Below are 144,179 nucleotides of genomic sequence, written 5' to 3'. Positions count from 1 at the left end.
TCTTCTCTACTCTGTCAAAAATAACCAAAGTCTATCCAATCTCTCCTCATAATTTAAATGTTCCATCCCAGGCAGCATCCTGGTGAATTGCCTCAGCACCCCTTCCAGTACAGTCACATCCTTCTTATAATGTGGTGACCAGAATTGCACACAGTTTTCTAGCTGTGGCTTCACCAAAATACTTTACAACTCCAATGTGGCTTCCTGCTTTTGTGATCTATGCTTCGATTAATAAAGGCAAGTGTCCCTTTGTCACCACCCTAATAACATGACTTCCATCGTCACGGATCTATGGACAAACACACCAAGGTCTCTTTGTTCCACAGAACTTCCTAGTGTCATGCAATTCATTGAATACACCCTTGTCAAATTGCTCCTTCCAAAGTATATCACTTTTCAGGGTTAAATTCCATCTGCAACTTATCTGCCCATTTGATCATCCCGTCTATATATTCCTAAAGCCCAAGATATTCAACCAAACCACTCAGCCAATCTGTGTATCATCCTCAAGTTTACTAATCCTAGCCCCTACTTAGTCGTCTCTGTCATTTATATAAATGAGGAATAATAGGGGAACGCAACACAGATTTCTGTGGCACGCCACTGGAAATTGACTTCCAGTCACAAAAGCAGCCTTTTGCCATCACTCTCTGTCTTCTATAACTGAGTCATTTTGAATCCACTTCATCAAATTACTCTGTATTTATGCACATTTACCTTCTTTATAAATCTTCTATGTGGAACCTTGTTTTGATGAAATTCAGATAAACTACATCAACTGCACTACTTTTGCCCACACACCTGGTCACCTCCTCAAAAAATTCAAGAAAATTTTGTCTCCATCTGATGAAGCTATGCTGACTATCCCTGATCAAACTTTGCCTCTCTACATGGAGATAGATACTCTCCTTCTGAAGTCTATCTAATAGTTTCCCTACCACTGACGTGAGACTCAGTGGTCTGTAGTTCTTTGGTTTATCTCTAAAACCCTTCTTGAATATTGGAGCCACATGAGCTGTTCTCCAGTCATCTGGCACCTCCCCCGTGGCCAGAGAGGAGTTGAAATTTGGGTCAAAGCCCCAGCAATCTCCTCTCTTACTTCGCACAGCAGCCTAGACCACAATTCATCTGGACCTGGAGATTTATCCACTTCTAAGGCTGCCAACACCTCCAATGCTTTGTTCTTCCCTATGTTAATTTGCTCAGGAACCTCACAGTCTCCCTCCCTCAGTTTCAAACCTTCATCCTCATTCTCTTGGGTGAAGACAGATGTGAAGTATTCATTCAACACTCTACCAATGTTTTCTGGCTCCACACATAGATTGGCCCCTTGCTCCCTAATGAGCCCTAATCTTTCCTGGTTATCTTTTTCCCGTTGATATACTTAGAGAATATCTTGGGATTGTCCCTACTTTTACCAGCAGCAATATCCTCTCCTTGCTTTCCTAATTGCTTTCTTAAGCTGCACCCTGCACTTGCTATGCTTCACTAATGTCTCTGATTTGCTCCCCTTGTATCTGCTAAAAGCCTTTCTTGTCCTTCTCATTGTATCCTTAATATCTCTAGTCATCCATGGTTCCCTAAGCTTGTTACTCCTTCCTATTACCCTAGAGGGAACATGATGGGTTTATACCCTCCCTATTTCCTTTTTGAATGCTGCCCCACTGCTCTTTTGTAGATTTCCCTGCTTGTAGCTGTTCCCAGTCTTCCTTGGCCAGATCCTGCTTTATTTTGCTAAACACTGCTGTCTCTAATCCAAAATGTTTTTTGCAACTTGTCTGTTTGTTTGTCCATGAGAAATTTAAATTGAAATGCTGTGATTGCTATCACTAAAATGTTCACCCCACCACTGCCTCAACCAACTGTCCAGGTTCATTGCCTAGAATTATTTCCACCATGGCTCCTTCTCTTGTTGGACCCTCTACGCATTGACCTGAAACATTCTCCTGTACATATTTCAAGAAATCCACTCTATCCAAACCCTTAACACTTTGTCTATTCCAGTTAATGCTGGGAAAGTTGAAATCACCTACTATAATTATCCTATTGTTATTATTTTGACACACCTCTGTGAATTGTGCACATATTTGCTCCTCAAATTCCCGTTGATGATCTAGGAATCTATAATAAACACCTAGCAATATGGCTGCCCCTTTTATTCCTAACCTCGACCCACAAAGCTTAATTTGATGTCTGCTCCAAGATATCATCTCTCCTTACTGCAGTAACTGACTCCTTAACTAATAATGCAATGTCTCTCCTCTTTTACCCCCATCTCTGTCTTGCCTGGAGATTCCATATCCTGGAATGTTGAGTTGCCAATCCTGCCCCTCCCTCAACCATGTCTCTGTAATGGTCACTATATCACAATCCCACGTATCAATCATCACCCTAAATTCACCCTGCAACACTCCTGGCATTAAGGTAGGAAAATTCAACATTTCATGAGTTATGGTAAGTTTCATATTCTGGTGATATTGAATGCCTCCTGGTTATAAGAACTTAAAAGTTAGCAACAAGAGTAGGCCATTTGGCTCCTCGAGCCTGCCCCGCCAATCACTAAGATCATGGATGATGTTTCTGTAAGCTCCACTTACCCACCTGCTCACCGTAACCCTTAATTCCTTTGCTGTTCAAAAATTTATCTATCTTTTCCGTAAAAACATTCAATGAGGTAGCCTCAACTGCTTCACTGCCATGGCCGTGAGCCTCATATCCCTGCCTGTGATTGTCTGTTCTCCTGAGCCTTGATTAGGTTTAGCACTTGGGGGGGGTAGCAGATATAGCGATGATGAGGGACAGTTGATCGGTGGCTAAGGGCCAGCATGAATGTCATGGGGCATTGGTAATCTCACAAGTGAGGATAGGTGCCTGGTGGAACTTTCAGATTTAACATCATGCCACTTTCTTCCAGGCAAGTAGCCAGACTTCAAAGAGCTGGGCTTCCATGGGATAACCTGGCACATAATGTTTCATTGGTACTGTACTATGCCCCCCAAACCCACCCTCCCCAACACACGCCCCCTTCTAGGACATTGCATTGACACTACAGCCCAGCACACTCCAGGGAGTTGCTGGCTGCCCGTTGGTGTGAAAATCTTCAGTCCTCACAATCCCTCCCGCAAACGTAAGGAGACTGTGGTTGTTATATTGGGTGTTTGCAATCGAGCCTGTGGCCCTTCTGGCTTTCCCTGGGAGTCCAAGGAGGGGTTCCTCAATGAGGGTCCCTTGTGTCTTCATGTTTGTGCTGTGACAGCTGGTTGTGCGTTCCAGATATTAATCCTGTGCAGGCAAACATCTCCTTCTGAAGAAGCTGAGATGGTGCCACAGACTAAGGATTTTGGTCAGAGCGAGATGTGTGCCTTTATTGGAGCCTCGGCTTCACTGAGTGATCTTGCTACTGGCTAAAGTGAGAGTCTGCTCATAAAAGCACCTGTGATTTCCAGGAGAGCTCTGAGATTATAAATATTATACGGTGGGATAAGGATGAGCCCAGAGGGAGCTTGTGTGGGGCAAGGGCAGAGAGCATAAGCTTCAATGTAGCGTTTATTGAATGTCTCGGCAATGACATTCTTGATGTGACATGGCCTGCCTGCCGATATATCCTTTACCTACAACAAGGGCATCAGCTCATTGTGTGCACTAACCACGGGGATTCCCCTCCCTCGCCTGCTGAGGGACTGCCAATGGAAGCAATTCCATGCGGTATGCCAACAGCTTGAACTTATCCAGGCTTACAAGGGGGAAAGCCCTTGCTGCACTAAAATATCCTGGGAGTGACTGGAGTTCAGATAGGGCTGCCAACAGCTGGGGGGTCATTCAATGACCCCAGGGCTAGGACAGATGTGAGTGGATTGTTGATTCAAGTATGCAGAGGGCTGGCTGTTGTATGAAGTTGGCATTGAACATGAAACCTCACAGATGTTACTGCACACAAAGAAAATTGAGAGTGATCTTATAGAAAGATATAAGATCCTGAGAGTACTTGGCAAGGTGAGTGCTGAAAGGATGCTTCCCCTTTTGGGACAGATTATAACTAGGGGACACAGTTTAATGGTGGATCAGGCTCAAGGGGCCTAATACCTGACTATTTATATTTTTGTATATTCGTAACTGCAGATACTTGCTCATCAAAGTAAGACTGAAACTTTGCAGGCCCTAAATTTTTGTGGGCGGGGGGTGGAATTCACACCCAGCCAAACCAAAAAAGACCCATTTATCTTTAATCTCTGCCTCCTGTTAGCTGACGAACTCTCTATGCCAATATATTATCCCTTACACGATGAACACTCTTAATGATGATTGTATGGACTTTTACGATCAACTTATATGGATTTCTCATCCTTTACATTCCTTTATAAAATTATTACTCATCACAAACATCTGCTAGATTCCAATAACAGCAAAAATAGACTTAAAATTAAATAAAATAACCCTGTGAAGTTCACAAACCCATATTGTAAAGAATTGTTAATACCCTGACGGGAAATCAAGATAATAACCTATACACAAGTTTCAGATAACAGGTTATGACCTTCATGAGCTCCACTGCCTATATGACAGCTTAGACGACTTGATGAGATTTTTCCTTTGTACTCTCTCCCCAGGCTATGGGTCCATTCGTCATTCTTTGTCATCACTTGCTAGGAACTCTTATGTTCCTTCCAATTATTCCCACAGCAGGTGAATCAGCCGGCGGTTGTACATCAGAACATTCAGTAGGAAAAGCAGGATGAGAACAAGATCACATGTGAACAGTTACTGTGATATCACAAATACTTCAACTTGTGAAATGTTCATGACACCATCCTGTCATTTATAATCAGGGTTGCTAAAGCACAAATTAGCTTGCACAAAATCTAATTGCAGTATCGTTTTTCTAGGTTTTCACTGCCGCTAGCACTCACCAGAATCAAATTTATGAGCACTTTGTCCATGTTACAGTTATCTCACATTAAGCCCTTGCACTGCTGGTATAAAAACATTAGCCTGATACATAGCATTGAATGAAGAGTCAATCATAGAACCTCTACAGTACAGTAGAGGCCATTTGGCCCATTGAGTCTGCATTGATTCCGACAGAACATCCCACCCAGGCCCTCTCTCCTACCCTATCCCTCTAACCCCACACTTTACCATGGCTAATCCAACTAACCTACAGATCTTGGGACATCAAGGGGCAATTTAGCATGGCCAATCCACCTAGCCTGCATATCTATGGCCTTGGGAGGACACGGGAGCATTAAGAGGAAACCCACACGGACACTGGAAGAACATGCAAACTCCACACAGTCACTCACGGTCGGAAGTGAACCCGGGCCCCTGGCGCTGTGAAGCAGCAGTGCTAACTACTGTGTCACCATGCTGCCTTGGCTGAGTACAATACCATCTGCCATTGTAAGTTTTTGAAGCCAGATCCCCAGAGTATTACCCTGGGTTTCTGGATTACAATCCAATGATAATACCTCAATGCCACTGCCTCCTCATTATATCTCATGAAGGGAATGCACATGGGTGTTTTTTGATATTTGTTAACACTGTTAATGTGTTTGATCACAGATTTATTACTTTACCCCAATTTTCCATGTTTCCTATTTTTGAATGATGAGTGCCAATTCTATTTTTGTTGCTAAATTTGGAACATGACAGACACCAATTGCTAAATATAGACTCAATGATCGCTTGGATGACCTAGGGAAGGGATGTGAGATGCTGGACACTTTGGTCCAAGATAAGGTGCCAACTGAACCTTTGAGTTATCTGGGCATCATTAACATCTTGAGCAGCAATGTGATCGATGAGTCTTGCTTTGGGTTCTCCATCTTCCCTCTCACAATTGGAACGCATGACAAATGAACACTATTTCCTAGAAATCTGAGTAACTAAGTGTGCATCTGAAGCATACTTTGAGCGTGCTGCTTGATGACACACTTGCTTGTCATACGACTCATGTTGCAATGTACTTAATTTTCATACATTGGGTTTCTCGCAAGTGTTCTCAGCCAGGTTTGAATGGTTATCTAATGTGGCCTTTAAGGCTGGCTCCAGATCTGAACATATTGGGGATGTTAGGCTGCTGCAGTATGGCATCTTCCAGGGAACTTGGTAAAATCTGTACAAATTTATTTTTGTAGTTGCTCTCTGGTTGTGAATTGATTGTTTGAAATTTCTTACATTTGATAAAAGTTTATGGCTGACCTGGGACACTAGGATTGCTATGAGTGCAGTATTAACATACTGTATTTGTGAACATCCAGCCAGAGATGTGAATCCAGTTCTCATAATTGTTTCTCTTCCCAGAGATGTTGGCTGACTATTTCCAGCACTGTTTATTATATGACTCCTAGTGCTACTCATTCTGGCTTTTGTCATAGGGGAAGTGACTACGTACCTCACAGTCCTAACAAGCAATCCACGTTATGCATTTCTGCACAACCTAATGTGCTGAAGTATTAGCATAGAGTAAATGCCCAGGGTTATGAAGAGCAATCCATCCTTTCTGTTCTTCATTGGGGATAAAAACGTGAAGATGGAATGGGCTTTAAACGTGGCCTGATTGAATGGGGAACTACCTTCTGCATTGATGCCATGTGGAAGCCATGTTGTATCAACACAGAAACAATGGTTTAATGGATGTGTTTTATCTTAGTATTTGAGATAGTTTTGGTGCTCAAAGTAACTGTTGCTGAATGTAAAATATAGTAGAATCATCCAAATCAGAAGGACCTCAGTTCAATTGCATGACTTTATTGAGTTAATCTTGTCCCAGAGTAGCAGTGGAGAGCTATAATTGATCTAGCACTTCTGGATTAGGGAGTCCAACACCAGTGTATTGTGATTCAATGATGGAGACGACAATGGGATGAGGGAGGAAATGGCTAAGATCGACTGGCAGCATACAAAGTGGCAAAGATTAGTGGAAAACTAGAGGATTGGGAAATCGCTAAAGGTCAACAGAAAGCCATGACAAAAGCTATAAAGTAAGATGGATTATGAGAGTAATCTAGCTCAGAATATAAAAATAGATAGCAAACATTTCTACAAATATATAAAATGAAAAAGTCTGGCTAAGGTAAACATCGGTTCTTTAGAGGATGAGAAGGTGGATTTAATCATGAGAAATGAGAAAATGGCTGAGGCATTGAGTGGATATTTTGTGTCTGCCTTCACAGTGGAAGACACAAATAAGATGCCAAAAATTGATGACATAAAGGCTGTGGCAAGTGAAGACCTAGAAACAATCATTATCATGAAAGAAGTGGGTGGCACAGTGGCAAACTGTTAACACTGCTGCCTCATAGTGCCAGGGATCCGGGTTTAATTCTGGCCTTGGGTGACTGTCTGTTTAGAGTTTGCATGTTCTCCCTGTGTCTGTGTGGGTTTCCTCCAGGTGTTCCAGTTTCCTTCCACCCTCCAAAGACGTGAGGGTTAGGTATGATAATTTGCCCCTTAGTCTCAGGGGAACTAACAGGGTAAATATGTGGTGTTACAGGGATAGGGTCCGGGTGGGATTGTTGTTGTGCAGGCTCAATGGGTCAAATAGCCTCCTTCTGCACTGTTGATTCTATGATTCTAAGTAGTGTTGGGCAAGCTAATGAGGCTAAAGATAGACAAATCTCCTGAACCTGATGAAATGCATACTAGGGTACTAAAAAAGATGGCGGGGGAAATAGCAAATGCACTCGTGGTAATTTATCAAAATTCACTGGACTCTGGGCCAGTTCCTACAGATTGGAAAACAGCAAATGTGACACTACTTTTTGAAAAAGGTGATAGACAAAAGGCAGGTAACTATCTATAGGCTGGTTAGCTTAACTTCTGTAGTGAGGAAAATGCTTGAATGTATCATCAAGGAAGAAACAGAGAGACAACTGGATAGAAATTGCGTCATGAGATGCAGCATGAATTCATGAAAGGCAGGTAACGTTTAATTAATTTACTGGAATTCTTTGATGATATTATAAGCACGGTGGACAGTGATGGATGTGGTGTAGCTGGATTTTCAGAAGGCATTCGACAAGATGCTTCAAAAAAGGCTTCTGTATAAGGTAAAAATGCATGGCGTTACACGTAATGTATTAGCAGGGATAGAGGATTGGTTAACAGGAGGCAAAGAGTTGGGGTAAATGGGTGTTTTTCTGGTTGCCAATCAGTGACTAGTGATGTGCTCAGGGATCAGTGTTGGGACCACAGTTGTTTACAATTTACATAGATGATTTAGAGTTAGGAACCAAGTATAGTCTGTCAAAGTTTACAGATGACACTAAAATGAGTGGTACAGCAAAGTGTGCAGAGGATACTGAAAGTCTGCAATGGAATATCAATAGTCTAAGTGAGTGGGCAAGAGTCTAACAGATGGAGTACAATGTTGATAAATGTGAGGTCATCCATTTTGGTAGGAATAACAGCAAAATGGGCTATTATTTAAATGGTAAAAAATGCAGCATGTTGCTGGTGGGTGAAACTAGAACTAAGGGGTATGGCCTCAGAATAAGGGAGAGCAGATTTGTGACTGAGTTCAGGAGGAACTTCTTCACCCAAAGAGTTGCGAATCTGTGGAATTCCCTGCCCAGTGAAGCAACTGAGGATAATGGTTGAATGTTTTAAAGGCAAAGATAGTTAGATTTTTGAGTGGTAAGGGAATTAAGGGTTACGGTGAGTGGGTGAATAAGTGGAGTTGAGTCCACGAAAAGATCAGCCATGATCTTATTGAATAGCGGAGCAGGCTCGAGGGACCAGATGGCCTACTCCTGCTCCTAGTTCTTAAGTTCTTATGAAAGGAAAATTCGTTGGATTTTCAGTTGTGTCACAAGGCCTGCAGGAAGTACTTCTGTGTCGGCAAGATATTAGGCTGATTATTTTGACAAAGCTGTGATACCCCCATAGGGAACAATGAACACTTGTTGTTAGCTTCACGTATGAAGAATGGTGACCAGGAAGAGCTTCTCACTGATTGATTAAAAGGAGAGTTGCTGTTCAACGTGTAACTGTTTTTAACTGATTTTAAGTAAGCACTTCAAGCTTCAGGGAGGCTGTTTCCCACTGCTTGAATTTCACAATGACCCCATTATAACAGCAGCCGTGCCATGTCTTCAAGGAAGGAGGTGAGCAGAAAAGTGGAAACTTTGCAAATGAGAAAAAGTTCATTGGGAACCATCACGCTACAGAAGACCGATCCATTTCTTCAGTAGCTGAGAGAATAGCGCACTGCAGGATCTTTAATTTAGCGAGGTCAGCCAAGGAGCTGTGTGGAAACACTGACCGAGATGACAATGGTTCTCCAGTAAAATATTTACACTGGTTTGGGAAAGAGATAATGAATCCACTTCTTAACTCTCTCTCTCTCTCCCTCTCTTGGATGCTCAATACAGAATATAAGTATGCATTTAGATTTTAAAACTACAAAACAGATTAAATAGGTAGTATATGTTTTACATTTAGTCATTATCATGCAGTGCTCCTTACCCAGTCCAACATAACTGATTTGCAGGGTGCTATTGAAATTGTAATACAGTGTCCTAGGTTATTGACAATATTTTCAGCATTCTCACGCACTGTCACTCCTCCAGTCAATTAAGTCATCAACATTCTCTATTTAGATATAAATAACGGAATAATATCAGGAGTCACTTTTTCTCCACCTTCTGAATCCCATGAGTCCCGCTGGAGCACAGCTCCACAGATTCCAGCCCTCCTCAAATATCTTGTCCAAGTGAGCACATTTCTTGTGTTAGTTTAGGCATTAAATATGGGCGGTGCAGTAAATTGTGAGGGGACAGCAGAAATTAGAAGCGGAATCATGGCTGTGTTTTTAATCTTCCTGAACTCTGGGACTGTGAGGCTTTTTGTACCTTTTTTCCTACTGCCTTCCTGGCTGAGATCAGCTCATTAAGGCTTGGCACTCATTTACGTGTGGCAATAGGTTTTGACAGATGCACATTTGAGTTATTTTTCAGCTGACAGTAAAATGTTACTGCAGACTGTTATGATGAAATTTCAGCTTTGCTAAACTGTAGGCAGCCAGTATTGCCAGAAGGAATGATTTATTATTTCCTGTGAAATATCTTGGAGAACACCTTATTAATGATTCTTGGCTCCTACGGAAGAAGTAGTGACACTTCTCAAAATCCCACAGAAATCTGGGCTAAAGTGGGCAAGAGAACTGCATATCGAGTGTCCTAAGTTTTAATTTACTTTTGTTTTGTTTTCCTATAGTCATAAGGATACAATGCGCCATTAACTTTTACACAAGGAACAGGAGCAGAAGTAGACCACACAGAACATAGAGCCATTCAGTATGATCATGGCTGATCTTGGGCTTCAATTCCATTTTCCCACTTGTTACCCATATTATTCATCCCCCGAGACACCATAAATCTGTCTATCCCGGTCTTAAATGTATTCAACAATGGAGAATTCACAACCATTTATGGCAGTTAAGTCCCCAGAGCTTTGCAACTCTTTCTCCTCACCTCAGTCCTAATGTCCTAAAAACCCCTTTATCCTGAGCTTGTGCTCCTGTGTTTTAGATTCCATGAGCAATGGAACCAATTTCTCAGCATCTAACTTATCCCTTTCAAAATTGCATAGGTTTCAATGATATTGTCTATCATTCTCTTAACTACAAAGAATATAAGCTCAATTTACTCAGCTTCTCATCATTGGACAACCCTCTGACCCAGGGAGCAATTTAGTGAACATTTGCTGTGCCACCTCAGTTGTGTTGTGCCTTGAAGGGATATCAGCAAGTAGCACGAGAAGGGAATTGTGACATGTAAACCAGTTTTACTCTTGCTTTTGAGCAGAGCACAGACACGCAGCTCTGCTACTGACATCTTCAAGTTTTCTACCTTTTGTATTAATGTTTTCATGTGCCTATTGTTAGGGTCCAGGCTTGAAACTCCAAAGTGTTTTATGAAGCCTGCCTGAATTATAAGTTTTGCATTTTTGAATTTGGCTAGGAGAAGCATGGTATGTTCCACTTCAGGTATGATTCAAAAGACTCACTAGGGAGCTTTTATCAAACAAAGTTTATTTAAGAGTACAGTTAACATATACAGAACAAAAATTAGCAGTAACTTTTATCAATTACAAGTGAAAACAAAACAATCACAATACTGTATAACTCTTAACCAATATATATCAGATGTTCCAATCAAAACTAATATCCAATAAACAAAACCCTTTGAACAAATTTATCACTGTATAGGCTAAAACTCATATGATACTGGAATCCAGTTCCCTGGGTTGAATGCTGGTTTCAAATGATCTTAAAAACTCAGAGTAGTTTGTAGTCGGATCAGCTTCCCAAAACAACAAAGCACAGATTCTTTACTGCAGAATGCCATATGCCCTTCTTTCAGCTAACTGATAACATTCTCAAAGCAAAACAGCGAGGGAAGAGACTTCTTTTCCAACTTGCTTCTAAGACTGCCTCTAACACTGCTACCTAAAATGCAGCTGAAAGCTGAAAAACTTCAGTCCTGATCTGCCCACAGTTTTTTTCCCCTCTCCTTTTAGCAATGGCATCACCCAAGGCTGTGACCATGATTTAAAAAAAACTATTAAAGGTACACCAATATCATACTATTCTAAATAAATAAACCCACAATGAACTCAATTCTTTTTGAGCAATTTCTGTTGTTATTTCTATATAACATCAAAACAGCCTCAAAGGCAAATATATCCATTCTTAAATGTGAAACACTAAACTGCACACAGCACTTCAGATGCGGTCTTACTAAAACCCTGACAACTTCTGTATTCTTGGCCTCCTGCTCATTAGGCATTTTACTGACTTCTCTTAGATTGTGGGGGGCCCCGTCAGGCCCCAGTGCAAATCCCTCTGGGCCAGTGAATTCGGCAAGAGGCTGAAACAGGTTTTGTGCCAGGCGGTAACCAGTTGCAATATTCCTGGCCAACAACAATTGGCATGATTGGGATCGCACCCAGAAAGGGCAAAAACCTGATCAGAACTCACTTGCATTCATTTAAACCTCAGTGAGATTAAAGTCGAATACAGTGGTCTCCCAGAATGGTACCCCCAATTCTGCCCCCCCACCCCCAACCCAGACACAAATCAGTATAGTGGGAAACGAGTGCCATGGACTCCAAGGGTAGAAAGGAGGTGAGTACCACCTGCACACTTACCTCCAGGTGCACACGGGCCAAATAGCCACGGCCAGGTTGCACATGAGGGTCTTTCAAGAGAGGTGGAATTTGGTGGGAGCTCTCTGATTGGGTTAGTGGGCTCAGGAAAAGCTTTGAACTTTCTCCCAGCATATCTATCTCAAACAGCTGTCAGGTTGAATTTGAAAGTCTTCTCTCTGTTGCCTTGAAAAGTTTTGAAGTGCTTTGTTTACATTCCATTTCATGCTCCGTTAACGCTAACATGCCTCTTGATTGACAGTTGTAGGCTCTTTCAAAGGATGGATTAGCTTTTTTTTATATAGCACTCCACAAACTCCAAATTGGTTCCTCTTTTGAGCAGATGTCCTCTCCAACTGCATTCTGTCATATTTTTTCTCCCCCAAGTCTGAAGTGCTTCCTAGAAAAGGCAGGTACTCTGCATTTTTTTCAGAGGGGTATTTTTCAACCTCTTATGACTGAACAGCGTGCCTGTACTGGAGGTAGTTTCCCACTATAGAAGCAACTGGCATAATTTGGTCATTAAAGTCCAAGGGTCCCACAATGAGGAGCTTCTCACAGCCACTGTGACGACCACACCTAGGGGTCAGAGGCCATTGTAGCCCCAGGTGGAAAGGACATGGCTGGAACCTGCTCTGGCACTGCTCTCTGGGCACAATGGCAATGCCAATCTGGCAGTGCCAAGTAGGAACTACCAATTGGAATTGTCAGGGTGCCTGGGGGAAATGCCAGATTGGCACTGCCAAGTGTTAGGGATAGGTGCTTCTATAGGAAAACTATCTCCAGCACAAGGACCTGATGAGGGGCCTTGAAAGGGTTGGAGACTTTGCTAGAAACTGATAACTTTTCAAAAAGCAATGTATTTCTCAGTGACCAACAGAAATTACCCAAGGATTGGATTTCACTTTTTAAGACTTTTACTGTAACTAACAAATAAAATCAACACACATCAAACAATGCTTAACAAGAATAAGTCCAAAGTTACTCCCTGGATTTCAACAGCTCACTGCTCCCTGATACACCAGGTTGAAATTTCCAGCATCCTTGATCATTCCACTCAGCATGAATCTTCATGATTTAACTTCCAATACCATGGCCCATCTTGGCAATTACTTGTTAAATCTCTAAAAGTCCAATCTGTTCAGTCCGCTTCTCTTTTGAACAGAATGCCAACTCTTGCACAGTTCTGACGAAGGTTCATCCAAACTCAAAACGTTGGTTCTATTCTTTCTCCACAGATTCTGTCAGACCTGCTGAGATTTTCCAGCATTTTCTATTTGTTTTAGATTCCAGCATTTGCATTATTTTGCCTTTATCTTATACAAACATCCTGTTTCCACAGGATGTTTTTAATCTCACGTGGCCTCTGTATTTTAACATTCTTCCGTATTGCTTCCAGGTCAACAGTCACCAGGTCACGTGAACCAGTATTTCTATTCTCCCAAAATTATCTATCCCTTAACCAGTGATACAAAGTCTTAGACCATTTCAAAAACAAGTACTGGTTCCCGAAACATGTTAAAGCAATGACAAATTTTCCTCGCCGTTATTGCTTCCAAGTCAATGGTCATCACTGTAACATCTGCTAATCAGCAGGATGTACGTTGGAAGCGTACGCCCATTGCACTTAGCCTGAACTGCAGCCACTGCTGGATGTGCCGTTTCAGGTTGGTGATAACAAGGGCACAGTAAGAGATCTCACAACACCAGGTTAAAGTCCAACAGGTTTATTTGGTAGCACAAGCCACAAGCTTTCGGAGCACTGTCCCTTCATCACCTGCTTCCCCCCCCCCCCCCAACCCCCTCCATGGCCCAATTGTGGCCCCTGACCATTTCTACTCCCTCCCACAGTGCAAATCCCCCCTACCACCTTGGCAAACCCCTCCACACCTCCCAGCTGGCCCTGATCTCTCCTACCCCCAAGGGTCCCAATCCAGAGTGGTAGTGAGACCCCCCAACCCCCTGATTGCCTCCTAGGATCTGCCTCCCCATATGCCTTGCCCCCTTGACACTGTCCCATGCCCAATGGGTGGTGCCAAATTGTCCCCTGGGCATGGGCACTTTGCCCCTTGGGCAGTGCTGGGGGCACAGGCTGGTACTGCCAGGGTGCACATGCCCAGGGGGCACCAACCCTGCAGCCTGATCCACTGAGAGGCACTATTTGCCCCCCTTAACTCTGGCATGGTCAAGCCGCCAGCTCCCAGAAAGCTAGAGTGAAACACTCTGGCAGGGTGGGAAAGCCTAATGGCCTGGAGAATTAATTTAAATGCTAGCCCCATCTCCCCACCAAATCCAGGGCTGGGAAATGCCAGCAGGGCGTGAATGCCCATGGGAACTCCGCAAGTAGTCCCCTGCACAATTTTCCTGGACTGCTCCCCAAAAATGCAGCACAGCGGGGTGGGAGAATCGCCCACCGTTATGGTGTGATCAGCCATCAGCAACTGCACGCTAAACGAACATGTCTGAAAAAAGCAGCAAGGAGTTTTAGTGGAAAACAAGCCCTGCTCCAACTGTGGTGACCATCACCTTCAGAACAGTACAGCATGTTTGCTGTTTTGTAAACACCGCAATGATTTCATGGCTATTTAAGCGGTCACATGTCAGGAGCTTGCAAGTTCTCTCCTGAATGCAGGCAGAGTTATGGTGTGTAAAAGCTGCTCAGAATAATTCTTGAGGTGTTGTTGTAAGTCCTTGGTCGCCAGTCGTTGAAACCCAACACTTCTACACGGGCAAAGTTCCTGCACAATCTGATTAGCTCTGTTAATGGGAGTCTTTCTCCAGCATCATGCTCCACATTAAGTCATCATTTCTTAATTTAGGCAGTAATGCAGATAATTTAACGGTTAGACAGGACATAAATAAAGTCATAGGAATGTATAAAATTATCAAAGCCTTTGATACTCATTTTCATTTTAGAGTGAAGTTCCATAGGCGCATTCAGAAAGCAAAAGAGATTAATCAGCTGAGAATTGCATGGGTGGCACCTCAAAAGATGAATGAATTCAGGATTGTATTGTTGTAGGAGTCTTAGAAGAACCTTGCCTCCAGCAATATCTGTCAAACCAGATCATGAACAGCCCCCTCTAAGACCCATAATGATGATAACAGAGTCAGGAGAGACAAAGGGGAAGATTTTGCAAAGGCATTAGATGTCTCATTTCCAGAGCCGAACTACAGTGTGGGGTAGGGAGTGAGGAGAAATGGCCTTGTCTCAATTGGTGGCCAAAAGTGGAGCTGAATTTTGTTGGTGATAGTCATTCAATTGGAAGGACAGTAGACTAGCCCCAAGAGTCGCTGACTCAATCAGAGGACAAATAGCTCAGCAGCGCTGCTACTAGTCATGGCCATTGCTGGGATTGCACCTGCTGAGTGTGGACACAAGATTCAGTCAGTGAGATCTGCAGGCATTGACAAGAGGAAATGCAGGTCGCTAAAGGCAAGTGGTGCCACTGTCATAGGGGTGGTGGTTACTGCGTGGGAGTTTCTCAGTGGACCATGGAGTGCACAAAAAGGAGGCTCTGGTTGTTGCTGGGCCTTCAGTCACTGTAAAGCCAGTGATGGCAGAAAGAATGGTTCAATAGGCTTCAAGCAAACAGGCCACCTGCCTCCCCTGTTAACAAAATGGCATTGTGGTAGCTAAATGTCAGGAATCCTCCTCAAAGCCCTCTTTGGACCATTTTGCTCGCATTCTGACTTCCCCAGACTGTTCCCAAAGGTCCCATGAAATTCAAAGTCACTGAACGAAGAAAGCGAGGCTGTCACAGAACAGCAGACAACTGCTGTGCATTTTCCTTTTAAAACTAAACTTCTAAAAACACAGACTATTAAATACATGGGGGAAACCTGTGCACAAAGTCTACCGTTGTACACCAGATTTAGCTGAAAATAACTGCTGAGACAAAATATATCACTCATATTTGTAGAATCGTGTGTAAAGTAGTGATTTACTTCTCTCAGCTTCTATCAACATGAAGTCAGAGGCTATTTCTGAACCAAAGCACTTCATTTGAGGGAATTTACAATGGCTTAGAAACTGCAACAACTCTCAGGTCAATAATTATATGACCAGTGAGGAAGAATTCCTCCTCTTTTTCCAACTCCTTGGTTAATCATAACAGGTTCTTTCAAATTTTAAAAGGATGAGTGTGCCAATTCAAAATGTAAGTTTGTAAAAAATAAGCCATACAGATACTCTTGAGTAAAACGTCGAAGGGTTGTTTTTTTTTGCTAAAGCCCACCCAGGAAAATGTATTAAAAAATGCTAAAAATGTACAAGTATGTTCTATTTCTGATTAATTCCTCTTTACACCAATCTGAGGTCCCTATATAGTTCCAGAAGATGACCATCACCTCTGAACCAAAGAAAAGCCAGACATTGTGCCTTAATGACTAGCACTCGGTGGCTTCAACAGCCATCATTATGAAGTGCTTTGAAAGGTTAGTCATGGCACAAATCAATACCGGCCTCCCAGATTGCCTGGATCTACTACAGTTCGTCTGTCACTGCAACAGGTCCACAGCAGATGTCACCACCCTGGCTCTACACTCAAACATAGAACACCTGGATAACAAAGACACCAATGTCAGACTCTTATTTATTGACTACAGCTCAGCCTTCAACACCATTATTCCTACAAAACTCATCTCCAAACAATGTGGCTGCTCCCACTGTGTCTGGATCCTGCACTTCCTAACCCACAGACCGGACTCAGTAAGGATAGGCAACAACACCTCCTCCACAATCAGCCTCAACATGGGTGCCCCACAAGGCTGTGTCCTTAGCCTCTTACATTAGTCCTTATAAACCTATGACCGTGTGGCCAAATTCCCCTACAACTCCATTTTCAGGCTTGCTGCTGACACCACCATAGTGGGTCGGATCTCAAACAATGATGAATCCAAATACAGGAAAGAGATAAAGGATTTGTTGAACTGGTACAATGACAATAATCTCTCTTTCAATGTGAACAAAATGAAAGGGATAGTCATCAACTTCAGGAAGCATAGAGGAGGATATGCCCCATCTATATCAATGGGGATGAAGTAGAAATGGGGATCAGGGGTTATGGGGAAAAGGCAGGAAAGTGGGGATGAGAAGAAAAATAGCCATGATTGAATAGCAGAGCGGACTTGATGGGCTCAGTGGCCTAATTCTGCTCCTATGTCTTATGGTCTAAGGTGGAAGTGGGCAAGTATTGGGTAGACATCCCAAAGCTGGAGGATGTCAGCCTTGAGCATCTAAGTCGTTCGAGCAAGGATGGGTGCAGCCTGAAGCCACAGCAGGAGTACCACATGGAAGCAATACACAAAAGAAAATAAATAATTTGTTTAACATTACAGTGTTTTCCAGTTACATTGTCATTTTCTGATTCATGTTCATGCACCACTAAATTTACTTTAGCACTTCATAGCCCATAACCTTATCCTGCTGCCTGCCAAGTAGATTTCTCAACGACTTACTTTCAGTTTTAGTTTCAAAGTGGGTGGACATCAGGTTAAAAAAAAGTGTTTTTTTTCTCTCCCTCAGGTTAGGAATTCTGCTGGCTAGCTGGAAGCAAGACTGCCTGGTCTTCCTGGAGTGAGAATTCTGCTGTTGGTGGGTTGCTAGTTAGTAATGAGAGCCTTCCTCTCTCTCTCTTTCTCTGATGTTTGTAACCTCACAACACCAAGTTAAAGCCCAACAGGTTTATTTGGTAGCATGAGTTTTCGGAGCGTTGCCCCTTCATCAGGGCAACACTCCAAAAACTCGTGCTGCCAAATAAACCAGTTGGACTTTAAACTGGTGTTGTGAGACTACTTACTGTGCCTACCCCAGTCCAACACTGGTATCTCCACACCTGACGTCTGTGAAGCTGTTCTGACTCCAAGCTTGTCTGTGTGTGCATCAAGAGAGCTGCAGCATTCAACCAAGGGACAAAGTTCCAGCATCACATGAGCTTTTGTAGTTTCTGTGCTAAACCTGTGGCAAGGGTTTTGTTTTTGGGATTTGTTTGGTTAGAACCGTGTTTAGTTTTAAGGATTATACAATATCATGGGTTTTGTTTTGTAAATTTGCAAAAGTTATTGCTAATTTTCTTTAACTGTATACTTAACTAAACTTTGTTTGATAAAAGCTCCTTAGTGGGTCAGTTGAATTATACCTGAAGTAAAACATCTCATTCTCACCCTGGCCAAATTCAAAGTGCAAAACTTATGTCCAGGTGGACTTCATAAAACACTTTTAAGTTTTGGACCTGAATTATAACAAATGGTAGGACAGTAGTTAAAGATGAGCACTGAGTATCTGGGAGAGGGCTGAATTATTGGACTGCATCACATTGGAAATGGCTGGGTGGCACAGTGGGTTTGGATTTTGCCAGATGGCTACACTGCCTCCAGTTTAACAAGGATACCTGAATCAAGCTGTCTCAGTATCACAGACAGCTATGGTGGCTGCTAATGCCCTGGTCACATCCTGTTGTACCTCCTCGGTCTTCTTCCTCCTGGAGTCAATGCAAGCATAAGGAATAGCACCTCATCTTTTGACTCAGCACCTGATAGCTTTCTGGACTCAATAGTGAATTCAGCAATTTTAGATCATAACTTACACCTCCATCTCCATTTCTATCCATATTTTCTATATGTTTTTTTTCTGCTTCAGCCATCTCACTTTTATCTTTATCAGGTCTCATTCTGATGGCTGCTATGTAACTATGAATGACTCATCTGGATACATTTTTAATTTCTTTATTAAATCCATTACCACATTCTCTGACCTTTGTATCATGAAACCTTTAGTCATTTACGCTATTCTGTCTCCACCATATCACAGACCTTGCCTTTTGTTCTTTTTGCCTCATCTCCTATCCAGTGACTTAAAATCTGTTATACTTCTATCTTTTTTTCAATTCTGATGAAAGAACACTGATTGACCTGCAGCATTAACTCCATTTCTCCACATAGACTTGGAAGTATCTCCAGCATTTTATGTTTCTATTTCCAGCAGCTTCAGTACTTTGCTTTAGTAATGGGCAGTTCAGTCGGCCAGTGAGTTGCAATGAGTGAATGGGACTCAGTGTAAGTTAGGGAACTTCCAGATAGCAGAAACTTAGACGAAGCCAAGTTCATGGAGGGTGGAAAATGGGAGGCTGGCCACCAGATTACTCGAATAGTCTTTCAGTAACAAAGACAGGGAAGAGATGTCAATAACAGATGAGCTGAGGCTGCGGTAGAGATGACTAATATTATGGAGGCTGAAGAAGACAATTTTGGTGATGGAGCAGATAACAAAATGAGTATGCAATGTTTACTGATTCTGTGTCTGATAACATATTGTTAGCTTGAATTTTAATCACCTAATAAATTGGCCAAACATCAATCCCCACCTAAAAAAAAGTGCATGTGGGGAATCATTGGGCCCCAATGATTCTCTGTATTGCAGGTTAAATTGGAGTTGCCTGCTGTTTTTAATGATTTCTGACTACAGCTCGAAGCAGCTGTTGACTGGCTGCAACAAGTAGTGAGAGGTGTTTGAAAAGTGAAGCTGGGCTGTGAGACTTTGAGGAATGGCTGAACAGCAAGCACAAAGGATTTCTGACAATGCACTCAAGTTCTTAGTGCAAGATGTGGAGAGAAGGAGCAATATCCTTGTACTTAATATGCAGGGGAGCGGGCACTCCAGTAATATGTACTCAGAAAATAGTGGGAAGAAGTCAGAGCAGAGGGCACTGCTCGGAATGATGCTAAGGTACTTGGGTGTCGTGCAGGAAGAGGTTTAATGATCTAAAGTGAGCTTCCACCTTCAGTTTCCAAATGCCATTTACTACTCACTGAACCACTTGCTCAATTCATTACATACCCATTAGCAAATTAACAATCTCTGTCAATCTGCACTCAACTCAACTGAATTCATATGCTCTACTTCACTCTCAGACATTCAGCAAGCCTCACACTCACAATTCACAGCTTGAACACACTAGCAGTTATTTAACCCATGACATATCACATCACTGAAATGTATGGAAGCACTCTCACTGACACAATTTCCTCTTTCTTGCAGGATTTCCTCTTCTTTGTGGTAGTCATCAGGAAAAGGACTGGAGGAAGACATGCAAACTGAATGCTTCAAACTCCAGGCTGGAGACAGTTCGAGCCATCATGGGAAGGGGCATTGTTCAGGATGTGGCCATTAGTGGGGCTGGAGGGATTACTCCTGAGGATATTTACACAATCCTCTTCCTCGCATTCCATTTCTCCATCCCCTCCAACCTCTTTCTAGCAACATTTAAAAAGCATTTGGATACGTATATGGATGGGAAAGGATTAGAGCGATATGGGTCAAACATGGGCAATTGGAATGAACTGGGAAGGCACCATGATTGACATGGACTGGTTGGGCTGAAGGGACTGTTTCTCTGCTGTGTTGCTCTATGATTCTACGACTCTTCTGACTGATAAGTTTCTGATGCTTTGTTTTCTGCTATCCCCTTACCACCCATTTAAAATTTTCAAATACCCAAGAAGTGGAATCTTCCAAGTCAGAAGGAGACAGTGAAGACGGAGAGTCACATTCGCTCATGGCCAACAGCTCAGACTCTGATGTTGCACATATTTCATACTGGACACAAGCATGGGTGGAGTAAGGAAGAGGGTGGAATAGAGGGCACAGGTGACAGAAGGCAAACCCACACATAAATTCAGCAGCAAAGAAATCAGATAAACATTTTGGCCAGGCTACAGAAGAAAGCTGATGGGTGTTCATAACCAAATAGTTGGTTCACTGGAAAGGATGTCTGAAGTGTCAAGGAGCATGGATCTCTTCAGCAACAATTTGGTGCAGAGCTCAGTACAAAGTTTGGAGTCCACCCTCACACAAGCTCTTGGTGCCCATCTGTCTCTGTGGGTGCAAGGTTTCCATACTGGAAGGACCCTGGGCTCCCATTGAGGACATTTCAGCAAGCTGTGGGCAGGGTGAGCTGGCTGTATGGAACTAAGGAGGGCAATGGCGAAATGGGTGGTCATCGTGCAGCACACTGTCATCACAGAATCATAGAACAATCCCTACTGTGCAGAAGGAGGCCATTCGACCCATCGAGCCTCCACCAACAACAATCCCACCCAGACACTACTCCTGTAACCCCACATATTGACCCTGCGACACTAAGGGTCAATTTAGCATGGCCAATCAATCTAACCCGTACATCTTTAGAGTGTGGGAGTAAACCGGAGCACGTGGAGTAAACCCAAGCAGATGGTGGGGGGAAGGGGGAAGGAGGAGGAGGAGAATGTGCAAACTCCTCCACACAGACACCTGAGGTTGGAATCAAACCTGACTCTTTGGTGCTGTGAGGCAGCAGTGCTAACCACAGTGCCACCATGCCGGCCATCCTGGGAGAAACAGTGGGTGCCTTTCTCGTGAAGCCATGGCCAATCTTTTGTTTCATCTGGATGAAAATGTCCTCCAGATTTTTCACAGCAGTCGGTTTTATATTCAATTGGGGTCCATTTTGATCCAAAGCAAGAAAACATGATTAAAGCTCTGATTATTAATCACCTATTAATATGGAATTCATTATACTTACTTATTTTACTTCGCTTTGTTGGTATCACTGAAGAATAGTTTGTAGCTGTATGTAAACTCTTCCCAGCCTTTTGTCTGAAGTGTTGCATATTTCAGACACATTCACCCGGATATTCTTCAGAGGTGAGTCTGCTCCTCTATTCAAGTGGTGTCCTATTCTTCCTATTCCCAATTATCCCAATGTCTTGGTTACTTTAATTGAGCTCCAACTCATTTACCCTGTTGTGTTCTGAACCCTGGAGGAGTGACTCTCTGTGACATGGTTGGTGTTGGAGGCAGACTGCTGTGATTTGAATTGGATCATTTTGAAAATGTTTCCAATTGCTACAAGTTTTATAGTATTTACTAAGTGCAAAGCGAGCAATTCTATTCTGTGAGTAATGGCCATTTCAATTAAGACACAGTGTGCTTCCTACAATGAAAACCTCTGTTTTTCCACCTGATCTATTTGCTGCTCCTTTCTGACTGCTCATTCAGCATACAGGAAATGAGGGCAGATTCCAATGTTAGAGTTTTCTCATGAAGAAGCTGCTTGTGGAGAGCATCATTGTGAAGCCCGTTTTTCTTCTCAAGTATTTAAAGTGTGTGCAACCCTAGTATTTGAGCTGACTGCAAGGATGAGATTACGTAAAACTGCATCTTTAGGAAGATTGGCTTCCTCTTGCAAAAGTGACAGAGAAGTGTCCATATCTTTAGCATGAACTGAAAGAGCACAGAACAAGGAACATTTAGTGTGAAAGTAGAACAAGGAAGTGGTTGTTAGAGCTATCTCTTGTTTGTCATACAGAATCTGTAGGGTGAGATAGAATTAAGGGAAGATAAGCTGAAAAACTGGTAGGATGAGCCATGGGGTGAAACAGAAAGTGGGCATGTGGGAGTGATGCTCCCTCTCCATTGTGAGTAACCTCATGATCCAGTGCGAAGTGATCTCAGTGCTGTTGAATGTGGCACAGGGCTAGCCAATTTCCCACTCCTGCATCATGCCGATTACTTGAGCCATTTTCTACTATGTCCGGAGATTGAAAATGGACTGACTCTGCAGTGACATGATGTAAAAGTCTCCAAAGGTGGGGGAGAAATGTACCCAGCGTTGCCCTCATTCTGATGGCCACCATTGTGTGCAGATGCATCACGTCGTGTATTGAGCCTCAGTGCACCAATACCTAGTATCTCTACGTGCTGACATTCCATCTGTCCCCGGTGTTGAGAAGGATGCCTCTGGTCACATTGCCACGGAACCCTCCAAGCAGTTAGACTTGCTGGACCACCTGTCTTTTCAGAGGAGTTTGCGCAACAAAACACCTTTGACCACAAGTCTATCAGGAAAGCTCTGCATGAAATATCCTCAAGGCCCTGCAGGAAAAGAAGATAGTGGATCCTGTTGGATGGTTCCTTGAGCAAACCGTTGAAGCCATTTGGCAGCATGTCTCATCACCAGAGCTTTCAAGCAAGCACCAAGACATAGCTTGGCTGGTGGTGAGAAGGGCCCTCCCTGTCAGATCCTTCCTACATGCTCAGTGTTTCATTTGGAAGGAGTATTTGAGACCTAGGGCAGTGAGAAGGGAGAGGCCTTGCCTCTCCTACAGTTACACAGAAAGGTGCCAAAGGGAAGGCTGACTCCCCTATTTATGGAACACCTCCATTGAGTTCATAAGCATGATCCTGAGCTTCTGGTTCCTTTAGACTTTAGGTCATAAGCTCTGTAAACTGGGTGATCACAGTGACATAGGGAGACGTGGGTACAAAAGGGGTCACGTGTATGTAGTGCAAGAGTTCTCGCCTAGGCAGGAACAGAAACAAGCAGATAAGAACTGTTCAGTACTGCTAATAAACCTTCACAGTTGTTAGTCCCTGGTCGCCAGTTATTGCAACGCAGTAGATTTTAAATGCTATGTGGAGTTAGCAGAGATGGTGTAGAGACTCGCCGCATCAACCACTCATGTTTGATGAAAACGTCATAGACAACTGGGCAAAAAGGAATGGCACATCTACTGTGATGCCAGCCTATCAGGTAAATCAAAGGAAGTAAGGCATAAACTCTCTTCAATTAAGCAGACCTTGAGGTGGTCAAGAAATTTGAGTCTTTTGTTTTTCAAATGTAGGACGAATAGGAGGACTCTGAGATCATCATGGAATCCCTACAGTGCAGAAGGAGGCCATTTGGCCCATCGAGTCTGCACCAACAACAATCCCACCCAGGCCCAATCCTCGTAATCCCACATATTCAGCCTGCTAATCCCTCAAACCTATGCATTCCGGGACACTAAGAGGCAATTTAGCACGGCCAATGCACCTAACCCACACATCTTTGGACTGTGGGAGGAAACCTGAGCACCCGGGGGGAAGCCAAACATAGACACAGGGAGAATGTGCAAACTTCACACAGACAATTGGAGATATTGCTTAAAAAAGAAGTTTGAGCATATATGCATGTCAGTCAAGAATGCTACATTGGATAGATACACATTCAATATTACCAACCATAAACCTGATGAATCTGTTCAATCATACACTATGACTCTAAAAATCCTGGCAAACAAGTGGGTGTTCGGCACTCTCACATATGAATCTGTGAGAGATTGCATCGTGTGTGGGATCCACAATGATGCTCTCCACAAGCAGCTTCTTCATGAGAAAACTCTAACATTGGAATCTGCCCTCATCTCCTGTATGCTGAATGAGCAGTCAGAAAGGAGCAGCAAATAGATCGGGTGGAAAAACAGAGGTTTTCATTGTAGGAAGCACACTGTGTCTTAATTGAAATGGCCATTACTCACAGAATAGAATTGCTCGCTTTGCACTTAGTAAATACTATAAAACTTGTAGCAATCGGAAACATTTTCAAAATGATCCAATTCAAATCACAGCAGTCTGCCTCCAACACCAACCACGTCACAGAGAGTCACTCCTCCAGGGTTCAGAACACAACAGGGTAAATGAGTTGGAGCTCAATTAAAGTAACCAAGACATTGGGCAAATTTTCCCATTCTGCCCGCCATGGGAATTGTAGTGGGCAAGGATCAGACCATGGAAAGGTCCATTGACGTTGGGCAGGATGTTCCGGTTTTGGGGTGAGCTCGACGGAAAATGTTGCCCATTGAGTCTCCAAAAACATTCTGCTGCGAGAGTGACAACTCCATTATGGAGAAGGGTGAGATTTTTGACCATATTGCCTGAGGCAATGCAAATCTAAAAGTAAAGATTGACACTGGAGCAAAGTGCAATGTTCTGCCCAGTTGCTGCAGAAAATTGATCCATATGCTACAACGGATCCCGACACTGAGATGGACTTCATGGCCTATGACAGACAAACTATCTGCACGGAAAATGTGGCCACTCTCCATTGCACACAGGGCAGCTTCCAGTTTCACGTTGCTGACCAGAATCTGAAGCTGCTGTTGGGTCTTCAGGACAGCATCACACTGGGGCTCAGCCATCTTGGTTCAGATGTACACACACACTCTGCAGCATCATGGGGAATGATAGACTGTAAAGAGCTATTCAACTGTGATGTCATTGGTAAGCTACCTATCATATATTATATGAGGCTAGATGACTGGCAGTGAGGTCTTCCAATGATGCATGGAACAACTCATTGCAGGACAACCCAGCAAAATCATGGTCAATGACATCCTGGTCTGTGATTGTACAATATAAGAACATGATGCACATTTTAGTTTAGTCTTTGACAGACTCAGAATTATATACTTAAAGCTCTATCTTGCTAAATGCTAGCTTCATGGTCAACCAGGTTCCTTATGTGAGTAACTTGCTCACAGCAGATGATGTGAAGCCAGATTCAGACAAGAGTTATAGGACAGATGGTCGTTCCTGAGGACAAGCAGTTTTCCTCAAGTTACTTTCCAAGTTCATTCCTTCTTATAGTGTGGTCACTGGATCTCTTCGTCAGCTTCTCCACAAGAAGTTGAATGGTGTTGGCACGAGAACCATACTGTTGTGTTCAACAAGCTCAAGGAGGCACTCTCAGTCCCCTGAGTGTCACAATACTTTTCTTGAACGTCAGTATTCCGATCAGCAGATGCCTCCCAGAGCAGACTTGATGCAGTCTGCATCCAGAATGCCAGACCAGTAGCCTTTGCATCAAGGGCTCGCACTTGCATTAAGACATGTTTTGGCCAAATCAAGAAGGAACTTCTTGCCCTAGTCTTCACATGTTAGAAATTTCATGACTTCATCTACGGTGGTGTAATGTCCAAACTGTGTTAGGGATTCTGGGTTTTAACAGAAAATTATGTAGTTTTCTTATGTAAATTCAACTAATACGCAACAGGTTTTATTGAAGAGCTGCTCTCTCTGGACTGCAGAACACAAAACTGAAAGTAAAACAGAAGCCTAAGCACATCATCATCAGATCATGTGATCAGCTCTTAAAGTAAGCTGCACCCTTTTTTAAATCTAACAGGTAGTCCTGTAAGTGTTGAAACTGATCATCACCTACTCATCACTATTCTTAAAGAACCTCTTCAAACAACATCTGCGTGACTTCAGCACATGATGTTCAAGCTGCAACACTGTAGCCTCAGTGTCATCTACAAACAAGGTAAGGAGCTGTAGCTTGCTTCCCAGAGTCTTCCTACCCAGCACTAACCACACAGATGGTGAGGAGGACATTGACATCATGATCAGTCAGATATTTCTGTCTCATTGAAGTAAGGAACTGAAGGACGCCCTGCAGGCAGATCTCACACGCAGGCAGCTCCACAATGTCATTATGAAAGGCAAGCCCAACTCTGCTAAGGATCTTCACCATGAACTCTGCATATACTTCTCTATGAGAGCGGAGCTAACTGCACGAGACAGAGAGATACTGCATGGTCAGTGATGTGTCATCCATTTGCAAAGGTACTGCGCCCAGCAATTCCACCACAGGCACCCAGGGTTGGAGGTACAGGACAAAGGAATCCCCTATACAGGCCCTCGATGTATGCAGTCATGGAGAAGGAGGAATCCAGATGTGTGCCATACTAAAGTTTATTTATTAGTCTCACACGAAGACTTATACTAACACTGCAATGAAGTTAGTGTGAAAATCCCCTAGTCGCCACACTCAGGCGCTTGTTCAGGTACTAAGGGAAAATTTAGCATGGCCAATGCACCTAACCAGCACATCTTTTGGACTGTGGGCAGAAACTGGAGCACCTGGAGGAAACCCACACAGTCAAGGGGAGAACATGCCGACTCCACGCAGACAATGACCCAAGCCAGGAATCAAACCTGCATTCCTGGTGCTGTAAGGCAGCAGTGCTAAGCACTGTGCCACTATGTTCCATCAAGCCAATGAACCACTGCACCCACATGAGATCCCAGACCTTCCATTGTCACTCATGGTGGCTGATATCTTTAAATGGAACAGTAAACAGCACTTAGTCCTAGTCGATTCATACTCTAGTTGGTTTGAAATTTACCACCTCCTCAACATGAAGAATAACACTGTCATAGGCAACATACATGGCACCCCTCAAAGGATAATGAGGGACAACGCTCACCAATTTATCTCCAGGGTGTGCAAGGGCTTTGCACACACATAGGATTTTACACATCACAAGTAGTCCCCTGTACCCCACTGTCTAATATCCTGGCAGAATAAGCGGTGCCTTTAACCAAGCAACTACTAGAGAAGTGTGCCTGAGGCAACACAGATTTCTACTCACCAGCCTGTGAAGTGTGCTGAGACAGGGCTTGCTCTTGTTATTATAGTGAATGATCTCTGGGTACAACAGGACCATGACCCTGCTGCCAAAGCCATTTTGCAAACAAAAGTTGAAACCATTATTAAACAGCAACATAGGTGAAAAAGGTATTACAATTGCAATGCCCTCAGACTCTGTCCTTTAGAACCTGCTCAAGCGGTCAGGATCCGGACTGCTTAAAGCCATGACAAACTGCTGCTGGTACACGGTCAGGCCCCACAACCAAACAGATATGTGATTGTCTTGGATGGTTCTCATTATGTAAGAACTCAATGATACCTACCTGCAGGTACCTGAACCAGCACCCTCAACCACCACAGAATCCAATGCATCCAGCTCGCCATCTAGTTCCCCTACACCAATGGAAATGGAGGCTCCTCCAGAGGCCAATGCAGCAAACTCTGCAGCCTCAGGGTATGGAACACCTGATGCCACTCACAATGAGGATACCAACCCAAGGACATCTCAAGCACAGCCAACTGGCACACTCACACACTCAGGGCACCTGAGTAAAGTAAATACAAGATTCAAGGACTATGTCATGAACATATCTGCCAATTGACATTTTTTAAAAGGGGGGAGGGAGGAGAGACACAATATATGTGCCATCTGCAGCAGCCCAATCAGTATTTTTCACAATGTAAATAGCTATGCTTTGTTGCCCTGTTTAATTGTGTATGTTGTAAATAGTTTACCCCCTGTAACTGTTCCCATACCATAAGACCATAAGATATAGGAAGAGAATTAGGCCAGTGGGGCCACCAAGTCTGCTCCACCATTCGATCATAGCTGATATTTTTCTCATCCCCATTCTCCTGCCATTTCCCCATAACCCCTGATCCTTTATTAATCAAGAACCTACCTATCTCTATCTTAAAGACATTCAAAGTACACTGTTACACGTCTGTTTGGTTGTCCCAACTTAAGCGGGGAAGAGCGGGTGGTTGCGTAGACACTGGAATATAAGAACATAAGAAATAGGAGCAGGAGTAGGCCACCTAGCCCCTCGAGCCTGCTCCGCCATTCAATAAGATCCTGGCTGATCTGAAGTGGATCAGTTCCACTTACTCGCCTGCTCCCCATAACCCTTAATTCCCTTATCGATCAGAAATCTATCTACCTGTGACTTAAACATATTCAATGAGGTAGCCTCCACCACTTCAACGGGCAGAGAATGCCAGAGATTCACCACTCTTTGAGAGAAGAAGTTCCTCCTCAACTCTGTTCTAAACTGCCCCCCCCGCCTTATTTTGAGGCTGTGCCCCCTAGTTTTGGTTAATGATGTGGGTACAAAGAGGGTCATGTGTCTGTAGTGCAGGAATTCTCCCATGGGTTTGGGCAGACACACAGCTTGTGAGAGCTGCTCAGTACTGTTAATAAATCTTTGTAGTTGTTAATCCCTTGTAGCCAGTTATTGCAACGTAGTATATTCTACAACCTCTGCCTCCATCTTAAATCCAGATGCATTTTTTGCTTTTTGTTTTGCTGTTTCGTTTTGCCTGGTTTTTTTTAACCCCTTTATGTTGTATTCAGTTTTTTATGTAGCCATTCATGCCTCATTTGTTTCTGTACTGTATCCATTGCCACTATCTTTGATTGTTGCGATGTAAACAATAATCTTACTAATTTATTTCCCTGGCCTCCACCCTATCCCAGACCTTCTCCTTTGTTCTTCCACCCCTCCGCAATTTTCAAAACTTTTGGATTTGTCTTTTTTTTCAGCTTGGTTGAAAGATCATCAAGCAGAAACGTTACCCCTGATGTTCTACACATATGTGAACTGACCTGAATTTTCTCAGCATTTTTTGTTCTCAGTATAAACCTTCTATCTAGGAGTGGCAGCCCAACTCCTGGCATTGTTTCCTCCATAATGTCTTCCCGCTTAGGTGATAGTAATTGCTGAGAGGGTTTTCTGTTGCAGAGTGAGAATATTGGTGAGGTCGGAGGGAAGGGCGGGGGGATCTCCTTTCTTCTCTTCTCCAGTTCCTGGGTCTAAGCTTGTCGAAGAGTCATCCATACCGGAATTTTACTGCCCCACCAGCCACAGGAATCAGAGCGGACAACGTGTGGACAATGGGAAGGTCTGTTGACCTCGGGCAGGATCTTATGGTTTTGGGATGAACGAGGCCGTAAAATCCCACCCCCGATTAGGATTCACTGGCCACACGTGCCATAAGTCCGCAAATTCCCACCTGGGCTCAATGGACTTTTACATGACCCGCTGGATTTTCTGTCTCGCCTGCTACAATTCCCATGGCAAGGTGGGAGAATTTTGGCCATTGGCTCCGTCCTCCCTCCACAGATGATGTCAGACCTGCTGAGATTTTCCAGCATTTCCTGCGCAGATGCCAAACCTCCAAAATAGTTTTTGCACCACATGGAATTCTGGCAGCCATTTCTCTCCTGAATACCTTTTGTCCCATGATGGGAATTCACCTCCTTAAGAGGTGCATGATTTCCAGCTGCCCAAACAGGCAGGCATGTTCCTGCAGCGAATAACCTGAATCAGGATAATGTGCACACTACACCAGTATCATACCCTGCTTCGGGAAACAGACGGGCGCAGAGCGTAGACACGAGTACATTTCTAGCCTAAATCCTTTGTGTTGATCAGTTTCAATCAGTGTTTGAACGTCAGAATGTTAATAACATAAAAATCCTTTAATATTTCTTTCAGCTACAGTAAACCGCCCAGAAGCAGTGGAAGGGACAGAATTCAAATGTCGCAAATGTTGTGTTGTAAGGCACAATTGTTGATGCCCTCTCTGAAGGCTGCCTTTCCAAAGAGGTAAATATTCACTTTGTGCAAAATTCTGCAAGAACTGAATTGATTTTGTGATGGGAGATGCGAAATGTAGCCTATTTCTAACCACAAGAGTCGAGATCTTCCCCCCTTCCTGTGTGTGCATGTATAAGGGGATGTCAATTTAATTTTGATTGAGAATTAATCCTTGTCAAAGAATTGTAGCGGTTTAACAATGTTGGGTAGGTGGCATTTGTCCCACCGCGGCTCCGCCCTGTCCATATTTATTTGTGTGTGTAAAGCAGCCCCAGTTGTAGTGAGAGAAACAATAGTCTCCACAGTCACGCCATATCGCCAGCCTCCAAATGCTCCTTCTCTCGGAAGGGATTCACAAACCCTGCTGGATTTGAGCTGTTAGTCTCTGCCCTGCGCCTCCTGCCGGTCTTTGTCTCTCTGGGTGACAAGACAGTTGGGTCAGGGCAGTTTTCTTGTGATCCCGGAAGTGGTGTTGAGCTGCTTATCTCAGTGATGTGCTGATGCCGGAGCCGCTGAGGACAGGGACCAAGGTAAGCAAGGGGGAATGGGGAGGGAGGGGGACTGGGAGGTGGAGGAGGAGGGTGAGTGGCAGGAGGTGGAGGAGGAGGGTGAGTGGCAGGAGGAGGAAGGTGAGTGGCAGGAGGTGACTGGAAGGAGGTGGAGGAGGGTGAGTGGCAGGTGGAGGAGGGTGAGTGGCAGGTGGAGGAGGGTGAATGGCAGGAGGTGACTGGGAGGAGGTGGAGGAGAGTGAGTGGCAGGAGGAGGAGGTGGAGGAGAGTGAGTGGCAGGAGGAGGAGAGTGAGTGGCAGGAGGTGACTGGGAGGAGGTGGAGGAGGGTGAGTGGCAGGTGGAAGAGGGTGAGTGGCAGGAGGTGACTGGGAGGAGGTGGAGGGGGTGAGTGGCAGGAGGTGACTGGGAGGAGGTGGAGGGGGTGAGTGGCAGGTGGAGGAGGGTGAGTGGCAGGAGGTGACTGGGAGGAGGTGGAGGGGGTGAGTGGCAGGAGGTGACTGGGAGGAGGTGGAGGGGGTGAGTGGCAGGTGGAGGAGGGTGAGTGGCAGGAGGTGACTGGGAGGAGGTGGAGGAGGGTGAATGGCAGGTGGAAGAGGGTGAGTGACAGGAGGTGGAGGAGGGTGAGTGTCAGGAGGTGACTGGGAGGAGGTGGAGGGGGTGAGTGGAGATAGAGGGAGGATGAGGTGCTGGAGGGTGAGTGAGTGGCAGTAGGTGGAGGGAGGTTGACTGGGAAGTAGTGAAGGGGTGTTTAAGGTGAGGGTGTTTGGGAGTGAGTGAGTGCTACATGGGGCGGTCAGGCAGAGGACGGCGCTCACAGGCTGGGAAGCGGTGAGTGTCACAGGGGGAAGCGGCGACAGAGCGGGGAGCCGGGGCGAGTTGTCACTGGGTATTGGGATCAGGGCCGCCCAGCAGCAGCGATCCCTGTCCCTGTCAGTGAGCAGGAAGCCCAGAGCAGACAGAAGCAGCAGTTTATTAACCACTGAGCTGGAGCGGCTGTGAGAACCACTCCGTGTATTTGCCAAGTGGGTTCAGTGAAGTTGAGTCAGTGTCTGTGTGAAACCTTCCACTCTGCAATCTGCTGGGTGGAACACTGGCCACTGTTCCCCCAGCGTTGTTTCATTCTTCAGGCGGTTTTTTCTACAGCGAATCTGTCTGTAAATGACATGTTGATATCTGGTGATTGGGGAAATCGGATGGGTCGGATTTTAATGGGTTAAAATCGGGCCGTAACTCGTTTCTACGTGTTTTATGTTCTGTGCATTTTCTGTGAAATGTTTCTATAAATGTTTAACGAAGCCTACTTGTGAATGACTCAAAATCAGTACCGGAATAGGTTGTAATAATTAATGCAGAATGTGCTTCCGGCTGTCTTGGGGGCCGAGAGTTCCCCCAGTTGTGGTTCTGAGTGATGGTGACTGTGATACAATGTGCCGGGTTGGGGGAGAATTTTACTCAGGATGAGTTATGGTGATTGGGTATGATTGGAGTTAGGGTAAATGGGTAATAATTCCGAGTGTAATAGTAACTGAGTCCCACCCCAACCCTCTGGGTTTTCTAAGGGATAAGGGGACAGCCCAGGACATGGGTTTCAACCTGTCTTCATGTTAATCCAGTCTGGTATAGAACCCGCTTTGCAGGTTTAACTGGCTTTCTCAAGCCTACCGGTTGCAGTGGCATGTTCTGGGGGAAGGCAAGTGCTTTCACAGTACTTCTAAAGGGCCCAGGGGAGCAGTATTAGAGTAGGATGGATTAGAACCCCTACAGTGCAGAAGGAGGCCATTTGGCCTGCGCCAACAACAATCCCACCCAGGCCCTGTTTCGATAACCCCACGTATTCCCCCTACTAATCTCCCTGACGCTAAGGGGCAATTTTACTATGGCCAATCAACCTACCCTGCACATCTTTGGACTGTGGGAGGAAACCGGAGCATCCAGAGGAAACACAGACAGACACGGGGAGAATGTGCAGACTCCACACAGAACGTCATCCAAGGCTAGAATTGAGCCCAGGTCCCTCGTGCTTAAGGCAACAGTGCTAATCCACTGTGCCACGGTGCTGCTTCCTCCCAGTCTCCTCCATTCACTCCCTCCGCTTGGGACCTAACATCTGGGTGAGAGAGTACAGTGCTCCCCAAGGTGGAGGTTAGGCCTCCTGCAGGGCTGGGGACTGAACAGTCTTCATTCTGGATTAGACAATTTCTCCCAGTGCTGTGATGGAGATCTGACCTAGTTGGCTCGGTAGCCTCTTCTGGCATTCTATACACCTTCCATGTATCTGGCACTATGAATGGCCAATACTTATTAAAGTGTGGGTGGGCATTGTTCTGAATAATTTTTTAACAATTCAAGCTATTGCTGCAAGCATACTTTTTTATTGGCACCAAGGGATCATTCATCTTTCCATTTCAATCTGTAACAGTTTAGGAGATTTGGAAGTCTTGTACTTGTCCATCACAGGCCTGCAATTCAGGAAGCCAATACTTCTCATTCCACACCGCATATCCCCCTTCCAACATTCAAGACTTGAGGCAAAGGACACATTTCTCTTTTGATTTTATTATTGTCACATGTATTGAGATACAGTGAAAAGTATTGTTTCTTGCGTGCTTTACAGACAAAACATACCATTCATAGAGTACATAGAGGAGAAGGAAACAATAGGGTGCAGAATATAGTATTGCAGTTACCAATAGAATGATGAGAAAGATCAGCTTGAGAGGACTGTTCAAAAGACTGATGGCAGTAGGGAAAAAGCAGTCCTTGAATTGGTTGGTGCATGTTCTCAGACGTTTGTACCTTTTGCCCGACGGAAAAAAGGTGGAAGAAAGTATGTCTGAGATGTGTGCGGTCCTTGATTATGCTGGCTACTGTCCTGAGGCAGTGGAAAGTGTAGATAGAATCATTGGATGGGAGCTGGTTAGCATGATGGACTGGGCTACATTCACAATCCTTTGTTGTTTCTTGCGGTCTTGCTCAGAGCAGGATCCATACCAGGCTCTTTTATACAGACACCTACTGCTTGCACTGCTTGGGGGCAGCATCAGGGAGTTGCTTGCATTTTTTAAAAAATAAGTTTCAATTAGCACACTTTCAGTAGGTTATTTGTGGAATTATTTTAGTTTATGATACTTTATAATAATTATTCAGAGCTGAGAGTGCAGCAATTTAATTGTTTATTATTAAAGCAGATTACTGCGGATGCTGAAATCTGAAACCAGAAGAGAAAATGCTGGAAAATCTCAGTAGGTCTGGCAGCATCTGTAAGGAGAGAAAAGAGTTGACATTTTGAGTCTAGATGACTCTTTATCAAAGCAGAAAATTGTTAGTTGGTTTAATTTTATGCAAACAAAGCTAGTTGTTAGTTTAAAGCTGTGACTTTTTTCAATGTCATCCTTTTTAGTTTACCTTCAGTGATGCAAACATACACAGTTGACATAATTTATCAATACTGATATATGCAGCAAATATTTTCTGTTAGGCTCTGGCCTGTGATACTTTTAGCAATTGGATATTGGTCAGTAACAGGTTTAATATTGACGCAACGGATGTGAAGTCCAATTATAGTGAACTAAAGAGAGAATGTGAAGTTGAAATTCCTAAAACTCTGGAGTTGTTATTTAAGTCCCATCAACCCCCCCATTGTGTCACACACATGGACAGTCACACCGACGCACACACATGTGGAATTCAATACTTTTGAAGAGGATGACCATCAGACTCTCGCATCGTAATTGGGACTGGTATGCATTTGAGGATGTGTGCTCAGAATCAGAGAAAGCATTTTGAGAAAGCACCATAGAAAGCATTCTTTCTGCTTGTATCACAGCTTGGTATGACTCCTGCTGTGCCCAAGACTGCAAGAGACTGCAACATTTCGTGAATGTAGCCCAATCCATCATGATCTGGAGGAGGGAACCGAGTGTAGGGTGTTGAAATTTGCAGATGACGCCAAGATTGGGGGAACGGCAAATTGTGCGGAGGGTGTGGAGAGTCTGCAGAAGGATCTAGATAGGCTGGGCGAATGGGCCAGGAAATGGCAAATGGAATTTAATGTTGGCAAGTGTGAGGTGGTCCACTTTGGTAGGAATAATGGTAGGAAGGACTATTACTTACGTGGCGAAAAACTGCAGCAGGCGACGGTGCAGAGGGACCTCGGGGTCCTTGTGCATGAGTCGCAACAACCCAGCTTGCAGGTGCAGCATGTGGTCAGGAAGGCGAATGGGATGCTGGCCTTCATAGCGAGGGGGATTGAATATAAAAGTAGGGAGGTCTTGCTGCAGCTGTATAGGGCATTGGTGAGGCCGCAGCTGGAGTACTGTGTGCAGTTTTGGGCGCCGCACCTGCGCAAAGATATTTTGGCCTTGGAGGGGGTGCAGAGGAGGTTTACTAGGCTGATACCGGAGTTGAGGGGGTTGAGCTATGAGGAGAGGCTGAATAAACTAGGCTTGTACTCGTTAGAGTTTAGAAGAATGAGGGGAGATCTCATTGAGACGTATAAGATGATGAATGGGATGGATAGGATAGAGGTGGAGAGACTCTTCCCGCTCAAAAAAGACAGTAGGACTAGGGGGCACAGCCTCAAGATAAAGGGGGGGCAGTTTAGAACGGAGTTGAGGAGGAACTTCTTCACTCAAAGGGTGGTGAATCTCTGGAATTCTCTGCCCGTTGAAGTGGTGGAGGCTGCCTCGCTAAATATTTTTAAGACGCGGGTTGATGGGTTTTTGATAAGAGAGGGGATTAAGGGTTATGGGGAGAGGGCGGGAAAGTGGAACTGAGCCACGACAGATCAGCCATGATCTTATTGAATGGCGGGGCAGGCTCGAAGGGCTAGATGGCCTACTCCTGCTCCTATTTCTTATGTTCTTATGTTCTCCTATCCATTGGCTCTGTCTACACTTCCTGCTGCCTCAGCAAAGCACTAGCCTTATTAAAGACCCCATGCACCCTGGACATTCCCCCTTCCACCTTTTTTTCCGTCGGGAAAAAGATACAAAAGTCTGAGGTCACTTAGCAACCGACTCAAGAACAGCTTCTTCCCTGCTGCCATCAGACTTTTGAATGGACTTACCTTGTAGTAAATTGATCTTTGTCTACACCCTAACAATGACTGTAATATTACATTCTGCACACTTTCCTTCTCTATGAATGGTATGTTTTGCCTGTATAGCACGCAAGAAACAATACTTTTCACTGTATGCTACTACATGTGACAATAATAAATCAAATCAGGATTTGAACATGCTGGTATCTGATTAGGTGAGGATTGTGAGATATAAGGGTATTTGGCATAGCAAGGGTTAAAGTAGGACTGCAGAATAGTACCACCCACAGTCTGATGTAAAGGTCACTTGACAAGGGACTTGGGACAGTCAAGCAGTATGTATTGACCTGTGTAAAAGTCAGCGTAGTGTTAGCCCAGAGCTGGCGCACATGTAAATAGCCATGTTTTATCAGTAGATACTATTGTGCAACTGTAAAAGGGTTTGAAACACTTAGTGAGACCTACAGAACAAGCTTTTACATCACATTAACAGCTCATGAACGCATTCAAACTGAAGAAGTTAGTGAACGATCTGGAATTGGAAAAACTAAACGAGCAGCCTTTACCTGACTGAAGTGCAACTGAACTGAAATTGCCTGAAAAAAATAGCTCCATTGCTGACTTGAAAGGTTGAGGAAAGTTCCCCCGTGCAGCTAAAGGACTCCTCCTGAGCAAGGTCCATTGTGAATCCAAGCAAGGCCGAGCAAAAATTGAATTCTAAAGCTGAACCACCCTTTAACAGCCTGAAGATATTTAATCACTCAAAGCAGTCCATTTCTTTAATCACCACAGATTCAGAAGTCACTCATGCAGATAGCTCCAAGAAAAATAGAGTGATAATAGCAAGGGATTTTAACTTTCCCAACATTGACTGGGACAGCCATAGTATTAGAGGTTTGGATGGAGAGAAATTTGTTGAATGTATTCAGGAGGAATTTCTCATTCAGTATGTGGATGACCTGACTAAAGAGGGGGCAAAACCTGACCTCCCCTTGGAAATAAGGAAGGGCAGGTGACGGAAGTGATTGTGAGGGATCATTTTGCGACCAGTGACCACAATTCCGTTATTTTTAAGATAGCTATGGAGAATGATAGGCCTGGCCCAAAAGTTAAAATTCTAAATTGGGGCAAGGCCAATTTTGATGGTATCAGACAAGAACTTTCAAAAGTTAATTGGAGGAGTCTGTTGGCAGGCAAAGGGACACCTAGTAAGTGGGAGACTTTCAAAAGTGTGTTAACCAGGATTCAGGGTAAGCACTTTCGTTTTATAGTGAAGGGCAAGGCTGGTAATAAAGAGATCTAGGGGTACATGTTCATAGCTCATTGAAAGTGGGGTCACAGGTGGATAGAGTGGTGAAGGAGGCATTTGATATACTTGGTTTCATTGATCGAAACATTTAATACAGGAGTTGGAATGTCTTGTTTGAAGTGGCACAAGGCATTGGTAAGACTTGGTGCAGTTCTGGTCACACTATTATAGAAAGGATATTATTAAACTAGAAAGAGTGCAGAGAAGATTTACTAGGATTCCTCTGGGACTTGATGGATTGAGTTATAAGGAGAGGCTGGATAGGCTGGGACTTTTTTTTCTGGAGCATAGGAGGCTGAGGGGTGATCTTGTAGAGGACTATAAAATAATGGGGGGCATAGATCAGCTAGCTAGTCAATATCATTTCCCAAAGGTAGAGGAGTCTAAAACGAGAGGGCATCGGTTTAAGGTGAGAGGGATGAGATACAAAAGGGTCTAGAGGGACAAAATCTTTTTCACATAGAGGGTGGTGAGTGTCTGGAACAAGTTGCCAGAAGTTGCAGTAGAGGTGGATACAATTTTGTCTTTTAAAAAGTGCTTGAACGGTTACATGGGTAAGATGGGTATAGAGGGATATGGGACAAGCGCGGACAATTGGGACTAGCTTAGTTGTTTTTTGAAAAAAAAGGCCTGTTTCCATGCTGTAAACCTATATGACATGACAGGTGTACTCCATTTTGAAAAAAATGGAAGTTTTAAAAATTCATCCAAAGTTGGGATCATCTTTTAATCACCCTAACATACTCCAAAGATGTACTAAAGAGCCTAAACCATTAAAGTTAAAGGCTTAGAATCCCTACAGTGAAGGAGGTCATTCAGTCCATCATGTCTGCACTGACATTTAGCATGTCCAATCCACCTAACCCATACATTTTTGGACAGTGGGAGCAAACCAAAGCACTTGGAGGAAACCAACGCAGACATGGGGAGAATATGCAAATTCCACATAGACAGTCATCCAAGGCCAGAATCAAACCTGGGCCCCTGGCACTGTGAGGCAGCATACTGCAACCATGCTGCAAAAAAAATCAATCCCTTTGAAATTGTGTCTGTTATTGTGGCTGGAGACCAGGTGTCGATTGGGTGCCATTAGAGAAAAATATTTTAATGCAAGCTATTGATGAATTCTCAGCCAGCTTTGATGAGATGTTAGAAGTCATTAACAAGTTTTTTAATCGTCAAATGGCGGAACAACCAGGGCATAAAAAGTGAGATTGAATGCTCCCAATAAGGCAAAAAAGGGCAAAAGACAATACCCAAGCAAACTACACGATGTTGGCAAACAACATCAAAGCAATGAGATGCACGAGCCAGAATTTAGTGCAGAGAAAAGAAGAGGCAGAGGAACATAGCCTTAGGGTTCAGGTTTGGCGATTTAAGACTGAGATGGGGAGTAAATTTTTCATTGGAGGTTTATGGATCTTTGGAATTCTCTACCTCGGAGGACTGCGGATGCTTAATTGGTAAGTATGTTCAAAGCTGAGTTTGATATATTTTTGGACTCTAAGAGAAATGAGGATTAAGCAGAAAAGTGGTGTTGAGGTCAAAGATCGCAGCTTCACAGGGATGTATAGTTTAATTCTGCTCCTATTTCTTTTATGTTGTTTTCTGATAAAAAGAGTAAATCAATTTTATAAGATTGCCATATGACAACAGCTGCATTTATATAGTGCTTTTTACACTTCCCATGGCATATCATAGGAGTGTTTTCTGACAGATTTAGACACGTGCACATAGGGAGATGTTCGGATGGACAATTAAAAGCCTTATCATGAAGGTCAGCTACAGGACTATCTTAAAAAGCGGAAAGTGATAGAGGGGTGAGAAATTTAGGGAGCGAATTCCAGAACTTAGACACCTGAAAGCTTGGCCACAAATGATGAGATGTTAAAAATTGAGACAATACCAAGAATGTTAGAATGCAGAGTTCTCAAGATGCAAGGTGAGGGAGTTTAAATAAATGTGAGGTGCATGCATGTATCCTACAGGAAGATTTGGTTGTTTATGACGTATTTGCTCCCTGCATGGGTAATTCTAGTTTGTATAACCACATACCTTTGTAGCTGAAAGAGTACACTGGTCCAGAAATCCTAACAGCATAGATACTGGATTCAGACTTACCCCTAGACCTGAGAGAGTGACATTCATGAGGTGGAAGTAGATGATCTTGGTGATATAGAAGGAATGGGGTCAGAAGCTTAGCTGAGAATCATTGGGCAAAGAGATTGCGCTCAACCTGATTTAGCTTTGAATGGTGGCCATGCGGGTTATGGAGGTGAATGGGGTTCATGGTGGTGAATGAAGGCAATTATCTCAATTTTCTATCATGTAACTGGATAAAATTTCTGCGCATCCAATACTGGATGTCAAACAAGCAGCTTAACAAATCAAAAGCAATGGATGGGTGGGGAAATGTGCTAGTAATGTAGAGGTAGGTGCCATCCACAGGCTTGCTTATCCCAAAACCATAAAATCCCACCCACGTTCAATGGACCTTCCCATGCGTCGCCTCTCGCCTGCTCCGATCCCCGTGGCGAGCGTGGCAGTAAAATTCCGGCCTTGGAGTCTGACACTTGAAATTGCTGAGGGACAGCATGAGGTTCTGAATACATTCTTGGGGACTGCGAAAGTAAGAGAGCTGGAAGAGGGGCCACTGTCAAATTCTCTGGCTGCAACCCGCTGGATCAAAATGGATAAAAGCAGAAAATACTGGAAACACCCAGCTTGTCAAGCTGCATCCGCTAAAGAGAAAAATATAGTTAATGTTCCAGATCTGGGCAATTTTGTTTGTTATTGGGCAAGAATGAAACATGGTGACAGCAGGCCCACTTTGCTTGATCGTAGAATCATAGCATCCCTCCAGTGCAGAATGAGGCCATTCAGGTCATTAAGTCTGCACCGACCACGATCCCCTAACCCCACATATTTACCCTGCTAATCCCATGACACTAGGATCAATTTAACATGGCCAATCAACCCAACCCACACATCTTTGGAGTGTGAGAGGAAACCGAAACACCTGGAGGAAACCTACACAGACAGATGGAGAATGTGCAGACTCCACACAGTGACCCGAGGCCAGAACTGAACCCGAGTCCCTGACGCGGTGAGGCAGCAGTGTTAACCACTGTGCCACCACGCCATCCAGTGATGGTGGTGGAGAGATTTTGGAGGATGATAGCATGGCCAAATATGTTAAAGTGAGCAGACAGATTGCAAGAATGAGGAGGGCTAGAGTAACACGGTCGGTGTTATATAGGATGTCATTTGAGATTTTGATTAGGGTGGATTTGGCGGCAGTGCTGTGACTGAAACCTTGTGGAGAGCTTCAAACATGGAAAAAAATTGACACGTATTTGGGAGGTGATCAGATGTTTGAGAAAAGTGGTTTTGAGTAGGGTTGAAGGGAACGCAAGTGAAGCAGTTCCTGAACGTTGAATAAACAATGTGGACAGGCTTTATACGATTAAAAGCAAAATACTGCGGATGCTGGAATCTGAAACAAAAGCAGAAAATGCTGGAAAATCTCAGCAGGTTTGACAGTATCTGTGGAGAGAGAATAGAGCCAACGTTTCGAGTCTGGATGACCCTTCTTTATATTCTTTCTTGGTACTTGAAAAATCGCAATGCCCCATGAGCTCTGGAAGAAACCAATGGACAAGATTTCACTTCTTAAAACCTTTACTGCAACAATGAAATTAAAACCAATATGAATTAATTATGATTTAGCAGACAAATTATATTTGGTAGAAAGTGTAAATTATTAAATTGCTGATAGCACAAAGACAAAGGCTCTGATTTTACCGGCACACCCACCCTGAAATCGTGGTGGGTGAGGCTTGCAGAACAGCATTCTCTGTTGGCCTCGGGCACAATCTTACAAGCCTCGGGCGGGCATGCCAGTAAAATTCCTGTAAAAGTGTCTCAGATTTCTCAGCTAACGCTCTTAGCACGTAAGTGGCACCACATGAAGTCCTGAAGTATTTCACAACTTGAACTCCTGTGGTAGGGTTCATCTACTCTTCATCAGCAAGTAGCCCCCAACAACTGCTTTATTCTATTCAGGGTTGATGGATATGATTATCAGCACATGGCGCACTTCTGTAAAGCCTTCTTCATTTGGTTCCCCACAGCCGTGATGGTGCAGCTTTCCCAGAACAACTGTCATTTTGACTACTCAATAACATCCTGGTGTATGGTATGATTGGCTCAGGGAAAAACCACCCAACTCTAGTCTGGAATGTTCACAGTGCTTTTCAGAGCCTCAGTCCTATTCTGACCATTGGCAGAAACATAGTGACTATTAAGAGCCTTGTGTCTGTTTTGAGCACAGGCTGAAACCCTGACTCTCAACACAGTTCTTTCTTCCCAATTTCCTTAACAAAAGGCATGGACTCATTTCTCAGAAGTCCAATTTCATAACGAGGTAACCAAATTAATCAAATCCTCCTGACAAACATGAACAAGTTTTCTGTTTCAGTTAGAGACAGTATAACACACTATATCATAGCTTCCACATTTACACCGTTAATAGTTTTGTCACTACCATCTGTCTGGATCCTTCCACTGGTTCTGTGTTGCTGGACCACTTGTTTGATATCCGGACTAGAATAAGCCAGACTCCCCAACTACCATCTCAAACACAATTCCTTCACCTTTGATTCCCACACTCACCCTGGTTACTGTTCATATTGGAGCTTCTAATACCATGCTGTCTCCTTCAGAAAGACTGTTTATTTCCATCTTCATAACACTGAAGTGCCCTCAGCCCATTTGACACTGAAGCCCTCATCACTTTCTTATGTAAGCATTCCATTGCTCTTCTGACTCATCTCCCAGTTGGCAAACATCTACAAATTTCCATTTAACTAAAACTCTGTTGCCCCATCTTACCCTCAAGAAATCTATCTCACCTGTTAGTCCTATATTTACTCACCTACATTGTTTTCCAGCTTCTCCAAAGCTTCATGGTTAAGGACGTTGTATTCTAGAATTTGTATTTATATAACGCTTCTCATTAACTTGTGTTGCCCCAAGCACTTTGTAGTCACTGTTATTTTGTCTCTTTCTTGTCCTTTGACGTGCAGGTGCCCAAGCTTATTATTTGAGGTGTTTAGCAGGGTTCCCATAGGTATGTCAATGATTGCTGAAATGAGTTTTTGATAGCACAATTTTGCTGCAAATAGAACAGGATATCACAGATGACTGAGTTTTGGACAAATTGCTGACTTGGGATTTCCCCTTCTTGCATCTTCACTCTGCCTCTATTATGGGCTTGCTTTTGAAGGAGATTGCACTGCTGTTTTGGTACAGCGAACCTGGGCATGCTTCTCCCTGAACTTGAAGTCAAATTCAAAAATCTTCAGAGTGTACTTGTAGCACTTCTTTCAGCCAAGTGACCTATCTGCTCTTAAGTATTGTGAACCATTCCAGTATATCTGTTATCAACTTTAGCTCCATCCATTCTCTACACTTCTGCTGATATTCTGTTAGCGTCCTCTTAGTAAACGCTGACTTAAAAAGAACCTGTACGTGTTTTAGCCTTGGTTGGCACTTCTAAGCATATATTCCTTCTATCGCTGTTTGTACATGTGATAAAAGGACCGGGTATGGGAGAGATTTAATGTTGAATGCTAACACAAACAAAATAGGGTTTTTGTGTGCAGTTAGCAAACGTTTTGATTTAATTTTACATTATTTTTCTAGGAGCAGGATACAGAATTCATGAAATTCAAGCTGGCAGCCACCGAGGCAACCTTTCTGTGATGGGGCTTCAAATTCACTTAGTCTATGACCCACAGGGCTGGTGTTGTGTCAGCATCATCACTTTTGTTTGGCTTTATAATACTCTCTTCGTTCCCAAACTTATACTGTACCCTCACTATGAAGAGGAACATATTCCAGCTGCTCTGATAGTGCGTAAGTAGCGTTGGTTTCTTTTGCCCTTGTTCAACTGGACATCATAGTTATTGCAGTTTAATTGCTAACTCACAGGGTAACAGTAAATTATAAAACTTCCTTTTAAAAAGTACCTGGATGAGCACTTGGCACACCATAACATTCAAGACTGTGGGCCAACTGCTGGTAAATGGCATTAGATAGGAGGATGGTGTTTCACATGTGCAGATTCAATGGGCTGAAGAGCCTCTCCTGCACTGTGTGATTCTAGAAGAATGTTACAATGTGATGTTCTGCCACTTAGGCCATTCGTTCCCAAGCGTCTTTACTGGAAGGGAGAGGTAGTAAACAGGTTGGATGGGAGACAGTAGCACAATGGCAATGTTACTGAAATAGTAATCTAGACACCCGGAGTAATACTCCAGAGATACGAGTTCAAGTCCCACCCTGGCAGCTGGCAGGATCTAATAAGTAGAATCTGAAATTGAAAGCTGTCTTGGTAAGAGTCATAACAATTTACCTGCTTCACTCACATCCTTTACGGTAATCTTTGCTGGTTATACTCATGTAATGATGTTACTCTAGACCTTCAAGCATGTGGTTGACTCCTAATTGCCTTATAAGTGGTTTCACAAACCACTCAGTTGTATCTACCTGCTAAAGCAAAGTCAAAAATAAATAAAATCAGATGGATGCCCTGGCATGAACCTAGACAGCCAAGGCACACTCTGAGCAGTCAACCCTTTGAAGTTATCCTCACCAACATCAAGGGGATTATGCCAAATTATTTTTTTCTTCAGTCTTTCATGGGATGTTGGCATCACTGGCAAGGCCAGCATTTGTTGCCTATCCCTAATTGCCCTTGAGTTAAGTGGGTTGCTCGGCTGTTTTGGAGGGTATTTCGCAGTCAGCTACATGGCCGTGGGTCTGGAGTCATGTTTAGATCAAACCAGATTTACTTCCCTGAAGGACATTAGTGAACCAGATGGGCTTTTACAACAATTGATGATAGTTGTCACGGCCACCATTACTGTGTTAGGGAGAGTTGTCCCACAGACTTGTCAAGCAACAGCCTAACATAGCCACACTCAGAGTTATAGAATCATAGAACCCTACAGTGCAGAAAGAGGCCCTTTGGCCCATCGAGTCTGCACCGAACACAATCCCACCCAGGCCCTACACCCATATCCCTACGTACTATACCCAATAATCCCTCTAACCTACGCATTCCTGGACAGTAAGGGGCAATTTTTTAGCTTGGCCAATCAACCTAACCCGCACATCTTTGGACTGTGGGAGGAAACCAGAGTACCCGGAGGAAACCCACGCAGACTCGAGGAGAATGTGCAAACTCCACACAGACAGTGACGCGAGCCGGGAATCGAACCCAGGACCTCAGAGTTGTGAAGCAGCAGTGCTAACCACTGTGTTACCGTGCCGCACGACACAGTAGCACAATGCCTGACAGCACAATGTCTCATATCTTTCATCCACAATCCTTGGGTATGTCATGTCCCACCAGTGATCGCAGCACAGTGGTGTGCAGTCAGCAAGGAGTTGCCTGGGAGTTAAGAACATTGACTTAAAAACCATGAAGTGTGATATTGACAAGGAAACCACCTCCTGATTACCACCTACCACCCTCCCTCAGCTGATGAATCGGTACTCCTCCCTGTCGAATACCATTTGGAAGAAATATTGAGGGTCACAAGGGCGCAAGATGCTCTTGGTGGACTTCAATGTCCATTACTGAATATCGACCACTAGGCTGAACTGGCTATGGACTACATGGCTGAATAGCACCACTAATATGGACCTAGCTGAATAGCGCCACTAGTCACTGTACTGACTCAGTCCCTGAGGCTGCCAGGCTGGGCCTGCGGCAGGTGGTACGAGGACCAACAAGAAGGAAAAAACTACTTCACCACTTCCTCACCAGTCTACACATCACAGATCACCACACAGTCCTTGTGGGCACAAAATATTCATTGTGAGAATGTTCTTCATTGTGTTGTGTGACATTACCACCGTGTCACCAATATAGTGGTTGCAAGAGCAGTCTAAAGCTGGGATTGAATTCTCAGAGCCTGTCCACAATCTTTCGAGCACAAGTCAGGAGTCTGATGGAATATCCTCCACTTGTCCGATTGGGAACAGCTCCAACAACTCTCAAGAAGCTCGACGCAATCCAGGATGAAGCAACTCACTTGATTGGCAGCCCAACCACAAACATTCACTCCCTCCACCACTGATGCACAGTGGCAGCAGTGTGTACCATCTACCAGATGCATTGCAGTAACTTGCTAATCCTCCTTCGACAGTACCTTCCAACTCATGACCTCTACCTCTGAGAAGGACAGCTTCAACAAACACATTGCTCATCACCACCTGCAAGTTTCCCTGCAAGTTACATCTCATCCTGACTTAGAACTACGTCTCCGCCAGTCACAGTCCTGGAACTCCCTTCCTAACAGCACTATGGGTATACCTACACCACATGGATTGCAGCAGTTCAAGAATGCAGGTTCTTAGTTGGCTTGGAAGAATGCTGGCCTTGTCACTGATGCTCACATCTCATATATTAAATATTTAAGAAAAAGTGATCATAGCCAGTGTCTGGGGGAATTGATTTGGATTATTTATTGAATTGCTGATTTTCCAGCATGATTGACCTCCAGGGGGAAGTCTCTATCTGCTTGGTAGTGCACCAGGTTTCTGAACATCTCATATGCAGGTAAAATAAGTTACCTAGAAAATTCATAGACTCCGATAGTGCATTCGGCCCATCACGTCTGCACCAACCACAATTCCACCCAGGCCCTACTCCCATAACCCCTGCCTTTACCCTAGCTAGTCCCCCTGAACTGAGAGTCAATTTAGCAAGGATAATCCACCTAACCTGCACATCTTTGGACTGTGGAAGGAAAGTGGAGGAGCCCTGAGGAAATCCTCTGATCTGATTTTTGCGAGCTTCAGTTCTCTTGTCCTTGCTAATTATTTTACAAAAGGCTATACTACACAAACTGAATTAAAATGAATATTTTAAAAGAGCAACCTTTTACTTAGCTTTAATTGCTTGGTTTTGGGTCTTTGCCAACTCATTCCATCTGCACAATTCTGTTCCTCTGCACTGTCTTATTAAAGATGTGGGACAGAATTGATAGCCTCAGTTGTATCTGTGTGAACCCAGGGCTACATAGATGCCAAAGTAAATTGTCAAACGTCGGTACACTTTAAGAAAGACATGTTAGAGAGCAGTAGCAATATATAATCTAAATCTCATAACTTTGATAGCCCTGTTTTTGCATCATACTTTTACAAATAGCCCTGATTATCAGAGATGACCTATAGGTGTAATAAGGGGTGTAACCAGCAGAAAATGCAATTATCTTCAAAAAAATAAAACGAATATCTTCTTTTTTAGTTTATTACTTGGTGTCGTTGTGCTGTGTAACATCTCTGGTGAGAGCTTCCATCGCTGACCCAGGGCAGCTACCACAGAACCCAGAACTATCGTTTTCAGGTATGGCGTGTAATGCAGTTTCCTATCTGTTGAGTGATATACATTCTGGACAATGTACTGTGATCTTTTTGCGAATGTTGGTTTGAATGTACTGTGTGCTTCTCATGTATAACTCACAATACTTCCATGACATTGCTTTCATCTTTTCTCATCACTATCCCCTTACTCCATAGTTTTATTCTTTCTCTCATCATTTGACATGGGGTGAAGCACAGCAAAAATGCTTTGCTTCATTTCCTGACTTCTGATACATGTGCGTTGTGAAGACTATGTTGTATGACGTGCTTGTGCTGGAAACGGTGCAAGTACCCTGCAACAGAGTTTAAAGTATGCTTATTTTAATTTATGCCAGTTTAGCTGTTTTACGGGAACCTGGATTTATGAAAACACAATTGTTAATATTTATTTAAATTGAGTAAAAATTGTGAATATGATTTTGTATATACTATTGCAAAATGAGTGATGCAACATTAGGAAGGATTGGAGCAAAAAGTGTTGGGTCATCTTAGTCTAATCCCCCTCTTTACTAATCTCTAACCTTGTTCCCATTTAAACAATTATCCAGCTTCTCTTTGAAGAAATAAGTTAATTACATCCAACTGGAAATTTTTTTGGATTAATTAGAGAATGAAAAAAAAGTATTTTTATGAATTTGAACTCTATCCTCTGTAGCTTTTTTGTCTCAGTCCAAGTCTAAGAGCTTGCTTTAATTGACATCATTAATATTTCTTATCGTTAATTCACTTGAATCTTTCACTTTTTCCAACTGGATCTTTTTAATGTGGGCTGCCGCATGTGTACAATTTCCCCGTAGCTAAATCGTAGAATTGTCCCAGACCCACTCTGAACCCTTACTAATAAAGGAAGGTAGTAGTAATTACACATATCTTATTCTGCATGTGATCTCAGACTGTTATTTTGTGCAAGGTTAAAGCAATTGGTTTTGGCTTTAGAAGAACCCTAGTATTTGATTAGCTTTGAGAATAACCACACGTTGACTTAAAGTGTAGATAAAAATTATTTTGAATATAATGGTTTCTGTGCTGAAGTAACATTTTGGAGTCCACATGTGACAAATGCAGAACTTCATCTCAGCTATAATGAGAAAGTATCCAATGTACCCATGCACCACGCTGATATGGCATTAGTCGGAACAATGTGAATTTAAATTTGACTTCAGTGAATTGAGACCCAGGCATGGGGCTGATTACTTGGCTCCCAATGCACTGTTGACGGTGTCCACATTTTTCTAGCCTTTCACATTCCTCGGCAGGAACAAGCTGATCTTACCCCAGTAGGAACTAGTGCTGTCAATTTGTCTTCTGAGGAAAGAAGATGTGGAGGGGATGGTGAAAAGCAATGGAATAAAAAATAGTCACTTTACTTGTTGGTCCCTCAATGCCCATGTCACAGTGACAATTGGCAGATGGACCACTGGTCAGGTAGGTGCTCCTTTTAAATTTTGGGGGACTTTTCCCAGTCTAAATATTTTTGATGCCCGAATGAATTGGACACAAGGTTGTAGCAGAGGTTCCAAGCATCCTCATGGCACTGGCACTTGTTGAGCCCCTGGTATTACAGGTTTTGGACAGTCATTATTTGTGGTGCCCATGTTTTGAATCCATGGTCGTGCTGAAAGCTCCATCCAGAGATATCACATTTCCCTTTTAGTAACCAAAATTCAACTATGCATAGTTTTCAGGTCCTGGAAATGTGTATCAATGGTATGCTGTGCTTGTTGTTTTATATAATATTTTGCTGTTGAAACCTTTATTTAGAATCTGAAAGCTGTGTGATTTTCCCCAAGGACTTGCCTCTCCTGTTTTTTGGCTAGATGGTTTCTGCATTGGCACGTGTAGAACGGTTATGGAAATTGCTACTCACATTGGGGATAATTTTAACTCCCCAAATTTGGTGGATTTACCCCAACACACCTTGAATCCTTCTCTCTAGTTTTAATGTAGGTGAAATGGGAGAGGAGGAATGTGCAATAAGGATGACCAATTTGCTCTCAGGAGGCTGTATGGCCTTTTTAGGGCGGCTGTCTTCATTTTAAAATGTTTCTATTTTTAGCTTAACTTAGCTGGGCTTCCCGAGCTTCAGGAAGCCCAGCAGGTCCAGTAAAAGGAAGGGGAAAGAGCTTGCTACATTAAGGAAGTACATTGTCAGCACTGTTTATGGGCCTGGGACAGCAGAAGTCAGGGAAAGTAACATAGATATAATATTACTGGATTAGTAATCCTGAGGCCTCAGTTAATGCTCTCGATACATGAGTTCAAATCCCACCATAGTAACTGGAGGAATTTGAAGTTAATTAATAAATCTGAGACAAAATGCTTGTGTTGTTAATAATAATGATGAAACTACCAGATTATTGTGGAAAAAAACAATTCGCTTCACTCATCGGTTCACAGTAAGAAATCTGCAATCTTTACGAAGTATAGCCAGTGCATGACTCCAACTATTAACCACCCTCTGCAATGGTGTCACAGTTACATTGCTGTATTATTTGTAAAGACTTAGTGACTAATTGTTACGCACAAGTACGCCCAGGGTGCCACATTTCCTGCTGTACTGCAGTCATATTCCAAGCAACAATGTATGGGCCCAGCAGCCTCCGAATGAGCTGCAAGAAATATACTCAATGAAGCTTGAGTATTTTGAGTCTAATAGCGTGATTATTTTGTAGCTGTGGGAACCAGCCGACATAACAATATCAAACCGCTCAAGCTGTATCAAACCCCTTCTTTAAAAAAAAAAGCACTGTGGGTATACCTACATCACGTGGACTGCAGTAGTTCAAGAATCTGGCTCACCAGCACCTTGAGAAATTGTGGATAGGCAATCAATTCTTGCCTTGCCAAAGATGTTCGCCTCCCAAGGTGAATAAAAGTAAATCTCTGTTATGAATTTTTCCACCACCGCTAAGCAATCCTGATCCTGGGTTTCGACAATGTGTGTGTCATTGGGAACACCTGTATTTCCAGCTTCTTTTGCAGAAACATCGCCATCCCATGGAGTGACCCAGGGGCCCACAGGGACCCCAAGGGAGGAGGAAGGGCTCGAGCCCGTGCCAGGGCCTTCCCACCCAGGAGATTGCAGCTCTGGTTATACCTTCCTGACACCAGGGCATCTCTTTGGAGAAAGAAATGTTACAGCTCGTTAAACTTTTTGAGATTAATGTTTCATCAAATACTCTTGTCAAAACAGCACGGTGGCACAGTGGTTAGCATTACTGCACCCTTGCCCCTTCTGTCTTGGAGTCCTACATTCTCCTGCAACATTGTAGCATCAGAACGGTGGGGCTGGGTACGCTGTGTTAGCGAGTTTCTGTGGTGAGCTGGAGGGTGATGACGACTTGCTATGTGCTATTGCGATTATGCACTGGTGCAAACTAGCCTGAGTCCTACCAGAGCTCCACATCCACGCTGGCACCTGGGCCTACTTCTAGGTGGTGGGTAAGGGAAGCACTAAACCCCAATACAGGGCTCTGGGGTGGGGTGGGGAGGTGGAGGGTTGGTGGGGTGCGTTGTTGGTGAGGGGGAAGGGAAGCTCTCATAGGTTCTGGAGATGCCAGGGCAGATGTAGTAAGTCACTGCCAATGCATGCCACCCGCTGTAGCCAGTGAATTATTTGAACGCCTTGATTTCCTCAGTAGCAGTGCATTGAGGCCTCCCCAACTGATATCAACATGTAGGGTCTCTCAGGCAACCGTTGGGGTAACTACATCAACTGTGAGAGACAAATTGGAGACAAGTTAGTCAGAGGGGTGGGGTGAAATGACATTTACTGTTGTCAATAACAGTGTCTTCAAAATAAGTGAGAATATCAAAATATTTTGGGCTTTAAAATGCCCAAGTCTACCAAGTGTTACCCTTCACCCATGCCATCTTAGTGCCACTACAACTTCTTAACCTCATGTTGCCTACCACCATGTCTTGGTGCCTCCCCAGGATGTATATCAGAGGCAGAATTGCCCAGCTATCTACCACACTCCATGGCCTGCGATGCCTTTGGCGAGCATCCTTTGAAGGGCCTGGACCTTGAGGGTCCCGGCCGGCTTTCAGGTGTCAGGGACATATTCATGACGCTTTACTCATCCCGCTGCCCCTGACATACCCTGGTGTCAAGAAGGTGTGGGCACAGCTGCAGTCTCCTGGGTGAAGGCCCCAACACCAGCTTTGAGCCTTTCCTCCTCCCTTGGAGTCCCTGTGGGCCCCTGAGTAACTCCATGGGGTGACGGTGTTTTTGCAGTGAGCTCCAAAAGCTCCAGCATCACCTGGCCCTGTCGGTTCTGCAGGACAACCTGCATTCTTGCCATGGTGGTCGAGCCCTCTGCGATGGCCCTCTGAGTCGGGCACTGCCTGTCAATTAAAGCAGGAAGTGCCTTCTGAGACTGGGCCATGCTCTGCAGCCCCTCAGACGTGGCCCTCTGTGGGTTCATTCTGAAGGGCTGTTGCTGTAGCCTGCTGTGTCTCAGTGCTGGATCTCCTGCAAGCTCTGCAGCCTTTCACCCATGACAGTCTGTGAGTGGGCCACATTCTCAGAGCCCGCAGTGTTACAGCACTCTCCTGCTGGGTCTCCCGTAAGCTCTCAAGCCTTCCAGCCATGGAATGCAGAATTTCAAGAAGCCTGCTGAGGCCCTCAGCTGTGGTCTATGGTGACTCAGCCGTGCCCCCCGGGACTCCACTGACGCCTGCTGTGACTTGGCCGTTGCTTGGAACCTGCCACCCATGGTGAGGATCTGGTAACCACAGTTATATAAATACTGTGGTTACCAGAGCAGATCAGAGGCTAGGAATACTGCAAGCAACTCACCTCCTGACACCCAAAGCCTGTCCACTACCTACAAGGCACAAATAAGGAGTGTGGTGGCATACCCTCCACTCGCCTGGATGGGTGGGGCTCCAACAACACTCAAGAATTTTGACACCATCCAGAACAAAGCAGCCTACTTGCTCTTCCACAAACATTCGTTCACTCCACCCCCGATGAGTGGTAGTAGCTGTGTGTATCATCTACAAGACACATCTAGAAGGACAAGGGTAGCAGACACCTGGGAACATCACTATCAACAACACCCTCCAAACCACTAATTATCATGACTTAAAATATATCCCCATTCCTTCACTTGCTGGGTCAAAATCTTGGAGCCCTGTTTTTGGTATCACTGTGGGTGGACCTACACCACATAGACTGCAGTGGTTCAAAAAAGCAGCTTCCCATCACTTTCTCAAGCAATTAGGGATGGGCAATAAATGCTGGCCTTGTCAGCGATACCCATATCCCACAAATGAATAAATTAAAATTTGTGAAAAGATAATGGAAAGAGGAGTTTGCTCTCTTTTCTGATTATGAGTCTCACCACAAATGAATATTTGGCCTCTTATTCATAGGCACAATAAGTGTCATTGAATTAGACAGAACAATTGTACCAATGAAATCTAACTTGCTTAGCGTGTGAGTGGATATGTTTCAATTGCAGCTTTTGAAGTAAGTTGCCATGACAATGAAATAGCTAATTTCCCAGTCAACTTCCTCCTCTCTGAATCCTCCTGAAAGGAGATCGGATTCCACAGGTATTGCATATTCAGATGGTCATGATTGCTGTGGTTGGGGATGGGCTGCTGTCGGCTGTCATTTGAATCCTATACAGTTGATTTTTACATTCCAGGTAGAAGGAATTCTTGGCTGGAGAGTAAAATTCATGGTTGATCCAATCTTGTCAGTGTCTGACAAGGTAATTGGGCTAAAATTACTCTGGAGTCTTGTCAGGTCACTTGGCTGTGGGATATTGCAGCAATCACTTGGTTCCCAGCAGGGAGAGGCCAACGAGAGTAGGCCTTCCATCCCGGAAGTCTCAGCCGAACCCGTATCCAAGGTCACCATTGCAAATGTCAAAGCAGCCTTTTGAAAGTCAATCCGTGGAAAATGACTGGCTCAGATTGGATATGTGGACGAGCTTTCAGATCCTACACAGGCGTTTTTCCTGACATCTTTAACCTCTCTTAACACCAGTCTGAGGTTTTTGATCTTTTTCAAGAAGATGACTATCATCCTGGTAATATAAGCCAGGTGGTATGCCTTAGTGACTATTGATCAATGGCTCCGAAATCCATTGTCATGAAATGCTTTGAAAGGTTACTCATTGCACAAATCAGTTCCAGCCTCCAAGATTGCCTGGATTCACTTCAGTTTGCCTATCTCTGCAACAGGTCCACAGCAGAGGCCATCTCCCTGGCTCTATACTCAATCCTAGAACACCTAGATTACAAAGACACCTATGTCACCTATAACTCAACTGGACTCAGAAACTCAACTGAACTCACCATATAAACTCAGTGGCTGCAAGAGTAGGTCAGAGGCTAGGAATACTGCAGCAGGTAACTTCCCCAAAGCCTACCCACCATCTACAAGGGACAAGACAGTAGTGTGATGGAATACTCCCTGCTTGCCTGGATGAGTCCACTTGATTGGCACCACATCTACAAACAAGCAATCCCTCCACCACTGACACTCAGTAGCAGCAATGTGTACTATCTACAAGATGCACTACAGCAATTCACCAAAGATCCTTAGACAGCATCTTCCAACCCACAAACACTTCCATCTAGAAGAACAAGGGTAACAGGTAAATGGGAACACCACCACCTGCAAGTTCCCCTCCAAGTCACTAATCACCCTGGCTTGGAAATATATCGCCGTTCCTTCGCAGTCGCTGGGTTAAAATCCTGGAATTCCCTCCCTAATGGTATTGTGGGTCAACCCACAGAACATGAACTGCAGCGATTCAAGAAGATAGCACCACCTTCTCAAGGGCAACTAGGTGTGATCGCAGCCAGCGATGCCCATGTCCCACGAATGAATAAAAAAAAGACTCCTATTTATTGACTACAGTTCAGCCTTATTCATTAAACTAATCTCCAAACCCAATTGCCTGAGGCTCGGCTCCTACCTCTGTGACTGGATTCTAGACTTCCTAACCCACAGACTGCAGTCAGTAAGGATAGGCAACAACATCTTCTCCAGGATCATCCTCAACAGTGGTGCCTCACAAGGCTGTGTCCTCAGCCACTTGCTGTACTCCTTATAAACCAATGACTGTGTGGCCCAATTCCCCTCCAACCTGATTTTCAAGTTTATTGATGACACCTCAATAGTGGCTCAGGTCTCAAAAAATGATGAGATGGAGAACAGGAAAGAGATAGAGAATCTGGTGAACTGCTGCAATGACAATAATCTCTCCCTCGACAGCAACAAAATAAAAGAGTGAGTCATTGACTTCAGGAAGCATAGTGGAGGACATGTCCCTGTCTACATCAATGGGCTCCATTTAGCCCACTAACCCCCCTAACTGAAGACACTAAGAGACAATTTAGCATGGCCAATGCACCTAACCAGTACGTCTTTGAAGGAAACCAGAGCACCCAGAGGAATCCCACGCAGATACGGGGAGAACGAATAGACTCCACACAGACAGAGATCCAGGCTGGGAATTGAAGCCAGGTCCCTGGCGTTGTGAGGCAGCAATGCTAACCACTGTGCCGTACTAAATTAATAACCAGTTACCAACTTACAAAATAAGCAAATCCAAATTGTGCAATCATAGAGTATTAATGTTGCACTTGCACTGACACGTCCTACATTGGAATATATCTGTTTCAGGCAATCAGTGGAGATGCGAAGTCAGTTTGGTGATATAACTCCCAAGCACACAGAATCAATCAATCATCAATTAACAATATCATTGCGTGTGGTTGTGCAAAGTCGAGTCTAACTTAGAGAAGCAACATTTAACCAAAGACCCGCTAGACCACTGGGCCTACATCAAATTAATTTTTAACAATAAAATAAATTAAATGCACTTCCAGCATGAAAAAATTAGCTGCAGAAGAAACATTCTTCCTTTGTCACTAAGCTGAATTCAAGGTGGCAGTTTAACCAGGATTCTGTTGGCCTTTCTGCTGTTACTAATATGGAGACCGGACACTTGGGTCTCCTCCAAAGTTGCTGTAACATCCTCAACCAATGGCTGATACTTTTGGTTATGTGAAGGACTTTCTAGACAGACTTCAACTTGTTCCTGACACAGAGAACCATTTACCTTCTGCTAGCTTGTAATCTTTTGCAATAGTTCCTTAGTGTTATAGGTTTAGGTCCAAGAATAATTTTATAACTTTGTGCTCTGACAGGGGGCTTTGTTCATCAGCAATACGTATCAGAAATTTGGGTGAATTCAATGCCTGATATCCTGACCATTTGCAACCAAGGCTCTTGGCCAGAACTGCAGAATCAGTCTTCTGGTATCACCAGCCCAAATCCAAGAGCAGGAAACTCTAATCATAAATCAACTATAGAGTAAGAATATCACAAAGCCACTTTAGGTGGCTGTTTCAATGAATTATCATTGTGGTTTTACAGGTTTTATTTCAACAACTGTACATCATAATTCTCCTGAAGTTTTCAAACATCTATAGTATCAGAGTTCACTGATGGCAGCAGCTGAGATCTGCACTGAATGTTGCATGAGTGGTAAACAGAAGGCGGGGAGTCCTTAAAGTGCAGCCTGCCCTACTATAGGTTCAAGGATGCGTTGAGTGAAGGTTCCCACATTCGGAATCCTTACCACTGGTATGTTTCTTCAGGCTGGCATCGTGGTTGGGCATCCTCTATTTCAATTGTGAACATAAACCACACTGAGGTTCTGCTGAAGATTGCTATATTGGCTCTTTCTCTCATTAGTTTCAGACATCTGGAAATCTTTCAGTGCATTGAAACCGAAAGCATGTGTATGATAAATAAAACTAACTCAAGAATACTATGTCAGGTTTACTCATATTGGTCAAATGTGGACTTTAGGAATTTTCTTCCAGCAATGGAGTGGTCATCATGGCACTCATCATGAAAACAAGATTATATATATAAGGAACGTTACAGTGAATACTTTTTTTTTAAATCATCCACAGAATGATATCGACTCCCGTTACAATGAATATATTTATTGGCTCAGATTTTGCATTTTATGCATACAAACAAAGCATGCAACAAAATCATTTCTGACAGTGTCACTTAAAACTTTCCATCTAACAAATCTTTACACTTAACCAAAGCATGTGTGTCCTTCATGGTTCAGCCAGTGACAAGAGCTGGAATGCGGCAGGGGCAATTCTCCCTCGGTGTACGTGAACAGGCGGTGGTATGTGGTGACTAGAGGATTTTCACAGTAGCTTCATTGCAGTGTTGATGTAAACCTACTTGTGACACTAATAAATAACCTGAGCTAAAAAAGATATTAATTTCCCAGCCAGTCACACTGGCAGAATCTTCCAGTCCTGCTGACAATGCACTTCTGCCACGGCTTTTGCTGCAGTGGAGGGTTGGGGGGCGGCGGGGCGGGGGGGTGGTGTTCATTTAATGGAAAACCCAGTTGACAACAGCGGCACCATAAAATCTGGCCAATGGCAGGCCATCTCTGCCGCCACAGATCAGACGGGAAAATCTGTCCCATTGTATATCATTCTAATGTAAAAGTTTAATTCACATAGAGACACATGTCACAAATTGACCAGAGCAAGTATCTTTCAATATGAACTGATGCAAGATACTGCATATTGAACAATATTAATATTCAGAATTGACGTTGTCATCTGAACCCATATTGTAAACTATTTCTGAAATGGCATTTTTCATATATGATATATCTGAGATGTGTAGGTACTCGATACCCGATTGCGACTTTTAAATTTTCATGTTAGTATGGTTTTGAAAGCTTTTGAAAATGGCTGGTTTGGAATTATACTTTTCTGTAAATTGGCAATTCTGTGGTAATATTACCAGATCCATGCTGTCCTAGCAAAAAAGATGTGACAGCAAAGCTAGCAATCTAAATGAGAATGGAGTACTGTACTCTGAAGTGAAAAGGAGCAGTTGGTGAGAAGGTAATGGCAATGACACAATGATTTGATTTGCTATAATGGGAGCAAGATTAGCTCAGATGGTAATGGATATTTTTCTGGATGATTTTTTTCCTGGATACCAGCCAGGAAAGTGGCTAAAAGAAGCATATGGGATCCTGCGTTTTATAAACAAAGGCACAGAGAACAAAAGCAAGGAGCTTATGATGAACCTTTATAAAACATGGGTTCTACCTTAAAAGCTGTGTATTTTTTTCTGGGTACCACACCTTAGGAAGAATGTGAAGGCTTTACAGAACACGTAGAATCGATTCATGAAGCAGATTCAAGGATGAAATAATTCAGTTAGGTGGGTTTTTCTTAGAGATGAGACGTTTGAACTGAGATTTGATTGTGGTAGATTACTCCTTGTTCAAGTATGCCCAAGCTGTACGTGATTTCATTGTCATATTCCTCCTAATATGTCAGATGTTGTGAGTGTGACGTTAATTATCCTCAAAATATGTTGCACCAATTTCAGTCCTTGCCTCTACATGGCTTTTCAGCTGCAAAAATTCCTCAGAAAGGTAATCTGCATTACAGAAATTTGTAAGGCTCTTTTTAGGATGTTCTTTTGTTGTTTGTACTTAGCACCTTGATGTCATTTTCCCTGAATCAGTTCCTCATAGAACGTAGAAACATAGAAAAACTACAGCACAATACAAGCCCTTCGGCCCACAAAGTTGTGCCGAACGTGTCCATACCGAACATGCTCATGAAAGATCTATTTTGGTGATTCTGTAGTCATCTATGTAGGAGACATGGCCTGCCCGTCCAAGTTGAATTTTCTGGGTGCTGATCTCCATGCTGTTGAGCTCGATGGGGTACCTATTTGTGTTTTTTTTCCGACTATCAGATTTTTATGATGGGTCTTATGTGTCATTTGTGGAAGTGTTCTGGAGTTTTGATGTGGTACCGATAACAAAGGCAGGATCCAGTGCCATACAGCAAGGTAGTCAGGACTTTGGCCTGGTAGAGTTTAATTTAAGTCTTCACCTTAATGCCATGCTGTTTCCAGACTCAATCATGAAGCCAGCCATAGGCAGAACTTGCTTCCTGAATATATACATGAATATCTTCATCAGTAGTGGCATCCCAAGAGAGCAAACTATGAGAATTTTTCTACCTGTTAAAGTTCTTCCTGTTGGCAATATTTGTGCTAATGACTTGTGACAGCAATGCTCCAGAAAGATATAAATATTTTCATCATCTTCAAAGTTACGATAGAATTTCACTATCTGTTTATTAGACAGGGATTTGTGGAGTTCAATTTCTTTTTCAATCTTTAATCAACTCTTCAAGTATTCCATTACTGCCATGCTATGGAAGCCACCAGAGATATGCCTGCTGGCATCAATGTTCTGTTCAATTCAGCGGCGCTTTTTCATTTGCCAGTGTCACCGAGGCAGCAAAAGGAGATTAGCTGAAGGTGTTCAAAATCATGAAGGTTCTACAGAGTAGAAAGAGAGAAACTGTTCCCATTGGCGGAAGGGTCAAGAACCAGAGGGCGCGATTTAAGGTGATTTGTAGAAGAACCAAGAGTGATATGTGCAAACTCCACACTGTCTGTGTGGAGGTCGCACATTCTCCCCATGTCTGTGTGAGTTTCCTCCAGGTGCTCTGGTTTCTGCCCATAGTCCAAAAGAAATGCTGGTTAGATGCATTGGCCATGCTAAATTTACACCAGCGTCTTGAGGGACTACATGATTAGGAAGTGTGCCCAGCTACTTGAGCTGGAACTCCAGGCTGTCGAGCTTGGAAGTGAAAGAAGTAGCTACGAAGTCTAAGGCTGAGTGTTTCCTGGATTGTACATTGCAGGAGGTGGCCATTCTACAGGTCAGGATAGTAACTGCAGTAAATAGTCTCACAACAGCAGGTTAAAGTCCAACAGATTTATTTGGTAGCATGAGCTTTCAGAGCGCTGCTCCTTCATTAGGTGAGTGCAGGTTTTGTTTCACCAACAGGGCATATGTAGACACAAACTCAATTACAAGATAATGGTTAGAATGCAAGTCTAAACAGGTAATCAAGTCTTTACAGGTACAGACGATGCAAGTGGAGAGAAGGTTAAGCGCAGGTTAAAGAGGTGTGAATTGTCTCAAGCCAGGACAATTAGTGAGATTTTGCAAACCCAGGCAAGTCGTAGGGATTACAGATAGTGTGATGAACCTGTGTGCAGAACTTGGATATCAGTTTCTGCTTGGCGATTCTGCATTGTGTGTCTTGAAGGTACCTTTGGAGAACGCTTACCCGAAGATCAGAGGCTAAATGCCCTTGACTGCTGAAGCGTTCCCTGACAGGAAGGGAACACTCCTGCCTGGTGATTGTCAAGTGGTGCACATTCATCCGTTGTTGTAGCGTCTGCATGGTCGCACCAATGTACCATACCTCGGGACATCCTTTCCTGCAGCATATCAGGTAGCCAAGTTGCAAGAGTATGTACCGTGTACCTGGTGCATGGTGTTCTCACATGAGATGATGGCATTTGTGTTTGATGATCTGGCACGTCTTGCAGAGGTTGCTGTGGCAGGGTTGTGTGGTGTTGTGGTCACTGTTCTCCTGAAGGCTGGGTAGTTTGCTGCGTACAGTGGTCTGTTTGAGATTGTGTGGTTGTTTGAAAACAAGTAGTGAGGGTGTGGGGATGGCTTTGGCGAGATGGTTGTCTTTATCGATGACGTGTTAAAGATTCCAGAGAAGATATTATTGCACGAATACTCATTAACATGAATACTTATTAACATGAATACTCATTAACATGAATACTCATGAGTGTAAGATTATTTAAAATTGCACTTTACCTTCATTGTAAAGTCAAAGGTGCATGGGGATCCCATCATGGTACCCAGTTCATCATTGTTTAAATGGTGTACCTTTTGCAGTTGTCTGTAAGGGCAGCATTTATTCTTCTTTAGTTCTACAGTAAAAGGGAGGGGTGCAGGAGAATGGCAGCTTGCATGGAGGCTCAGGAACAGCAAGAGTGAGTCCGTTGTGCTGAGGGTTGGGGGTTGGTGTGGGGTGAGGGACATGGAGGAGTAGAAGAGGGATTTAGGTAGGACAAAGCATGGACTTGGGAGTTTGAAGGTGCAAAATTGAAATGGCCAGGCCTAGTGTTTATTTATTAGTGTTACAAGTAGGTTTACTTTAACACTGCAATGAAGTTACTGTGAAATCCTCTAGTTGCCACACTCTGGCACCTGTTCGGGTACACTGAGGTAGAATTTAGCATGGCCAATGCACCTAACCAGCATGTCTTTTGGACTATGAGAGGAAACCAGAGAACACAGAGAAAACCAATGCAGGCATGGGAAGACTGTGCAAACTCTACACAGAGAGTGATCGAAGCCGGAATCAAACCCGGGTTCCCGGCGCTGTGAGGCACCTGTGTTAACCACTGTGCCAACGTGCCACCCCATGGTGGGTTCAGTCAGTCAAGATATAAAATGAATTGGCACAGGGCAATTTCAACACTATCCAAATGTGGGTCTAACTCAGAAGAGCTTTGAGTCCAACTATAACATATCATTCATTGCTGAAGTATGCTGCCAAACCTTTTCATCTTGCACTCATCAGAAGAGATTTGCAAGAATATCAAATCTAAAGGAAAAAACAACAAATTATACTGTACGAGGAGAGTGCTGGTTGATTGGCAGGAGGACTCTGCATTAGCTATCAGTTATCCCTCTTGAGAATGACCTTGAACAATGTTGTTTACAATTCATCAAAGGGAGAGTGAACAGAGCCTGCCAGTTCACCAAGGTGATGGTACAACACTGGACATTAAGAATGAATAAAAAAAACACCACATTGGGCACTGAGCCATGAGTGACATGAAAGAGAAAGGAATTGAGGGGTGTGCTGATGAATTAAGGTGCAAGCAAGCTCATGTGACAGTGTACATTTGTTGGACTGGCTGTAACATTCTATGTGATTGCTGGCATTATTAGAGACATGTATCTAAAACTAGACACTGGGCAGATTCTCACTTCAGTGACCTCTGCAAGTTAACTGTCATCCAGGGCTAGAGGATGATGGTGAGATGATGTTAGAAGTCAAATGATGGAAGTAGAGTTAAAACTAAAAAGGGGAGGTTGCTGAATTATTTTTGGTATTACTTTAAATAGAAGCATGAACATGTTTTGATTAATTGCTTAACTGTTGCCCTTCCCTATCTCAGCGTCAGGAGAATCAATCTTCAAATATATTCTTATTCCTGGGGATCCTTTGAGCCTGTTCTTCATTACAACATTGCCGTATTTATTGTTTAATTACTTTTAAGGGTTAAAAAATTACCTTCTTTTTGAAATATATTCATTTCAGATATCCTGACGAGAAAATGCCTTAACAGGCAAATGAGAGGCTGCTGCCTCAAGTTACCTTTTCAACTTGAGTGGTTGAAAAGATAATTTGCCTGACATTCAAAAAAGGTCTCTTTAAACTTCAGGAGAATTCTAGCTTTGAAAGCTGGCAAATTAAAATGAGCTTTGTGGAAGTGGGGTAGGGTTTTTAGGAATGTAGCTGAATTGCTGATTTTCAGCAGAGATAATAGAAATGAGTTCCTTCAAGTTAATTTATCTGCTGTCATTATCTCACTCCTCAAAACAAAACCCTTCACATACCATCTATCCCCTATTTCCAGCCCTACCCTTCCCTCTCCAAAGTCCTTAAATGTGTCATCACCCCTCCAAATCAGTGTACACCTTAAATCCCATGTTTGAATATGTCCGTGATGTGGAGATGCCGGCATTGGACTGGGGTAAGCGCAGTAAGAAGTCTCATAACACCAGGTTAAAGTCCAACAGATTTACTTGGCAGCACAAGCTTTCGGAGTCTCACACCTTCATCGGGTGAGCAAGGACTTGTGTTCATGAACAGGGCATATACAGACACAGACTCAATTTACAAGATAATGGTTGGAATGTGTCTGCAGCAGTAACAAAGTGGCAACAATAGCACCCTGCGCGCCTGTGGTAAATGATGCTTCCTCATCCTCCTTGCCCTGTCTGTAGCCTTTGTTATGTTGACCACACCAGTCTCCTCTCACACCTCTACACCAGTATCTGGCTGAGTTCAAATGCACTCAACTGGCACTGTTTGTATATATCCACTGATAGCTAACCATAGCAATATTGTCTCTTCCTATCATTCGAGGGCCAAGTTGGCTGAGCAGTTCAATCAGTCCCCTTCCCCCACTCTGTTCCTTTAGCCCTGCAGTTCATTTCTCGCAAGTGCCCATCCAACTTCCTTTTGAAGTCATTTATAGTCTCTGCTTTCACCATCTTCGTGGGCAGCAAATTCCAGAACATTAGGACACAAGGGCGGCACGATGGCACAGTGGTGAACACTGCTGCCTCACTACGCCAGGGACCCGGGTTCAATTCCAGCCTTGGGTGACAGTCTGTGTGGAGTTTGCACATTCTCCCCATGTCAGCCTCTCATATCTCTCCTTTCAACTTTCTTCCTTTTTACCCCTTTATGGTGCAAGCAGTCAGGAGTGCTGGAGGCAACATGGATGCTGAGCCCCAGGCTCATGACAAACCAGCATAATCAAAGAGTCCACTCATCCCGGACATACTCTCTTCCCTAGGGAAAAAGCTATAAAAGTCTGAAAACCAGCCGAATTAAGAATAGCTTCTTCCCTGCCCATCTCCAGACTTTTGAACAGTCCTATCACATCTTTTGCTGATCTTTCTCTTCACCCTATCTGTGGCTGCAACACTTTATTCTGCGCCCTATCCTTTCCTTCTCCCATTTGCACTTCGTGAATGATACGCTTTGCCTGAAATAATGCTTTTCATTGTATCCCAGAACATGCGACCATAAATCAAATCACTCGATCAGAAACATCCCTGTTACCTGACGGGGTCAAGAGGATGTGGTTGCTTTCCACATGCCTCACACACACTTGCATTCTCCTTTAATTGTGGTCACACACGATCTGCACATTTGTGGAATGGTAACATTTGTAGCAGATTCTCTGCTGGTGCTTTGATGGCGACAAGAATACAAATCAATGAGTCTAGCTCAGAATTGGAGACTTCTGTGGAAGGCCCCAAGGAGCAGGGAAATGCCTGTTGGAGGCTCAAAATTCTGGAGTAGTTCCCATGGAGGTCAGTGTCAGAGCTTGCGTGGGATCCTGAAGTGCATCTTGCGTCTGGTCTCTGGCAATCTGCATTAGTTTAATATCTGAAAATATTTACTGTCTGGTAGGTTAGACTACCAGGGGTTTGAGGGGGTTAGACTATGAAGAGAGACTAAATAGACTGGGTCTGTACTCGTTGGAGTTTAGAAGGATGAGGGGGGATCTTATAGAGACGTATCAGATAATGAAAGGGATGGATAGGGTAGAGGTAGAGAGATTCTTCCTGCTCAGAAAGGATAGCAGGACTAGAGGGCACAGCCTCAAGATAAGGGGGGGAGCAGTTTAGGACAGAGTTGAGGAGGAACTTCTTCACTCAAAGGGTGGTGAATCTCTGGAATTCTCTGCCCGTTGAAGTGGTGGAGGCTACCTCGCTAAATATATTTAAGACACGGGTAGATAGGTTTTGACAGACAAGGGAATTAAGGTTTATGGGGAGAAAGCGGGAAAGTGGAACTGAGCCACTTCAGATCAGCCATGATCTTATTGAATGGCGGGGCAGGCTCGAAGGGCTAGATGGCCTATTCCTGCTCCTATTTCTTATGTTCTTATGTTCTTAGGTAGTGCAGAAGCCAGTATGTTTGACATGACTAGATTGAGAGAGATGCAGAGTTTAGAGAGTGTTCTTTTTCAAAGCAGGGTCAATTGCATGATCTTTGTGCGATTCAATGATTTCCTCCAGGAAAGGCTAGTTTCCTACGGCGGTGCTGTGAATATTTGCTTTTCCGATGGTGAGCCAATTCTGTACCACACTAGGAATAGGAGAATTGTGCACGGAGAGGAGAAACCATGGAAGCATTCTCTTCAAAAATTAGACTTCAAGAAGAATACCTAATTAGTGCCATTTGATCATGTTGGTTAGAAAGGAAGAGTGGTTGCCTCAGCTTAAATAGATTATTTCCTTCAAATATCAGTTTCTATTTGTAATTTTTATCTGAGCCTATGGTGAGATAACATTGCATTAGACTCTACTTGCTTATATTACATTGTACTTGTAGAAACTTTGCGCCCTATTTTACCATTTTGATTCGGTGTGCTGGGCAGACTTAAATCTGGGAGTGTTTCAGATCTGACTTTTAGACCTGTTCTCAGGTGCCCCCATACACACTCTGCCTGAAAAAAAAATCTACAGTTCTGAATCACACTGCAGAAGCCTGTGAGCGGGTCTTATTGCATCTGAAATTCTGCAGCTCTGATCGGAGCCTTCAACTGCACATGTACAGAAAAAGATACTTCCCTACCACACACCTCCTGGGCCCCCACAAAATAACTGCCTTATCCCCCCATCCTCCCGCTATCCAGACCGATCGCGGCCCCGTGCCCCCCTACTCCTCTCCGATCACACGCAGAATGGTAGCGGATTCCCCCTCCCACCGATCATATGCAGAGTGGCAGCAGACATCTCGTGACCCCATCTCCCCACCAGAGATCCATCTGACCCACCTCCCTTCACCCCCACCAGAGAACCATCTGACCCATCTCCCCCCCCAACCAGAGAATCATCTGACCCAACTCCCTCCCCCACACCAGAGATCCATCTGACCCACCTCCCTTCTCCCCCCCTCTACCAGAGAACCATCTGACCCACCTCCCTTCTCCCCCCCTCTACCAGAGAACCATCTGACCCACCTCCCTTCTCCCCCCCTCTACCAGAGAACCATCTGACCCACCTCCCTTTACCCCCACCAAAGAGCCATCTGACCTTCCTCCCTTCCCATGCATCAGAGAGCCATCTGTCCTGCCTCCCTCCCACCCCACACCACTAGAGAGCAATCTGACCCCCCTCCATCTCCTCACCATAGAGTCATTTGATGCACCTCCCTCCCCCCATCCCCCACCAGAGAGCCAACTGACCCACTGCCCCCCACCCCCCCCACCCCACAACCACCAATCTGAATCAGAGAGCCGCCGGAAGCTCTGAACTTACCTCCTCAGAAGCTGGAGCGTCCGAATTGGACCTTTGCGATCCATGTCTGTTTCGTGCCAAACCTGGACGGGTGAACTCAGTGGTAAAGGGGGAAGTGCTGGTAAGTCTGGACGTGCAACCAATTAAGTCAAATTAAATGCATGCGGTCCAGGCAGTGGCCATTTTCAGCGATTGGTCGGGGGGAGCGGGCATGGATCACGCTACTCGCCTCTCGCCCGACTTCACCAAGCCTTCGCGCCCGAAAACAAGCGCAACTTGATGGTAAAATTGGGCTCTTTCCCACAGTAAAAATCTGTGCAGTAATATGAGACATTGCTGAATGTCTTCTCTGCCAGAAAGCTATGATGAGGTGAAATGTTGCGTAAGCATTGGAGAAATAGTGCTGCATTATCAATTGGTGAGGCAGAGATTTTTCATTGTGTATCATGTTCTTTAGAATCCCAGCATCCGTGATGATTAACTTGTTCTGGGAAGAGAAACCTGTTCAGTAATGATATGCCTGTAGATTTGTTACTGGCATTCTGTGATGTGTTCTGGATTGATAAATTGCACTATATTGAAGTACTGGAACGTGGAGGTCTGTGTGATATATTAACAGTACTTCTTCAATCATTGTTGTGTGGAAGAGTGAACATCCTGACCATGTCTTTTCAATGCAGGAGTCTGATTTGGACATGGCGTAAGCTGTGCTGGTATTAAAGCCCATGATTGTGTGTACCACAATTATTTTTCCTGAGCGATCAGTAATGCCACCCTGTTTTCTGTGAAGATTTTGGGTGATCTAATTTTTTGTAATGATACACGCTCAGTGATTCCAAATAATATCTTGATGTAATAATTATTAGACAGTTGCTTTGTATGCCAATACTTGGAAAATTGTGTATAGTTCTAGTCACCCAATTATAGAAAGGATGTTATTAAACCAGAAAGAGGGCTGAAAAGATTTACTCAAATGCTACCAGGACTTGATGGTTTGAGTTATAAGGAGAGGCCGGATAGACTGGGACCTTTTTCCCCTGGAGCATAAGAGGCTTAGGGGTGATCTTATAGAGGTCTATAAAATAATGGGGGGAATAGATAAGTTAGCTAGTCAACATCTTTTCCCAAAGGTGGGGGAGTCTAAAACTAGAGGGCATAGGTTTTAGGTGAGAGGGGAGAGATACAAAAAGGGTCCCAAAGGAGCAATTTTTTCACTCAGAGTGTTTGGAGCGAACTGCCAGATGCAGTAGTAGAGGCAGGTACCATTTTGTCTTTTAAGAGGAGTTTAGATAGTTACATGGGTAAGCTGAGTATAGAGGAATAGGGGTCAAATGCCAGCAATTGGTAAAAACTGGGCAGCATGGACAAATTGGGCCGAAGAGCCTGTTTCCATGCTGTAAACCTCAATGACTCTAAGAGCAAATATTTGAAACCAAAGATAAAATTACTATCTCCAAATCATTGTAGTCTACATTTTTATTATTTCTATTTTTAAGATGATCTCAGTTGGTGATTGTATGATTCTGCAGTATTAATACCAGTCATGCTCTTGTCAACAGCAAAATATAAGTGTATTTAAAAATCTTGCAGCTTGTATGTAATTTGCACCAAGTGTAATATTAAATACTGTGATACCAAGCTTAAAATAGTTTTTACGCTTGATGTCCTTTTACGACCATATGTGACATTTGTTCATAAAATATTACACACATCACTTTTTGGAATTCCCCTTTGCTTCTTTGAAATAATGTGAACAGCACAGTGGTACAGTGGTTAGCACTGCTGCCTCACAGCACCAAGGACCTGGGTTTGATTCCTGGCTAGGGTCACTGTCTGTGTGAAGTCTGCATGTTGTCCCCATGTCTGTCTGGGCACTCCGGTTTCCTCCCACAGTCCAAAAGACATGCTGACTAGGTGCATTGGCAATATTAAATTCTCCCTCTGTACCCGAGCAGGTGCTGGAGTGTGGTGACTGGGAGACTTTCACAATGCAACACGCATGGAAATAAGGCTTTCCGAACATTAGTGAACTGGATAGGTTTTTATGATCATTGGCAATGATTTCATAGTCAATATTTGAATTTTTAATACCAAATGTTTATTTAATTCAAATTTTCACATCTGCCGTTGTGGGATTTGGCTCCAGGTCCCCAGAACATTACTCTGGGTCTCTGGATTACTTGTTCAGCAGCAACACTCCTACATCATTCCGTCCTCCTTGTCGTCCTCCTCACAACAAGCCTCCAACCCTTACCTACCCCTTGGCTTCTTATATCTTCCATACCAGCCTTTGCTCCACTACCCTTCTCATGGCCCCTCATATTCTCCATGCCAACTTATGCCTCCCATTCATACCCTTGGCATCTTATTGTCTCTATGCCAACATATTACCAAAACAAGAAGATATAGACAGAATGGTCAAATGGGCGTATACGTGGCAGATGGAATTTAACCCTGAAAAGTGTGAGGTGATACACTTTGGAATGAGTAATTTAACAAGGAAATATTCAATGAATGATAGGACACTAGGAAGCTCTGTGGAATGAAGGGATCTTGGCGTGTTTGTCCACAGTTCTTTGAAAATGGAAGAGCATGTAGGGTGGTGAAAAAGGCATATGGGACACATGCCTTTGTCAGTCGAGACATAGATTACAAAAGCAGGAAGTCATGTTGGAGTTGTATAGAACTTTAGCAATGCCACTGCTGGTGTACTGTGTGCAGTTTGGATCTCTATTATCAGAAGCATGTGATTGCACTGGAAGGGGTGCAGAGGCGATTCACCAGGATTCTGCCTGGGATTGAACATTTAAGTTATGAAGAGAGGTTACACGGGCTTGGTTTGTTTTCGTTGGAGCAGGGAAGGCTGAGGTGTGATCTGATTGAGGTGTACAAGATTATGAGAAACATGCACAGTGTGAATAGTGGGCAGCTGTTCCCCTTAGCTGAAGGATCATTCAGGAGGGGACATTGGTTCAAGGTGAGGGGCAGGGAGTTCAGGCGGGATGTGAGGAAAATCTTCTTTATGCAGAGGGTGGTGAAGGTCTGGAAGGCACTGCCTGAGAGAGTGGTAGAGACAGGTTGCCTCACATGCTTTAAAAAGTACTTGGATTAGCACTTGGCACATCATAACATTCAGGGCTATGGGCACATGCTGGCAGATGGGATTAGGTGGGAGTTTAGGTGTTTCTAATATGTCGGTGCAGACTCAGGCCGAAGGGCTTCTTCTGCGCTATATGCTTCAATGATTTTAAATTTCTTAAACCAGCTGCTGTCTGGTCTTGGAGAAAGGCTGTCAGGTTAGTACCAGATTAGTTCAACATTGTCTGATGGCAATGATCATTAGGCTGAGACTAGCTGAACTAATTTCAAATAGTCAAACTGGGAAGAGCAATTTCCATTCTTGGCTAATAGAAATCTTTGTGTTGTAGATGTAAAGAGTGTTTGCTGGTCGATTCATTGCCCAGCCCCAATGTGCACTGTTCATTTCCCAAATCAACAAGTTGATTGCAGGTGTTTGCTTTGGTGTGAATAATACCAGAGAACTCCACTGTACACAGGAAGGTGATTTGGGCATCGTGTCTGTGCTAGCTCTTTCCTACAACACATGACCCTTGGAAGAAATAATCTAAAAATTACTCATCAGATGGGAGGAGACCTCAGCTGTTCTTGGTCTTACTTCACAAACTCAGGCACAGAAAACAATACATTACTCCACTGTATTTGCTGCATTGGTAAAATCTGTTCTGATTTTACAATCATGTCATCCTTTATACAGAGTAATGGTCTTGTTGCTTTATTTAGAAGGTTTGTATTTTGTTGACCTTATCTATGTATTCTGCAATATGTGCACTATTTTTATTTTTCATATTGGAAAGAAGCCAAAAGATGCATTATGCTGCCTGCATGGAAGCTAAGAAATAATTGTTCACTGGGGCATAGTTGTTTTTGAGTAGAATGCTAAGTTCTTGCATTACAAACAGAGTTATTAAAAGTGAGTGTGTGTTTCCATTTTACTTACAGTAGCAGCTAAAGTTGTTCTTGTATTCATTGTGATATTTGGAAGTGACCAAGTATGTAAGGTATGAATCATACTTTTTCCTGTAAATCATTGCTTCAAATTATTCGGCCTTGGTACTTTAATTTGTTGTCTTATTCGATTGACACATCATTCTCAATGATGGAGCTTATTCAAACTACCCAGACCCATTTGGAAGTTCAGTGAGCCTGCAATTCAGGTAACAGGAGTAGGCAAGTAAGGATTAAGGATATAAATGATGGGGGATCAATGCTAAATATGTCATGGGGCCTCAGGATCATTCTTGTAGCCAAGAGTTCGTAACTTTTTGGCTTTTGGAAAAAGCCACTTCCAAAATAAGAACAACAGAAAATTAACCATCTCTGTCACCCACTGCCCCATCCCCTTGCACCCAGAATTAGATATTCTTGAAGGAATGACTTCATCTATGACTTTGGAAGTCCAGAGCTGTCTCTGGACGTGTTAACCAACATGATTAAAAATGCAACACTTCCAAGTAACTTGAAGTCGCATTAGGAAGAAAGGAGTGCAAATGGGACAAGAGGATTTTTTGATTAAAGTATGTATCTTAATCCTGAACCAATTTCTTCAAAGGGAAGAATGCAGCTTAATGCACAACTATTTGGGTTATGGGTCCAAATTGTTCACCTGAATGCGCTCTCATAAGCATCAATAAACGTGCTTACAACAAAGAGAGAGCCATTTGCCCCATTGTGCCTGTGCTGGAGAAATCCAGAACTAATTCCACTCAGCCCAGAGTCTCAATGTGAATCGAATATTAATTCAACCTTAAAAGATATGATGCCTTTTATTTTTGGTAAAACATTCCATGGTCCTACAGCGTTGTGTATGAGAATGGAGAGACAGGAGGAAATCTTTCTTAGTGATCATTTAAAATTGATGACCCCTTGTCACTTCCTTTCAAACCAGAGAAATATTTTTTTTCCTCCTACACCATATAAAATGCTGTGTTAAATTTTCCTTTTTCTCTGCTCCAAAAGAAACAGTTCCAGATCTTGAACCTTGTCTCAAAATTCTGGTGTACCACAGGCAGGATGGAAACTCTGGAGTGGCAGCCGAAGTCCATTGACTTTGGTGAAAATCCTGGCCCACTCCTGTTGGCACCTTAATATAAAAGCAAAATATTACGGATGCTGGGATCTAAAACAAAAACAGAGAACGCTGGAAAAGCTCACAGGTCTGTCATCATCGTATTGGGTCAACACTGCAGCTTCTGTGGTTTTAATATCATTCCCATGGTGAGGTGCCCAGAACAGCACATGGTGTTCTTAATTGGCACCGCTGCTTCAGCTAATGATTTGGAGGTGGGACAGGATTTATGGTTTGGGCTTGGCACTGTCCATTTTACAGTGATCAGTCTATTTATAGAACTCAGTCTATTTTAATAGAGCACTACGGAAAACTGTGTGTTCATTCAGCAGATAGAGTCTATTGAAAAGAATCTCAAAAAATGACAGCAAAGTCTCCTGATTAGAGCAGGATTCATTCTCCAGCAGCAATGCAGCGAATGGAGGATTGTTACATAAGTTATGTATGTCAAATCAATTGCGCTCACATAGCGATGAGGTTTCAAAATATAATTCATGAGGGAAATTACCTCATCATCTCCGCTCTGGCCAGGAATAATGGTGTCACTATATGCAGCCAATAAATATTCAACTGCCTTCTGGTGAGTCTATTATTTTGACTTGTCTAAATCTTCCGAATCACCCCAGAGGATTTGTTTCCTCGTGGTGGGTTTCTATGATTAGCGATATAACCTGATTCAACCACTTTCTCCCCATACCCTTGATGCCATTGCCTTTTATTATCTACCTCTTTCTTCAAGACATTGAGTGACTTGCCCTCTACAGCCTTCTGTAATAGAGAATTCCTTAGGTCCACTGCCTTTTGAGTAAAAGAAGTTTCCTTTTTCCAGTCCTCAATGGTCTACCCCATACCCTGAGCCTGTGTCCCCTGGTTTCAGACTCCTCAACAAGGGAACACATCTTCCTTGCATCTCGTCTGTCCAGCCATGCTGGTATTTTATATAAATTTCAATCAGATCTCCTCTCATCCTTTTAAACTCTAGTGAATGCAGGCCCATTTGAACCAGTCTCTCCTCATAGGACAGTCTTACAGACCTGGATATCAGCCTGGTGAACCTCAACTGCACTCCCTCTATGGCAAATATATTCTTCTTTAGGTAGGGATACCAAAACTGCATGCAAAAGTACAGGTACGTTCTCACCAACGCTCTGTATAACTGCAGTAAGACATCCCTATTTTTGAACTCAAATCCTTTTGCAGTGGAGGCCAGCAAACCATCTGCCTTCCTAATTGCTTGCTGCGCCTGCCTCTTCCCTTTCATTGACTGGTGCACGAGGATAGCCAGATTTCACACTTCCCAGTACATCACCATTTAAGTAATACTCTTCCTTTCTCTTTTTCACACCGAAATGTGTAGCTTCATGTTGTACTGCATCTGCCATGTGTTTGCTCACTCATTCAACTTGTCCATCTTGAAGCTTCCTTACATCCTCCAGTCATAAGTCTGCCCAGTTTTATGTTGTCAGTAAAGTTGGAAATGTTACATTTGGTTCCCTCATCCAGGTCATTTAATATATCGTGAACAGCTGGGGCCCAAGCACTGATCCCTGTGGTACTCGACTAGTCACTTCCTGCCACTCAGAAAAATACCCGCTGATTCTCATTCTCTGTTTCCTGTCTGTCAGCCAATTCTGGATCCATGCCAATACATTACCTCTATCTCACATGCTTTACGTTTGCTTACTATGAGGGATCTTATCAAAAGCCTACTGAAGTTCAAATATACCACACCCACTGGTTCTCCTTTATCTAGTCTACAAGTTACACTCCCAAAATCTCCAGTAGATTTATAAAGCATGATTTGTCTTTCATAAACCCATGCTGGCTTTATCCAATCCTGTTAATGTTTTCCAAATGTTATGTTATCACATCTTTTATAATAGGCTCCAGCATCTCCCTTATTACTGATGTCAGGCTAACTGGTCTGTAATTCTCCCTTTTTTGAAATAGTGGGGTTACCGTTGCCACCTTCCAATCTGTAGGAGCTGTTCCAGAGTTTATAGAATTTTGGACAATAACCATCGATGCATCCAATATTTCTAGGGCCACTTCCTTTAATATTCTGGGATGTAGATTATCAGACACTGTTGCTTTGTTAGCTTTTAACTTCATTAATTTCCTCAGCACCACTTTCTTACTAATCCTGATTTCCTTTGATTCCTCTCACTAGACCCTTGGTTCCCTAATATTTCTGAGTGGTTATTTGTGCCCTGTTTGAAAACAGAACCAAAGTATGTGTTCAACTCTTCTGCCATTTCTTTGCTCCCCATTATAATTTCTCCAGCTTCTGACTATACGTTTGTCTTCACTCATCTTTTTCTCTTGACATATTTATATAAGGTTTTACGGTCGGTTTCTATGTTTCCTGCAATTTTGTTCTCATACTCTTACCCCTCTTAATCAAACTTTTTGTCCTCTTTTGCTAATTCCAAAATGCTCCCAATCCTCAGTCCTGCTGCCCTTTCTGGCAATTTTATATGACTTCTTTTTGGATTTAATATAGTCCTGAATTTATTTTGTAAGCCAATGTTGAGCCAACTTTCCTCCTTTATTTTTGCATCAGACTGGAATGAATAACTGCTGTAATTCATGCGTGGGTTCTTTCAGTTTTAATCAATGCCTGTCAACCATCAACCCCTTCCATTAAGTTTCCCCATTGCTAGTTTGGTTTGTCCACTCTATATGTAAGCTAAAGTCACTCATGATTACAGTCATACCCTTAATACATGCATCTCTTGTTTAATACCTTTGATTACATCTCTGCTACTGTTTGGGGGTTGATTGACAACCTCCAACAACATTCTCTGCCTTTTGGTGTTTCTTTAAGTCCATCCATTCATATTGCACATTGTGATTTTCCAAGTCAATATCCTTCTTCACGATTGAATTGATATCCTTCTTCACGATTGAATTGATCTCCATCTTTGTTAACAATGCTACCCCACTTCCTTTCCCTTTCTGTCTGTCCTTTCTAAATAATGAATACCCATGGGTATTGAGTTTCCAGCTTTCCTAACCTCGCAGGCATGTGTCTGCAACTATATCATAACTGTTTAACTCTATTTGCACTGTTAATTCATCTACTTTATTGCGAATCCTCCCTGTATTTTTATGCAGTATGTGGTTAAGGTCTAGGGTGCACTGCCTACTAGTGGGGCAGAAGCATTCAAAAGGGAATGCTTTGATCTGAAACAGAAGAATATACAGTGTTACAGAAGGTAGGGGAATGGCACTCGGTGAATTGCTCATTTGACAAGCTGGTGCAGACACAATGGCCAGATTGCCGCCTCCTGCACTATAACAATTCTTTGATTCTCTTATTTGCCAGGTTTTAACCTTATAATAATTCTACTTTTTTTTGCATTCGGGTCTCCATTTTCCCTGCAGGAATTTCCACCTCAGTGTTTGTATGACATGCTTGTGGACTGGAAATGTTTCAGCTTGATCTCTGATTTTATTCCTTCTACAGTCTTATGATTAATGTTGATTTTCAAACTGGGCCACAGACCTGAGTGAATACCAAGTAGTTTCTGCAGTGTGCCAGGTCACTGATTTGTTTCCGTAATTTTGGTTTACAAGCATATTCTCTGACCTCCCATCATGTTTCCCACCGGCAGGAAGTGGTACGTTGTTTGCTTGTGGCAGGATTCTCTGGTCCCGCCACTGTCAATGGGAATTCCCATTGATGACACCTCACCCCGTGAGGGCAGCACACTGGCACAGCGATTAGCACTACTGCCTCACAGTGCCAGGGACCCGGGTTCAATTCCTGGCTTGGGTCACTGTCTGTGTGGAGACTGCACATTCTCCTGTGTCTGCGTGGGTTTCCCCTGGGTGCTCCAGTTTCCTCCCATAGCCCAAAGGACATGCTGGTTAGATGTACTGGCCGTGCTAAACTCTCCCTCAATGTACTCGAACAAGCACTGGAGTGTGGCGACCAGGGGTTTATCGCAATAACTTAATTGCAATGTAAGACTACTTGTGGCATTAATACTTAACACTTAAACCGTGCTGGTGGAAAATCCATGGGTGGGGATGCACTGCCAGTGGGATCAGAGAATCCCGCCAGCGTGAACGGCTGGAGAATTCCGACCATTATTTCTGTCGCTAAATATGAAATAGATATTTTTGTTATGTATTTCACACTGCCTTTTTGTCATAGAATCATGGAATCCCTATGGTGCAGAAGGAGGCCATTTGGCCCATTATGTTTGCACCGACCACAATCCCACCCAGGCTCTATCCCCGTAGCCCCACGTGTTTGACCCCTGACCCTAGGAGGCAATTGAGCATGGCCAATCAACCTAACCCACATATCCTTGGACTGTGGGAGGAAACTGGAGCACCCTGAGGAAACCCACGCAGACATGAGGAGAATGTGCAAACTGTCACCCAAGCTGAGAATCGAACCAGGGTCCTTGGCGCTGTGAGGCAGCAGTGCTAACCACTGTGCCACCACGCCGTCTGAGTTATTTTGTCTTTTAAAAGCTAAGGCACAGGCTGCCCACAAATGTGTTAATATTTGCCGGGTTCCCTGCCAAGAAATTTGAAAGCAAATAATGTGAAGGAGCACGTGGACTTAAGGCAGAGTAAAGTCCACATGGCTGTAAACACTTTTAAAGGCTGGAGTCTTCAATACCAAATGAATTACTGCTTGGATATAAGAGTGCATTGGTAAACAAGTGTAGGAAAGAATGTGATTCAAAACACTGAATCATTTAATGTTTTGCAGAACATGCAATAATTTATCTTCATTGGCACAATTGTCACCTTTGAATCACTCCTGGCTGGATGGAGTGATGGTAGCGGGCCTGGAGAATTCAGTGCCTGGCCCACTAATTAAATGTAAATAGTAATTTCCATATTGAAATCAGTTTCATGCCGATTTGCGGCACGGAGCTGATAAAGCTGGAAATCATAGTGCCAGAGACTTGCAGAGGTCGTGACACCCAGTAGGAAGCCCGAGAAACAGCCGCCACTGATGTCTCCTGCCCTGTTACGCTACTTGAGCAGTGCAGCAGGCTGGAGAATCACCCCGAAGGGATTCACTTTGATTCTGCTACATCTTCCTGTTACTCTCTGAAGTATGAGATTCACTGGGGCCCTTCCAAAAAAATCCAGCTAAGCAACCCTCCAATTTGCCCCCAATTCCTCATAATTCTGGATCCCAGCTCCAGCTTGGGCCTTACTGCTTTCTCAAAATTGGAAACCCCTCTTGATTTCAGGTCGCCTTCTGCTACTGGTCTACAGCTCCTGGCAGGTTCTCTCTCACTTGTCAAAAAGCTGTTTCCCCAAGCAGATTTCATCGTCCTCAATGGCAGGAAGTCACACAGATAAAACCCAACCAAAACAAATTTAATCTAACTATCTCCAAATCTTAAAAATCCTCCTTGCTTTGGGAAACCACATGAATCATTTAAATCCCTTATTGAGGCAATTGTCGACGTCCCGTTGTCACCATGGGTAAAGATGTCACAACTTAGAGTTTGACTCAGTGTTAAACATGAATGTGTTTAAAAAGCTGGCATATGAAAAGAAACAACTTGTAGTGAGGCCTGAGGCCTAGTGGTACCCAAACACCTGTACCTGCTGGGAGAAAACATAGAAACGTAGAAAATAGAAGCAGGAGCAGGCCATTTGGCTCTTCGGGCCTGCTCTCCATTCATTCTGATCTTGGTTGATCATCAAATTCAATATCCTGATCCTGCCTCCACCCCCTCCCTCTCCCCTACCCACCATATCTCTTGATCCTTTTAGCCCCAACAGCTGTATCTAATTTCTTCTTGAAATCATACAGGAGTGCAAAGAGGCAGGAGGGACATGGCTGGAGCGGAGGGAAGGGGGCCGGAGCTGGGAAGAAAGCATCCTGAGCCATGGAAAAGCATACCCTGAGTCTCTCTTCCTTTCCCTATCTTCACCTATTCTCAATTCCTGGTGTTGACTGCTCCTCTGATCGCAGCTTATGTCTCTCCCATGAACCTATCAGCAGCAAACACGGGGGAGAAACAGAGCATGATTGGGTAACAGTCCCCTTCAGATATCTGCAAATTCACTGACCCATCTCTCACCGGCTTTTTCAACAATTGATCCGGGGACCACAATGAGGGGCTTCTTATGGCCCGAGAGCTGTACTTTGACAAGCCTAGATTAAAATGCATACATGTGCTCCAGTACTCACAGTGTGTATATACATTCCACTTCAAGATGTAAAAAAAAACATGTATTCACTGTTTATATTCCTGTGACTTGTAGTTAGTCATACACTAATGTGTTAAATAATGTAATATTGTTTAGTGACTTTTCCACTTCCATCTCTGACCTTATTAAATCAACATAGAACAGCCTTTCAATTGCAATTGCTTCTGTTTACCAGCTTCTCAATCCAGATACTCCTACGTTACAGTATCTTACATGAAAAATGGTCAATCCTCAGACGAAATTAATAAATCATGAGATTACATATTCGTAATGCAGCTTCATTCAATCTTTGACAGCCATCTTAGAATCTCAGATTTCTGTTGTCATGACTCTGTTTTCTACTACTAAAACCAGTGAGTCGTAGCATCAACCTGTCATTTAACCAGTTAGAAGTCTCACAACACCAGGTTAAAATCCAACAGGTTTAAGTGTTGTGAGACTTCTCACTGTGCTTACCCCAGTCCAAGGCCGGCATCATTTAACCAGTTACCAGGGTTACTGAGGCACTGTTCCAAGAGACTTGCTTGATCTGTTGTCTTCTCTCAGGAATGGCAGCTATTTTATCATTTCCCCTTAACAGCGTTACTATTGCTGAATCCTCACCATCGGCAACCCGACCAGAATTGACCAGAAACCTCACTGGACAAACCACACACAAATACTGTGGTGGCAGGAGCCGGTCATAGGCTGTGAATTCTGTGGCAGGTAACTTACGTCCTGACTTCTCAAACCAAATCCATCAGCTCAAAGGTACAAGTCAGAAATGTGATGGAGTGCTCTCCAGTTGCCTGGATGAGTGTAGCTGCAAGGACACTCAAGAAGCTCAATACAGTTATGGATGTTGAGAGGTGGTATAACTTCCCCTCTCCCCTCCCCCCTCACCTCTTGGTTAACCACAACAAGATGTATATTTTGGAGGGTGTGTTTTAGACGTTTTGAGTGTTTTAACTTTAAAGAACAGACTCGAAGCAGGCAGATAGGTTTAAAGCAAAAGAAAAGATAAACATTTATTAACACAACACCTGAAATGTAAATGCAATGAAAGCACTCACTCCCTCAAACAGGCATTTTGATTAGTAAATTAAACTTTTAAACTAATGTGGAATAGTAGGGCTAGATAATCTGCACACTGCTCCCCATCCAGGTCGTAACAGTGGATAAAAAGGTTGAAGACATTAGAGCTGTGTGCTTCTTCTTGGGCAACTGACTAAACTAAATCGACATATTCGGGAAGAAATTAAAATGCAGCTCCTTAGAAAAGAGGATGCATCAAACTAAAACAGATTCACAAAGGAAACTGAAAACATCAAAACAAACTGTGATTGAAGGGGTTCATCAAACAGCCCAGTCCCCGCATTGCCCAGCAGGCACAGAGGATCTCGATGGTACAAGCAGACACCACATTCTCCCTTTTCAGGGTTACCTGGCAGTGGACATAGTGTGGAAGAGAGGGGCAGAAGTTGGGATGGACGGCCCCCTTGACTGTTCACTGCCTGGGTTTGTTAGTGGCCTGCTTGGCTAGGCCCTAGAACAGGCCCACAACAAGGCCATCCTTTCTTCCCGATACTCTTCTGTCCTGATGCCCAAAGATCAGGAGCGTGGAGCTGAACTGCAATCAAAAAGATAATAACAGGTTTTTCAGAAAACTATAAAGGGGGTTTAGCCTAAGATAACTTGTGGTCCATGAATCGCAAAAGACACATGTTTCATAGGTATATGTGCACAACAAAAGATGAGTTCTAGGGACAATGCATGTACTTAAAATAACATGTTTTAAATTAGTCCTTTGGGTGGGAAGAGTTTCTGAGGTATGTTATTTCAGGTGAAACAAATTGGCCCATCTCTCCCTACCTGAGTTGACTGGTTGTTAGGCAAGATTCTGAACATCTTAATTGGTGACAGTGCTGTTTGTGCTGCTTGTCCCAGATTGATTTGCCCCTGACCTGGCAGATCCTGGGAATAATATGTATTATCTCAAGTTAATTTTGGTCAAGCGACCACAATTTTTTCGTATTTTGTCAAAGTCTTGTTTCAAACAATCCTTGAGATAGTAACTTTTAAAAATATGAGGCCACTCCCTAATGTTTGAATGTCATAATAACAGCTGTCATTGTTGGTAAATGAATAAGTTTCCTGTTGGCTAAATATTTGGGATCCTTGAAAATGTAATTAATGAGAAAATGATAGGTTTTAGTAGTTGATCATTAGAATTTTAAAAATTTCATATTTTTGTTGTTCCAGAAAGACAACACTGGGAAACATGTAATAAATGCAATAAGTTGAGACCAAAGCGATCTCACCACTGCAGTCGGTGTGGGCACTGTGTTAGAAAAATGGATCACCATTGTCCATGGTAAGCTTCTTTTAAGCTTTTAATCCTGACATTGAAAAAATATGTATAACAAATAGACACATACATTACATGGTCTATTTGATACTTGGTGTAAGGTTTGATACGGAGAGCAACTACATACTTTGAACATGGATGCAGTACACACAAGGAATGCAATCGCTCAGACTCCAACCTAAGTTAACTGTACAGAGATGGTCTTTACCTAGCTTTTTAGAGTAAAGACTCCAAAGATCAAAACTGTTTACCATTTAGTGATTTTGCTCAGATGATAAGATTGGGTAGAGTAGAAATTTAAACTGCCACATCCATAAATTGTTAACGCAGAGTAAAGAAAACTTTGTTACACAACTAACCTAAAAGCACTGATTCCTAATACTGGCAAAATGCCAAAGAAGCTTTGATCCCCTGGGCTGTGTATTCTGCCCTACTGAACACAGTAGTGACTGAAGCTGTAGAACTCAATGTTGGTGGGAAGATTCATAATGAAATGTTTAGTCAGATATGTAATAGAAAAACATTTTAAACCTAATGAGTATTAAAGATTAGCTAGCATGGATTTTGAAATGTCTAGTCATGTTTGACCAACCTTATTGAATTCTTTGGAAAAAATGACTGAAAAAACAGGCCAGGGTAATGCAGTGCATGTAATATGCACAGACTTTCGAAATGAATTCAGTTAGATACCATATAGTGGACTTAAGAAAGTGGAATTAGGCAACAAGTGGCACAGTGGATAGCAAGTTGGTTATAAAACCTGAAAAGAGAACATGGATAATGGTAATTAGGGCAACAGATAGGAAGTATAAAAAAGTAGACCGCATTGGAAAACCGTTGAATGTTTGAAAGGCTACTTGAAACTTGTACATCTGGTATGTGAGGTGTAATTTTACAAGGTAAAAATTTTAAATTTAAATTTTTAAGTGCATACAGGAAGGTACCATATAGTGGACTTAAGACAAGGGGCATGTGGAGTCAGGGAACAAGTGGCACAGTGGATAGCAAACTGGTTATAAACCTTGAAAACAAAGAGCGGTGATAAACAATAATTAACAATTAACAGATAGGAAGTATAAAAGGATTGATAATTACACTGCTGTTGTCAACCATTTTGACTCTGGAATTGGTAATGCATTTTGACAGGAAGATTAAAATGCTTCATGCTGTTTGGAAAATGAGATTTTAAGTGTGGAATTTGAATAAAACCTGAAAATCATCTAGGGATACAGATAAACAAATCAATAAAACTAGTGACAGGTTAATAAAAAAATAAACAAAGTACTTGGTTCATTAGTTGAGGGATAGAATTAAAAGGCAAATTTATATTAAATTTGTATAGAATCTTCACACATTGAATAGCATGTAAAGTTTTGGTCTCCACATTATTTAAAAGGATGTGTAAGTGCTGGGGAAGGTATAAAAAAACAACAAAGATGATACTGGGACTGAGTGGTTATGCCTGTCAAGTGAGGGTGGACATCTTTTCTCCAGACAGGAAAAGGCTGAGGGGCTACCCGATAAAGGTGTTTAAGGTTATTGAAAGTGTTTGGTAGGGTGGACATAGCACTGTTTCTAATTGTAGGGGAGACCAAGACCAGGGTTCACAATTACAAGATAGTCACTAACAAATCCAGTAGGGAATTCAGGTGAAGTTGCTTTGCTGAGAGAGTTCTATGAATGTGGAATTTACTGCTATGGAGAGTAGCTGAAGTGATCAGTGTTGATAAATTTAAAGAAAAACTAGATAAATACAATGGAGAAAGGAGTAGAAGAGGCTGCTGTGGAGCATAAAAAACCATTACATCTTTGTTGTAGTTTCTAGTAATTTAACATAATCTAATATAATTCTACTGTAACCACAAGCAACAGTTATTTGTGAAGACAGGTAGCATCCAATGACATTACCTCAGTCTTTCTTTGTGTCTATAATGCTAAACCCTGCAGATGAAATAAAGGCAACATTTGTTTTACCTTCTGGCTGTGTTCCTCACATTTTCAGCTAAGAAAGAAGATTCATTCTTTTTTAAGGCCATGCAATGAAATCTTATCTTCTATATATATATTTATTTGATTTATTATTGTCACATGTACACAGCAGAAACTATTGTTTCTTGTACGCTGTACAGACAAAGCATACTGTTCTCAGAGAAGGAGAGGGTGCAGAATGTAATGTTACGGTCATATCTCAGGTGTAGAGAAAGATCGACTTAATATAAGGTAGGCTCATTCAAAACTCTGATGGCAACAGGGAAGAAGTTTCTTGAGTCGGTTGGTATGTGACTTCAGACCTTTGTATCATTTTCCCCTTGGAAGGAAGTATGTCTGGGGTGCGTGGCGGCCTTGATTATGTTGGCTGCTTTTCTGAGGCAGCAGGAAGAATAGATAATGTCAAAGGGTGGGAGGCAGGTTTATGTGATGAACTGGGCTTTATTCACAACCTTATTGTAATTTCCTGTGGTCTTGGTCAGAGCAGGAGCCTTGTATCAAGCTGTGATACAATCAGAAAGGATGCTTTCTACGGTGCATCTGTAAAAGTTGGTGAGAGGAATAGCATTTAACCTGCTACTGTAGAATACTTTATTATAATATGTGCATGATGATTAGAGTTTTGATACTTGGACACTTTATTTTAAAAACAAACTCTCACATAGAAATCAAGTTTATGATATGAAGGGGCATTATAGACTAAACTGCAGTTCTAAATGGGATTAGGTTAAAAGATTATTCTAGAGATAATGTATATGTGACATTTACCGGGATAGAGCATCGTGACAGTTCAGGTCTAGATCTTTGAAGGTAGCAGGCATTTTGTTTCGGGAGGCATTCATACCTTATCACTTCAGATTTGTAGCTTGGGACGGGAGGGTTTTTCACTGCAAGTGAGGCAGGCATGGAGGTCCAAAAGGTAGCAGTAGAGGAACCTCAGCCTCTATTTGCCCAACAAAGGTTCAGTGTTCTTTCAGCTTGAGTAGACAAGAACAGGTACTCCATGAAAGATGAGCAAACTGATCACAACACAGTGGTGCAGGGTGACCATTTTAAAAAGGAAACCTAGCTGTTTTGGAGGACAGTATATTTAGGGGAATACATTGTCTCAAAGCTGTGTTACTAGCCAGTGCCAGCGTTCAGGCCTCTCCATGGGGCTGGAGAGGAACTTGAAGTGGAAGAAAAGAGTCAGTTTTCATTGGTAGGACAAAGGGAGAGGTTCAGCTAAGGAGTATGAGCAGCTAGAAGCCGAATTAAAAGGCTTAACCATAAACCTAATGATCTCTGGATTACAACATGAGCCAACAGCCAATTGGCATGGGATGAATAAGTTGAACACACAGTGGGCAATTTTCCTATCCCGCCCACCACGGGGGTGGGTGCAGACCACGCAAAGCTCCATTGACCTCAGATGGGATGGTAACCTGCTTTCGGCTGAAGTAAACAATGAGTCATACAATAATTAAAATGCATTAAAATATCAGCATACATGTTTTAAAATCATAATTACTTGTTTAATTATCTTATAGCATTCACATGTGTGCAAACTATTCTTTTTAGCTTATTGTTTCAAGAATCTTTACTGGTAGTCCTGTCAGTGCCTTATGCACTTTGTCTGAAAATCTTATTAACTGTTTAGAAATCTCCCACTTCATGCCCACAGCAGATTTCCCAACCTCTGACTGACTCTTGTAGCCATATTGTTTATATGGCTAGTTTAGCTCAGTTCCTGATCAATGGTAACACCCAGGGTAGTGATAGTGGGAAACTCAGTGACGGCAATGCCATTGAATTTCAAGGTTAGATTGCCTCCTTTTGGAGATGGTTGTTACCTGGCATTTGTGTGCTTACTTGCCAGTTATTACCTAAGCCTGAATATCTGGTCCTGCTGCATGTGAATGGGGATTGCTTCAGTGGCTGAGGAGTTGTGAATGGTTCTGATAATTATGCAGTCATCTGCAGACATCCTCACTCCTAACCTTGTGATGGAGAGAAGGTAATCGATGAAGCAGCTGAAGGTGGTTGGGCCTAGGGCACTACCCTAAGGAACACCTGCAACAAATACCTGGGACTGTGATAATTGTCTTCCAACAACCACAAACATCTTCTTTTATGCCAGGAATGATTCCAAACAGTAGAAAGCTTTCCCCCCGATTTCTACGATGTTAGTTTTGCTAGGGTTTCTTGATGCTGCACTCAATCAAATGCCTTGATGTCAAAGGTAGTAATTCTCATTTCATCCCTGGAGTTCACATTTACTCAAGGTGGGGGGACATACTTGCAATGAAAGTAATTTAGAGAACATTCACTGGGCTGAGTTTTAAGATGAACAGCTAAGGCTAGGTTATTTAATAACATAGAACATAGAACACTACAGCACAAACAGGCCCTTCGGCCCACAAGTTGCGTCGATCACATCCCTCCCTAAGAGGCCTATCTATAACTCTCAATCCCATTAAATCCCATGTACTCATCCAGAACTGAATAGTGTTGATGAACAGAGGGATCTAGGTGTATGTGTACATAGATCCCTGAAAGTTGGGAATCAAGTAGATAAGGTTGTTAGGAAGGCATACGGTGTCTTGGCGTTTATTGGTAGGGGGATTGAATTTAGGAGCCGCAGCATCATGTTGCAACTGTACAAAACTCTGGTGCATCTGCACTTGGAGTATTGTGTGCAGTTCTGGTCCCCACATTATAGGAAGGATGTGGAGGCATTGGAGAGGGTGCAGAGGAGGTTTACCAGGATGTTGCCTGGTACGGAGGGGAGGTCCTATGAGGAGAGACTGAGGGATTTGAGGTTTTCGTTAGAAAGAAGGTGGCTAAGAGGGGACCTTATTGAAACATATAAGATGATTAGAGGTTTAGATAGGGTGGACAGTGATAGCCTTTTTCCTCAGATGGAGAAAGCTAGCACGAGGGGGCATAGCTTTAAATTAAGGGGTGGTAGTTATAGGACGGATGTCAGAGGTAGGTTCTTTTCCCAGAGGGTGGTGAGGGATTGGAATGCCCTGCCTGCTGCAGTTGTAAATGCGCCAAGTTCGGGGGCATTTAAGAGATCCGTGGATAGGTTTATGGATGGAAAGGGATTGGTTTAGGTTAGAGGGTCATTGCTTTTTAATTGGTCGGCGCAACATCGTGGGCCGAAGGGCCTGTTCTGCGCTGTAATGTTCTATGTTCTATGTTCTATGAGTTCACCACCACCACCACCGACGGCAGCCGATTCCACTCACTCACCACCCCCGAGTGAAAAACTTACCCCTGACATCTCCTCTGTTATTTATGGACAAAGCTTGACCAGGGGTGGTTTGAAGAATGAAAATTGATCTAAGATTCTGAAGGGGCTTGAAAGGGGAGATGCTAGGATGGAACTGAGAATTGGTGACAAGGTTTACAAATATATGTCCCCAATTTAAGATTGAGATGAGATTTTATTTCTCTGAGGGTTGTTAGTATTTGAAATTCTCTTCCATAGAGAGCAGCAGAGGCTGGGACATTGAACAGCTTCAAGACCGAGTTAGACAGATTTTTGATCAACGAAAGAAGTCATGTGTTATGGAGGGTAGGCAGGAAGGTGGAGTTCCACAATCAGATCAGCCATGACCATATTCCATGGCAGAGCAGGATTAAGGAGTCAAATGATCCATACTTGTTTCCATTACTTACATCCTCATAGAGGTTATGCTGAACCTTTTATAAATCTCTGGTTAGTTCAAAAGTAAAGCATTATGTCTAGCTCTGAGCACCACATATTAGGAAGAATGTGAGGATCAGAGCAATAATGCAGAGGAAATTTGCCAGAACGATTCCATAGATGAAGGATTTCAGCAATAATGTTAGGTTGTTGACACTGGGGTTGTTCTCCTTGGGAGAATGAGATTGAAAGGAAATCTGATAGAAGTGTACACGATTATGACAGGTCTATGTAAAGTAGACAAAGAAGACATGTTTCCATTAGTTGATGGTACAGGGCTTAGAGGGCACAGATTTAAGATTTTAGACAAGAGATTCCAGGGGAACAGGAGGAAGAATGATAATGGCTTGGAATTGGAGCTGGTAAAAGCAGAGATGATGAATGATTTCAAAAGGAAATTGGATGGGCTATTGAAGGAAATAAACTTACAGAGCTACAAAGATAGAGAGGGAGAATGAGACTGATCAGATTGTTGTACAAGAGCTGCTATAAACATAACGAACTGGGTGGCATTGTTCTGTCATTTAAAAATTGTATGACCTGTTCAGCCTCAGAGAAAATAACTGTAATTATCTTTATAAATCTTTAGCAAGAAACTTCCATGATGAAAGGGCAGCTTAAGAAAACATTTGTAGCAGTGAAAGTTCATGTACATAATCAGTGTTTATGGGAAAACATAATCCAATTTATTTTATATTCATTGTTACAAAGAGAGATGATGACAAAACATAGTTAGCCTGTGTGTATTTAGAAAGGGACAATTTAGGACTTAATGCTTTGAATATAGTTTGTTTGTCAGAAAACAATTTTCCAATCTTTTCCTCTTGTAAATGCAGTTTCTAGCATTTTCGTTCTGTTTTGTTTAGTATTCAGTTTTCCTAGTGATATTACCACTAGAATATTAATCCAGAAACTCAGCTAATGTTCTGGGGACCTGTTCATGGCAGATGGTGGAATTTGAATTCAATAAAAAAGAAACCTGGAATTAAGAATTTACTGATGACCGTGAAACCACGGTCAATTGTCAGAAAAACCCATCTGGTTCACTAATGCCCTTTAGGGAAGGAAACCTGCTGTCCTTACCTGGTCTGACCTGCATGTGACTCCAGAACCACAGCAATGTGGTGGACTCTCAACTGCCATCCGAGGGCAACTGGGGATGGGCAATAAATTTTGTAAGAAGTCTCACAACACCAGGTTAAAGTCCAACCAGTTTATTTGATAGTAAACCCACAAGCTTTTGGGGTTTGCCCCTTCGTCAGGTGAGTGATGAAGGGGCAAACCCCGAAAGCTTGTGGATTTACTATCAAATAAACTGGTTGGACTTTAACCTGGTGTTGTGAGACTTCTTACTGTGTTTACCCCAGTCCAATGCTGGCATCTCCACATCAAAAAATTTTGGCCAGCCAGTGACGCCCATGTCCCATGAATGAATAATAAAAAAATTCTGCACAAAAGCATGTTAGCAACCTAAAATATATGGTGGTGTAATAATAGCCTTGCACATTTTTTGAGGTTATATTAAGTCTGCTCTGCATAGAAATGTGTCACGTCTTTCAAAAACTCAAATAATTAATTTAAAGTTACTGATGTGCTGAAAGAAAGGCTGTCAGTGTCAAGTGAAGAGCAACCAAATTAATATCCAATTTCAATCAATTATAGCCAGTGAATTCATTTTCTAAAAAGTAATTACTATTATTCTTCCTGAGCCAATTGCATTATCATATAAATAACATTCAGAAAATAACCACAAATCTAAAACCCTTGAAAAAGTCTTTGATGTTCCACATTCCTGTTGTACTTTCAGAACATTACTTTCTTTTGCAGAGATTGTTTTGGAGCTCACCTTTTCTGTTTGCTTGCAGCTTCTTTTCTCCACTTCCACCTTGTTTCTGGTCTCTTTGTCTTAAAGTCTAGAGAGCCCTTGGGTGTTTATACTTGCGCACATTACAAGGAAAATTCATATTTTTCCTCCTCTATCTTTTGCGCTCTTAATTTAGTCTGTTGTCCAGGTGACACAGTGGTCAGCATTGCTGCTGCACAATGCCAGGGACCCAGGTTCGATTCCCGGCTTGGGTTACTGTCTGTGTAGAATCAGTACATTCTCCCTGTGTCTGCGTGGGTTTCCTCTGGATGCTCCAGTTTCTTCCCACAGTCTGAAAGACGTGCTGATTAGGTATATTGGCCGTGCTAAATTCTCCCTCAGTGTACCCGAACAGCACCAGAGTGTAGCGATTAGGGGATTTTCGCAGTAACTTCATTACTGTCACACTAATAACTAAATCAAATTTAGTTTTTAAAAAAATCACATATAATTCATATCTTGTCACCTTCTAGTTGCGTGTTCAGAGGAATTAATATAATGAAATAATTGAAGGTTTGGGTCTTCGATAAATTCTTTTCCCCCAGTACTTACAAAGAGGGAGGGTGCAGGAAAAGCCCAAAAACCAGACAAAGAACCTGGAAAGATTTGGCCACAGAGATCCTGGTAAATGTCATGGCGGGAACTCAATCTCACTTGTTTCTTTGGGTTGCCACCTGACAGCCGGCCAGATTGACAGGCTGGTTAGCAGCTGGGATGGAATAGCAATGACAGGAAAGTGTAGATAGGAACCCCTGTGGATGTTACTCAGTAACATGAGACAGGTTGTATGTCAGCTCTGGAAGAGGGTAGAGAGAGTACTTCGAGGGAAAAGGCCACCGCAGCAGAAGGGGCAAACTGGGGCTTCAGGGAGAGAAAGGCAGTGATTGGCATGGGAGAAGCTGAAGGCATCCTTGCTAATTTAGGGGGAGCAGTCCTGATCCATCAGAAGTGCTGGAAACAGCATTTATCTTTGAAGTTGATAGCTTCCCTCTCCCTTTCACTACTGATTTCTTGTACCCAGGGAGTACGTTTTATATTTTGCTCCCAACTGCATTATGGGTGTCCTATTTAAATATTATAATGAATGATCTGTCTCTCCTCCACAGAACGTTGCATGTTTCACTATTTGCAATCACTACAAAGCAGTGTTGCTCACATGTTTGCCATGTTTAAATCTCTCTCATCCATTATGTAGAATTATTATCAAGGCTTTGGTAAATGGCAACAGAGATGGGCAAAAGTTGATAGCATCAGATTGAAGGGCGTCACGGTGACACAGTGGTTAGCACTGCTGCCTCACAGCATCAGGGACCTGGGTTTGATTCCTGGCTTGGGCCACCGCCTGTGCGGAGTTTGCACGTTCTCCCCGTGTTTGCATGGGTTTCCTCTGGGTGCTCCGATTTCCTCCCACAGTCCAAAAGATGTGCTGGTTAGGTGCATTGGCCATGCTAAATTCCCCCTCAATATACCCGAACAGGCGCTGGAGTGTGGTGACAAGGGGATTTTCACAGTAACATCATTGCAGTGTCAATGTAAGCCTACTTGTGACAAATAAATAAACTTTAAAGAATGCAAATGCACAGTAGTGCAGCACTGTTTTGTGATTCTCTCAGGCTATTTTTACAGATTATAGTTTGTGCTTTGTAATTGATCTCAGTATTTGTCAGTTCAGTCCTTTTTTGACCAATTTATTTGGAGGTAGTTGAAATTCCCCATGATTATTATCCTGTATCTATGACTTACCTTGTTCTACAATTCCCTTCCAGTATTTGATGGGCTAGAGTATATTCCTGTTATAATATCTGCCCCTTGTCTTTTAACTCCGTTTGTATGGAATTAGTTTCTATATTGTGAGTTACATGCTTTTCTTCGATAGTCATTATTTTTGTCTTAGAACCAAGAGACACAACCTCAGAATGAGGGGCAGACCATTTATGACTGGGATGAGGAGGAATTTCCTTCACTCAGAAGGATTCAAATCTTTGGAATTCTGTATCCCTGAGGACAGTGGAGGCTCAGTCATCAAATATGTTCAAGTCACAGAGGAATAGATTTTTAAATATTAAAAATATCAAGTGATAGTGTGGAAAAATGATATTGAGGTAGAAGATCAACCATGATCTACTTGAATGGTGGAACAAGCTTGATGGGCCAAATGGCCTACTCCTATTTCCCATGTTACTATTGTAGAGCTAATCCACCTCCCTTCTATCTATCTCTTTACTTACTAAATATGTTACATCCAACAATGTTTAGTTTGCCAGTCATGTACTCTATGTAGCCATATTATAGCCATTTGAGTGTGCACCAAGAAGTCCACATCAATAAATTTTGGCCAGCCAGTGACGCCCATGCCCCACGAATGAATAATAAAAAAATTCTGCACAAAAGCATGTTAGGTTACCACTGGGAGTCACTTACCTGGTACAGCCTCCTACTGCAGTATTGTTTTAAAGATAATCTAATGATCTTTCTTTTCAGACCTCAACTGCTCACATCTGTGGAATATTGCAAAATCCTCAATATAAATTTCACTTGAATGGAAATTGAAATCTGTCCTCTAACATTACTTTAAATGATTTGGGGGGAAAAAAATTGAGGCAGAAATAGCTAGGAGCCAGAGAATAGCATCATAGTACAGCTGATTGTATCTGGGAATAGTAGGTACACTGCACATACTCAGGTTGCTCATCTAAATCCAGTCCGAGTCCCGGCATTGGGCAAAGATATCTCATTTGAATCCAGCTGAGCTTTTCAATTAAAATGTCTAATTCGGGCTTTTAAAGACAATTCATATTTTAAATTTTTAATTAAAATTTAAATCTTTAGTCTGAATTTTAAAAATTTTGTTTGACAGAAGATTGGGGGTGGGGGGAAGTGACAACTGAAAAAGAAATTCAGAAGCATTTTCTGGGAAACCTGGTGGCCAAATAAAGCAGTCACAGTGTTGTGTGTGTACCTTGGCAAAATCCATTGTGAATACAGACACAAGAGCATGATTTTTATAGCCTTGTCATTATGGAAGCGCCCAGGGTACTAACAGAACAATATCAAGATAGAAGAAATCGATTCCAATAAATCATGCTACTACAGGATAATTGATAACCATGGCTAAAGGACATAACTATAATGTAACACGTCTACATACAGTATCTAATATTAATCTAAATACAGGAATTTAGAAAGGAAATGGGGACAATATTACTTCAAGATAGAAACTGAATTTTGTTTAATTGTCCAATGCCCCCACATTCCCTTTGTAATTGATCTCTGTATTTGCCATTTCACTCCTTTTTTTGACCAGTTTATATGGAGGTAGTTGAAATCCCCCATGATTATTATCCTATATCTGCCAAACATGCTTTGCCATTCCCTTGTTCAGTGGAATGGCAGATTGATTGGTGTCTTATTAAACAGTTTACGTATGTGTACTCTGATCTAATTATTCACAACCTTCTGACTATGACTCACATAAAGACAGCATTCACTCTTGATTGCTTTTGCGGAATTGACTCACTTGTTTGTGTTTTTTCTTGTGCACACCTCCAAAAGAAAATCAAAAACCTAAACGACTGTTCCTAATCCCTTCCATGATTCAATATATCATCCATCTCCTTTCTCCGCTAATACTGCATGCAAGCTGTTTTGTGGATCTGTTATATTTACAACAATCTTCTTTGTTTTGCATTAATTAATGGAGGGAGATTGAGAAATTGAGGAGTAACATTTTCCACCAAGCAACAGCAGGAAGATGCATGGCATCTTTCATGACCCCAGAGCCTCCCAAAGTTCTTCACAGCCAATGAAATACTTAAGAAGTGTAGCCATTGTTTTAATGTCAGAAAACCAGCATCCAATTTGTGCCCAGAAAAATACCTCAAAAATGTTTCCATAGCTCTTGGGGCTAAAAGGATCAAGAGATATGGGGGCGAAGACTGAATCAGGAGATTGAATTTAATGGTCATAATGAATGGCAGGACAGGCTCGAAGGGCCAAAGGGTCTCCTCCTGCTTCTAATTTCTATGTTCCTAAACATGGAAAGAGTCAGATAATCTATTTTATTAATGGACCAGATATTGGCCAGGACACTAAAACAATTTCTCTGGTCTTCTTCAAAAAGTGCTATTTAATCCATTACATTTTTCTTCAGTGACAATCATTTAACATCTTCGTAGAACCATAGAATTCCTACAGTGCAGCGGGAGGCCATTCAGCCCATTGATTCTGCACTGATTCTCTGAAAGAACGGCTTACCCAAGCCCACCCTGCCATCCTATCCCTTTAATCCTGGGTAATCCACCTAACCTACGCATCCTTGGACACTAAAAGGCAATTTAGCATGACTAGTCCACCTAATCTGCACCTTTCAAGTGTGGGAGGAAACTGGAGCACTCGGAGGAAACACGTGCAGACAAAGGGGAAGCGTGCATGCTCCACACAGTCAGTTACATGAGGCCGAAATTGAACCCATGTCCCTGGTGCTGTGAGGCAGCAGTACTTATTATTGTGCCACCGTGCTGCCCTCGATCTCATCTGAAGACAACGGCTCCAGCAGTGCATCATTCTGACTGTACCATACTGAAGTGTAAACTTAGATTTTTTGTTCAAAGCTGTGGAGTGGAGCTTAAATCACACCTCTGAACATAACTTACAGCTGCAGTATATTTAGTTTCATGCCTTCCTTTTAAGTGATACTTAGAGGCTGAATGGGATCAGATGAAATCTAATCTGCATGCGACATATCAAATTAGTGCTAAATTATTGATGCCGTGTTTCGAGCCACTTTGGGATTAAGCTTTCACGCTGATGCCACATGAGCCATGAATAACGTCAAGTATGTTGCACTGTGCCACTATTTGCGTACATTTGGTCACTGCCTCTGTAAATGAAAATTGTAGGTCATCAAATAGAGATGGTAACCAGAGAAAAGAAGCATTAATAGGAAGGAATTTAAGAATCCATTGCTCAGGAGCTGTACCAATCATTGTCTTCTGATTTTTGATTCCAAATTTACTTTTTACAAAGTTTCTGGGCTTATTTGTGTTATTGTGACTGTAAAACTTTGAATTTATTTTTCAACTTCCTCTCCTCCCTGAAACATACATGCGAAAACATTTCTTCACAGGATAAATAATTGTGTTGGAGAGGACAATCACTGGCTCTTCCTACTGCTATGTTTCTACACAGAGTTCTTGAGTTTCCTCACATTAGTCTTCAATTTCTGCCAATATTACTACCTCCAACCTCTAACAAAAGTAAAAGAGGTAAGACGTTTGATTCAATGATTCCTCTTGATAATTTTACAGTGATGTTATATTTCAAATATGTCCTTTTTGCCCCAAGCAGTTACTGAAATGCAGTGAGTTGCATTATTTGAACTGTTGTACAGATCATGTAGCATTTCCACTCTGGACACTTCTATAAATGATTTATTTGATATGTGGTTTCTAGAAAAATTGATAATGCACATACCAACACTGGTCAAGTGGGTGCATTGGCAACCAACTCTCTTTCCCCAAAAAATGGCATATCGTGCTTCAAAAAAATAGCCTTACAATAATTTTCTAGTATTATAATTGACGGAATGACCCTATGTAGGCACACACAGCTCTCCATATGATGCAAGATTTTCTTTTTACATTTGCAGTAAAAAGGTACATGTATTGGGAGTTGGTCGCCTCTCTCCAAACATTAATTGAAGCTTACAACCTGGAGTATTCACCAAAGTGTTTCTGAATTGCTGAAATAACAATTTGAGGTGGAACCTCTACTTAGTTCCACTAGTTTTCACGGCTTTTAAGTTTGGTTTCTCATGTGAAGGGCTGAACACTGTTATTGAAAATATTTACGGTGATTAGCACATTTACGGCTGCTCTAATCAAACTCTGTCAGATTAACACTCTTAATTGCATCTAGTAATATTTATTAATGGAAAGAACATTTTTTTTCTATTTAACTGCCTGCCCAGCGCTGGTTCATTCAAGATTTTATGCCTGTGATTATGCAAATGAATGTTAGCAGAAAATTGAATCGCTCCCTAATCGGTGCAACTTCAAATGTGGAAAGGAACTGCACCCCTTTTTATTTTCTGTGTTTGCATTCGAGCAGTAATGCCATGCAAAAAAACCCTGCCATGTATGATAAAATTTGGTAATTAAAAAAAATGCTTCATTCTATCTGCTTTCATTTACCTTTGGTTGCAACATAAAACAACTTGTCCAGTGGTTTGCTATAACTACAAGAGCAGTTAATTGCTGGAGAAACAGAATTTAAGGGCTTAGTTTGCAACATCAATCAATGCAAGGATAATTATACAGTGATATTATGTTCTCCTTTGGTATGCAATGATAGTACTGTTTTCACTGACAACTAAAATTTGGAAACATTATTCTGTAAGTAGGTTACTCACCCTGAAAACTTGCAGCTGTATTGGAAAAAGAGTTGAGCATCATTTGTCGATGCAATGATTTTTACAAATACTTCCATTTTTTCGTAATTCATCCTATAACCATTGGTTTGTTTCTTTGGGGCACTGCCCCAGGGGTTTACAATAGTTTTTATGCTCTTTTGGACTTTGTTTTAGAAAATGTTCAGGAAAGGATGTCACCTGAGAATTTTTCTTCAGTGTTGTTTTTCCTTCACACAGCTAGTCCTGTTCTCTTCACTTTAACTGGAGTTAAGAAGTAACATTACACTGATTTTCATATTGAAATTAATTCCAAGTATGACTACAATTATATTGAAAACTAAAGCAGGCTGATGGATAATGTTTCTCTTGCTGAGGGTTATTGATATGAAACCTATTACAATAGTTGCAAGGAACTGACAACCAACAAGGCACATAAATGAAGAGGGTTTATTTGGGGAAAAATTATCCATATACGAGACAGGGATAAGAACACTTACAAACTCCACAACTCCCGGACTTCAACTGCCAGAAAGCCTGTGCTCCCGTTTGCTATTCGCACACCTTGCAACTATTAGCCAGGTGGGTCATGTGACTCCCAACTTAAAGAGACATGTTAGCATATCTACCTTTTTATATTAAGGTAATAAAATTGCTTAAAACCAATGCAGTATCATTTCAATCTTTTTAAATTAGTGCTGACTTCTAATGTTACATTATTTTCTTCCAAGTGCATAATACCACACATGCTCGAAATCGGAACTAAAAACAGAAAATGCTAGAATTACCTCGCAGAAAGAAGCAATGTTCACATCAGACAAAAGGTTATCTGGTTGAATTGTAAGGGGCTGTGAGACAGGTCTCACACCTCTCACAGATATGCTTCCCATATTCTTTGCAGGGGCTCATTCTGTATTGATCCTCACCTTAACCCAACTCTCACCCTTGCTTCCAAGTTCCACACTCCAGTAAACCTCCTCAGCAGCCAGGCCAAACCAGGTGAGGGTAGTCCTCGGGTCTCCTACCCTTGATACTGTATGAATTTACCAATCTTGGCATACAAAGTCTGATTCTGGCAGACTGGCCAGATGAGACCAATCTAAGGCCCAACTGTTTTGGAAGTGGCTGAGCAGCATGTTATGGAATGCGTAGAGATTGACAAGACACAGAAGATGTACTGATCACCCGATATATCCTTATCCATCTCCAGCTATCCAGACTCATCTTGCTGCTGAACCAAGACAGGTCTGGATGGGAGAGACGTGAAGCTGATGATGACCAACTCTTGTTCACTATAATCCAATTCAAACACACAGCGTGTTCACCATCTTTCTATCATCTGTAATCCATCTTGTGTCTGTTACAAGTCCTGCGGCGATGGGGAAGTGATGCATAGCAAAAGAAATGGATTGGCAGGGACCATATCCGTGAACCTGTGCACAGGCACCTCAGCCCATAGGCCACAGGGTTGTTTTTCATTAGAGTGAAGCAACAGTGGAACTTAGCAGCCCCCTGAGTGACCTGAGCAGTTCTTTTCAGGACACTGCTCATCATCTTTGTCTGATGAATGGGCTGGAAAAGGTGCCTGAAACATTTTCTGCTTCACCTCTTTGGCCAACAGATCACAGCTGGCAGGTATCCCATCAAAGCAAGGGTAAGTCAATCTCAAAAATGGAAGTAAAGGTAAACCCAGTCATCACTGGCACATGGAATTTGTGTCATGAACGATGCCACAGCTGACAGACCTGAGAGAAGAATTGCTTCTGGTGTTGGAGAGCTGGTTAGGTATAATGTCCAGGTTGCTGCCCTCAGCAAGGCTGAGGAGAGTCAGCGCGAGAAGGTCAGTGCAGGTTACCCATTCTATGGAAAAAATAATGCATGAAACAGGTGTAAGCTTTGTTGTCATGAACCACCTTGTTACTAAGTAAACTCACCTTCCCAAGGGTGTTACCAAACATCTGAAGGTGCTTAAACTCCCATGTACAGCAACTGGCAAACAACTCATTAGTGTGTACATCTACCATGACCCAACTCTGATGACATCAAGGATAAAACCCAAAAGAACCTCCACTGCTATTGCATCAAACTCAAACAAACTAATCATTCTTGGTCACTTCAATGCAAGAGTTAGTGCAGATCACCGGACGTGGGAAGGAATCATCAGAAATAATGGGGTTGGTAGTTGTAACAGTAATGTTCTCCTTTTGCTGAAGGTGTGTGTGGAATGTGAACTCTTGTTTGGCAACACAATTTTCCACTTCCTCATCACAACAAGATGTCTTTGATGCACCCCTATTCCACTTCATAGGTATCACATCGAATATGAAGGAGTGACAGGACATGCGTGTAATGAATGCCATGTGCAATGCTGAGTGTTGGATTCACCACTGAGCATTTCAAAGCTAACATCAAGCTCTATCCCTCTCCATACCCTCAAAGCATCAACATCCAGAAGCAATGTCTCAAAGCTCAAAGAGACTGTCATGAAGGATTCTCTCTCGGAGAAACTCAAGAGTCACTTGGTATATTGAGAATGGGTACTCACTACATTGAGAATGACTTGATAACCATGGGGAGTATCTCCCACTGCTCTAGAAGTCCTTGACCCTACTTCTCATAAACTTCAAGATTAGTTCTGTGAAAAAGCTGAAGTAAGCCAGAAACTATTGGATGAGAAACATCACCTCTACAAGGTTTATCTCAATGACAAGTCACCATTACCCAAGCATTATGGCTACCAAAATAGGCACAAAACTGTCAAATGCAAGCTCAGAGAAAGATAGGACAATTGGCTGAATAAGAAAGCTGGCACATTTCAGTCACATACAGACCACAGAGACTCCACAAAGCTCTGAAATCCCTCAATGGATCCAAGTCCACTGATTTATCATCTATCCTTGATGTTGATTGGTGTTAATTGATGTTGAAAGCCCAAATTATATAAATAGAGGTAAAGCACTTTAATCATATCCTCAATTGGCCTTCCTTCATCAATGAAGAAGTAATCAACAGGTTGCCCATCAAATGGTTTCTCAATGACAACTCTAATCTGCTAAAAAGAACAAATGTAATCAAACTTCTGTCTATTGGCAAACTGATGTGATTCCAGCTGAGGTCTACAAGATTGGAAGTCAATGCCTGTTTAAGGAACGCATTGAGCTGTTTCAGTCTATGTGGAAGCAAAGAACCATCCCACAAGAATACAAAAATTGCTCCGTTGTCCACCTGTACAAGCAGAAATGATTCTGCCAAATTTTGCAACAATCATAGAGAAACTTGTTCTTCTCCATCACCATCAACATCTTTGCCAGAATTATCCTGAATTGCTGAGTTCAACATCTCAATGAGGATCTGCTGCCAGTGCAGTTTCAGAAAAGGTCAAGGAAACACTGGTATGGTGGTTTAGGCAGCTCCAGGAGAAATGCCAAGAAAAGAACATGGACCTCTGCTCAACGTTTGTTCACCATTGCCAATCACTAATAGTGTTTATAGGGCTGTGTGCAAGTGCCCATCCTTCTCAACATATTTTACTCCACAATGCTCTCCAACATCTTCCATGATGGTGATCCTGGTATTAAAATCAAATAGTGAATGAATGGAAAACTGCTTAATTTGATTCAACTCTAAGCAAAGACCAAGGTCTCCAAGGACTTGCATGTATTCTCGCAACATTCAAGAAGCATCTGAATGAGCATTTAAATTACCTTGGCTATTGGCCAAGTGCTGGTAAATGAGATTAGTACATATTGATATTTGATGGTCAGCATAGACATGGTGGCTGAATGGTCTGTTTCTGTGTTGTATAACTATGGCATACATAGTCTTTTTAAAATTTATTTATATTTGAAAGGTTTTTATTATTGAAAGAGTTTATTACTCTTGGTAAGCTTTGCTATTATTGGTAAGGTTTGCTATTATTAGTAAGATTTATTGATACTGAGGAGACTAATTGATACTGAGGAGATTTATTGATAGTTGTAAGGTTTATTAATAGTAAGTTTTATTAACAATAGAGGTTTATTATTTGCAGTAGTAAGGTTCATCAGCAGAGTAAATTTTATTGCAGTTTTAAAGTTTATTAACTAGTAGAGAATGGCAGGGTTGCTCCAATCTCTAGAGTGGATACCCTGTGTTATGGAAAATTTCACAATGCTTCCCATCTCGTGATGAACCATTTGAACAGGAACGTTGCCAGTTGAGTCAGCTCTAAGTTTGAGAAACAAGATTAGGAAAAATTACAAAGCTTTTGAAGATGCAGAGGCTGTAGAATATGAAATGAATCTGCAGGATTTCAAACAAAAAAAGTGATACATTTTCACTAATCCTAAAATCAAACGGTGAACTGACATGCTGACATGACTTGAGAAATTCCCCAAAGTTTTAATTATGGTCACTAATGGGATTTTCATAACGCATTTATGTTTTTTGTTCTGAATAATCTAAAATTGTTTTTAGGACTCAATTAGGTATTGTAATCGATTAAAACTAAAATCTTCATTGAGTTGTGTGAGAATGACCATCTTTCAAATCCATGTCCTTAATATCATGTGTTAAACCGAGATTGTTTTCTTCCGTTCCAAAAGGAGTTATTTGTGTTTCGGCATGAGCTGGCCATGTTACGGATATCTACCTTGATGGGCATTGTGATGTTTGGAGGGATGTTCGGCCTCTTTTATGGTCAGCTGTCAAATGTTCTGGCAGTAAGTAAGAGTCATGTTATCTTAACGTTGAATCATTTTGCCTAACCTGTTACATAACACTTATTACAATTTGATGAGATCCAAATCCTAATTGAAGTGTTTTGTCATTGCAAACATACCTCTCCGTATTTGATTTGATTTGATTTATTACTGTCGTATGTGTTAATATACAGCGAAAAGTTTTGTTTCTTGTGTGCAATACCGTTCATAGAAAAGGAAAAGAGAGAATACAGAATGTAGTGTTATAGTCATAGCTAGAGTATCAGAAAAATCAACTGAAGACATGGTAGATCCATTCAAAAGTCTGATGGCAGCAGGGAAGAAGCTGTTCGTGAGTCAGTTGGTACATGACGTCAGACTTCTGTATCTTCTTCCCAACAGAAGAAGGTGGAAGAGAGTATGTTCAGAGTGCGTGGAATCCTTAATGATGCTGGCTGCTTTTTCGGGGCAGTGAGAAGTGTAGACAGAGTCAATGGATAGGAGCCTGGTTTGCTTGATGGATTGGGCTTACATTTGTGACTTTTCATAGTTTCTTGGGCAGAGAAGGAGCCATACCAAGCTGTGATACAATCAAAAAGAATGTTTTCTATGGTGCATCTGGAAAAGTTGGTGAGAGTTGCAGCTGACACGCCAAATTTCCTTAGTCTTATGAGAAAGTAGAGGCGATAGTGGGCTTTAAATAGATTACAATAATAGAAGTACGAACAAGTATAATATTATAGTCTACTTAAAGAGTAAAAATGAAGAATTCATCCCTTATATCATAGAAATTTCCTGTAATAAAACGGAAAATGCTGTAAGTACTCAGCAGGTCAGTCAACATCTGTGTAGAAAGAAACAGGGTTAATGGATGGAATTTTCCAGTCCTTTGCCACGGCAGGTTAAACAGCGGGAAAGTGGGTTGGGGGGAGGTTGGAAACTGGGAAGTGGGGAGGGGCCCTGACAATGCAGCTGGAATACTGCTAGAATCTTCTGCTTCCGGTGCCATGGCATGTTGCAATTTCTGCCAGATGGGGCTTGTGAAAATGTGAAGGGGCGTGAAAGCTTTTGCAAAGGAATGTGGAAGTCTGCCTAGGGAAAAGAGTTCAGAAGGCAATTGAGAATTCTGGGGGAAGGGATGTAACATTAAAGAAGATAATGGAAACTAGGAGGGTGAGGGTGTGATGACATTGGGTGAAAGGACACCAAGGGTTGGGTAGACTGCCATCCTCTGCATGGGGACTTCTATGTAGGCACAGATTAGCAGCCCTTCATCAACCAGCAGGCAGAAGGACTCCTCTGCCTCATGTGCCACCATGTTGAGGGGTTCTGCATCTCTGCCTGACTTTCCTCTGTCTCTTGTTGCCTCTCCAGCATCTCATGGAAGGCCAATTCCAGAAGCTGGTCATTGGGTGTGAAACTCAGATGTCCCTTTCCCAACACTTCTGCAAGTGTCGATGATCTTGGCTGACCCTGCTTGTCCTGCTGAGGACAGGTTCCATGTAGTGACCACCAGAATATGAGACCCTTCCTAAATTAGAACTGATACTTATCATAGTGTATGTCGTTGGGCTGGTGGTGCATGCATTTTCTTCATCAGCTGGGTCCTCACTCCTCTCCAGAGTTGTGTTCGAGCTGGATAGGTCTTCCTCAGTTTGATGCCTTGCCCTCTTTCTGGTAGAACCTGCAAGTGAGAGAGGATGAGATGAGTGACTGCATGAGCTGCCTCCACAATGGAAGAACCCTTGACCCTAAGGTTTCTATGAAATGCATGGATCTTTATTGGCTGGAGGCTACAAGCCAATCTCTCCATCTCCGATGGATTTACTCCACTCCCCCATGCTAGCTGCGGTGATTGGCACGCTAAATTGACTTCAATGTCGGGGAATTAATAGGTTAAATATTTGGGGTTCCGGGAATAGAGCCTGGGTGGGGTTGTGGTCAGTGTAGACTTGATGGGCTGAATGGCATCTTTCTGCACTGTAATGATTCTACAATTCTATGAATATACATTAAGCTGTTTCCAAAATATTATAAAGTCTATGTCATAAACTTATGAATTTGGAATTCATAATGTATGAACTTTGAATCAATATTATGAATTTGTGATCATTAGCACTGCACCAAGCAGCAAGGAACCAAGGCCATCTCCTCCCCCTACACATATATAAAAGCATATAATCCATCCACTGGAATATATACTGATCTATATCACTGACTTCAGTCTGCTTTACATCTCAATTGCTGCTGAAGGTTCCACAAATAGGCAGCCCCACCTAACATCTCAATACATGAGGTCACCTCTCTTAGTTGTGTTCTGGCCTGGGCTTTCATAATCTCAGGAAATAGAAGAGAACTCAAGACTTGAATCTCAATAGGGTAAATGTGAGGACACATCATGCCCCCCCAGCCACACATTTTATCGTGCGAAGGTCTTTGTGCAACATATACAGTCACAGATTTCATGGTCAGTGATGACACACAACCCCGAATTTGGTTTTATAAAATGTACAATAGTCTTTCCACAGTCTGTGCAAAAACTAAATTGCGAAAGACCTGAAATTGTTTTCAAAAACTGTGATTCCACCTGAAACTGTTTTCAGAACATGCTACTCCAAGAGCTTTTCAAAATTGACATTAGAATTGCTAGACTGTCATCAGCTGAGTCTTCTATTCACCAGTCTGCTAGTAAATCTAATTTACCTCTATTGTTTTTCTTCCCTACATCTGTTTGGCTGAAATATTATCTAATTTTGCTAAATTAGCCAAATGTTGATCTGAATAAGAGTGATCGAAGAAGTGTCCAGAATGGTGTTTATTACTTGAGCAATGATATGCCCATGGTTTTATCTGGGCTCCTTTCTTTAAAAAAAATGGAAAGTATTAATCACCAAGCAGTGAGCAAATCTATAAAAAAAACTGGTTTATTTAGCAAATTTAGATGATATCCTTTGTCCTTAATGATTAGATAATGTTCTTCAGGGAAGGAAATCTGCCTTCCTTACCTGGTCTGGTCTATATGTGACTCCAGACCCACAGCAATGTGGTTGACTCTCAACTTCTTCTGGGCAACACGGGATGGGCAAAATTGCTGACCAGCTAGTGATGCCCATGTCCTATGAATGAATAAAACAAAACACTTCGTTCTTAATTCATTTACGGGATGTGGGTGTCACTGGCCAGGCCAATTTTTATTGCCCATCCTGAATTGGATCGCTGCAGTGCAAGATAATCTTACAGGAAAAAATATTGGGTATGTTATCACTTGAATTTAACAAGATAAAAACTGGCTCAAAAAAATGGGATGACTACTGCAATATGGAGTACTTGCAATGAAAGTTTCTTCAAATTACCAGAAAAATTGTGGGTTTTATTCCAGCACACTGTAACGAGATTCTTCTGATCCTTTTTAGAAGATTGAAAGACAATTCAACCTGAAACCTTTTGATCAAGAGGTGCATGGTGTGAAGCTGTAAGTTTTCCAAAGTGCTAATTGTACCTGGGTAATGGTGACAGGTGAAGGTCAAGGAGTAGTGAAGGTTGAGGTAGGGATTTGTGATGGCAGAGTTTCTGAGGGGAGAAATTTGAAGGAGAGAGGGGCCTGAGTGCATTAGAAGCGGTGAGTTTGGATCCAGCATGGCATCCAAACAGCAGTCAAAATTCAAGTTATGCAGGCTGGTTACATAGCAAAATGAGGATATCTGTGAAAAACAGGGTATAGAGAGGAGGCAATAGAAATGAGTCTAAGATTAAATTCAGAGGGTCCATTGTGAGATTAAAGTTGGCATAGTTAGGGTGGAATTAGCTTGGATCATCTTTGAACTGATGGTCAGCCATGATCTTATTGAATGCGGAGAAGGCTTAAGGGGCCTAATAGCTCCTAGTTCTTATGTTTACGTGCAGACTTGGAGACAAATCTGAATGATGAGTGAGCCAGAAGCTGTTTAAGAGTAAAGTTTTGGAGAGCCAGGTAATGTGCTGACTCGATCCTGGGGTGAAAGTTGGTGTTGAAGTTGGAGGTAACCATAAGACCCAGAGACGACAAGGAAATGAACTTCAGCTCCACATTTTCCCAAATTCTCTTGTTTCGGAATTGTTTCCTTGGTTTGGAAAATAGTCATTGAAAGTCTATTACCTAAAATGACAGGAGAGATAAACTAGGAGAATAAATAGAACTGAAAGTCACTGATAAAACTGATAGAACTGAATGTTTATCCTAGGGAAATGATCAGAATGTGTTGGGATTGAACATGAACTGATCAGAGAGAGCTAACACAAATTTATAACTGGTTATTAAGGTTGAATGGAATTAAATGATTATCTTCAGAAGGTGACTGACATTGTAATCAAAGAGACGTCTCTGGATGTGATTAATTTAGAATTCCAGAAGCCGTTTGATAAATTTTACAAATGAGAGTGCATAAGAGATAGACATAATTTATTAACATGAATAGGGATTTAGTTTGGTACCAGGAAATTGTAAATAACCACAATCACAAAGGAATACAAAGAGATACAGTACAGGTATCTCTCTCCATGAGAGAGAGACAATTAGTTATAATTTGAGGGTAGCGCTCCCTGAGTGTGAGGTGAGCTAGGCCGCCATGAAGCTTAGAGTGAACCCACACCTGTTGGCATCATTCTGCACCATATCTAGATACCTAACCCACTGAGCTAAGCAACTGTCAAGTAGCAGATGTGGAGTAGAAATAATGGGCATGGATTGAAATTGGCAGGGTGTATGCGTCCTCTTCTCTGAACTGGAGCCTGAGCTTTTCACTATTTTCATAAATAACAGATGAAGGAAACTGGCCAGTGAAACAAGAGATATATATCAAAGATTGCTGATGAGTTAGGACACACAATAAATAAATGAGAGCAGAAAGTTGCAAAGGGACACAAAAATTATGTGAGCGGGCAAAACTGTGGCAGATGAAGTTCGGTGTGGGATGTGTGAGGTCCTACTGTGTAACCAAACCGATGTGACCAAGTCAGATCAGAATGTTTTCAAAATGGTGGCAAGCTCAGAACTGCACAAAGACAAAGAACATAGAAAAGTACAGCACAGGAACAGGCCTCTTGGCCCGCCAAGCCCATGTCGATCATAATGTCCTACTAAACTAAAAAAGCCCTTCTGCCCTTACTCAGTCCACTATTCTCTCCCTATTCATGTATCCAACCAGATGCCTCTTAAATTCATTCATGGCTGATCATCCTACTCAATGGTCTGATCCCACCTTTCCACGATATTCTTTGGTTCCCCTTTGCCTCGAGTGCTATAGTCTAACTACGGGCCCAATTTTACCATTTTGATTCTAAGTGCTGAATCTGCGTGCAATTCAGATCCAATTAGAAACCTGTTCATAAGAACATAAGAACATAAGAAATAGGAGCAGGAGTAGGCCATCTAGCCCTTCGAGCCTGCCCCGCCATTCAATAAGATCATGGCTGATCTGTCGTGGCTCAGTTCCACTTTCCCGCCCTCTCCCCATAACCCTTAATCCCTTCTCTTATCAAAAACCCATCAACCCGCTTCTTAAAAATATCTAGCGAGGCAGCCTCCACCACTTCAACGGGCAGAGAATTCCAGAGATTCACCACCCTTTGAGTGAAGAAGTTCCTCCTCAACTCCGTTCTAAACCGCCTCCCCTTTATCTTGAGGCTGTGCCCCCTAGTCCTACTGTCTTTTTTGAGCGGGAAGAGTCTCTCCACCTCTATCCTATCCATCCCATTCATCATCTTATACGTCTCAATGAGATCTCCCCTCATTCTTCTAAACTCTAACGAGTACAAGCCTAGTTTATTCAGCCTCTCCTCATAGCTCAATCCCCTCAACTCCGGTATCAGCCTAGTAAACCTCCTCTGCACTCCCTCCAGGGCCAAAATATCCTTGCGCAGGTGCGGCGCCCAAAACTGCACACAGTACTCCAGCTGCGGCCTCACCAATGCCCTATACAGCTGCAGCAAGACCTCCCTACTTTTATATTCAATCCCCCTCGCTATGAAGGCCAGCATCCCATTCGCCTTCCTGACCACCTGCTGCACCTGCAAGCTGGGTTTTTGCGATTCATGCACAAGGACCCCGAGGTCCCTCTGCACCGTCGCCTGCTGCAGGTTTTCGCCACGTAAGTAATAGTCCTTCCTACCATTCTTCCTACCAAAGTGGACCACCTCACACTTGCCAACATTAAATTCCATTTGCCATTTCCTGGCCCATTCGCCCAGCCTATCTAGATCCTTCTGCAGACTCTCCACACCCTCCGCACAATTTGCCGTTCCCCCAATCTTGGTGTCATCAGCAAATTTCGACACCCTGCACTCGGTTCCCTCCTCCAGATCATCTATATAAATGTTCCCAGGCGCCACCATACACACTTAGCCTGAAAAAAAAATTGAGAGTCTGAATCGCGCTGTGATCGGGGCTTAACGCGCCTGAAATGCTGTTGCTCCGATCGGAGCCTTCAACTATGCATTTGCAGTAAAACAAAATTGAAAAACGTTCCCCTGTCACATCGCGCCCAGGCCACTTTACCCACAAAAAGCGGGTAAAGCAGCCCGGGAGCAAAAAGCAGGAGCGATGGCCCCCCACAGATACTGCCCCCCCTCCCCACAACAAACTGTCCCCCTTATCCATCCAGCCCCCTGCTACCCAGACCAATCGTGACTCCCTGCCCCCTTTCCCACTCACCAGACAATGATCGAGCCTCCCTCCTTCCCCTCACCAGAGAACCATCTGCTTCCCCCTCCCCCATCAGAGAATGATCTGGCGCTCCCCCCCCCCACCCCCCCCCCCCCACGCCCCCCCCGCCCCCTGCCCCCACACCAGAGAATGATCGGACCTCATTCCTCCACCCCCTAAAACCATAAAAAAGACATCTGAAACTATAATTAAATACCTATCCAAACTTACCCACTACTTATGGATCATCTCTTTGTGACCTTTACAAGCACATACGGGTCTGTTTGTGAACAGAACTCTCACTCACCTGATGAAGGAGCAGTGCTCTGAAAGCTAGTGGCTTGTGCTACCAAATAAAGCTGTTGGGCTTTAACCTGGTGTTGTGAGACTCCTTACAGATGTGCAATCAGAGGACTTGGACAGCTCAGTGTTAAAAAAGGGAGGTAGCGATAGAGCAAAAAGTTATAGGCCAGTCAGTCTAGCCTCTATGGTGGGAAAGTTACTCTCAATAATTCTGAGGGACAAAAGATATCTACACTCAGATAAAACCATAGAATTCTTAAGAGCAGAAGGAGGCCATTCAGCCCATCAACTCAGCACTGATTGTCCAAAGTGCATGTCCGTTTCACGACCCCACGTATTTATCCTGACACTGATCTGCCTGATACTAAGGAATAATTTATCATGGCTAATTCAACCAACCTGAACATCTTTGGACTGTGGGAGGAAACTGAAGCACCCAGAGGAAACCCACACAGACACGGAGAGAAAGTGCAAACTCCACACAGTGACCCGAGGCCGGAATTGAACCTGGGTCCCTGGTGCTGTGAGACAACTGGCCACAGTGCCACCTTTGCATGTTGCACGTCCATTGTTGGCTATCACCATTAATATTGTGATTTATTCTTCAGAGCTGTTGAAAAGCGACGAAAGGCCCAAAAATTTGGTCAAAAGTGTAATGTGAAGAATAGTGAGCTATTTTATTTGAAGTGATGCAGTTATCCCACAAGATGGCGCCATTTAGTTCTCAGCACTTCATTCCATGCTCTTGCTGACTGTGAAAGGCAACTGGCGGCCTTTAGATATGTAAGAATTTTCATCTCTGGAATGCCATGGACAATAATCTCTCTATCCTGTTTAATAACTTCTCAAAGATTATTTCACTGACTATGTTAGTCTGAAGCTCTTATTTTCAGTATATCTTGATGCCAGGCCGAAATAGCAGCCACTTAATCTGGCCAAGAAGATCAGCTAACTACTGTCTCCAAATGCACAAGTGGCTAATAATTAAGCTCTCTGGATCACAGTGAAATTTACATTGTGGCATAAATTAGTGTTACCGCAGAACATTTAATCTACTAACTTTCACTTGGAAAATCCAGGATTTTTCATTTGAAAAATAGTGCAACTCAGCAGTTGGAAGGTTATGTGTTTTCCAGTAGAATCAAAGGCAACAAAAGGGAATTTTTCCACTCTGCCTTGGCTAATTCACAAAACACCAACAAAAGGCTGTCTGGGAGACCTTCATCATTATTTCATTGACTTTGTCCTGGGCCGTGTTGAAGGCTGCTCCTACAGTTGTAGCAAAAACAAAACTAAGTGAAATTAATTATTTAGCTGATTTTCAGCCAAATTGTTCCGTGAACAAATGAATGTCTCTTTTTAAAGTTCATCTGATTTGATTTATGATTATCACGTGTTTTGGTACAATGTGAAAAATATCGTTTCTTGCATGCTATGGAGACAAAGCATACTGAAAATAGGGGAAAAGGATAGGGTAGGGTGCAGAATATATTGTTACAGTAATAGCTAGGGGTGCAGAGAAAAATCAACTTCATACATAATAGATCCATTCAAAAGTCTGATGGCAGCAGGGAAAAAGCTGTTCTTGAGTCAGTTGCTACATATCCTCAGACTCTTTTCCCGACGGAAGAAGGTGGAAGAGAGAATGTCTGGGGTGCCTGGGATCCTTGATTTATGCAGGCTGCTTTTCCCAGGCAGCGGGAAGTGTAGACAGAGACTGGTTTGCATGATAGACTGGGCGACGTTCACCACTCTTTGTAGTTTCTTGCAATCTTGGTCAGAGCAGGAGCCATACCAAGCCATGGCACATCCAGAAAGGATGCTTTCTACCGTACATGTGTAAAAATTGGTGAGAGTTGTAGCAGACATGCCAAATTTCCTTAGCCTCAGTAATTTAGTTCAGGATTACTTGTCCTGATTTTGTTATCTTCTATCCTGTAAGGTACTGATTTCTCCTGGGGTGTAGCTCCCAAGGGTGTGAGAGCTCATCCATATAGAATCATAGACTCCTTATAGTGCAGAAGGAGGCCACTCAGCCCATCAAGCCTGCACGGACAGCAATTCCCGTCCAGTCCGTAATGCCATAACCCCACCTAATAAACCTGCTAATGCTCCTGACACTAAGGGTCAATTTAGCATGGCCAATCCACTAACCTGCACATCTTTGGACTGTGGGAGGAAACCGGAGCACCTAGAGGAAACAAACACAGACACAGGAAGAATGTGCAGTCACCACGTAATCACCCGAGGCCAGAATTGAACCAGATCCCTGGCACTGTTAGGGAGCAGTGCTAATCACTGTACCACCGTGCCACCCAATATCTTAAAGCTGACTTTAAATTTGGCTTTGCTTATCTTCATTTCTAACTCAAATATTCGAATCTCCTAACTTGAGATTTAGATATGATGAGAGTGCATTTTCTGTAATAAAAAGGGACCTGTCAGGGAGATGAATTATTTTTTATTTTAAGCTCTGGCCAACTAATCAATAAAACTCTGTAAATAACCCTGGAAAGGAGATACTTGGCAAAGAGAGAAACTTCCCTTGGGCTGTCTTTGCACTTATTAGAAAAATCATGCGATAATTCATTTGTAACTTGTACCATTTTACAAAAGAAAATGCTTGGTCTGTCCAAATTAAGTTAGTAGATAATATACTGTGGTAACATTGATTAATAGGATGATGCAAATTCCACAAAAGGGGATTAATTGTGACCTAGGGAGATTAATTATTAACTACTTTTCCCTTTGGAGACTTTAGCTAGCTGAGGCCTAATCTTATTTGCCGGATTCACTGATCTTTATGACTGATAGCACGAATATCTTGAAACTGCAGCCTTTCAGGTTAATATATTCAGTCGAATGATCATAGAGCAACCAATATAGAGAGCAAATGTAGCAATTTAGTCAGCTTTTTTAATTCATTTTTGGCACATGGCTGGCCAGCATTTATTGCCCATCTCTTGTTGTCCTTGAAACTGAGAGGCTTGCTAAATCATTTCAGAGGGAAGTTGAGAGTCAACCGTATTACTATGGCTCTGGAGTCATATGAAGGCCAAACCAGGTAAGAAGGGCAGATTTCCTTCCCTAAAAGACATTAGTGAACCAGATCGGATTTTCCAAAAATTGACAATGAAACTCATGTGTGACATGGTCATCAGTAGATCCTTAATTCCAGATAACTTCTATTTATTGAATTCAATGCCATGGTGGGATTTGAACCCTGGTTCCCAGAACATGAGCTGAGTTTCTGGATTAGTAGTCTAGTGATAGTAACACTGGGCCATCACATCCCCCATTGGAACATATAATAGTTTTTTAGGATTTTTGAGTTTATTTTCCTGGTATTTTGCTTTCTGGCCCATATTCATTACAGAGATTACTAATTATAACATTTTTATATGATAAGAAACTTAGCAAAGCGGTAAAGTGGATTGAGGATAGTTAGAGTTAGTGGGTGGGATTTTACGGCCTCACTCATCCCGAAACCGTAAACTCCTGACCAAGGTCAATGGATCTTTCCATGATCCGTCCCTCACCTGTTCTGATTCCTGTGGTGGACGGGACAGTAAAATTCTGGCCATAGAGTTTTACAGCACAAAAAGAAGCCCTTCGGCCCATCATGTCTGTGTTGGCTATCAAACACCTATCTATTCTAATTTCATTTTCCAGCACTTGGTCTACAGCCTTGCATGCTCTGGCATTTCAAGTGCTCGTCTAAATGCTTCTTAAATATTGTGAGGGTTCCCACCTCTACCACCCTTTCAGGCAGTGAGTTCCAGATTGTCAGCACCCTCTGAATGAAAAAGCTTTTTTCTCAAATCCCCTCTAAATCTCCTGCTCTTTAACTTAAATCTATGCCCTTTGGTCATTAACCCCTCGACTAAGGGGAAATGTTTCTTCCTACCCACACTACCTAAATCCCTCATAATTTTACACAACTCAGTGAGGATCCCACTCAGCCTTCTCTGCTCTAAAGAAAATAACCCCAGTCTATCTAGCCTCTCTTCATAGACAACATCCTGCTGAATCTCCTCTGCATCCTTTCTAGTATAAACTCGCCCTTTTTATAGTGCGATGACCAGAACTGCGCACAGTACTCTGGCCGTGACCTCACAAATGATTTATGCAGCTCCATCATAACCTCCCTACTATTATGTTCTATGTAAGAAGTTTCACAACACAAAGTTAAACTCCAACAGGTTTATTTGGTAGCACAAGTCTCACTCCTTCTTCAGGTGAGTGAGGAGTTGTGCACACAAATAGAGCATATACAGACACAAATTCAATTTACAAGATAATGGTTGGAATGCGAGTCTTTACAGATAATCAAGTCTTAAAGGTACAGACAATGTGAGTGGAGAGAGGGTTAAGCACAGGTTAAAGAGATGTGTATTGTCTCCAGCCAGGACAGTTAGTGAGATTTTGCAAACCCAGATAGTGTAACATGAACTCAAGATCACAGTTGAGGCCGTCCTCATGTGTGCTGAACTTGGCTATCAGTTTCTGCTCAGTGATTCTGCGTTGTTGTGTATCGCAAAGGCTGCCTTGGAGAATGCTTACCTGAAGATCAGAGGCTGAATGTTTGTGACTGCTGAAGTGTTCCCGGACTGGAAGAGAACACTTTGCCTTTAGATGTTTCAGTAAGAACAAGGAAGGTGGTAAAAGAGGGGGAGGTGTGACATTGTTAGTCAGTGACAGTATTACGGTGGCAGAAAGGATGTTTGATGAGGACTCATCTGCTGAGGTAATATGGGCTGAGATTAGAAACAGGAAAGGAGAGGCCACCCTGTTGGGAGTTTTCTATAGGCCTCCGAAAAGTTCCAGAGATATAGAGGACAGGATTGCAAAGATGATTCTGGATAGGAGCAAAAGTAACAGGATAGTTGTTATGGGGGACTTTAACTTTACAAATATTGACTGGAAATGCAATAGTTCGAGTACTATAAATGGGTCAGTTTTTGTCCAATGTGTGCAGGAAGGTTTCCTGACACAGCCTGTAGATAGGCTAACAAGAGGCAAGGCCACATTGGATTTGGTACTGGGTAATGAACCAGGCCAGGTGTTAGATTTGGAGGTAGGTGAACACTTTGGTGGTAGTACCACAATCCGGTTACATTTACATTCACGATGGAAAGGGATAGAGACTGCCAAAAACCAGAATGTGGGACTAATCATAAGTGCCCTTTTAAGGAGCCAGCATAGGTACCTTGACTGGATAATCTTGTTTTTGTGATGTTCCTTGGATAATTATTGGCCAGCTGGGTACTGAGAATAACTTTGAATTCAGTCCCAAATGGTTTACCCCGTACCCTTAGACTGAGATCCCTTGTTCTGGATTCCTCCGTCTTTGGTAACATCCTTCCTGCATCTACCCTATATCACCCCGTTAAAATTTTATTGGTTTTCATGAGATCCCCTCTCATTCTTCTAAACTCCAACAAATATCCTCACTGACTCAATTTCTCCTCATACATTAGTCCCACCATCTCACCTCATGTCCCAATACCCATTCTTGTATTTGCCTGATCTCAAAATTACCACCTCCTAACGATATCTGAATTCTCTCTCTGGAGAAAATCGCTTTTTCATAAGGCTTCCCTTGTAACTTATTCCATAGTCGAATACTCTTCATTTGAAACACTCATTTCTACTTTTGTTTTAGAAATGGATCCCTGTTTATCAATCCCTTTGTATGGTATGAACAATTTATCTCCATTTTACAATGGAGAGAACTTTTGACAGTTCAAAATATAAAAGTTGTTTTCCCAATGTTATCATCACAGCATCACCAGCCCCCTCCCTGCCTCCCGAACCCCAACCAACTTATTTTGCTGCCTCCAAATGTCAAATTCCAAAATTACAGAGCAGTCCAACCTTTACATGTCTCAGTATGACTCAATGGTTATTCTCAAAAGAGAGAGTCATTAACTTGGTACACAATGCACAACTATGTAAAATGAGCAATTTCTCTGTAGATGTGAGCACAACTTCAGTGACATTTTTGAAATTTGGAAAAGTCTGCAGCATTTTTTTATTTTGCTGCTTTGGTGTTTAATGAGTTGTTTACCTCTAGATGGAGCTAATAGTAATGGTTTGCTTTATTAGAATAACCCAGCTTTGCTGCATGGTTTTGTCACACATGGATTTTATGTTTTCTTTTGTATTCTTACACTTTCTCTTACTGTTCTTTGTCATTCGTTTCTCATTTTGAAGTACATCTACATTGATCGGCAACCTGTAGCAGGTATATTATTTAGAACGTAGATGAGAATGGTAAATAAAACACTGGGACATGTTTTCAGACCTTTATATCTTTTTCTCAATGGAAGAAGGTGGAACAGAGTGTACCCGAGGTGCATGGAGTCCATGATTAGGCTGGCTTCTTTCCCGAGGCACTGGGAAATGTAGATGGAGTCAATGGATGGGAGGCTGGTTTGTGTGATGGACTGGGTTACAACCCTTTATAGTTCCTTGTGGTCTTGATTAGAGCAGGAGCCATACCAAGTGATATTAAGCTTACCCATGTTAACATTGGGAGTCTGATGTGTTCTATTCCTTGATTCAGCAAAAGGAAACTGGCAGTAATTGTGGGAACCACTGCATAAGGATTCGTTGAGATTCTGGTGGGAGTGGTAAAAGAATGGTAAAAGCCCAAATTTTGGCATCAGTGGCAAAACATGGAAACCGATTTTGAAGAAAGCGGCCTACAAAGATTTAGGGATCATTGTGAGTGAAATCTCCTTTGTTGACAGCAGTTTAAATCTGGCACCAAGGCCAGACGATGTGTTGGCACACAACAGTAATGTTAACCAGACAGCCAAACAAACTGAAGTATTCACATTCAGCAAACTAAGAAGTTAAAAATCCTGGAGAAGGATAGAATTCTTGACAGAAATCTCTAGATTTTAACGTTGTTCTGCATATTTGGCGTAACTCCAGAAAGTGATATTAGTTTCAGTGGATTAATTATGATGAGTGGTGTTATATTTTTTTCTGTCATTGCGACCTCAATATCTAGGTCAACAAATCAGAGATGTTAGCATTGATCTCATTGCAATGAAGAGCAGTGAGGAATGGATTTTTAGGCTTTCAGATAGAATTGTAGTTCAAAGAGACTGTATACTTTTCTTCCATGGATCTGTGCTACTGCACACAATGGACTGAAAATTGCAAGGTGATTTTTATTTCAGTTCCATTCCTCAGAAGGTCCATGTACTGAAAATTGAACACTTTGAATGCAGAATGTTAAGCATACAAATAATAATGTTCGTATATGTTATTTACAGCACACGTCTGTACTTACTAAACATGTCCAAACCATAACTTGAAGCTATTGCATCTGAAATATATTCTGAAAGCCTGAACTATTTATTAATGTTGTTCTTTTTCTTGCCAACAGGATACAACAACTATCGAAAGAATGTCAAGTTGCTTCGATGAGAAGTGAGTACTGAAGGGAGCTTCACGGAGTCCCTCTTATATGTCGGGGAAATGGTTTTGCATTGGTAGAAATATTACAATATTGAAGCTGTTCATTTAGTCCGACTCATTGATAATTCAATTTTCACCACCACATTACCACTCCAATTATTTTCTTTGAGTTCCATTTTTGTGCAGGGGGTAATTTGTTGTTGAAATTTGAATGATGAAAACATTTACATTAAACAATTTTGAATTAATTTTTTTGGTAATTCATGCTTTTGAAGTGCAAGATCAACTAATGGATTAGAACACCCTACGTAACAGAAATAATCTGCGGATAACCCAGTCAAAGTAAAGATTTGATGATAGTGCCTTTCATAACTGAAAATGTTGCTGTTAAAATTTGTTTTGTGGATACTTCCACGCAGTCAATAAAATCATCTTGATTGTCACTATGTCCTTAACAGTTAAAAGCCGTTGTTTTGAAATATACAACTCGGTCTACTTGTGTTTTTAGAAATTATTTAGAAAACACTTCTTTCAATTTCAAAATTTCAAATAAAGGAATTGGAAGATGGCCATTAACTTCAGCACGCCTAGCGTTATAAAGGGATTGAATTTTAAACATGTATTGAGTCATGGTGAGCCAACAGCACTACGTCAGTCAAGCCATTGTTCTTCTATGACTGTAACACTCAATGGGGATTGCTGCTTCTTACTAATGCTCTTATCTGTAGATTGAAGCCCAGCAAGCCATGGCAGCAGACCTTCTCAGAAGTGTTTGGCACTCGCTGGAAGATCCTGTGGTTCATTCCATTCAGGCAGAGGCAACCGCTGCGAGTCTCCTACAACCTGGCCAATCACGTTTAACAGATGAAAGCTGAAAAGACGAGTTCGCCTGTGTCAAAGTACTTAGCAGAATTTCCAGTGCTACTTCCATCCCCAGATTCAAATTGACACTTCTCTCCTAGCAACAGTAGTGTGTCCGAAGTAATATTCCCGAATAGAACTTTTGCTTGTTAATGGGCTGTGTTTCAGATCCAAACAAAGCATATTGGGTATAACCCTTTGAAAATATTAATTGTCTCGGAAACATTCATAAGCAACCAATTATTGTTTATAAGAGATATAGGGATATCGTTTATTTAAACTTCCCAGCCAATTTCAGCCCAAGGGTTAATGGGAATACCATTCTGATCAAAAATGCTACACTGATCATTTTGTTCTAGAGACTTCTTCAAATAAGCATGTCTGAATAGTTCAGTTTGTGAAAGGTGCTAGCAATATTTTACAGTTTAATTCTCAATCATGAAGTAGTTTTGGATATATCAATTGAAAATATACACTGCTGGGAAAAATTCTGTCTATCAGGACAGGAAAGAGATATCAGTCTTTGTAATAATACATGTTAGTACGAGAAAAAAAATGCGTAAAGCAAATTGTTTGGGATTTTTGGATGAGTTACATTGTGGTTTTAAAGTATGTTGTTTTACATGTGACTTTCTCTCCTGATTAATTTTTAATGTTTTTGTACATTCCGTTTCTCTAATTCATTTATACCAATATTTAACTTTTGTATCAAACGTTGCTGATGGGATTAACTATTATTTGTTATTCCTGAGTGTTATAAGACCATTTTTTTTTAACAAAATGGGAAAAAATTGAGAAGACTGAGTGCTTGCTAGGAATGTGAAAATTCTCCTTTGGAGAGGATCAGGGAGTGCCACAGATTGCTTGGAGGAAACGATTACTGAAGTTTATTTAAGTGTGGTAAAAGTATAATAAAATCAATTTGGCCAGTCCTGTGGGAAACGGTTTACAGGGAAGCAAATCAAATTGAAGAATGTTTAAACAAGTGCCTATAATTTAGTGACTTCTATTATGACAGTGCAATTGTCTTATCTTGAGCAAATCAGGAACCAAAGATGTTATATAACTGTTCGGACCAGCTCCAGTGATTTTTTTTTTGGAAGAAAAAGTACCCTACAGTAATTTGTTGCAATAACTTTATGTTCTGATTGTCAGATCATAGTTTATCCTGATCTCTCTCCATAGTGACTATGTATTTTTTTTTAATTTATGTGAATTGCGGAGAGCTTGTGTCTCTAGTCCCTTTAGGGGATATCTGAGCATGCCATGCACAGTTTTATACACTGCAGACGTTAATTCTTATCCATCCTCCAATCAGAAAACTCCTTCAGAAATACTGATCTCTGTCACACAAGTGATGGGAAACAAATAGCGTTACTGACTGTTAACTGATAATTTACCGGTAATTTTAGCAACTCTTTTTATGTTTGGTAATTCTCAGTGGAATGCTTAATCTCTGTTGCATTACTTTGAAAGTTGAAGTAATGTTGGTGGATAAACTCTCACAAGCCCATGATTTTTCCCAATTTTTTCCCTTTCTATTGTGAAGGTACTGGTTTACACAAGTGTACAGTTTACAGGTAGCAGCTTTCTTGATCGCATCAAAATAACAAAGGCTTTGTTTAGAAATCTAGACAGCGAGTGGCGTTAAAGCTATTCCCATGGAGAGCATCACTACTGTCCTTTCCTTGTGCAAGCACTTTCCAGCAGCAATCACTGGATTGTAATTAGGACAAAGAATGATCAAGTTCCCCCACCTATTTAGACCAATGGCATGGATACCAATTGCAATTTCTGTACTGCTCATTCAGTATGCTTTGTGCACCCAACATGTGAACTCCCGATCTGCTTTGTTCGAAGGGAATCTGGTATCACATTTATTCACCGGAGCCATCGGAGGAGTTTGCACTCTGCAAGACAATTTAACAGGAGCAGAGTGGCTGAGTGGCACAGTCACATTGTTACATCACAAATTACACTTCTTAAAGAAACACTAGCAGCAAAAAACAAAGCATGATTACAACTTCCACATTCAAAGTGGTAATGTATGTTGCAATGTTAGCTGTGCTGATCAGCTAGTGTGGCACTCAGCTGGAATTTTAAGATGGGTTTGCCAGGAGCTGACAAACCTTTAATGTTACAATTTATAAAATGTGCCCAGTTTTAATAAACACAGTTTGTTGTGTACCATCCGTCAAAATACTGTGCTCTGACAAATGGGTAGTGACTTACATAATCAAATATATGGGAGTAGGTAACGAGGTTTGGCATCCTTTCTAGATATGTTTATCATTTGTTAATGTTGAGCAGTGTTTAATTTAAAAGTGGTTTTGGCAATTATAAAGTTGTGTCTGTAGAATTCCCTATTTTATTCAGATATGGTGCATCTCTTCAAATGTCAGTTACAGTGAGGGGTGAAAGAAAGCAAATTTTACAGCACGTCAGTGGTCAAGTTATGTGTGTGGTTTGAATAAAAATACAGCTATTTTCTTGTACCATGTGAATTTTTTTTTGGAACCAACTATCTTGTTCTTGTGTGATGGTTTACTCCTGCTTAAGAATGAATGGTTACTGTTTGACCTTCACTTCCACCTGGAGTGCTAAAGCTATGGGTGGCATTTTCCATCGTTCAACCTAAGGGCAGTGACAAACAGTTCCAGCAACACCATTCCCATTGACCAGAATGATGGGATCCTGTTTCTGATTCTGCACTTAGAAGCTCATTAATTGTGCACAGGGAGGTATCCCGCTGAATTTTCTGGCGGAGTCAGGCACTCATTCACCCATCTACGATCAACTGGCGGGATCGAAGATTCCTGCGCCACTTGTAAATACCAGTTTCATTCTCTCCGACCCACTTATATCTACCCAACCACAAAAAATGCCCACAACCCAGAAGAACAAGGTCAGGAGCATCAAGAAGAAGACTGCACTGTGTTTCAGCCACCAGTGCCTCAAGGCCTTGGTCGAAGATGCACATCCTCTTGCTGAGAGGTGGCTCTAGGAAGCACTCTAATGTCACCTCTCTGGCCTGGCTGGCTGTCATCCAGGAGGTCAGTGTGGCTGATAACCACACCCAAAGGACCATCCAATGATCTCATCCGTTTGGCCAGGGTAAATCATCTTTCCTCACCCTCCAATATCAAACTCTCATCGTGGCATCATGTACTCAAATGGCTACTCTCTTTACTGACTTCACACATCCATTAGTGGTGGACACTTATCAACACTCATTCTCTCATGGAGACTTTCACATTGTCACCATCCAAACTGGTGCTCACTCTCCATCCTCTTGACTCTTCTGGGGAGGACTCAGCACAGACAGGACATATATTTCACTGAACCTCTGCTCCATTCCCTCTGATCACCAACCTTTTGTCTTAATACAGGACAAGCTGGCACACAACAGGCATGACTGAGCCCTGATTGGGGGGGAGGGACGGCCAAGATCCCCACATGGAACGAATTCAAGATGGTTGCCGCTGACCTTGCTGGGATCGCTCTTGTGGGGAAGGGGAGATTGGCCTCTCCCAACTACCTAATACAGATCATAGCTCCATTGCTTCATCAAACCCTAACAATCACAGTGAGCCACAGATGATATAGCTCATGCTCATGAGCTGAAACTGTTTTCCATTTGCTAGGTACCAGTAGCTCTAGGCCCTCTTGGCAGCTGAGCACCACTCCAATCCCATAGACCACATCTGAGCATTTGTGAAGATCTGTCACAGGATTCACCCGCACCCTCCACCAGCGCAGAAGCACACAACTCATGGGACATAGCTCTAAATTAGAGCTATGCAACCCTGCAGCAGTTGGAGACAAGTCAACTCAAGTCTCTGGCACTTAGAAGGGCTGCTGGAGACCAGCCACACGCTCAGTCCCAGTCAGAGCTCTGGAAGCAACTGCTAGCTCAGTGATGGAGATGCAACAGCAGGCAGGAGAGATCCGAGAGGCACTCAGCAGATGAGAGTGAACAATGGAGGAGTCTGTCTGTATTGTGTTTGATGTTGTGGCTTTGCCCTGTGAGCACCTTGAGGCCACCACGAGAGGGTTAGCAACTATCATGGAGACCTTGGTCAAAGAACAAAGAAAATTCCAGCATAGGAACAGGTCCTTCAGCCCTCCAAGCTAGCACCAACCATGCTGCCCAACTGATCTAAAGGCCATATCCCTCCATTCCCATCCTATTCATATATTTGTCAAGACGCCCTTTAAAAGTCACTATCGTATCTGCTGCCACCACCTCCCCCGGCAACGGGTTCCAAGCACCCACCACCCTCTGGGTAAAAAAACTTGCTTTGTACATCTCCTTCAAATGTTGTCCCTCACATCTTAAACCTATGTCCCCTAGTAATTTACTCTTCAACCCTGGGAAAAAGCTTCTGACTATCCACTCTGTCCATATCCCTCATAATCATGTAGACTTCTATCAGCCCTACCCCCCCCCCAACCTCTGTCATTCCAGTGAGAACAAACGAAGTTTCTCCAACCTTTCCTCATAGCTAATGCCCTCCATACCAGGCAACATCCTGGTAAATCTTTTCTGTACACTCTCCAAAGCCTCCACATCCTTCTGGTAGTGTGGTGACCAGAGTTGAACGCTAAATTCCAAGTGTGGCCGAACTAACATTCTTTAAAGCGGCAACATGTCTTAAACTCAATGTCCTGGCCGATGAAGGCAAGCATATCATATGCCTTCTTGACTATCTTCTCCATCTGCGCTGCCACTTTCAGTGACCTGTGTATCTGTACACCCAGATCCCTCTACCTATCAATATTCTTAAAGGTTCTGCCATTTATTGTGTATTTCCTATCTGTATTAGACGTTCCAAAATGCATCACCTCACATTTGTCCGGATTAAACTCCATCTGCCAACTCCACCCACCTTCTACACCAGTTTGCCATAAGGGCCTTTGTCAAAGGCCTTACTGAAGTCCATGTAGACAACATCCACTGCTCTACTCTCAATCATCTTCGTCACTTCCTCGAAAAACTTGATCAAGTTAGTTAGACATGACCACCTCTTCACAAAACCATGTTGCCTCTCGCTAATACATCTACTTTTTCCCACATGGAGGTAAATCCTGTCTCAAAGAATCCTCTCCAATAATTTCCCTACTGCTGATGTCAGACTCACTGGCCTGTAATGACCTGGATTAGTCTTGCTACCCTTCTTAAACAAAGGAATGACATTGGCTATTCTCCAATCCTCTGGGACCTCCCCTGTAGTCAGAGAGGATACAAAGATTTCTCTCAAGGCCCCAGCAATTTCCTCCCCTGCCTCTCTCAGTATTTTGAGTCCTGCCAGTTTTGTGTTTGGCTTTGCACTGCATAGCCATACACCCTGCTACTATCAGGATGTAAGCAACATAAGGATGTAGGCACCTTGGCCTTACTCTAGGTGCCCCATCTTCTGCAGGCGTCAGGCCAGGACAACCTGGCATCCATCAGGAGGATTCATTTCAGCCAGGCACCCTGGGAACTCCACTCAGGACACTCCAAGACTGTGCAGCTACTCAGAGTCCCCTCTGCCTGTTTCTGCACCAACTCAACCATCACAAACGGCCAAGGGTATTTCTGCCACTAAACAAGAGATCCCTATCTAGCTGTGGTCCTCCAGTCTTAGGCCACCAGAGGATGTCCATCACAGTCATCACATACATCAGGATGTAGCAGTCAGCAGGTTGCCTCCACCCCTGCTGTGAATATTGGGGCTGCACTAAAGTGTTGTGTTAGGGTTAGAAATGTCAAAAAGTTTTGATGTCACTTCTGGTTCAGTGTGAAGAAATTGCACTTTTGTGAAATCATTTGACAGCTATATGAATGTTCTGGTCAAATGAAGGCATTGTGCGTTAAGGTTGAGCTGTCCTCCCACTCAGTGATAGTGACTCACTGTGAGATTAACATTCGTATAATGTCAGCCTCACATGGATCAGTCTCCATACCCAGAAGTCAGAACAGAAAATTCTGGATAAACTCAGCAGGTGTAGTAGCATCTGTGAAGAGTAACAGAGTTAATGTTTTGGATCTAAATGACCCTTCGACCAAACCATCTTCAACAGTCACCATAGCTTTGTGCGTTGTCACAGAGCCACATGGGTGCAGTCTATTGTACTGTACATTCCTGAGATGCCAGTGAAGCTGGTGAATCTCACAGTCTGGCTATCATTGTCTAGACCAAACCTGACGTAATGATAGGCCTTCCTGTAATGAGCATTGGTTACCTTTATCCAGCGATATTTTGCAGACTGAGAAACAGTAATTGTACAGAAATTATTGTACAAGGCCATTCTCTCAAGAATGGCCTTGAGAGAACCTGTTGATCCCTGGAATGACCTAAAGGCAAGAACTGCCATCACCTTCAAAGCAACTGGCAGGGGGAAGCCTCCAATCCAATGTGACATCAGGTCTTTATGAAGAATGTGGCATGTGTGATGCACTAGGTCTCGGGATAAGTGTAGGCATCCCTTGCACTGTCTTTCACTCATTTATAAGTAGGAGTCTCTTCAGTGGTAAACCCTCAGTCTGGCAAGTTGCCTCTACTGTCTGGGGGTCTCCTCCTCACCCTCCTGTTCATACTTCGGCTCCACTTGGCCATGAACCTCAGGTGGTGTCTCCTGCTGGAGCTATGTTAGATGACACCTCTTCCTCCTTCACCACCTCCACTGAGTGAGGACTTTGAGAAATGCAGCCTGGAACCCTGGATCCATTACTCCTTCTGCCTTTGAGATTAAACATCATGGGCAACAATGATTGAATGGTGCAGAATGATAAACTCTTAATTTGCCAACCTATGGCAAATGTTGGCCTCCACACATTTGACTGCCTTACTTGCATTGTGCCTGATGTAACCTTCCCCCGAGATCCGAGCATACACATTGATGTGATCATGATGCAAATCCAGAAGTAAGACATCAGGAACCTTCTGTGAGGTGAGAAGGTGTGAATGTGACTGTTAAAACAAAGCAGCTCTGTGCTTCACTCTGTGAAGTGGTATCCTTGTGATTTTTCAGTTCAATGAGTGAAACCCCTTTTGGTTGGTAAACCCATGAGTACCCTTCATTAATGGGCTACCTGATATGCTGTCATTGTGTCCCCTTTGCTGTAGCCTGCATTCACCAAAGCTGCATTCCTTCCTTATACTCTGATGGATGTGAAACTGGTAAATTATGTCTATCCCTTTAACCACTGAAGGAAAGGATTAGTTATCAGTTGCTTCCTGGGCAATGAGGTGTCTCACCTTTGTAACTGACCTGGATCTTGTCTGCTGAAGGGGCACCAACGAGTGTGTGTGCATCCCAAGAAGGAGCCCCATAGCTCAGCTTAGCAATCCTCCCAAACTGGCTCATACCCCTCCTAGGTAGAGCTGATGTTACTTGTGTTTTTGCTGGATGCCATTGCTATGGGACCTCAAAATGGTGCTGCTACACTTCCACATCGGACCAAGTTCAACATTCAGTCCATGTGTCTTTGATTTACGTCAACTTTCGAACTGTGAGTGGAAACCAGAGAACCTGGAGGAAACCCACACAGAGAACATGCAGACTCCGCATAGATAGTGATCCAAGTTGGGAATCAAACCAGGTCACTGGCACTGTGAGGCAGCAGTGCTAACCACTGCGCCACCACGCTGCCAAGGGAGATTTTAAAATACGCACTTCTAATTATAATTAATATTGATCTCAAAGTATCGCTACAGTTAAAATGGAACAAATTGAATTGGGTGCTTCAATTGGGTCGGCTGCAGAAAGCTCTACTGCTAAAATTACAACATATTTACTTCCACTCCAGTTGCTGAGTACTATTTTGAAATTGACTGCTAACTATTGTGTCACTATGCTGTCCTATCTCACTGGTGGGTTTTCGACTTCCTTGCTGCTGGATTCTCTGCTCCTGCCCACCATGAAACCCACCTTGGGTGGGATGGGAGAATTCCGCCCAAGGCGGGTGAATTTTTCTATCCTGCTCACCATGGGAATCGTAGTGGGCAGGTAACGGACCAAGGAAAGGTCTGTTGACTTTGGGCGTAATTTTCTGGTTTTGGGGTGAGCATGGCCAGAAAATCCTGCCCTATGTATTTTTATACAGAACAATAGCAATTTAACCTGGGAGTTTTCACCACTTGGCTTTATATTTGTGCACAACAGAGACAATAACACGAATCATAAAAACTGTATTACTGGGATTGGATTATTGTATCTTTTTGTGTCATTGAAATATAATTCTGAGAGTATCAAAGATCAACAGCAAAAATATTTCTAAAAATATCAATTCAGTAATTATGAACAATATATTAGAGGGATTATTATATCACACAGCAAAAATCCGATACACTGTTGTTTCTTGATTTATACGTTCCAGGTTTAATCACCGCCCCATGAAGCTTTCTTGAGTTTTCTTCAAAATCTCACTATAGAAGCTGCCATATAATTACTGTTTCTGTAAATGATTAACAACAATATTTACAGGTTTCCAAGGTGAGTTGCCTATCCGTTTGCAGATCCATTAGCATTCTCTGCAGTAGCTCAGCTGTGTTCCTAGGACTGAAGCAAGTTCAGCCACTGCAGTTTGGCTGCTTTGTCAGGCAGATTAGCCAGCTGCAAATGAAACACCAGCATTGAGATCAACAACACATTCAATTCCATCTAAAGTTCAGAAAAATACTCCTGATTTTCAATTTAACTGCCAAAGTAAGTTGACAATCTTATCTGCATGCTAAGAACCACTTTGCATAGTGTTGTAATCATGTTTTATTTATCCTTGTAGGAAGGAAAGTATTTATTAATTGTGCTCACATGGTGAAGACCAGCTGCAAAATATGCTAAACATCTGGTGATCCCATCTGGAGGATTTTTTGGCACTTCTGGCTGGCTAGATGACCAAAGACAGAAGGAGATAACTTCTGTTTTTGGCACTTTGCAATGCAAGCGACTTTCAGAATGTTTCAAATTTGATTTATTATTGTCACATATATTAGTATGGTGAAAAGCATTGTTTCTTGCGCACTATACAGACAAAGCATACTGTCCATAGAGAAGGAAAGGAGAGAGTGCAGAACGTAGTGTTACAGTCATAGCAAGGATGTAGAGAAAGATCAACTGAATGCAAGATAGGTCCATTCAAAAGCCTGATGGCAGCAGGGAAGAAGCTGTTCTTGAATCGGTTGTTCGATGTCCTCAGACTTTTATATCTTTTTCCCGATGAAAGAAGTTGGAAGAGAGAATGTCTGGGGTGCGTGGGGTCCTCAATTATGCTGGCTGCTTTTCCGAGGCAGTGGGAAGTGTGGACAGAATCAATGGATGGGAGGCTGGTTTGCATGATGACTGGGCTACATTCACAACCCTTTGTAGTTTCTTGCAGTCTTGAACAGAGCAGGAGCCATACCAAGCTGTGATACAACCAGAAATAATGCTTTCCATGGTGTATCTGTAAAGGTTGATGAGAATTGTAGGTGGAATAATATATTGACCAGTGGCGGAAAAGTCCATGGTAAATACAAGCCATGTGATGTGGACACAGTTCGTTATCGACCTCTTCAGAAAAACTCCTCTTCGTGTCTAAAGCATCAATGGTATTAACTATTCCGTTTCAAAACTGAATTTCCTATCTCAATAGAGCATGAATGGCAATCCAGGTAGCACCACGTGAAACAGAAAACAAAAACTTGGATCAGAATCTTATGACGGTGATGGGTGGGGTCTTGACTGAAGAGCTGGAAAGTGCCTTATGTGGAGCCGTGTTGGCAGCAAGCGCAGTGTGGTACCTTTCAGCAGGTCCTACCTTCTAAATTCCAGGTCTCCTGTAACCAGCTCTCTGTGGACAGCACTGTGGCACAGTGGTTAGCATTGCTGCCTCACAGCGCCAGGGACCTGGGTTCAATTCCATCCTCAGGTTACTGTCTTTTGGAGTTTGCACATTCTCCCTGTGTCTGCTTGGGTTTCCTCCGGGTGCTCCGGTTTCCTCCCACAGTCCAAAGATATGTGGGTTAGGTTGATTGGCCATATTAAAATTGCCCCTTAGTGTCAGGAGATTACCAGGGTAAATACATACAGTTATAGGGATAGGACCTGGGTGGGATTGTTGTCAGTGCAGGCTCGATGGGCCGAATGCCCTCCTCCTGCGATTTTGGGATTCTATGACCCTGAGGAAGGTCCATCACTTATCTGTCAAATTTCTGAGTGATTCAAATAGCAGTGGACCTTTACAGACACACTAAATCCCTCAAAAAGGCACAAAATGCAGAGTTGAATGAGGGGTCGCCCGCCGCAAACCAGAAATCCACATGGCTTTGCTTGCCATGCTCCTCATATGGCAAGTCACCCACCTGCTTCTGGATTAATGCCTGATTAATTGGGATGAGACCCTTACAGTGGGCATTATTTGGTTACATTTAGCAGGAGGCAAGGCAGCCATTCAGGAGCTTTCCCACCAGGTCTCAATCAGAGTGGAGGTGGGAAAGTTGGGGTCCCCAGATGCCAGCTTCCTGCCTGGTTAGATGCCTCCCTGCCACCAAATGTGCCAAGGAGGAGGGCAGAAGATTCAAGCCATCATTTTGACTTGAGAATGCAGGAATGTTTGGAAAGATGCAGTTTTATTTTTTCCAGTGCAATATCAAATTCCAACACTTTATCGGGAATCCTGGATGCTTCTCTTGTGCCCTAATGATTGCTGGGAATGACATCTCCATATACTTTGCTTCCTCTTATTGCTGAATTCCAAAACCACTCTCTTCACCTGTGTAGTGAATGTGTAGTGCTAATTAAACTATGAACATGATCCCACATCACACCACATGCAATGTGCAGGAGAGTTTGCCTTTATCCTTACAGAATTTGACCCAATCCCTTTACAGCAGTCACATGTAGTAGTGTCCTATTTAATCAGTTGACACAAAGGTTTTAACTGTCATTATCCTTGTGTTTGCCAAAGATGATAGACAAGCAGCAACTTCTAGGGAAGGCAGCCAGCATAATCAAGGACCCCACACATCCCGGACATATTCTCTTCCGCCTCTTTCCATTGGAAAAAAGTTACAAAAGTCTGAAAACATGGACCAACTGACTGAGGAAAAACTGTCCTTCTTCAACGGCCATCAGACTTCTGAATGGTCCTATCATATATTAAACTGATCTTTCTCTTCACCCTACCTGTAGCTGCAACTCTACATTCTGCACCCTATCCTTTTCCTTCTCCCTTATGTATGCTTTGTCTGTACAGTGCACAAGAAACAATACTTTTCACAATATCCTAGTATATGTGATAATAATAAATCAAATCAAATCTATTGGCAATAGGTAGCTTCATATGGTGCACTTGATGGCTGAATCCTTGAGCAACAGATTCCACAGCAAGTTCCACGTATGAAATGGTCATCAGGTGTCGTGGTTGGTTGTTTTCAGCGTTAGTGCCTGTTGCCAAGCCACTGCTCACCATAGAATCCCTACAGTACAGAAGGAGGCCATTTGTCCCATCGAGTTTGCACCAACCACAATCCCACCCAGGCCCTATCCCCCTAAACCCACACATCTACCCTACTAACCACTCTGATATTAGAGTCAATTTAGCATAGCCAATCAACCTAACCCGCACATCTTTGGACTGTGGGAGGAAACCAGAGCACCCAGAGAAAACCACCATGATGTATTTACTTTTCTTTATAATATAAAATTTTAAGTCCTGAAAGAGACAAAATGTAAATGCTCATCCTTGAGCAAAGTAGCAAACAAATTGGTTTCAATTTAAACATCTATCCTCTCACTTTATTCAGAAAAATAGAGACCTTTCTAATTTAGGGACATGTGGGATGTGAAATCTGGTAGTACTGAGGCTTCTCCTCAATAACTATTCGACAGTCAGGTGTCAGGGAACATAACTCTATTATCTACTCACTCCACACTGCAGATGTTTCCTTTAAAGGGGTTATGCCCCAACATGCACAACAGGTGAATTGAATCAGTTGGGGTCAGGTAAGATGCATAATTGTAAAGCAAATCTCAACCTCACCTCCAATTCATCTTATTCCTGTTTAACAAAGCAGGGCTGAAGCAAAATTGCAGCACCAGGATCAATTCCGAACTTAAGTCACTGTCTGTGTGGAGTTTGTGCCTTCTCCCTGTGTGTGCATGGGTTTTCTCTGGATGCTCTGGTTTCCTCCAACATGCCAAGAGGTGCGGGTTAGGTAAGTTGGCCTTGTTCATTTTACCCAGGAAAGAGGTTAAGGAGTAAGCCTCAGTAAGACGGCCAATTGGCACCCTCCTGCATCATGGGCCTTCTATGACTAAGATATATATCAGGAAGAGCAGGGGTCCTAATACTGATCCCTGGGGCCCCTGCTATAACGTTCCTCCAGTTTGAAAAACATTTGTCTGTTCTTATACCTGTTTCCTGTCGCTACTGACCATTTTATTCAATGAGCTCTAACTTTGCTCGCAAGTCTGGTGACAATTTATCAAATACTTTTTGCAAGTCCACGTACACAACATCAGTATTTCCCTCATCAGATCTCTGTGTTATCAGCTAATCAGTTAAACAAGATTTGCCCTTAACAAATCCATGCTACTTTTTATTAATTAAGCTGCATTTCCTCAAGTGACTATTAATTTTGTCCCGGTTTTGTTTTTAGAAGCTTCTCCATCACTGAGGCCAAACCTGACTGATAGGGAGTTACTGGGCTTGTCTTTACTCCATTTTTTGAACAAGGATGTAGGGGCAAATCTCCCAAAAATGCTGCTATTGTAGTGCAGTGGGCTGGGAGTCTCAAGCAGAGGCCATTACGTGGGGCCCCTTTGCGAGTCTCCCAGTGCCGGATTTCTGGGGCCGTCAACTCTGCGCCAGAAGTCAGCCTGGAGCTGAATAAATCGTGTAGATGACAATTAGCATACAATTTAAATCCAATTAGCAAACCCTGGACACTGAAATCTCCAGGCCCGCTAGCCTCTTCACCTCCTCCCGGCCAGGAGTGTTTCACTCCAGTGAGGTGTAGCTCTCCACTTGTGGGGAGGTGGTGGTCCGACCCTATTTGAATGAAGGGGAGGCAATGAAAGCCCTCCAGAGTGTTGGGTCCTGGGGGTAATGCCACCTGGCCTTAGATGCCTTTGCAGTGCCAGCCTGTGTCCCCAGCACTCACAAGGGGAAAAGTGGCAATGCCCAGAGGGCAGCTTGGCACTGCCCACAGAGCTTGGGCCTAATTGGGCATGGCCTGATGGGGGCGGGGGGTTGGCAGGACCTGATGGGGGCGATCGGTAGGGGGTCCCACAGCCACTGTATTTGGGCTAAGTAGCAGAGGGAAGGAGGCCAGCGATTAGGGCTGTCCATCGGGTTGGGGGGCAAGGGGTATCAACCTGCTGAGGGTGGGGGGTGGGCATGGCTCCAGGGTGGTGTTGTGGTTGGCATTGGGAGATTGGGAGATCAGGGCTGCAGCAGAGTCAGGGGGGCTGCTGTTGTGGAGGCTGTCCTGGGCATGTTTGGGTGGGGGGGGGCGCACAGTGATCAGGCTGCGTGGGGCTCCAAGAGGCAACATTGCAGGGGTTGCAGAGCTGGCCAGCAATCGAGAGTCTGGCAGTGTGGGGTCACTGCGCATGCTATGACAGATTGGCACACACGCGGTATCCTGTTCAGCGCTTCGCTGCTGGTCTCTCCAGCGGTGCAGTGCACAGAGTGCGAGAGATTCATTTTATTTATATTTATTAGTTTCACAAGTAGGCTCACATTAACTTGACGTAACTGTGAAAATCCTGGTCGCCACACCGCAGCGCCTGTTCGGGTACACAGAGGGAGAATTTAACACTGCCAACGCACCTAACCAACATGTCTTTTGGACTATGGGAGGAAACCCAGAGCACTCAAAGGAAACCCACGCAGACATGGAGAGAATGAGCCGACTTCACACAGACAGTGACCCAAGCTGGGAATTGAACCCAAGTCCCTGACGCTGTGAGGCAGCAATGCTCACCATTGTACCACCATGCCACCCTTAGCTGCCAGTGTCTTTTCATGCTTTCTCTTTGCTTTCCTTATTTTTCACTCCTTGCGAATCTTATATTCAACTTGGTTCATAAATCCACCCGATGTCTGTCATAATCACACTTTTTCTTCATCATCTTAATTGCTATCCCTTTTTCATCCAGAGAGCTCTGCAATTTTTTGCCCTATCTTTCCTGTTTGTGGGAATATCCATTGACGGTATGGAGCTACCTCTTCATTCAAGTCAATCTATTCAGTTACAGTTTTGCCTGCCAACATTTGAATCCTATTTGTCTGGGTCAAACCCATTTTCACCCTATTGAAGTTGGCTTTCTCACAGTTAATTAGCCTTGCTCTGGATTATTCAATGTACTTTTCCAGAGTCAACCTAAACCTTATGAAACAATGGTCACTGTCCTCTAAATGTTCCCTTACTGACACTTGATTCGCTTGGTCAACCTCACCTCCAAGAACCAGGTCTTGCAAATTGTAGGGGCGGAGTAGAATGCAGGTAAGTCCAGGGGAGTCTCTCTGACCAGTCAGGAGGTAGGCCCCAGGTGGTGGCAGAGGGGAAGGTAGGGTGACAGTGACAGGGGATGGGATGCAAATCCAAGGGACAGACGGGACACCAGGGGGGCAGGAAGCAGTGGTGGGTCTCCAAATGGGAATCTACCACTTTCTAGAGCAGGCTAACCTTCCCCATTCCCCCCCATCCCTCATATCACCCCCCCTCCCCCTCAGCTTCAAATTGTGACTGGATAGGAAATGGACATCAAATCGGAGGAGGGCAGGTGGGCCACCCTAGACTTCACCACCTCCCCTTTCCCTGCTCCATGAAATCACTGCCTAATGAGCCCCCCCACCCCAGCCTGCAAACCCATGACCAGGAGACTGTACAATTCTGCCCATTTTTGGAGCAGAGATACTAAAGTTTAAGCAATCAGAAGTGTACACTTCTCAACTTAGTTTAATGAAAGACTCTTTGGGCTTCTGTGATTTGATAGTTTTAACTTTATTCTTTCATGGGAGTGGGTGTCACTCGCAATTTGTTACCCATCCTAAATTCTCCTTGGCTTCCCATTTCAGACTCAACCACATTGCTGAGGGCCAGTCCAGATAAGACCAGCAGGTTTCTTCCATGTATAAACCAGCTCAGTATGCAGGCTTGTAACATCCGCAGAGCAGCAATCTCCATCGGATTACCACTCAGGACGGATTTACCCACACTGGGATTCCGAAGCTCCTGTTCCACGTAACCTTCCTCACTGAGACTGGGCAAGACAGGGGCAGCATCAGCACGGTGTGACCAGGGTGCAGAGAGGTAAGTGGCTGTCGTGGAGGGCATGTTTATAGGGACAAGGCAAGTTCCACAGGTTAGTGCGGGGTGAAGTGAACCAGAGCGGTGGAGAGGGTCCTGGAGCAGAGATGGATGGGGTGACTGTCGGAGCCGGGGAGGTGGGTTTGAAGCAGAGGGAGCATTTGGAGCAAAGGGGGGCCAGAGCTGAGGAATGGGTCAGGTCAGACGGGTGGGGGCGGGGGGGGGGGGGCAGTCAGGTCGGACTGCGAAGGTCAGAGCTGGAGAAGACGGAGACAGAAGGGAAGTCAGACTGGACCGAGGAGGTTGGGTTGGGGGTTTATCGGGTGTGGGGGTACTGTGGTGGGTCCCCTGGGGGTGTGGGGGGGGGGGTCATGTGTGAGTGGATTATCCCATGCAAGGTGGAATCTGGGTGTTTAAATAGTTACTGTGGAGTTAGAAGTGTTTTCTCTTCTAATTCAGAGTAATTATCTGTATAAAGATGGCAGATCTGGCTGAAGTTAGTAATTTAAATCACTTCTGTCGCATGATTCCCAAGCCAGAGCAATTGTCCAGAGGAAGTTAGCACTTCTGAGCAACTGCCAGGTAAACCCTGATGTGGGAACATGCTAAAGGGATTCCCCAGCACATCATTGGGATATACCACCCATTATGCGACACTGGGGAACCAGGAAGCTGTGAACCATACATACAAATTAGGAGCAGTAGTGGTACATTTGACCCCTTGAGCCTGCTCCATCTTTGGATAAGACCATGCTGATCTAATTGTGGCCTGAACTCCACTTTCCTGTGCTATTGAGTCAGAGAGGTATACAACCCTTAGGCCCATCGCTCCAGTCAAGGACAAACCATCTGACTATTCTAATCCCATTTTCCAGTATTTGGCCCTTGGCCTGTATGCCTTGGCATCACAAGTGCACATCGAAAGACTTCTTAAATATTATGAGGATCTCTGCCTCCACAATTCCTCAGGCAGTTCAGACTCCCACCCCAAAGGGGTTAAGTTTTTCCTCACATCCCCTCTAAACCACCCACTCCTTACCTTAAATCTATACCCCTAGTCATTGATCCCTCCACCAAAGGGAAATGTTTCTACCTGTCTATCTATGCTGTCATAATTTTATACATCTCAATCACGTCCTTTGTGTTGGTAAACACCAACACAAAGTATTCATTTAGAACCCTTCCCATGTCCTCCGGCTGCATGCGCAGATTTCCACTCTGGTCCTTAATGGGCCAACTCTTTCCCTAGTTATCCTTTTACCCTTAATGCATTTGTAAAAAAACTTGGGATGTTCCTTTATCCTACCCGCCAGTATCCTTTCATGTCCCTTTTCGCTCTCCTAATTTCCTTTTTAAGTTCTCTTTTGCACATTCTATACTCCACTCGGGCTTCTGCTGTTTTGAGCCCCCCATGTCTGCATAAACCCCCCTTTTTCTCTTTATCCAATGCTGTGTATCCCTCAATATCCAGGGTTCACCGGATTTATTGTCCCACCCTTTTTCCTTTATTAGAGTACATTGGCCCCATACTCTCCATATTTTCTTCTTGAATTCGTCCCACTGCTCAAATTATTTACCCTGCCGTTTTGTTAGTTTCCAGTGTGGTCTGACCGGCGACTGTTGCCAGCTCTGGGAGATGCGCATGTGTTCCTGGCATATGCGCAAATCTCAGTATAAGGCCAGCGATGCACATCTCGCACCCCAAACCAGCAGAAAAGTTTGTGGGTCGGGAGAATTGCAGCCATGATTTCTATTGGTATATGCATAACGTTAAACTTGAATACAGTACTGACGAAATGTTACATTTCCGTAGGTTCTATCTTTTGATCAGATGTTAAACAGAAACCTTGGAAGCCTCTTCGACCTATTGTTGAAAAGTCTAACTGCATAATTCAAAGAAAATTAAGCATTTGTTTGGTGCCCAGTTATCCAGACTGTAAATACCCAGACAGGGTGGCACGGTAGCACAATGGTTAGCACTGCTGCTTCACAGCTCCAGGGACCTGGGTTCGATTCCCAGCTTGGGTCACTGTCTGTATAGAGTTTGCACATTCTCCTTGTATCTGCATGACTTTCCTTCGGGTGCTCCGGTTTCCCCCCACAGTCCAAAGATGTGCAGGTTAGGTTGATTGGTAAAATTGTCCTTAGTGTCCTGAAATGCGTAGGTTAGAGGGATTAGTGGGTAAATGTGTAGGGATATGGGGGTAGTTCCTCGATGGGATTGTGGTTGGTGCAGACTCGATGGGCTGAATGGCCTCTCTCTGTACTGTAGGGTTTCTATGATTCTAATTCATAATTCTACACATCCAAGCGAGTAGGCAAAAATTTGGAAAAAGAGGTATGATGCGGGGAAATGTGAACTTGTCCAACTGGCAAGAAGAATAGAGAAGCAGAATATTTAAATGGAGAGAGGCTGCAGAACCCGGTGGTACAGAGAGTATAACAAATCACAAAAGGTTAATTTGCAGGTACAGCAAGTGATTAGAAAGGCAAATTGAATGTTGTTGTTTATTGAGAGAGGAGGGAAAGATCCGTCAGGGTGGGGGAATTCTCATTGCTTGAGGGGGGAGGTTGGAGGGGGTGGGTGGGGGGGAGGTGGGTGAGCTATGCATCGGGGCGCTCCAGGTTGGAGGGGGTCAGGGCTGGCCTGGGAATTTCAATGGGGGCTGGGAATGGGCTGTGGAGGGTGCTGGAGTGGTGCCGGGCTGGACAGTGATCGGGCTGGTCAGCAAACAGGGAATCTGACAGGTAGGGGCCACTGTGCCTGTGCAGAGTTCCAGAATTGTCAAACTCCGAGGCAAGTAGGCCCCGCCCCTCCCGGGTTTTTAATGACACTCATGACTGGGATCTCTGCAGTGCAAAGAGTGCGGAGATTCAAGTGAGAAGCTGAACTGACACAACAGTTGTGATTTAGAACAGTTTTCCTGCCAATTCAGCATTTGTGGAGCATAGCGGCCCACATTACTCATCGGTCCTGCTCATTAATATGAACCTTTCACTCATCTGAGGATCAGTGTGGGCTGAGTGAATATGGTACAGTGTGGATTGAGAGAGTTTAAGACTAATCTATAACTGATGGATCAGTGTTGACTGAATGAGGTTGGGGCCTATCTGTAATGGATCGATCAGTGTGGACTGAGAGAGTATGGGACGTATCTGTAACTAATGAATCGGTATAGGCAGAGAGTATGGCATCAATCTGTAACTGATAGATGAATGTGTTCTGAGAGAGTGGGGAACATAAAGGGCAAAATAGTAACTAGGGAGAGAGGAGGGCCTCTTAAGGATCAACAAGCTCAACTATGTGCAGATCCACAAGAGATGGGTGAGATCCTAAATGAATATTTCTCATCGGAATTTACTGTTGGTAAAGGCACGGATGTTAGGGAACTTGGGGAAATAAGTAGTGATGTTTTGAGGAATGTAAATATTACAGAGAAAGAGGTGCTGGAAGTCTTAAAGCACATCAAGGTAGATAAATCCCCAGGATCTGATGAAGAGTATCCCTGGACATTGTGGGAGGAGGCTAGGGAGGAAATTGTGGGCCCCCTAGCCAAGATATTTGAAACATCGACAGCCACAGGTGAGGTGCTTGAAGACTGGAGGGTAGCAAGGGTTGTGCATTTGTTTAATAAGGGCTGCAACATCTTTTCCCAAATGCAGGGGCGTCTAAAACTAGAGGGCATAGGTTTAACGTGAGAGATACAAAAAGGTCCAGAGGGGCAATTTTTTTCACACAGAGGGTGGTGAGTGTTTGGAACAAGCTGCCAGTAGAGGCGGGTACAATTTTGTTTTTTAAAAAGCATTTAAACTCTTACAAGAGTAAGATGGGTATAGAGGGATATGGTCAAAACGTGGGCAATGGGGACTAGCTTAATGGTTAAAAAAAGGGGCAACATGGACAGTTTGGGCAGAAGGGCCTGTTTCCATGCTGTAAACCTCTATGACTCCTGTACTTTCAGCCTCTAGATCCAAGTCATTAATATATATTATAAATAGTTGAAGCTCAGTGTTGATCCCTGCGGCACTCCACTAGTTACGATTTGCCAGACTGAAAATGACACATGTATCCAGACTCTCTGCTTTCTGTTAGCTAACCAGTCCTCTATCCATGCTAATATATCACTCCAACACCATGAGCTCTTATCTTGTGCAGGAACCTTTTATGTGGCACTTTATCAAAGTCTTTTAGTAATCCAACTGCACCACACACAAAGATTTCCCTTACTATCAGTGATAGCGTTCCAAAAATTTAGCCTGTGTCTGTGAATCGTCAACAGTGGCATTACTACAACAGTACGGTTTTCCAACAGAGAGCTGTATTAACCAAGTGCTCACACGTCACAACCAATATGTAAAATTTAAATATTGGTTTATAAATAATAACAAATATAGGCAAAGAACGTTAAGAGATAAATGCCTTTTGCAAAGTATTAGTGTCAGCCTATGCCCTCTGTTTAATCAAACCTTTATATTAGCCACTGCAATTATTTAACATTACATATATATTAACAAAGAGTTAACTCAAAACCAAGTCACCACATATCACAGAGGTAAATGAGTGAAAAGTTAGTTGTTTTCATCTTTGGCAGGATGGTTTGTTTTGCTCCTGAGTTTGGTTCATTGTTGAACGTTATATATACGGGGGGGATCCCTGTGCCAATTAAGGATAAGTTGAGACTTGATTAAGCCACATTAAATTGATCATCCACAACATTGTAGGTATATTATCATGCTTTGCATTAAATTACTGGAGGTGAAGTTTTTAGAACATAGAACATAGAATCCCTACAATGCAGAAGGAGACCATTTCGCCCATCAAGTCTGTGCTAACTCTCCAACAGAGCATCCACCTAGGTCCTATCCCTGTAACTCCAAATATTTACTCCACTAACCCACACATCTTGGGACATAAACGACCAATTTAGATGGCCAATCCACCTAACTTGCACATCTTTGGAGTGTGGTAGGAAACCGGAGCATCCAGAGGAAACCCATGCAGAGACAGAGAGAATGTACAAACTCCACACAGACAACAACCCAAGGTTGTGGATTTTAGCATGAGTGAACACTGGCATAGGGACAATTTTAATGGACAAAAATGAAACTGTGTTGGGAATCGTCTGCAATTTGCTGACGTCTGGGTTTTATTCAGACAAGACAAGTGTTTCAGAAGGGGGATTGAATGTTCTTTGAGGATGGAAGCCTTGGCTTTAAACTGATTTAACCTTGGTTGTCTGGGTTTCCTGTGCTTCTTGGCAAAGTCACTGTAACAAGGTGTGGTCACTTTCAGGCAGTAAACCATGTAGGCCAGGAGGAGCAGGAATATTTCCTCCAGTTACAATCTTACTGACACTGATTTGCCAGCAAAGTTGGCGCGAAGCCTGTTTCAATATTCATGACACTATTTAGATGTCATTAGTGAATCCTGGATACTATCACCTGGACTCACTTATCCCTCACTGGTCGAGGTCCACACTGGCGAGGATCATGTATGGTCCCCACCAACAATCGACCAGCACAGCGGATTGGAAAAATCATTGTATCTACCATCCTAACAGCCATTTCTTTTAAGGCCTCAGATGAAGTCCATTAGGAACCTTTAACCTATATAATTTTCTTTTTACCCTTTCGTTGGTGACTGTAATTATTTTAAGTTCCTCCCTCCCTTTCACCTCCTGATTCACAATACTTTTTGATGTTATTTTTATCCCCTTCAGAGAAGACAGATGAAAAATACCTGTTCAACTCACATTCCATTTCCTTATTTTCTATTCTTATTATCTGAGACTTGCTTGAGGAAAGGTTTTTGAAGCTAAGGTATTGTGCAAAAAAGGCAGAAAACAAGTAAAATACCTAGATTACATTTTTTAAAGGAAGTGGGGTTGAAACAGTAACAATTCCCAAATTTGCCTTAAAACAGTTAATACTTTGTGTGGCTTGTGCTTAATTGTAGATAATGGACCGTGTGATTCAATGTTCAAGATTTACTTACACTGTTATTAAATGGGACTTCCTGGAATACCTATATATCTGTATAGCCATTGTAGTTATAGCAGTAATTAAACATCGAGATATTGAAGATTCACAATCTGGACCCCGGACATCAATTTAATTCTTTGGTATCAAATAGCAGATAATTGCTTCAAGTAACCAAATACTTCTTTTAAAATAAAAAGCTCCTATAGTAATAAGGGTAAAATGTAGTGAACTCCCATAGATCTGTTGATTATACAACTACCTGCTTGTTTAGATCTGTCCTGTCTCAAGTGGCATACATTAAAAAGAAAGGCAGTATTCATGACAAAATAATCCATTGTCTGAGACTTTCGGCAAATACTTTTGTAAATTTTTTTATTTACATTTTCATCTGCTTGGGCAAGAAGATAATCTTTTTTTTAAAAGAATACCCGTTTAGACAGTTTATTGAACAAACAAAATTCTGTACTCTGTTGTTGGAATTTAGACACATAAATGTAAAATTATTCCTGCAAAATTGCAATGGCTGCAAAATCCAGCTCCTTAGCACCCATATTTTTTGTGCTATAGATGTTGTTTTAGCTCCAGAGAGTAATCCTTGGTTCTTGTGCATATTTTTGTTCAAGAAATGTCGACACCATTTTGACGAGAATGTTAATGCATGTACAGAGAACTCCACCAGAGGTAGTTGGCAGACAGAATCGCCAATTAAAGTGTAACACTGATTTGATGCCACCCCTGCCATTCTGGAAGAATTCCAGCTGATACTGGGCCCGATTCTCCCCAAAACATTCGAATTGCTGAATTGGCTGGAAATATGGTAAAATTCATGATTGTTTCTTCAGTGGGAGCTCAGACTCGGAATCTCCCACACACTGTGCTCTGCAGAGGACACAATTATGGATATCATTAAAAGCTCAGGGACCGGGCCTCTTCATAGCAGAGTCTGACAGTTCCAGGCTTCCACGCATGCACAGTGGCCCCAAACTATCAGACTGCAGTTTGCTGGCCAGCCCAGGACCCCCTCACGACATCCCCATGGCCCAATCACGGCCAGCACAGGCATTCCAGGGCCAATCCCAGAGCACTGCAATCTCCACCCCCTCCCCCTCGGCAGTGATGATTCCACCCCTCCGCTCCCTCGGCAGACCCTCCCCCCCAACTCCTGCTGACCTCCTCTCCCTCCCATAAGAGGCAGACCCCCCACCCATGGGAGGGAGACTCACTCCCCCTTGGAAGCAGATTCCCCAGACAGACCATCCCCCACCCCCAGCCTGCCCGGATCATTGGCCTCCCTCCAGCCGCACCCAATCCTATCTGCAGGGTGGCTAGGGGCCACCCCACCTCCACCGATTGCCCCCTCGGCTCCATCCCTTTGGCCCCATCCCCTAGGCACAGACTGCCCGGTGGGCAGTGCTAAGGTGCCCCCTGGGCATGGGCAGTTTGGACAATGCCAGGACACAGGTTGGCACTGCTGGGATGCCCATGCCCAGAGGTAGCATTCTTGCCCCCCCCCCCCCTTCACTGCAGTGGGGTCTCCCCTAGTTTCCTGAATGTGGGGAGCTACTTAAAACCCTGCTGGAGTGAAATACTCCTGGCGGGGGAGAATTCAGCCCTGGGCCCAATAATGACATTTAAAATACATGAAAAATAGATTTAAATCACTTATCTTGTATTCCCGCCGGTTTCCAGTGTGATCCCGACAGCGTCTGCTCTCTGGTTGAAGGAGATGCGCGTGCGTCGGGAACGCATGCATGAATCCCGTAAAATGGCCGCCATGCGCATCTTCCAACCTGATGTGCCAAAAAACATGGGTGTCGGGATGGGAGGATTGGGCCCACTGTCAAACACATCGGGTGGGATTTTACAGCCTCGCTCGAGCAAGACCGGAAATTCCCAGCCGAGGTCAATGGACATTTCCGTTGTCTGTCATTGTTCCGCTCAGATTCTGTGGCGGACGGGTGGTAGAATTTCGGCGACATGATTAAACATGCATCTTGCAGCAGGAACAGGCCTCCATGAGGGCAAAAGAAATAGGAGCAAGTAGGGACTTGGCTCATTCAGCCTGTTCCACCATTCAAGAAGATCGTGGCTGATCTGATTGTGGTTTTAACTACACTCCCCTGCCTGGTCCCCATAATGCTTAACTCCCTTACCAATCAAAAATCTAACTCAAGCTTGAATAATGGCCTAACTCCCTGTCTCTGTGGAAGAGAATACCAAAGATTAATGACACTCTGGGAGAAGAAATTTCTTCTCATCTCTGTCCCCTTGCAATAATGGCCACCATTCTATTTGTCTTCCTAGTTACCTGCTGCATCTGCATGCTGACCTTTTGCGATTCATGCACAAGGACATCCAGATCACTTTGTACTGCAGCAGTCACCATCTCTCCATTTAAATAATGGGCTTGAACTTCCTTGGAATGGATGGGTTAGATTGCCACTTTGCTCCTAATGTTTTACCATAAGGTCAGCCCTGCGAGAATGGTGGGAGGAGGCTCAGGTTCAATTGGCGTTGGGGCAGGGGGATGAGAGTCCCTGTAGTGGTGGGGATAATCCTGTGGGTTGGGGAGTGAGCAAATACTGTGAGAAGGGGGAGAAGCTGTGGTTGTGGGGAGTCCCCTGGAGGTTTGGGGGGAGTCCTGTGGGTAGGATAAGGAGGGATTGTCAATCTAAGTCTGTACAATAGTTACCCAGAAGCTCGAAGAGGTTTTAATTCTAACATTTTCTGGGTAACTATTTATGGAACATAGCCAGAACCTTCCATAATTTGTAATTTAAGTTGCATTTTTGGATGGTTCCCAACGCAGAGCAATTTGCCAGGGGAAGGTAGCACCTCTAGGCAATTACTGTGGAAACCTTACCTAGGAACTTCCATGGGGATTTCCCCAGCAAATCCCCCGATACAGGGCCATGGAAGTTACAAAACAATACTTATCATTGTATTACCAATGCATGTGACAATAATAAATCAAATTAAATAAACTCTCCGTTAGCAGAAAGAAACTGCAAAATGGGGAAATAAGAATAAAATTACTGCTGATGCTGGAATCTGAACCAAAAGAGAATGTGCTGAGAAAATCTCAGCAAGTCTGGCAGAATCTGTAAGCAGAGAAAAGAGCTGACGTTTTGAGTCCAGGTGACCTTTTGTCAAAGAGCCATCTGGACTCGAAACATCAGCTCTTTTCGCTCCTTACAGATGCTGCCAAACCTGCTGAGATTTTCCAGCAGTTTCTCTTTTGGGGAAATAAGAATGCAGGGCTGAACTGATCTTGTATACTTTAAAATAACAAAACAGTAAATTGGGGAAATAAGAATACTAGTCCAAACTTTTCTTCTATTCTCCTTTCCTATTCTGCCTCTATTTTAACAGGATCATCAACTGCTTACATGTTAATTGATAATTGATTTCCATTAGCTCTTTCTGCAATGTATTTGCTGATTTTTCAAGTTTTTCCATCTCCAGGAATGGTGCAGCATTTGCTGACTGACTTCATTCTGAACTCAAAGATTCTGCACAAACCACTTGTTCTCAGACTTGGGTGGAGTAGCAGATATTCTCCCTGTCATGTTGTAGCCCAGGAAGAATGAGCAGAGACCACGTAGAACAGGATAACCTGCTGGAAGAGGTAGGAGGAGGGGAAAAGTAATCTTGCCATTTTTTAATATATTTATTCATGGGAGGTGGGTTTCATGGGCTGGGCCAGCACTTATTTCCCATCCCTGAGGGCAATTAGGGGTCAGCCACATTGCTGTGTGTCTAGAATCACATGTAGGCCAGGTCAGGTAAAGATGGCAGATTTCCTTCTCTAAAGGACATCAGTGAACTAAATGGGTTTTTATGACAATTGACAATGGTTTTGTGGTCATCATTAGACTTTAATTCCAGATTTTAGAATGCATAGAACACATTGAATCCCCATAGTGCAGAAGGAGGCCATTTGATCCATTGAACCTATTTTAATTGAATTCAATTATCATCATCTATCACGGTGGGATTGAAACTCTGGACCCCAGAGCATTGTCCTGGGGTCCCTGGTCCAGCAACAATATCACTATGCCACCACCTCCCCTACCAAAAGCCTTCCAGGAGTAATCCTCCTGTCTAAACTTCACTGAACATTGCGGGCCGCATTTTCTATCCTTCCACTGGATGGTCATGTGTAATAGGCTGTGTACCCTTGCCATCAACTTTCCACCCACTCCTGAGTTCACCCTCATAATACAGATTACTGAATCCATGGCTCCGACCCTCTACATTTAAATAGGTAAACCAGGGTCAATTAGGCTTGTTACCAAGCTGATTGAATCTGACAATACACTGCCACTATAATTTGGTATGGCAGTTGGGCAGGAGCAGGTAACCCAATATTTAAAATAATTTCTTCAAAGGGCGGGAAGGAAGGTGGGGGGGGCTGCCCCTTTGTGGCTCCAGGAGTGTTCCACCCCCCCTCTCTAATATGGAGCCCGCCCTTTCAACCTGCCCATAGGCTTATAAACAAACCTCTCACCCCTCACTCTGCTCCTACACCTGTCCAGAGCCTGTTTGCCCAAGAACATGAACATACTTGTTTCTGGGATCTGTGGGCCCTCTTCCTCCACCTTTTGCAGCAGCCAGTAGCATGCTCCTAGCACTACTGGGACTGTTGGAGTTGCCAACCAATTGGATTGGCCATCAGCTACAGAGGACGGGGCTCCTTCCAGTGAGGAATGGAAGTCCCACTCGGTCCTCATACAGGCTGCTCACAGCACATTATGTCTGAGCAGACCAGATCCATATTGGCTTTGCTTCAGAAAGGGGTTGGGTGAGTCATCTGCTCTCCAACTGCCTTCCTTCTCCCATATTATTCAGCCCAGTGCGTCATATATCTGTACTTTGTACTGTTGTTGTTGAAATGTGTGATCTGTTGCATTCACAAGTGAAACCTCAGGGCAGGACCAGATGTCAGTGAAATTGAGCATGGCCATGTGTTTTTAAGCATCTGTCTATTTCCAGGCTAGAATAGGCAATATTTGCCATATCTCTCAGACTGTCATCCACTGTTGCAGAATGGAGGTCACCAAGACGCTATTCCCAGGAAGCTGACCACATTTCTTTCTCTCTTGCTAGAAAACAGCAAGTGAAACATGTCCTTGGCTTTGTGAGCATTGCAGACTCCCCACTCTACAGAATGGCATTGACTGCAAACACATTTTATCTTGCACACACAGCATGTCAAACCTGAGATCTTGCAGCTCTTAGGGATTCTGCTTCCTCAACATCAACTGGTGTCTGACCATATCTAGACACTCATACCGGGCAATGTTTTCTATCTTAGCCTCTATATTTGAGTTACCACAACAGACCAGAGGATGGCTACTGGCCGACTATTTGATGAAGCAGCCCATTACTCTGACACAGAACCCATGCACACATGGACTGCATGCTGTTAGGGTACCAGATCAGCAACCCCCAGTATATATTATGAAGCCAGATGAAACCCCAACAATCTTCTATTTTGGCATTAATGTGAAGATAGGATTTTTCACTCCAGGCACAATCCTACTAACAAACTAGGGAGCATTTATCAAACCAAACTTAATTTAACAACATAGGTTAGCTAGAACAAATGAATTAGCTTAACCTTTAACAATTGAACAATACTTAAACATGACAAGATACAAACCTTAGCTGCTAACCAATCACTGTCAGTTCCAATCAAGCATTATTTCTCTTATACACTTAAACCCCTCTTTAAAAGTAGTTAGCAAAACACATACTTGCTTATGGCTTAGCTTAACAGTCTTGGAGCTTTCAGAAAGCCTTTGGAGAAAGAGAGACAGAGACACTTCTTTCTTCAACTAGCTCCAGGCAACAACTGCTCTTTTTTAAAAAAATGAAAATGAAACGGTTTTTTCCTACAAGCTTAGCTCATCCCATTAACCACATGTCTCTGTCCGTGTCAACCAACCTAATCAAAACTCTCATGACCCTGTTTACCTAGTCTAAAATCCCAGGAGAAACTAAGTAAACAAAAGGTCTATTAACTCTACAAAGTAACATATGCCTAGCTAAAATCAGTTGTTAGCTTGCATTCTCAGCATTTGAGCTGCATGTTTTCCCAGACCAATTGACTCCTGTAACAAGACACTACCTCTTAAATCAGCCCCACTTTAAACATAAAACATATTAAAATAGCACAGGATCATCATGATGCAAATAAGGGAAGCTGTGCAACTGCAAATATACAATAGAGCTGACCACTGGGGTGATGAAACAATACTTCTGTTGCCTGGACCACTCTGGATGTCTGGGATGCATGAGTGGGGTGAAGTGGGAAATTAGTGCCTACAGTATTCAGCAGAGCACATGACATTTGTGGTAAAATGATGCATGTTATACAGCTTTATAATCATGTGTACACAGTCCTTGTCACTAGGATAAGTAGTTGAGGAGGAGGAAACCTACATCTTCTTCCTGGTCAGGCTGCCCATGAAGAAATCATTCATCTGCAATACAAATATCCCAGGCCCAACCACCTTCAGCTGCTTCATCGATGACTTCCCTCCGTCGTAAGGTTAGAAGTGGGCATGTTCTCTGATTATCACACAATGTTTAGCACCATTAACAACAGACACTGAACAGTCCTTGTCCAAATGCAACAAGACCTGGACAACATCCAGGGCTGGGTTGACAGGCGGCAAGTAGTATTCATGTTGCACAAGTGCCAGGAAATGACCATCTCCAACAAGAGAGAATCTAACCATCTCTTCTTGACGTTCAAAGCATTACCATTGCTAAATCCCCCACTTTTAGCATGTTGAGAGTTACTGAAATGAACTAGCCATATAAATACTGTGACTACAAGAACAGGTCAGAGGCTGGGAATCCTGCGGTGAGTAACTCACCTCCTGATTCCCCAAAGTCTGTCCACCATCTACAAGTCGCAAGTCAGGAGTGTGATAGAATACTTTCCACTTGTCTGGATGCATGCAACTCCAGCAACGCATCCAGGATAAAGCAGCCCATTTGATTGGCGCACCATTCACCACCTTCAAATTCCACTCTCTCCACCGCCGACATAGAGTGGCAGCAGCATGTACCATCTGCAAGATGCTCTGCTCTCACCAAGGCTCTTTTGACCTTCCAAATCATGATCTATAACCCCTAGATAGACAAGGGCAGCAGACACAAGGAAACACCATCACCTGCAAGTTTCCCCCCTCAGCTGTACAAGATCCTGACTTGGAACTATATAGCTGTGCCAAAATCATGGCACTCCCTTTCCGACAGCACTCTGGATATACCTGCACCACATAGATTCCAGCAGTTCATCTTTTCAATGGCAATTAGGGATGGCTGAGGAGTTCTTCCCAGAGTGCTGATGTGGACTCTACTCTTTAAGAGGCACAGCAAATATCATCTTCCATGTGACAACTACAAGAGAAATGCAGGGAACAGCACCAACCCTTGTGCTTGGCCTTCCTTGACCTCAGAAAGACCTATCACTGCTGCCAAAACTTGATCACTGACCTCCTGTAGGATTCACAGGCATCATGTGGAGCAATAAAAATGCTGATTTTCTTCTGGACCCTCAGTTTGGGTTTACATCAGGTAGTGAATTACCAGGCAGGCGCGCTTCTGTTTTTGGGATCAGCAATTAGTAAGATAATTTGCGTTTTGTGGGTAACAGCTTGATTGGCAGAAACATTCATTAGTGGGTGGGAAATTGTGTTTAAGTGACAACTAAAATCAGTGCTGTAGAAAAAAATTATGGGGTGTCTTTATTTTTTCACTGTGGCAACATCATGACTCATTTCTTTTGAAGAGCCTCAAGATATTGAAGGAAGTGATTGTCTCTTTTGGATAAATTATTTTTCGTGGCAGTGACTCAAGTGCTTTTGGGAGGTGGCTGCAGAAAGAACTGTAACTAAGCTGCTCAGAACTAACATCAGTTCCCCACTGCACAGCTCAGTGGACCGGACTGCAATATTATAACAAAATTAATATTGTCATTGAAGAAAATTCCAACATATAATTTTCTTAATGCTGTGCTCTAATTATGTATTTCAATCAGAATTATCACTTCATTGCATTACTTTGCATTAAAATTGTGGGTTCCAACTTCCTTGCACCTGTTTCTCAAGTTATGGGTACAACATTCAGATCCATAGCTCCACTGAAGATGATGTTCGGCAAGACAAAAGCCCTCCAAGTGGGATTTGCTGCTTCTTCCGGCTACTTCCAGAACAGCTCAAGTATCAGTCCATGCTGGGAAAGGCATCACTTATGTATGCCAAAAGCCTCAGAATTACTGTTGACTTGATGTCACTCAGCACTTTTTTGATATGCCATTTGTAACCAGCAAGTCCATTCAACATATTTGCCTATCATTCACCACAGAACATGCATTCAGCTGTAAGAGGGTCCCAGCCCTTGTATTTCCTGAGGTGGTGGGTCCAAATTGCATGTGCCATTGCAAAGCCTCTGGAATGCCTATGGGATATTTTTGGAGTTTTGGTGAGTTCATGGATTTGGCACAGAATGTTCTAGATCCTTATAGGAAGGGCAGAGGATTTGGTGACATATCCACACAAAGGCTGCGACAGGTATGGGGTGCTGCTATTGTACTTAGCAGCAGGACAGGGAGATGGCACGTATTGCAGAGAGTGCAATCTCTGCACAATCCTCCCTGTCATGTTGAAGCCAGAATTCTCAATGCTACTTGACAGTGTCAGAGAGCTGCTTGGCTGGCCAGCCAATCCGCCCACTATTTTGGTGTGTGTGTATCCTTAATTTTCATTCATTCATTGGATCTGGGTGTTGCAGGCAAGGCAAGCATTTGTTGCCCATCCCCTGAAATGGTCTTGAGACAGTGATGGTGAACTGCCTTTTTAAACCATTGCACCCAGACTGTAGTTCAGGATATGGTTCCAAATCAGGACAGTGAGTGACTTGAAGAGAAACCTGCAGATGATGGTGTTCCCAATCATCTGATGTCCTTGTTCTTGGTGGTAGAGGTCAGGGGTTTGGAAGGTTCTGTTGAAGAAACCTTGAAGCTGCTGAGGTGCATCTTGTAAATGACACATTGTGTCTGTGTTTTGGTGATGGAGAGAGTGAATGTTTATGGTGATGGGTGGGATGCCAATAAAGCAATAACGTTGCTTTGCCCTGATTGGTGTTGAGCTTCTTGAGTGTGGTTGGAACTGCATTCACCAAGGCAAGGGAGAGCATTCATCAGATTCCTGGCTTGTGCCTTGTGGATAGTGGACAAGAGCCACCAGAAGGTGAGTTACTTGCTGCAGTATTCCCAGTCTCTGATCTACATTTGCAGCTGCAAGTGGTCCAGTTCAGTTACTGATCAGCTTGTCCTGAAACAAGTTGCATAGTTGGCCTGGTAATTCTTTCTCTGGGAATTGGGGATGGCGGAGAATGAAGAGAGGCCACATACAGCTGGAAAAGTTGTCAGAAAATAGAGAAGTGGAAGGGTTCTCAGTAGGAGAGAACTCCACCCAGGATCTTTTGGGAGCAGTCCTATTACTACAACATCAGTAGAGACCATAGCTGGGAAGTCTTTGTTTTGAGTGAGTCCTGGCAATTGCTGCAGTCTCAGCTGAAGCTTCAAAATAGAGCAAGGTTAGCATTACCTCTGACCGACAAGGTAATGGTGGCTTTTAAATGTTGTGGACCCTGCTCCTTCTCTGATGAAGATAGAAGCAATATCTCAATTTGCAGTACAGTCCCACATAAGACAGAGGCTCCCTATGTATTCATATCATTTCCCCTTGACAGGCAAGTAGGCAGAATGAGTGTGAAGTGTTGTACAAACTGAAGATGGAACTGAGGGCATGGTTGCTAAATTTGTGAATGGTACAAAAATTATGTAGAGGGACAGATAGTGTTGAGAAAGTGGCAAGGCTGCAGAATGACTTGGGCAGCTTAGGAGAATAGGCAAAGAAGTGGCAGATGAAACACAATGTGGGAAAGTGAAGTTATGCAACTTGGTGGGAAGAATAGAGACATAGATTATTTTCTAAATGGGGAAAGGTTTCAGAAATCTGAAGCACAAAGGGACTTGGGAGTCCTAGTTCAGGACTCTCTTAAGGTTAAAGTGCGGGTTCAGTTGGCTATTAGGAAGGCAAATTCAATGTTAGCATTCATTTCTAGAGGGCTAGATTACACGAGCAGGGATGTACTGCTAAGGTTGTATTAGTCTCTGGTCAGATCTCATTTGGAATATCTTGAGCAGTTTTAGGCCCCATACCGAAGGCCTTGGAGGGGGTCATAAGAACATAAGAACATAAGAAATAGGAGCAGGAGTAGGCCATCTAGCCCTTCGAGCCTGCCCCGCCATTCAATAAGATCATGGCTGATCTGTCGCTGCTCAGTTCCACTTTCCCGCCCTCTCCCCATAACCCTTAATCCCCTCGCTTATCAAAAACCCATCAACCCGCGTCTCCAGAGGAGGTTCACTAGAATGATGCCAGGAATGAAAGATTTGTGATATGAAGAGTGGTTAAGGAGTCTGGGTCTATACCTGATGGAGTTTAGAAGGATGAGGGGGGATCTAATTGAATCTTACGGAATACTGAGAGCACTTGTTGGAGAGAATAGAGAGAGGATGTTTCCACCAGTGGGAGAAATGAGAACTTGAGGGCACAATCTCAAAGTGAAGGGATGCTCCTTTAAAATGGAATGAGGAGGAATTTCTTCAGCCAGAGGGCAGTGAATCTGTGGAACTCATTGCCACAGAGGGCAGTGGAGGTCAGGTCATTGAGTGTTTTTAAGATAGAGATTGATAGGTTCTTGATCTATAAGAGGATCGAGGATTACAAGGAGAACACAGGGGAATGGCAATGAGT

General features: G+C 43.1%; 1 protein-coding gene across 4 annotated transcripts; it reads left to right on the top strand.

Moving 5' to 3' along the window:
• Positions 1–29,911: 29,911 nt before the first annotated feature.
• zdhhc21 (zDHHC palmitoyltransferase 21) lies at positions 29,912–114,567 on the top strand. 4 transcript variants are annotated; one of them, XM_080188535.1, is made up of 9 exons: positions 29,912–29,996; positions 30,095–30,205; positions 42,763–42,975; positions 46,379–46,477; positions 78,058–78,169; positions 90,836–90,974; positions 96,700–96,816; positions 111,180–111,223; positions 111,940–114,567. In XM_080188535.1, exons 3-9 carry the CDS (start codon positions 42,822–42,824, stop codon positions 112,070–112,072), a joined length of 798 nt encoding a protein of 265 aa, XP_080044661.1. In that variant the 5' UTR covers positions 29,912–29,996; positions 30,095–30,205; positions 42,763–42,821; the 3' UTR covers positions 112,073–114,567. The 4 variants fall into 4 exon arrangements, with proteins under 4 accessions (XP_080044661.1, XP_080044660.1, XP_080044662.1 ...); XM_080188534.1 differs by lacking the exons at positions 29,912–29,996; positions 30,095–30,205 and adding an exon at positions 30,546–30,726; XM_080188536.1 differs by lacking the exons at positions 29,912–29,996; positions 30,095–30,205 and adding an exon at positions 31,434–31,534.
• Positions 114,568–144,179: the final 29,612 nt, after the last annotated feature.

This window comes from Carcharhinus amblyrhynchos, chromosome 5 (genome assembly GCF_965287045.1).
Source record: "Carcharhinus amblyrhynchos chromosome 5, sCarAmb.v2.hapA, whole genome shotgun sequence".
NCBI classification, from domain to species: Eukaryota; Metazoa; Chordata; class Chondrichthyes; order Carcharhiniformes; family Carcharhinidae; genus Carcharhinus; species Carcharhinus amblyrhynchos.
The sequence above is the reverse complement of the archived record's forward strand: the minus strand, read 5'-3'. Positions and strand labels throughout refer to the sequence as shown.

Coding starts and splice junctions, on each gene's coding strand:
- zdhhc21 (XM_080188535.1), top strand. CDS start 42,822: ATGGGGCTTCAAATTCACTTAGTCTATGACCCACAGGGCTGGTGTTGT. Junction 78,170..90,835: donor ATGGATCACCATTGTCCATG/GTAAGCTTCTTT, acceptor ATTTCTTCACAG/GATAAATAATTGTGTTGGAG. Junction 96,817..111,179: donor AGCTGTCAAATGTTCTGGCA/GTAAGTAAGAGT, acceptor TCTTGCCAACAG/GATACAACAACTATCGAAAG.